This window comes from Pseudophryne corroboree, chromosome 4 (genome assembly GCF_028390025.1).
Source record: "Pseudophryne corroboree isolate aPseCor3 chromosome 4, aPseCor3.hap2, whole genome shotgun sequence".
NCBI lineage: Eukaryota > Metazoa > Chordata > Amphibia > Anura > Myobatrachidae > Pseudophryne > Pseudophryne corroboree.
In genome coordinates this window covers 754,908,927-755,053,105 of record NC_086447.1, presented here as the reverse complement: position 1 = coordinate 755,053,105, position 144,179 = coordinate 754,908,927, and the positions used below count along the sequence as shown (strand labels likewise).

At 43.2% G+C, this 144,179-nt stretch overlaps 1 protein-coding gene across 1 annotated transcript; it reads right to left on the bottom strand.

Moving 5' to 3' along the window:
- Positions 1-58,173: 58,173 nt before the first annotated feature.
- LOC134911749 (bifunctional protein GlmU-like) lies at positions 58,174-122,660 on the bottom strand. The gene is made up of 4 exons (XM_063919800.1): positions 122,557-122,660; positions 120,933-120,992; positions 61,908-62,090; positions 58,174-59,284 (listed from the first exon to the last, which is right to left on the bottom strand). The coding sequence occupies exons 1-4, from the start codon at positions 122,557-122,559 to the stop codon at positions 59,030-59,032; spliced, it is 501 nt and encodes a 166-aa protein (XP_063775870.1). The 5' UTR covers positions 122,560-122,660; the 3' UTR covers positions 58,174-59,029.
- Positions 122,661-144,179: the final 21,519 nt, after the last annotated feature.

Genomic DNA, 144,179 nt, shown 5'->3' with positions numbered 1-144,179 from the left:
TCATCAAATTTGTGCCGTGCTTGCGCAGCGTTAGAATTCGAACACATCTGAATATCAGACCAATAATTATGATGACTCCCAGGATACAAAGGAGAAACTTTCCCACACTCATAATAACATTCTGTGCCCACTATACTAACCCTGCCTGTGCTGGATCAATTCTTTCTTGTAGGCTTGTAACTCCCTTCCCGTATACCTGAAGGTGTCATCATACATCTCAGTGATATTGTCTATCAAGTTCGTTAGCACATGGATGTACCTATAATTTATAGTTCCTCTGGCAGTACGGGTGATATCTAATGCGAGAAGAACTTGGATCCCATGGATACGTGAATCAAATAAGAGGCTGCGTGCTCTGCCCTATCTATGAGGTGTCTCTTGATGATGTGTTCATAATGGGTATGAGTATAAGGAGTCTGAGCGTTGTGGTGAACGTCTTTCATTTTATCATGGGTTATGGTCATGACCTCTGGCAGTACTCTCCCAATATAGCACAATCCCTCAGAGCTCAGAGTAAGCCACTTGTACGCTTTCCTCCCACATATGAAATAGGCATCATCTGGGAGAACATAGGGAACAAAATGTAACAACACCATATTGCAAATATTCCATGTAAAGAAACCAATCCCTAGTTCTCTCATTTGTTCAGTACAAGTATCTGGCTGGATGACATGGGCACAATACCCCTGCGATACCTTTCCAACCCACATGGTTTTGCTTCCACGTTTATACCGGTACCGAAAATACCTCCCACTGTTGGCTATCTTGTGTACAAGTTCAGAGTCGATAGGTATCCTATCAGCTCTGTGCGAAAAGGTCATTGTCTGATTATTCCACATCACTTCCCAATTTCCTGGTTTTCGGAAATTGGAAATATTAAAACACACTAGTGACCTATCTACATGATACTGGTGGAGCTTCAAACTAGGGGGCCTAGATATATTGAATTTCTTGTCCACCGGTCTCCCACCCCATAATTCGAGTACCTCATCTATCGTTAAAGGGTACGGCACTAATCCTGACTTACTCTGACCTTGAGGTACCTGTGAGCACACCCAACATTCTGTCTGGTTTAAGACCTTACCCACTAATGAGTGGTAATCACTCAACGGATGTCGGTCCATGTCAATATTAATATTGGACTGACATCTCTGGATGCACCCATCTTCGACTATGTTCTCACGAATCCTACAAATACAATATTCATCAGACAATGGCCCTCATTCCGAGTTGTTCGCTCGCTAGCTGCCTTTAGCAGCATTGCACACGCTAGGCCGCCGCCCTCTGGGAGTGTATCTTAGCTTAGCAGAATTGCGAACAAAAGATTAGCAGAATTGCTAATAAATAATTCTTAGCAGTTTCTGAGTAGCTCGAGACTTACTCCTTCACTGCGACCAGCTCAGCCCGTTTCGTTCCTGGTTTGACGTCACAAACACACCCTGCGTTCGGCCAGCCACTCCCCCGTTTCCCCAGCCACTCCTGCGTTTTTTCCTGGCACGCCAGCGCTTTTCTGCACACTCCCATAAAACGGTCAGTTTCCGCCCAGAAACACCCACTTCCTGTCAATCACACTCCGATCACTTCAACGATGAAAATTCTTCATTCGGACGTGAGTAAATCTACTAAGTTTTGTGCTAAAATACTTAGTGCATGCGCGCTGCGTACCATGCGCATGCACATTTTTGTCTTAATCGCTCCGTTGCGAAAAACGGCAAGAACGAACAACTCGGAATGACCCCCAATAACCCCTCACATTGCCTCCTAGCTCCATGACTACCAGAGCGCTTACTGATACCAGCCTTTACTCGAGTGATGTGCTGCTCCTGAGATCCTTCAAATCTTTACTCGCCATCAGAACTCATTCCAGATCCTTGCTCGACTTCTCTGGGACCCTCACCAAAACAAATTGTCCTGATCAAAAACAGAGTTACCAGCAGAACCCGAAAGCAGTCTCTTGAGGTAGATCCATTTCGTTAAGGGAAAAGAAGGAAGATAAGGAGGGTGAGAAAGAGAAAGGGGCAGTGGGAGGTGAAAAAAAGAAAGTGGTGCGACAACCGTCCTTGATCTTGTTGCTCTCCGCGCTCAGGTGCTGTTTCAACAGTCCTGCCTCTCAGCTTTCCCGTAACAAACACTCTAGCGATACGAGGTTCTCTTCGCCTTGCTCTTTGTCACGAGTTTTCTCCGGGTCAGCGACCTCCTTGCAGTGGAACGAGTGGACCCAAGTCTCTCTTTCGGCGACCTTTAGTGCTGTCGTGCTGGTTAACAAGACTTGATACGGTCCTTCCCACCTGTCTATGAGGCAACCTGAGCATAGAAAATTTCGAATCATCACATAATCCCCAGGCTCAATGTCATGACAATTATTGTTCGGTAGGTCAGGAATCACCAGCTTTAGATTTCTTTGTTTATTTCTTAGCTGCTGGCTCATCCTAACCAAGTATTGCACAGTTATTTCGTTATTGCATTTCAAATCATCCTGGGGGTCTATCATTACATGGGGTTGTCGACCAAAAAGAATTTCAAAGGGTGATAGGTTAAGGGGGGACCTGGGAGTGGTTCTGATGCTGTACAACACTCGTGGCAAAGCTTCTGGCCACAGCAATCCAGTTTCAGCCATCACTTTGCTCAGCTTATTCTTAATAGTGCTGTTCATTCTCTCCACCTTCGCACTCGCCTGTGGTCGGTACGGATGTGCAGCTTGCTATTAATTCCCATCAGTTTGCACATGACCTGAAAGACTTCACCTGTAAAGTGGGTACCCCTATCACTTTCAATCATTCTTGGGATACCATATCTACACACAAATTCCTGCACGATTTCCTTTGCAGTGAACACAGCAGTATTTATGGCAGCAGGGAATGCTTCTACCCAGTTGGAAAACACATCAGTACATACTAACACATATTTCAAATTCCTACATGGTGGTAACTGTATGAAGTCGATTTGTATTACCTGAAAAGGTCCATCTGTAGGAGGGATATGGGATGGCTCCGTTGGTATTGCCTTACCAATATTCTTCCTCAAGTAAGTAAGACATGTCATTGCTTTCTTACCTGCATACCTGCACGAGAAGAGAATCCTGGTGCACTCCAGTAGGCTCTTACCAGCTTGCACATACCCTCCTTGCCCAGATGAGTCAGACCGTGTGCCGCCCCAGCTAGACTTGGGAGATATGTTCTGGGGGCCACTGGCTTACCGTGTCCATCTGTCCAAAGTCCTGGGGACTCCTGACCATATCCCTTTGCCTTCCAGACTGTCTTTTCCTGTAGGGAACGCAAATTTTTAATTTTTAATTTAATTATTTCATGTTATCAGTTGTGTGAAGTAAAAAAACATCTCTGGATGAGAGAAGAGAGGGAAAATGAAAAAGAAAATGTCAGGTTTGCCATTCACCAACAGGCCGTCACACCATCATGCATATCAGTGTATGTACACAATCTCCCTTCTCCAGTATTCCCATTCTCCACCCTTTGTGCATGACAAGGCACACTGCAGTAATACTGGTGTCATCCTGCTGGTGAGATATACTGGGTTTGGGCAGAACTCTGAAGGACCGAGTAGGCATGTGGTGTTTGAACTGTAATCAGGTCCATGTATTGGACCACCCTGTGTGAACGAAAAAGATGAAGAGGCAATTGTGGAGAAACAGAATAGAAGTTGGTAACATAAGTTTGTAGAGGTAAAGAAGATTTTATAAAATTTGACAACCGGATTGGGCACTACGGGGAAGTGATTCTCTACTTGGTCTATTCCCCTTAAAAAAAAAACTATGTGTGTTGTATCTCTACTGGGACTATCCCAGCCATCAATCCAGTGTCCTGTCCATCCTAAGTTCATAGAGAACCCGGTATCTGTGTGATAATTTCCTCTACCAGTGATGGACATGAATCTAGAACAGTGAAATGTAACATTAGTCTTCGTGGGTTTCTAACATACTTTGTACTTCCTGATCGGGAGCACATTATATGTATACCATATCTAACAAAGCTCCTGTTAAGTTAATCAGGTGCCATTTCTGCTAGAAAAAGAAGCAAAAGTTTAGAGGCCCCATCTTAACCCCAGCAAGTTTTGTCAAAGGGTAATGTTGCATTTATTTTGTTCTTCCCATTAGCCGAATCTGTGTTTTCTATATGGCTTATGATTCCTTACTATATGTCCCTTGGTCCCGTCTATGTGTTTAATAATGTGGCTTGTGTTTTCTGTCTAGGAGGTCTATATTGACTATGTGTCCTACTACTCCTACAATCTCTGGCAAAATGCCCTTCCTTCCTACAAGTGTAACATCTTATTGACCTTGACTTACCATTAGGGATCTGGGATTTGAGCTGATGGGTCTTTCCTGTATGTGCTTGTATACTTACCGTCCTCAACCTCTCCTCCTGTTGTTCTCTGCGCCTAACAATATTCTTGTGATGTTCAATAGCGCACTCTCTAAGATTAGCTACTGTGTCCCCTTTCCAATTTGGCAAAGAAGTCTGCACCCTGACCCTCAATGCTTTATTGAGCCCGGCCATTAGCACAGAGACAGCCACCTACCTGTAATTCTCATTGTTCCCTATATCCGATACCCCAGTGTATCTAGCCATTATTTGCAAAGCCCTATGGAAATATTCAAATGTCGTTTCACTGTCCTTCTGTCTTATGAAGAAAATTTTGCTCCACTTAACAGCAGTGGGGAAATACAATCCTAGTTGTATATTAATTTGTTCCACATTCTCCTGATTGTGTTCATCAGTCATAGGACTATCCGACTCTAATTTACAATCCGTAATAAATTTTTGGATGTCAATATTAGGGGGTAGGCACGCTTTCAAAAGTGTCCGCCAATCTTTGTTTGCCGGTTCATGGGTATTACCCAGATCCCTGATAAACTTCTGACATCTGGCTAAATGCTTCTGGGGATCAGGGAATTCTGAAATGATTGACCGCAGCTCTGATCTGGACCATGGGCAATACATTGCATTGTTACTGGTGGGGATTATTCCCTATCGGTCCTCCTATTGGGAGTTACTATTTCCAAGACAGGATGTAATCCTACCATTCCATTCCAAATCTGCTCACTGTGAGGTGTTATTGTCTCTGTGTAATGAACAGTCTCACACTTACCGGTAGCTGTGATCTCACCAGTCCTTTCAGTGGGGGACACTGTTACTGCTCTTACTGGTTGGGCCTGGCCCACCTGAGTTTCCTGTAAGGTGACTGCCTGAATGAGGGCTGAGATTAGGCTGGATCCTTCATCTTCCTGTGACCTATAACCTTGGAGAGATTACAAAACAGGATACAACTTGCACAGGTTAGGGTTAACACATTGCTTCTGCATTTTACTATCATTTACAGATGTACCATTGATTGTAGCCATTTCCTCCCCTTCGACTTGCGTCGGTAATGGTGTGCTCATACTCACATTCCTGCCAGGTTTGGAACTTGCTTTGCGAGTTTGTTCCCTTTGCACCTCCCTCTCTTGTTGCCACAGATTTAAACAATCGTTATGTCTGATCCTTTGTTTTCTAGATTTGATCAGACATATTCTAATACCTACATTCTGCAGTACCTCTGGTTCAAAGCCACCCAACCTTAGGATTGCGGCCCTATCTTCAGCAGTCATACGTACCCATTCATTGCAATAAGCCTCCGCATGTGAACCATATTTTTCACACATAATAAACCTTGCTGACCCTCTCGGCCGCAATTCTCCAGCCTGAACCCTGCATACTGAAAATCTCTCACTTGAGCAACTGGCTCCCATAATTGTGGGTCTTGCCCTCTCGGCCGTTCCCACAAACACCAAAATACTCAATGCAAGCAGACGGTGAAAGTTACTCGAGCGCCTTTTGCTGGCCAGTACAACGATACACTGTCGATAGTGGATCGCAATGTACCCAATTTAGGGCTCCTATAAGACCTTACAGCACCGTAATTTCTTTCGGTGGAGGTTCTGTTGGAATATTTTCCTGAGAGAGGCAGCGAAAAATTCCTTTTCGGTATCTTTCCACTGGAATTTTTGTAGGGTGAAAAACAGAGAAATTAGATAACTGTCACGATCCGGGTATCTGGACGCCATTTCTTACCCATCAGATGCCTCCTAAGGCTGGCTCAGCGCTCCAGGACCGGATCCCATCTGTTATCCTGATGTGTACATTCCTGTATCCTCTCCTGTCACTCTGGGACGCTGTCACAGTAAACGCCATATTACACCTGGCATGGCGTCTCCCGCGGCCTCCGCCGCCGTCCCTGAACTTCTGCATGCAGAGTGTCTGAGTGGCGATTACGTCAGCCGCGGCCTCCGCTGTGTCCGCGTGGTTGGATGTGCATCTGTCAGCCTGGCGCCTCCTGTCTACGGTGGCCGGCGCCGCCATTACTGTTTTCATTACCACATGGATTACAAACCAAACTTCCCTCCAAGTGTCTGCATGGGCGCAGCCATCTTGGATTCTGTCAGCTGATCATTTCCACCAATCTGTTCTCAGTATTGATAATCTGCATAATTGCCTAGCCAATCCCTTCCTTGCTGCAGGTGTAAATACACTGTGCCTGAGCAAGGAAGGCGTCAGTGCTTTGGTTGTCAAACCTAGTTCCTGTTTGTCTCTCTCCTGTGATTGTCTTCCAGGTTCCAGCTCCTGTCTCAAGACTTCCACCATAGAGACCCGCACCAGCATTCCACCTGCGGTGTAGCCTGACTCTCCAATCCATTGTGGATTCATCTGTTTCCAGCTACAACATTACCTGCTTCCAGCTCAGCTTTCAGCAGAGTACAGCTTCCCTTAAAGGGCCGGTGTCCTTTCTACACTTTACCACTCTCCACCGGTATTATTATTTCTCCGCTCTCAAGTTCTACATTTCAGTTCATATTTCATCGCTCCCAAGTTCATCTATTATTTAACTGGTTCCAGCCAGTATCCACTCCGTGCTAACAACAGTCTGGTTCCAGCCAGTACCCACAGCAGCTGTTTTACCTTCAGCAACCCAGCTTTTCCTGGAACACCAGCTGGCACAATCCTGGGTTATCTCCATTGCTACAGTCGGGCCTGGTAAGGACTTTCCATCTAGAAGATCATAAGAACTATCTCACACTACCAGTGCCCTGTGGCTCCTGCCATCCTGTAGTACCCAGGAACTGTATTTATTATTTGCTGACTTTTACGTTTTCTTTTACTGCTGCTGTGTTGCGGAGTTGTCATAATAAACATCATTGACTTTTATCCAAGTTGTCGTGGTCACGCCTTCGGGCAGTTATTATTCATGTTACTTACATGTCCAGGGGTCTGATACAACCTCCCAGGTTCCGGTACATCTCAGCCCCTACAACTGAGGCTGCCTCCCGTCAGCTCAGGCCCTCAGTTGTGACAGTAAGCACTGACCAAATGAATCCAGCCGGAGACCAGGATCAAGCGGCCAGGCCGATGCAAGAACTGGCAGCCCGACTAGAACATCAGGAGGCTGCACAGGGCCACATCATCCGCTGTCTCCAGGATCTCTCTACTCGGCTGGATGGGATTCAGACAACTCTCCGTGGATCAGGCGCGTCTGGTGCGTCAACCACAGTGACTCCAGCTATAACCCCACCCACCTTACCCATTTCTGCTCCACATCTTCATCTTCCAACGCCAGCAAAATTTGACGGATCTCCAAGATTCTGCAGGGGATTTCTCAACCAGTGTGAGATTCAGTTTGAGCTACAACCTGGCAATTTTCCCAGTGACCGTACAAAAATTGCCTACATTATTTCTCTTCTCAGTGGCTCAGCCCTTGATTGGGCATCACCGTTATGGGAGAGGTCCGACACCCTGCTATCTTCCTACACTGCCTTCGTGTCAACATTCAGGCGCATCTTCGACGAGCCAGGCCGGGTAACCTCAGCTTCATCCGAGATTCTCCGTTTACGCCAGGGGTCACGTACTGTAGGACAATATCTGATACAGTTCCAGATCCTGGCATCCGAACTGGCATGGAACGACGAGGCCCTGTATGCTGCATTCTGGCATGGCTTATCTGAGCGTATTAAAGATGAGTTAGCTACCAGAGACTTACCTTCTAAGTTAGATGAGCTAATCTCACTCTGCACGAAAGTTGATTTACGTTTCAGAGAGAGAGCAACTGAGCGTGGAAGATCATCTGCTCCAAAATCTTCTGCTCCTCCTCCTCGTCAACTGTCACCATCTAAAGATGAGCCCATGCAACTTGGCCGTTCCCGTTTAACTCCTGCTGAGCGCCGAAGACGTCTCTCCGAGTTTCTCTGTCTCTATTGTGCAGCTCCGTCTCACACCATTAATGCCTGTCCCAAACGTCCGGGAAACTCCAAATCCTAGCTCGCCAAGGAGAGGGCCGGCTAGGAGTAATGATCTCCTCTCCATCTCCTCAAGATTGTAATCTCCCAGTCTCGCTTCAAGTTGCTCAACGTTATCGGAACGTCATTGCCCTCCTTGATTCCGGAGCAGCTGGGAACTTTATTACCGAAGCCTATGTTAAACGGTGGTCCCTACCCACCGAGAGACTTCCTTTGTCCATTTCTTTAACTGCCGTGGATGGCAGCAAAATTTTTGATGCAGTTATTTCTTTAAGGACTCTACCAGTTCGTCTGAGAGTGGGAGTTCTTCATTCCGAACTTATTTCTTTTTTAGTGATTCCAAGAGCCACACATCCTGTGGTCCTGGGCCTTCCATGGCTCCGTCTTCACAATCCTACAATTGATTGGACGACTACGCAAATCCTGGCATGGGGTTCCTCCTGTGCTGAGACATGTTTGTTTAAAGTATTGCCTGTCTGTTCTTCCTCCCCCAGGTCGTCTGATGTTCCACCTCCTCCATATCAAGATTTCACGGATGTGTTCAGCAAAGCTTCTGCTGATATCCTTCCTCCTCATAGAGAATGGGACTGTCCGATTGATCTCGTTCCAGGGAAGGTTCCACCTCGAGGCCGAACTTATCCGTTGTCTCTGCCTGAGACGCATTCTATGGAGGAATATATTAAAGAGAACCTAGCAAAGGGGTTCATTCGACCTTCTTCTTCTCCAGCCGGCGCAGGCTTCTTTTTTGTAAAAAAGAAAGATGGTGGTCTGCGGCCGTGCATCGACTACAGAGGTTTGAACGACATTACCATCAAGAACCGTTATCCTTTACCCCTGATTACTGAGCTCTTTGACAGAGTTAGCGGAGCTACCATCTTTACAAAGCTGGACTTACGAGGTGCATACAATCTCATCCGGATCCGTGAGGGTGACGAGTGGAAGACCGCCTTTAACACCCGTGACGGACATTATGAGTACCTCGTCATGCCCTTCGGATTGAGCAATGCTCCAGCTGTCTTCCAGCATTTTGTCAATGAGATCTTCAGAGACATTCTATACCGTCATGTCGTGGTCTATCTAGACGATATCCTCATTTTTGCCAACGATTTAGAGGAACATCGTTTTTGGGTTAAAGAGGTTCTGTCCCGTCTCCGTGTCAATCATCTCTATTGCAAATTAGAAAAATGCATCTTTGAAGTCAAGTCCATTCCGTTTCTAGGGTACATTGTGTCCGGTTCCGGACTAGAGATGGATCCTGAGAAACTACAAGCAATCCAAAATTGGCCGGTACCCTTAACCCTCAAAGGGGTCCAGAGGTTCTTAGGGTTCGCCAACTATTACCGAAAGTTTATACGAGACTTTTCCACCATTGTGGCGCCTATTACTGCTTTCACTAAGAAGGGTGCTAACCCGTCCAAGTGGTCTGAAGAAGCCATGCAAGCATTTCATCTTTTAAAACAAAGGTTCATCTCTGCGCCTGTTCTGAAACAGCCTGACATCGACTCTCCTTTCATCTTAGAGGTGGATGCCTCCTCCGTTGGAGTAGGAGCGGTGTTATCTCAGAGGGCTAAAGATGGCCATTTACACCCTTGCAGTTTCTTCTCCCGGAAGTTCTCCCCAGCTGAGCGCAACTATGCCATCGGCGACCAGGAGTTGCTAGCCATCAAGCTCGCTCTAGAAGAGTGGAGGTATCTGTTGGAGGGAGCTTCTCATTCAATCACCATACTTACAGACCACAAGAACCTTTTATACCTGAAGGGCGCACAATGTCTCAACCCTCGTCAGGCCAGATGGGCACTTTTCTTTTCCAGGTTCGACTTTAAACTCCAGTTCTGTCCGGGCTCTCAGAATCGCAAGGCCGATGCCCTTTCCCGCTCATGGGAGCAAGAAAATGAGTCAGAGTCTTCAGACAAGCATCCTATTATAAATCCGTTGGCATTCTCCACGGTAGGGATGGACTCTACGCCCCCATCAGGGAAAAGTTTTGTGAAGCCGATGCTAAGGAAGAAGCTCATGCATTGGGCCCATGCTTCCCGTTTTGCCGGACATACAGGTATCCAAAAAACCCTGGAGTTTATCTCTAGGTCCTATTGGTGGCCAACTCTGAAAAAGGACGTCTTGGAGTTTATTGCATCTTGCCCAAAGTGTGCCCAACATAAAGTATCCCGCCAGTCGCCTGCGGGGCAACTGGTTCCACTATCCGTTCCCCGTCGACCATGGACCCACTTGTCGATGGATTTCATTACAGACTTACCCATGTGCAACAAGTTCAATACCATCTGGGTGGTAGTTGACCGGTTCACCAAGATGGCACACTTAATTCCTCTCACCGGTCTTCCGTCAGCTTCCAAGTTGGCTCAAGTATTCATACAAGAGATCTTCCGACTCCACGGTCTTCCTGAAGAAATTATCTCAGATCGAGGAGTTCAATTCACAGCCAAATTCTGGAGAAGTTTATGTCAAGTCCTCCAAGTCAAGCTAAAGTTTTCCACGGCTTACCATCCTCAGACCAATGGTCAAACCGAGAGGGTGAATCAGGACTTGGAGGCCTTCCTCCGCATCTATGTGTCCTCCTCTCAAGATGACTGGGTTCAATTACTTCCCTGGGCCGAGTTCTGTCATAACAACCAGTATCATTCTTCATCTGCTTCAACACCATTCTTCACTAACTTTGGATTCCACCCTAAAGTCCCTGAGTTCCAACCGCTTCCAGCAACTTCTGTTCCCGCAGTGGATATCACCTTGCATCAGTTTGCCAATATCTGGAAGAGCGTACGATCAGCTCTGCTCAAGGCATCGTTCAGGTACAAGAAGTTTGCGGATAAGAAGCGTCGAGCAGTTCCTGCTCTCAAGGTGGGTGATCGGGTATGGTTATCCACGAAGAATTTGAGGTTAAGAGTTCCCAGTATGAAGTTTGCACCTCGCTATATCGGTCCTTTCAAGATTGAACAAGTCATCAATCCTGTTGCTTACAGACTCCAGTTGCCTCCCTTCTTAAAAATACCCAGGACATTCCATGTTTCCCTGTTGAAACCGCTGATCTTGAATCGGTTTCATTCCTCACTTCCTCCAACTCCGAAAGTCCAAACTCAACGAGGCGTTGAGTATGAAGTGGCCAAGATCCTGGACTCACGTCACCGTTACGGTCAACTACAATATCTTATTGACTGGAAGGGTTATGGTCCTGAGGAACGTTCATGGACCAATGCTTCTGATGTCCATGCTCCTGCCTTGGTCCGGAGATTCCATTCCAAGTTTCCTCAAAAGCCAAAGAAGTGTCCTGGGGCCACTCCTAAAGGGGGGGGTGCTGTCACGATCCGGGTATCTGGACGCCATTTCTTACCCATCAGATGCCTCCTAAGGCTGGCTCAGCGCTCCAGGACCGGATCCCATCTGTTATCCTGATGTGTACATTCCTGTATCCTCTCCTGTCACTCTGGGACGCTGTCACAGTAAACGCCATATTACACCTGGCATGGCGTCTCCCGCGGCCTCCGCCGCCGTCCCTGAACTTCTGCATGCAGAGTGTCTGAGTGGCGATTACGTCAGCCGCGGCCTCCGCTGTGTCCGCGTGGTTGGATGTGCATCTGTCAGCCTGGCGCCTCCTGTCTCCGGTGGCCGGCGCCGCCATTACTGTTTTCATTACCACATGGATTACAAACCAAACTTCCCTCCAAGTGTCTGCATGGGCGCAGCCATCTTGGATTCTGTCAGCTGATCATTTCCACCAATCTGTTCTCAGTATTGATAATCTGCATAATTGCCTAGCCAATCCCTTCCTTGCTGCAGGTATAAATACACTGTGCCTGAGCAAGGAAGGCGTCAGTGCTTTGGTTGTCAAACCTAGTTCCTGTTTGTCTCTCTCCTGTGATTGTCTTCCAGGTTCCAGCTCCTGTCTCAAGACTTCCACCATAGAGACCCGCACCAGCATTCCACCTGCGGTGTAGCCTGACTCTCCAATCCATTGTGGATTCATCTGTTTCCAGCTACAACATTACCTGCTTCCAGCTCAGCTTTCAGCAGAGTACAGCTTCCCTTAAAGGGCCGGTGTCCTTTCTACACTTTACCACTCTCCACCGGTATTATTATTTCTCCGCTCTCAAGTTCTACATTTCAGTTCATATTTCATCGCTCCCAAGTTCATCTATTATTTAACTGGTTCCAGCCAGTATCCACTCCGTGCTAACAACAGTCTGGTTCCAGCCAGTATCCACAGCAGCTGTTTTACCTTCAGCAACCCAGCTTTTCCTGGAACACCAGCTGGCACAATCCTGGGTTATCTCCATTGCTACAGTCGGGCCTGGTAAGGACTTTCCATCTAGAAGATCATAAGAACTATCTCACACTACCAGTGCCCTGTGGCTCCTGCCATCCTGTAGTACCCAGGAACTGTATTTATTATTTGCTGACTTTTACGTTTTCTTTTACTGCTGCTGTGTTGCGGAGTTGTCATAATAAACATCATTGACTTTTATCCAAGTTGTCGTGGTCACGCCTTCGGGCAGTTATTATTCATGTTACTTACATGTCCAGGGGTCTGATACAACCTCCCAGGTTCCGGTACATCTCAGCCCCTACAACTGAGGCTGCCTCCCGTCAGCTCAGGCCCTCAGTTGTGACAATAACTATTGTTCACCCTTTCCAATGGACTTCCACCAGGGAGATTTCCTGACGTAATCAAAGAAAAACCCCTTTGTTTACACAATCACGTCTGCGTATGCTTTTCCACAGCGCATATGACACAATGGTATAACGTTGTACTGTGTAGAACACACGGACGTGCGGTTCAATCGCACAGCCTATAGATACTAGTTGTCTATATGCCCTATGATCACGGGAGTCGAATTCACAAGCTGCGATCCTCAGTCGGAGCGTAACAAAAACTATATGGGGGTCACAATTCTCAATTCACAATTCCCTACCACGCTCCTGCGCAAGTCTCCTCACGACCTGCGTATTTCCACAATATGTTCACGTAAGGTAGCGAACCGTATGCCACCAGGCCTCTACTAACCCAGTGTCACCTACGGGATCCCGAATTCCCGGGGTTCAGCTCCACTCACTCCGCTTTCACTCACTCAAATACACCTTGTTTTTCTTTTCTGTACAGAAAATTTCCACTCCCTTAGGTTGGTTACTTTACCCCAGAGGCACTTACAGTTTTAAACTAAATATTTAAGGTAACCTGCTTTTGAAATCGGATAGTTATGTGCTATTGTATTAAATGTATACTATCCCGCCTTTAATTGAACAACTATCGTGTGATTTGTACTTAGCGTTCATAATCCTACGCAACCTTGCATAAACACGTGACCGTGCGTGCCTTTTACACCACGTGTGCGACTCTGCACTTTGTCCGTACCACGTGTACAACGTACGTCCGCAATTCAACAAACCACACAGTCTCTATAAATATGAGCAATAAAAGCTACTATCGCTCATAAACACAACACCCAGTTTTTCTGTATAGACCTTTAACGACTAGGCCAGAACTGCATTTCGTGTTTTTATAATTTCTGCCTTAATACATTTATTTCAAATTTATCTATATAGCAAACAAATGTATCCGATTTCACACAGACCTATAATGACTGTAATAACGTATGGCAACAATATGTGGGAGAGTATGCAAAATATCGGTACCCTTTGTGTACGCTTTTGGCGCCAAAAAAAATTACACAGATTTTTAAATAGCTTTTTTCCTGTTTACCTCCGGGTCCTTTCAGCACCTCTGCAGACCAGATAGAGCAGATGCAATCTAACAGCACAAAATAGAGTTTTAAAACATCCAAGCAACCAGGAAAAGGTTTAACTTAAAGATGTATTTCCACCCTTTGCTGATAGATTAAAGTCTGCTATGATCCGCTAGCCTATGAGCGTGTGAAAAACCGGATCGAGTCCCCAATTGTAAATGCTGATTTACTTACAGGACTAAAAGCAATACCTTAATACACTTAAATTCGAGCCGCTGCGGCAGTTGTATGTAATCCTTAACCTACGTACTTTTTACACAGTTAGCATACAAAGGCCCGTACCGTGTATGCACTTTGCGTACACATGCCGCGATGGACATACAAAGTACACGCAGTGCATACACATACACACCTACACACTGAGAGCACTAGGCAGCTACACATGTGTCTGAAATACACTTTATACTTTAGCAGGAAGGAGACACGACACCAATTGTATTTAAAATGTTGGGATCCGACCCACCAACATATAATTGCTGAAAGGGGGTTACAACAGATATACAATCACAATAACAGAGAAGAGGCTACAATCAATGGTACATACGTTTGGTTTTGCCAGCGCCACACGGTCCGGTGCTCAGATCAATCAAGCAAGATGACCTTCAGAGAGAGATTACTGACCGGCTAGGCAGCTTGGCTTTTTATACAGTTGGTCAAAACACAATACAATAGACACTGTATGCTCTTCTGCCATTGGTTCGGGGGTGGGACATATCCTGTGCACTGGGAATCATTGGTCAGCTCGAGCGGTGGGCGATGGCTAAGACTTGAGATTTGATTTCTGTTGTTTGCATCTGAGTTCCCGCCCCATGACCAGTTAAATCCATCACATTAATCATACATAAATCTGGTATTATTAATAACTTATTGTTGCAATATGTGACAATATTCTTATACCCACCAGATTACTGTTTATGTGACCCTGAACAATATGATCCCACACATTATATGATTATCCATTTCTATCCTCAAGATATACATATATCTATATCTATATCTATATCTATATATATCTATATATCTATATATATATATATATATATACACACACACATATTCCTGTTATTACAATGTGTTAGGAAACATACATATATATATATATATATATATATATATACATATTTCCAAGAGTTCAGACCATGAATGTTATTACCTTAGATAGCTAAATGTCTGTTATGTAATTTGTCAGCTATTGCTAATCGAGTTCCTTCCAGTTAAACAAGTTTTCTGGATGTTGTCTTCTTGTTTGTCCTAGCTTCAAATAAGACAATGACAATCCAGTATTTACTGTCTTCGACAGATACTGGACAACTCTAGAACAATGGGGGTAACCCAAGGTATTTGCCTTCTTCATAGGATTACAAAGCTTTGCGTAAACAAGTCAGTCTGGTACATTGTGCTAGAGTTTCTAGGAGGATAATTTATGTGTGAACCGTAACTTGCTTTTAGAAGGATGTACAGACAGTGTGTGATTTATGCTTTATATGGGTAAAATATTGAATATGGCTTTTGATGGCTTTTCCGTGCGAATGCGTATCTTACCGTATTTACCCATACCACGTGCTAACACGCAAGACTGCGTGAACGGTTATATGTAGCTTGCTTGTATGTGTACGCACGGCCAACAAGCACGCGCACGGAGGCCATCTGTGTGGTGTTTGCACATGATGTGTGTACTGTAATATTTTCCGACTTCGACAAGCTCCAGACCTACTCCTAGACTGCAATCACCTTAGCCCGTTTAGTTCCTGGTTTGACATCACAAACACGCCCTGCGTTCAGCCAGCCACTCCCCCATTTCTCCAGCCACTCCTGCGTTTTTTCCTGTCACGCCTGCGTTTTTTAGCACACTCGCTGAAAACGGACAGTTTCCGCCCAGAAACACCCACTTCCTGTCAATCACACTCCGATCACTCGAGCGATGAAAAAAACGTCGCTCGAGCATGTGTAAATCTACAAAGTTTTGTGTGAAAGTACTTAGCGCATGCGTGCTGCGTACCATGTGCATGCGCATTTTTGCCATTTTTTAACTTAATCGCTGCACTGCAAAAATTGGCAGCGAGCAAACAACTCGGAATGACCACCTGTAGCTTTTAATGAAACTGTGGGCGTTTGAATGCAAAGAGAAAAAAAATATACTGAATTAATAAATTTATTGTTGCTATAAAGTTTAGCTTTTTGATTTGCGTCCTTGTTTCAGAACATTAGAGGTCATTTAAAGACATCAGTAAATAGTTACCTTCAAGCCACATTAGCTATTTACTTCTCATGTTCACAATCAACCAACTTTTCTTTTTAACACAGTAAGTGCTCATTAAAACCGGTTATTTGTAGGCACTTGGGTGTGAAATATATATCATTTAGTCAGTAAATTGAGCACAAAATTTTTTAAGAACAGAATAACCTTCTGATTGCATGTACATCTCAAAGCATTTACTTTATTTTTGAATTGTCATTGTGAAAATATTAAAAATGTTTCTTGATAACAAAAATAAATAAATAAATAAACAACTTAGTGATTACAATTTTTCAATGCTTCATTTATTTTTGTGTGTCATGACCATTAAAAGGCAATTTCATTTTAGGGATTTCAAAAATAGTGTCTTTGTTTTGTTCTCTTTTTGTAGAACGGGTCCTTCATTTATAGACATTGTGGAAGTCTTCATAAAGTGGATGCACAATGTTATATATTATTCTGTCACATTGTACTCCTGGGGTGCCAAGCTGATGAGGGCTGCTTGATCAGATCCCCAGAAGAACTGTCATATTGCCAGTGACAGTGATACACCCGTATGTGTTTTTCTACAAATGAGTATATCTACAGTAAGCAGCATTTCTGTGTCTTTCTGAATGGACTACAGTCAGATTTATATAAAGAGTTGGTTTTTCCCTCTCAATCCACATGCAGCCATGTGACTATGGGGGTCATTCCGAGTTGATCGAACGTAGCAACTTTGTGCTGCCCGTGCGATCAACTCTACGCCGTCTATGGGGGAGGGCTTTTTTGCATAGCAAGGCTGCAAACACTTGTGCAGCCCTGCCATGCAAAAAAGTTTTGTGTGGAACTAAACCAGGGTATAAGCTACTTACCCTGTGCCATCGATCCAGCGATGCAGGTCCCGGAATTGACATCAGACATCCGCCATCCAAACGCCTGGACACGGCTGCATTGGACTCACCACTCCCAGAAAACAGTGAGTTGTCGCCCTGGAACGCCTTCCTGCTGTCAATCTTCTTGCGATCGCGCCAGAGATCGCTTTCTTCGTTCTTCTGGTTGTTGCCCGGTGACGGCCGTCGCTGGGCAACGACGCGCGTGCGCATTGCGCCCACCATACAGGTGCAAAACCGACCCATTCACACCGCTGTGACAAACAGCAGCGTGCGAATGGGTCGGAATGACCCCCTATGCACTCTATGCTAATATGTAAGTCAGTGGCTCCCAATTTCTTTATAGGCTATTTGCTTCCATAAACCCATCCCAATCCCACCACAAGGAGTGGTACCTCCCACTTTAGGAACCACTGATTTAGATACTCAGATTAGCTATATGTTGATTTAACCCCTCCCACTACAAAATTGCTCCCTCCCAGTAGGTGGTTGAGCTGGAACACCTTGTGCCACTGTTAGCATTCTAGGACTACTCATGCTTAATGTACTTCATGTCCTGCTGTGTGATGGGCTGTGTAGGGTCCATGGAGACTGCTGTCGCTAAGCAGCAGCAGTCTCCTCTCTCTCTCTCTCTCTCTCTCTCCCTGCAAGTGATATGCGGTGCAATCACACTAATCACCCACTGAATCTGCTGCCTGGCTGGGGGGAACAAACCTACCCCCTGTACCCAGCGCACGGTGGAGCGACATAGTACTTTTTAAAAGATATTTTATTGTGGGTACATGACCATGCCCCCTTACAAGGATATGCCCACATAACCTGGGTTCAGTATAGCTCTCGACGGCCTTGACAGTGCTTAGAAATTGGGACTTATGCTACAGAATAAAGCTGGGGTCGATGGATTCAGGTATGACAAGGTGCGGAGGGGATGTGGAGGCAGGCCCAAAGTTCCTGGATTCATGTTTGCATTGGAGAGCAGTGGCGGAACTACCACCAGTGCAAGCAGTGCCTTGCTCTGGGGCCCACCGCTGTCAAGGTGCCCAAAGCCAGCGGCATGCAATGAGTCAAACTGACTTATTACATGCCGCCTGCCGCTGTGTGCTGCGGACCAACGAAGAGGAGAGGAGCAGTAGAGCGCAGGGACGCAGCCACGGGGAGGAGGAGGAGGAGGGAGGTGGAGGAAGGAGCCGCTGCAGCGCAGTGTAATTGGTGGCAGCGCCGCAGCCGCTGCACAGTGCCCCCATTGCATCCAAATAGTCACCCCCCTCTCCACATCCTAAATCTAGGACACATCCACATCCTAAACCTGAACGGATCCCATCTGTATGTGTATCTCTACCCTGTTATGTCATACTGTACTTTGCATCCCTGAGTGCTGCTGAATATTGTATGTATAAATATATATATATATATAAATATATATATATATACCTGAGTGGCCAGAAATCCCTTTTTTAAATAATATATCAATATCTATACATAACATATATATATATATATATATATATATATATATATATATGTGTATTATACGGGAGCATGCAAAGAATCCCTAATTTGGAGTTGGGGGTGAGAGGATGGACTTGGACGGGATGAGAGTGGGGGGCCCAGAGCATTTTGTTGCACCTGAGCCCACCGCTCGTTAGTTCCGCCACTGCCGACAGTGTCCCCCTTTTTACACATTATGGCAGCTGACCCCCCTTTTTACACATTACAGCAGCCAGTCCCCCTTTTTACACATTACGGCAGACAGAATAGATAGATAGATAGATAGATAGATAGATAGATAGATAGATAGATAGATAGATAGATAGACAGAAAGAATTGATGATAATTACTGTCTCTCCGCTGGCTCAGGCAGTCTGGCTCCTTGGTGCAGGCAGCCAGGCAGATCCTGGACAGGGGAGAAGGAGGAGGGAGCCACAGCAGCGCATTTTAATTGGTGGCGGCGCCGCTGCAGCTATCCGTCTCCTTCCACATAGGCTGGCCGCTGCCACTGTGATGAGGGAAGCGCATCCCGTCACTCACAGCGGCAGCGGCCAGCCTATGTGGAAGGAGAGAGACAGCTGCAGCGGCACCTCCACCAATTACATTGCGCTGCTGCGACTCCGAGTCCCCCTCCCTCCTCCTCCTTTTCCCCGTGGCTGCGTCTCTGTGCTCTGCTGCTCCTCTTCTCTTCGTTGGCCCACAGCACACAGCGCAGGCGGCATGTAATGAGTCAGTTTGACTCGTTACATGCTGCTGGCTTTGGGCCCCTTGACAGCGGTGGGCCCCAGTGCAAGGCACCGCATGCACTGGTGGTAGTTCCGCCACTGTCTGTCTGCCGTAATATGTAAAAAGGGGACACTGTCTGCTGCAATGTGTAAAAAGGGGACGCTGTCTGCCGTAATGTGTAAAAAGGGGACGCTGTCTGCTGTAATGTGTAAAAGGTGGACTCTGTCTGCCGTAATGTGTAAAAAGAGGACAATGTCTGCCATCAGGGCTGCCATCAGAAATTGTGGGGACCAGGACTAGCAAAATAGACAGGGCCTCCCCACCCCACCCCAAAAAAATAGGTTCTGCCGCTCCACCACTATGTGATGTCATACATTATGATGTTACATATGGGTGGAGCATTGCGGACCTACAGGAATGGTTCAAAGAGAGTTGATACGCAGGGAAGGCTTGTTGGAAGAAGTCCTCCCTGTGCATCAGCCCGTTGTTTTTTCACAGCCTGGTGCAGTTCTTCTGGTATTTGCAGTAGGAGCCAAGAATGGGCCCCCCTCTCTGTAAGGGCCCAGAACACCAGTCCCCACAGTCCCCCCTGATGGCTGCCTTGTCTGCCATAATGTGTAAAAAGGGGAATCTGTCCGCCGTAATGTGTAAAAGGGGCTCTACCTGGTGTAGTGGCGCTACTGTGCGGCGTAATTTGAATAATGGAGACTACTGTGCACCGTAATATAAATTGGTAATATTTTCTGGCCACACCCCTTCCCTACAAAGCCAAGCCCCTATATAATTGATGCACGCCTACAGCGCGCACTGCCCCTATTTTACATAAAGGTGGGTGCCGATGCCATTTCTTGCACACAGCGCTAAAATGTCTAGTTACGGCACTGTTGCTAGGTATCCATTTCCCTGGCCCTGAGCAGGTCCCCCTCACCAGATCCTCTCCAGCACAGTGCTCCCACTGCATCCAAATAGTCACACACCCCCCCTCTCCACATCCTAAATATAGGACACATCCACATCCTAAACCTGAACGGATCCCATCTGTATGTGTATCTCTACCCTGTTATGTCACACTGTATTTTGCATCCCTGAGTGCCGCTGAATATTGTATATGTACATATATATAATCAGAATCAGAATCAGAATCAGCTTTATTGGCCAGGTGTACTCACGTACACTAGGAATTCTTTGTGGTACAATGCATCGCCAAGCAGCAACATGAAGGGGGAATACATAGCATATGAAGGGGGAAGAACATAGCATACATTACACACATTACACGTATGAGTTGATACTGCACATTGCAACTGTACAATAGACTCAACATATTAGACATATTATACATGTAGGACTAAACACAAAGGCTGCTTGGCAGAGCAGCACCGAGGCAGCCATCCGCGGCGCCAACTAGAACTCAAACAATGCACATAATACAGAAGATTTAAGTATTACATCAAAAGATAAACCACACAGACAATAAAGACAGAAAGCATAATGCAGGGTTGGTGTAAGCATTTTGGGTAATAACCTCCAGGGGTTGTGTATTCCACCCTCACAAGGTACCAGGTGCGGCAGCCATCTTAGGCGCTCTGCGTAGGATTACCGAGGGTGGAATAGTCCACCCCTAGAAGAGAACACAAAACGGGGAGATTGCAGAGTCCTTAGGTTCAGAGTAGGGTTCCAGTAAAACCATCAGGTCCATGTATTTTTCATCCCATCCACAAGTTTACCAGATAAGGCAGCCATGTTGGGCGCCCTACGAAGGTTACACAGTGAGAGATGAGCCATACAAGGGCCAAATGCATTCACGAGAAAACTGACACGAGTGTAGGAGTATGCTATACCCTGCATGGAAAGATCCAAATGAAGCACACCCTGCCCATGGAGGAACCATTCGAGGCAGCCATGTGAGGCGCACTGTGTAGGTTACTGCTGGCAGGGTGTGCAACCAATGGAGGTACACATTACAGGAATAGCACACAGTGGGGGGAAAGTACCCTGTAAGAAGAAAGAAGAGAAAGACACATTTGCAGGAAAACATTAATTTGTGAAAATGATAAATGTCCTGGTCTCATGAGAGCAGTGCGGGTGTGTGTGAGAGTGTGGGGAGCAGTGCGGGTGGGTGTAAGAATGTGGGGTGCACACTAATGTCCAATGGAACTGACCCAGCAAAATCTGGTCCTGATGCGCACGCCCCTCAGTTCCCTGCTCAGCTTGAGGGGTAGTCTTGGGGGCAGTCATGATGTTCTTGGACAGAGAAGTAGTAGGCATTGGTCCTGGTGTTCTCAAGGCAGAGGTGAGGAGAGGCCACATAATGGTCCCGAGTTGCAGTGTTTGGGGAAATTGTATTATTCGAGATTTTAGCGTAGTCCAAATCCAGTTCAAACTCCGGTTCTAACTCCATTCTTAAATCATATTCTTAACAATTGCATTCTTCACAATTGCAAGCAGGCCAAGTCCTGACTGCTGGCCTTGATAATATTGCTCATAAATGCTCCAACTATATCAGCTGGCAAAGGGGGAGGTATGCAATCAGAAGTTCAGCTAATTAACAGAGGTTATTTTGCATTGAAGAAGGATCACAGACATTTGCAGACAAACTTCCTTGGGGTGTGAAAAGTGTAGCCAGAGAGAGATGAGAGACTCAGATATACAAGCATGAAGATGGTGTTTTTACCTGTGAAGAGAGGAGAAATGGTTTTCAGTTCCGGTTCATACACCAGCAATCCCTTTTTTAAATAATATATCAATATCTATACTATATATATATATGTTATGGGTGCATGCAAAGAATTCCTAATTTGGAGTTGGTGGTGATGGGGTGGACTTGGACGGGATGAGAGGGGGGGGGGGGGGGGCTAAGCATTTTGTTGCACCTGGGCCCGCCGCTCACTAGTTCCGCCACTGTTGGAGAGCCTTTGTGCATAGGGATGCCTTAACCACTGTCTGGTGCCAACTCACACCATGATATAAGATGGAAGTGTAACCATGCTCTGCAAATGGCAATAGCAGGGCTTTCCCATGCCTTCTACTTGTCATGTTTCCCACACCGGTACAGGTGTCTAATAGAACTTTCTGTGGTCTTTTATACACAGTGCAGCCAGAGATTGGTGCGTACTGTATGTTCAGCAGCACGAGGTCATTTATCAATGCAGACAATGCACCCAATGACAGTCCTTTGTTTAATGAAAGACAGCAGATAATAGGAGCTTACTAAACGTAAATAAGCTCCAATTGGCTGATTAAATTTATTGAACCATGGCAGCCAAGCAGCATTATAATTGTTTACATTGCTTGCTACTGCATACATGAATTTAGTTGTGCAGCCAAACCACAAGTCTAGGCTGTTACAGTATATGCATTTTCTGTGGTCAGTGCTGGTAGTTGACCAGGCAGTTGGTACATGGCTGGCTGCATGTGGGGACCCAAGAAGTCGCTGCATCCTTGCCCAAATTTCTTCATGTCAACTCTGGATGCATTAAATAATGTTAACCTGTATCAGACTATAGCAGTTTATGGCAGAACTAGCACCGCTTATTAGTTCCAACAGGCGGCAGCAGAAAAGTTTGTAACAAATGGTTACAACCAACCTTTTTATTATTTTCGGATGTCAGTTAAAAATTGCTTACATATTTTCCTTATAAATAATGTGAAGTACCACCTACATAGCCCATCCTTTTGTTAAATACACTCTAGGCGCATATTATTTTTTATATAAAACACAAGACATAATATAAAAAGGTGTTTCTCCTGAACGTATAAAAAATGCCTAGAAAGTCTAGTAGAGGGGGGCAGGGCTAAACAACAACAGTAAAAACGAAATATTAACAAAGTGAAAACAGTAAACAAATGCCCTTACTGCAGCGCGTTTCATATACAATAATTACATTACCTTTTGATTTAGAGTTTAAAGTAAATAATATTTAGACATCTAAAACATACTCCAGACAAATGAGAAGCCTCTAGATGCGTTTGTATGAGATGCTCAAGAGCTCTACAAACATGAAAGCGCCACCTCAATTAGGCCCATCTTCATCTGGGAAAAGAAGCAGCGAGTGAGGGCTGAATATATTAGATAATGCGCACTCACAGAGGAGCATTCTTTTACTGAAAGAAAAATGTCTAGATAAGGAACCTAAAGCTGGCCTCAGAGTTTCTCTCTGTTAATTTTATTTGAAAATGTTTAACTAAATGTGAATAGATATCCATATTTAACAAAGACATAATTAATGCTTGCAGTTCTCTATTCTTTTTTCTTTCTACACTCAGAGTACATCATACTGTAATAAGCCATACAAGTGCAGGAAAATGTAGGTTAGAGGAAATAACTTAAGGACAAAGTGTTGACCTCTATGATTTCATTTAAAAAAAACCATTGGAGCTAAAAATAATTTTTAAAAATAAAGAAAGAATTGACAGTAATAAACACAGGGCTGAAATAAGCCAATTTCAAAATGCAAATTATAATCTGCAGATGTTGAGGATGATATTTGAAATATATATGCTTATCGTTTGTTCAGTAGAACATCAGCCATTTGAAATGTAAATGTTAGAGAGAAAATCAAACATGTTTCTAGGATTCCTTGAAACAAATGGATACTTAATAAAATATATAAATGAAGGAATCCACAAAGCAGCAGTTTTTTTCTTTTTTCCTTTAAGTGTTTAAAAACCATAAATCTTTGTTCCATAATAAGCATTACACATTACAGATGGAGCCTTTCAAAGTAAGTTGTTTAATTAAGATAATAGGCTTGAAAAGTATATTTAATAAGCTGTGGTGTGGTATACTTTGGTTAAGAAGTTACATAAAAGTATGTGTGTTATTATTAAGAGCTGGAACATAATATAATGACAAAATTCCATGTGAATACGAAAAACTTCTGTAACGGTTACATATTGGTTATATAGTAATTTTCTATCTTGGATTCCCCAAAAGATGTCGGTATAGTTTGCCCCCTTCTGCTCTTCGGTGGCTGCGGCAACAGGGAGGCAGGGAGTAGGAGAGAACAGCTGACATGGGTACAGTGTCACATGCACTGACGCCACAATGGCAGCAACATTCATAACAATGGCGCATGCACAGCACGCACCAGTTGACATGGGGGGGCTGTTACTCTGGTCAGCTTCATTGTTTGTTTGTTTTTGTCCTAGTTGTGTGGTGGCAGCTGGACAGCTTGTGTGGCCAGCATGTAGATCAAATTTGTGCCCCTTTATTTTTAGGCTCCTCTGAACCATGGGACCCCGCAGTGGATGTACCCTTTGTACACCCCTGTTTCTGGGACTGCCTCCACAATAGTTTTTGAATATGGTTCTTGTTTTCTAGAGTGTCAGAATGTGCTCTGGTTTAACCAATTAAAAATAGTAATACCATGAACCAATGATGGTCAGAGATGGATGCAGAAGCATATTGGGAACTTAAAGTCATCCTGGAAAAAAAATTATGAAAGTGACCTCATGTAGGCGGGACCATATAAACTCTAGGTAGGGCCAACTGAAAAGTATGCAAGGTGAAAATACATTTTCCATAGCAGTGTAATAAATGGAAAATAAAACAATCAGATTGTCTTAGCCTTTCTATAACCAAAATTTAGACATTTGATTCACATACAATACAGAGAGCATCCCATTGACCACTATACAATACAGAGAGCTTCCCAATGACCTATATACAATTTAGAGAGTATTCTAGTGATAGCCATATAATAGTTTTTTTTTTCTGATGCTACACTTAATCATATCCTCAATATTAAATAAAGGCTCCCTAAAAATAATTAGCAACTTCAGCATCATCGTAACAAACCCATTCAACATAATTAACCCTTTATCTCATTTTAATAATCTATGACCAGTTCGCCTCTGGGTGGATGTCACTGCATTCATTTTTTATAGTTATGATGTACAGTATAATGAACTAAGGCAGTTTTTACAGATGTCACTATTTTATTCATATACTGTCATACTGTATATGGTACTTTGTGCTCCCACATTTTTCAACAGTATTGTTTCCACAGTTGTTTTATTTGCCTGTACTTGTGCACAATAAGTTCATTTTAGATGATAAGCTTTATAAATGCTACATTTAACACCACGGGCTGAACAATGCAATGCTGTGCCCCATTTCAGAACTTATGTAGGAGACCACTAATGAAGTTGAAGTTTTCGGGGACCCTACTCTGTTTTTTACAGACACCTTTTCTGAGCATGAGTGCCTGGTGCGTGTACACACTGATTATGTGTCAGGTGCACTGACATATTTATAATGGGTGCAGTGAGGGGGGTCTCACTGCGCACACTGCACCCATTTTTTTCAATATTTACCCACACAGCAGGCAAATAGTCCCACATCGGCAATAGCAGCACTGCAGAAATCACCAGGGAATTTTGTACATGTGCAGTAGCACTGTAAAGAAATCACTGCCATTTTCCCAGAGACCTGTGCATGTGCATTAGACTCTGAGACATCGCTAGGCAGGGACATAAATTCATTCCAGTCGCCCAGAGGCAAGATGGAGTTAGGTACCCGCCCGAATCAGCTTTCATTGGCGGGTCCCAATTCACAGTCTAGCAGCAGCTGCTGGTGCACTGTCATTTGCTGCCGCACAGGCTAAGCAGTACCAGGTGATAGCTAGCCTATCCCCTATTTCAGGTGTTAGCAGGGCTTCTGGAACAGAGCCCATTAAGAGCATCGGTCACACTTGGATCACACTCTGAACCACACATGTGCTGCTGTACATGCAGGTGCCCTTCAGAGCTTGGAGCCCGGAGGCAGGCATCTCTATTGCCTCTGGGAGGTATGCCCAGTGCCGTTTCTTGCGGCGTGCGAGCCGTGCAATCGCACGGGGTGCTCGTCGTGGCACTTCTCTGGCTCTCTGGCTCCCTGCTTTCCCCTCCTTCCGAGTACTCCGCTCGGGGGGCGGAGTTTCACGCAATGACGCGGGTGCGTCGTAACGTCATGACGCAACCGCGTCATTGCGCGAAACTCCGCCCCCGCGAGCGGAGTGCTCGGCATATGTGTCACGCATGCAGGGCGAGCAGTACCTTCCGTTGAGGCGAGCACTCACTGTATTCCACTGTGTGGTTTGTGGACTACATTTCCCATAATGCTCTGCCCTTGATTCCTCCTGTGTGTGCATCATGGGAAATGTAGTCCAGGGAGACAGTGCTGACAGTGCAGGGACACTACGAACTGACTGATGCCTCTCTCCCTCTCTCTCCACGCACCCCTCTCTCTCCCCATGACTCTCTCTCTCTCCCCATGCCCCCACACTCTCTCACTCCCCTTGCCCTACTCTCTCTCCCTCCCAATGCCTATCTCTCCCCTTGCCTCCTCTTTTCTCCCTCTCCCAATGCTCCCATCTCTCTCCTCATGGCTCTCTCTCTCCATCTGTCGCTCTTGGGTGTGTGTGTGTGTGTGTGTGTGTGTGTGTGTGTGTGTGTGTGTGTGGGTGTGTGTAAAAGAGCCATTTCTTGTGGCGGGCGAGACGTGCATTCGCACGGGGCGCCCGCCTCGGCTCTTGGTGGCTCAGTTTGTGTTCCCCCTCCTCCCCATCATTACTACTCCGCTTGGGGGGCGGCGTTTCATGTAATGACGCATTTGCATCGTGACGTCACAATGCAAACGCGTCACTACACAAAACTCCGCCCCCGAGCAGAGTACTGATGACGGGGAGGAAGGGGAGCCAGGACAAGGCGGGCAAGCCAAGAGGAGGGAGAGGCGTGCCGAAGAGCGGGAAGCGGGATGGAAAAGGACCTCTGGCCGGCGGATGCCGCTGCAAACATAAGTGTAACACCCTCTCTCTTTTTTCTCTCTCTCTCTCTTTGTAGAAGGGGACTCTGCCTGCTGTAATGTGTAAAATGGGGACTCTTGCCTGCTATAATGTGTAAATTGGGGACTCTGCCTGCTATAATGTGTAAAATGGGGACTCTTTCCTGCTATAATGTGTAAAATGGGGACTTTTGCCTGCTGTAATGTGTAAAATTGGGACTCTTGCCTTCCGTAATGTGTAAAATGGGGTCTCTTGCCTGCTGTAATTTGTAAAATGGGGTCTCTTGCCTGCCGTAATGTGTAAAATGGGGTTTCTTGCCTGCCGTAATGTGTAAAATGGGGACACCTGCCTGCTGTAATGTGTAAAATTGGGACTCTTGCCTTACGTAATGTGTAAAATGGGGTCTCTTGCCTGCTGTAATTTGTAAAATGGGGTCTCTTGCCTGCCGTAATGTGTAAAATGGGGTTTCTTGCCTGCCGTAATGTGTAAAATGGGGACACCTGCCTGCCGGAATGTGTAAAATGGGGACTCTTGCCTGCCGCAATGTGTAAAATGGGGACTCTTGCCTGCCGTAAGGTAGTCTTTTCAGTCGGGGCTACGCCCATTGCAGTGAGGCCACACCCATTTTAACGAGGCCACACACCCTTACCGGGAGAGCGCACCAGCGGCGTGCGCAAATTAGTTAGCTTTATATCTATGGGGGGGGGGGCATTATTTTTATGTCAATGGGGGGGGGCACATTTTTAAATCTCGCACTGGGAGCCAAATTGGCTAGAAACAGCCCTGGATATGCCCCTGGCGCTAGGGTCCCCTAGTGACCCTAGTACCCAGCAGTGACATGCGGTGGGGTGAGGCAGGTGAGGCAGAGCCTTTCCTGTCATACTAACATTTGGGCTAGAGTTTTGACTGTATAAAGTATATGAAAATACAAAGACATTGTTTTAAATATATTCTTTGCATTATTCTAATAATTTTTATAGACAAAACTCTGGAGTAAAAAGTCTATGGCAGGTGAGGCAGTGCCTCACCTGCTCACCTGTCTATCTTTTCCACACATCTCTGAACAAATCTCACCAAATTTCCAGGAGTTTATACTGCTTCCCTGTGTATAATGCCCATATGCTTTGGCTCATATATTGCATGTAAATATGGCTCTGGTGCTAGCCAGTGCCTCCTGAACCATTTAGCTCATGGCATGTCCCTGGTGCCCAGAGCTACAGTGCTGATGGCTAGAGAGGAGGCGGCCCAGCCAGAGCTTGCGCACGGGCCTTCTCCTCTCTAGCTGTGACCTGGTCAGGTGTCTTGGGAAGTGATCTGGGTGCCTCAGGAGCCTTGGAGGGAGAAAGGGCGCCAACCGACATTATATCACACTGGAGAGAGATCCCCATGGCTGATCACTGTCAGCAAAGGTTAAAAGTAAAATACAGTAAGTAATTTTAATATACCAAACGTGTAACCATTTGTATTTAACCTGTCCTGTCATGCTGATTGAACAATTTTTATATGAAGGCCTGGAGCTGAAGCCCCACGCTGCCCATTGTTAATATAGCACTGATTTACCCCTTATGAATTGAATGAGCGCTATTCACATGCAATTGTATAAAGTTAAGTTCAAGAACCGACATGTTATATCCCAATTCCCCAGTTGCGCTACACTAGATACAAAACAAGCCCTAATCCAGTACAGTAATCCAGTAATCAAACATCTTATTCACAAAAGTGAAAAAGCAGCTACATTAGCGCCAAATTCAGCCATCGCGTCCTATTCTTAGCATTGGCGTGCACTGCTTTTTGCCCACTTTAGGCAGCTGCCTTTCCTGCCACACCATTGACGTTGTCCTCTGACAAACCTCTTATGTAAGAATAAAGGCAATATTTCAATAATGACAATAGGTAAAGGTAGAGATTACAGCACTGTACAATATTATCTGATAAACTGTAAATATGCAATAGTTAACATACAAATACCAATTCTTTTCATCCATTTGTTTCTAAATACATTCGGGACTTGGCAAGATAAATTGACTTGTTACTGAATTTTTAAGGTAATAATTTGCAGTTACATATTTCAAAAATAACAATATTTTATCCAGATTGTAATAATGTTAATTTGTTCAGTTTTCTACCCTTATTTTTGAACACAGATAAAGCAAAGTATACAAGTGGCTATTTATAATGTCTATTAACACGCTCTAAATTATGTTGCAAAATTAAAAACTGCATGTTACATGGACATGCATACTAATCAATTCTCTTGGCTGGTGTGGGATAATAAATCCGAAATTAATTCATCATGTTAAGTGGACACTTAAGCAAACACTAAAAAGAATTGTATTATTTTAGAGATGGAGTGGAGTGGTAATGTAAAAAGATGGAGGGGTATTCTTGCAGGCTTGTGTATCTGTGATTTGTATTTTTTTTATTATTTACAGTTTCTTATATAGCGCAGCATATTCTGTTGCGCTTTACAATTGGAAACAACAATAGACAAACTGGGTAATAACAGACAGACATAGAGGTAGGAAGGCCCTGCTCGCAAGGTTACAATCTATAGGGAATGAGGAAGGATACATAAGGATAGGCGCTATCTATAGCAGAGCAGTCCCACCAGAAAGCAGAGACAGTTCTGATGGGATCTAATTACAGATTGAAGCAAATAGTGTGTATGACTGATACCATGCTGTTTAAAGGAGCTATAGGTAAACTGTACAAAGTAGTCTGAAGGTAAATAATGGTATTGGCATTTAAACCCATTGGATGAAATGAGTCTTGATGTGCAGTGCATTGCGGACCCCTCTGTTTGCAATAGACTGATGGCACTGTCCTAAAAAAAAAAAACAATGCCTACTGTAACTTTAATAATAACAATTAAGTTTTACAAGTTTTTTTCTTTATTCTAGCCGAGTGCCCTGAAAGCATTATAAACAAACAAGCCGCGCAGATGTCAGCAGGACATAATAGATTACTTCCGGGCATGTGGAAATAACAGAAAGCATTCATGCAGAAGTGAAGGGGGCATTGTTTTTGCCCTGTACGGCACAATTTCTTAAAAGCTTTCTGGGTACAAGTAAGCCATTCTGCCAGAGTCGAAAGAAGCAGATAAGAAAGCCTGAGACATACAACTCATATTCTCATGTCAAGGGGAACAATTTATTTAGTTTATTTAGTTATAAAATGATTTATTTCTGAGCCGCTGTGTATGTACAGCATACACGCGGTAGAGCACCTGTCACTAAAGTGCTCATTCACAGTTTAATATAAAAGTTACCAATTGTCATATGCCAAAATAAACGTTGACACATGTACGATTTAATGTCAGCACTGTGAGCTACACGTATCTCAATGCAGACATGAATTTGGAGTATAGAGGTAATTGTAATAAAGCAAAAAAACAATCATCATCATCACTTTCATAACTGCACACATTTTGAGTAGGCCTAGATTTTGTACTTGGTAAGGATGTATTGAAAGATATGTGCAACCCAAGACCAGAGGTGACATAACCATACTGCACTGAACTTGTATGTGAACACTACTGACCCGTCTCTCACACGGGGCTGCAAGTACAATATACTCTATGTGCAACAAGTATCATGTGACACAAAATTACGATGATCAATTGGGCTGGGGTCCAACTCCAACTCACCCCATAAGTGTGCCAGTTATACATCCAACTTTTTTTTCTTATTATTCTAAAATATTTTACAGCATATACTGTAATAACAGTATAGAAATGAAAGAAAAGGCAAAACAATACTGTACAACCAATAACAAAAAGAAAAGGAATGCCTCTGAGCATATGCACACTGAATACATACATAACCAAAAGACAAAATCATAAGGGGAGGGGAGGGGGAGTGAGAGAGTGAAGAGGGTGGGATTTCCTGCAGGCACGTAACTAAGGAAGGAAGGTCAGAGAGACACCCAGCAATAGAGAAACGAGCGTGGCAGTACAGAGGGGATCTATAGAGGGTTCAGTCCACCATATATAATATAATGTCAGGATCCTTGTGGCATCTCCAGTAGAGTGGGGACATGGCAGGATAACATTTGTTTAGCAAGACTGGGCAGTAATTAACACCTGTACTGGGTTTCTAGTAGAGATGAGCGGGTTCGGTTTCTCTGAAACCGAACCCGCACGAACTTCATGTTTTTTTTACGGGTCCGAGCAGACTCGGATCCTCCCGCCTTGCTCGGTTAACCCGAGCGCGCCCGAACGTCATCATGACGCTGTCGGATTCTCGCGAGACTCGGATTCTATATAAGGAGCCGCGCGTCGCCGCCATTTTCACACGTGCATTGAGATTGATAGGGAGAGGACGTGGCTGGCGTCCTCTCCATTAGAAATTAGATTAGAAGAGAGAGAGAGATTGTGCAGAGTCAGACAGAGTTTACCACAGTGACCAGTGCAGTTGTTGTTAGTTAACTTTTATTTATTTTAATATAATATATCCGTTCTCTGCTATATCCGTTCTCTGCCTGAAAAAAAACGATACACAGCAGCAGCCAGTCACACAGTGTGACTCAGTCTGTGTGCACTCAGCTCAGCCCAGTGTGCTGCACATCAATGTATAAAAGGCAAAGCTTATAATAATTGTGGGGGAGACTGGGGAGCACTGCAGGTTGTTATAGCAGGAGCCCCCAGGAGTACATAATATTATATTAATTTAAAATTAAACAGTGCACACTTTTGCTGCAGGAGTGCCACTGCCAGTGTGACTAGTGGTGACCAGTGCCTGACCACCAGTATAGTAGTATATTGTTGTATGTATTGTATACTATCTCTTTATCAACCAGTCTATATTAGCAGCAGACACAGTACAGTGCGGTAGTTCACGGCTGTGGCTACCTCTGTGTCGGCAGTCGGAACTCGGCAGGCAGTCCGTCCATCCATAATTGTATTACAATATATACCACCTAACCGTGGTATTTTTTTTTCTTTCTTTATACCGTCGTCATAGTGTCATACTAGTTGTTACGAGTATACTACTATCTCTTTATCAACCAGTGTACAGTGCGGTAGTTCACGGCTGTGGCTACCTCTGTGTCGGCAGTCGGCAGGCAGTCCGTCCATCCATAATTGTATTATTATTATAATATATACCACCTAACCGTGGTTTTTTTTTCATTCTTTATACCGTCATAGTGTCATACTAGTTGTTACAAGTATACTACTATCTCTTTATCAACCAGTGTACAGTGCGGTAGTTCACGGCTGTGGCTACCTCTGTGTCGGCAGTCGGCAGGCAGTCCGTCCATCCATAATTGTATTATTATTATAATATATACCACCTAACCGTGGTTTTTTTTTCATTCTTTATACCGTCGTCATAGTGTCATACTAGTTGTTACGAGTATACTACTATCTCTTTATCAACCAGTGTACAGTGCGGTAGTTCACGGCTGTGGCTACCTCTGTGTCGGCAGTCGGCAGGCAGTCCGTCCATCCATAATTGTATTATTATTATAATATATACCACCTAACCGTGGTTTTTTTTTCATTCTTTATACCGTCGTCATAGTGTCATACTAGTTGTTACGAGTATACTACTATCTCTTTATCAACCAGTGTACAGTGCGGTAGTTCACGGCTGTGGCTACCTCTGTGTCGGCAGTCGGCAGGCAGTCCGTCCATCCATAATTGTATTATTATTATAATATATACCACCTAACCGTGGTTTTTTTTTCATTCTTTATACCGTCATAGTGTCATACTAGTTGTTACGAGTATACTACTATCTCTTTATCAACCAGTGTACAGTGCGGTAGTTCACGGCTGTGGCTACCTCTGTGTCGGCAGTCGGCAGGCAGTCCGTCCATCCATAATTGTATTATTATTATAATATATACCACCTAACCGTGGTTTTTTTTTCATTCTTTATACCGTCGTCATAGTGTCATACTAGTTGTTACGAGTATACTACTATCTCTTTATCAACCAGTGTACAGTGCGGTAGTTCACGGCTGTGGCTACCTCTGTGTCGGCAGTCGGCAGGCAGTCCGTCCATCCATAATTGTATTATTATTATAATATATACCACCTAACCGTGGTTTTTTTTTCATTCTTTATACCGTCGTCATAGTGTCATACTAGTTGTTACGAGTATACTACTATCTCTTTATCAACCAGTGTACAGTGCGGTAGTTCACGGCTGTGGCTACCTCTGTGTCGGCAGTCGGCAGGCAGTCCGTCCATCCATAATTGTATTATTATTATAATATATACCACCTAACCGTGGTATTTTTTTTTCTTTCTTTATACCGTCGTCATAGTGTCATACTAGTTGTTACGAGTATTCTACTATCTCTTTATCAACCAGTGTACAGTGCGGTAGTTCACGGCTGTGGCTACCTCTGTGTCGGCACTCGGCAGGCAGTCCGTCCATCCATAATTGTATTATTATTATAATATATACCACCTAACCGTGGTTTTTTTTTCATTCTTTATACCGTCGTCATAGTGTCATACTAGTTGTTACGAGTATACTACTATCTCTTTATCAACCAGTGTACAGTGCGGTAGTTCACGGCTGTGGCTACCTCTGTGTCGGCAGTCGGCAGGCAGTCCGTCCATCCATAATTGTATTATTATTATAATATATACCACCTAACTGTGGTATTTTTTTTTCTTTCTTTATACCGTCGTCATAGTGTCATACTAGTTGTTACGAGTATACTACTATCTCTTTATCAACCAGTGTACAGTGCGGTAGTTCACGGCTGTGGCTACCTCTGTGTCGGCAGTCGGCAGGCAGTCCGTCCATCCATAATTGTATTATTATTATAATATATACCACCTAACCGTGGTATTTTTTTTTCTTTCTTTATACCGTCGTCATAGTGTCATACTAGTTGTTACGAGTATACTACTATCTCTTTATCAACCAGTGTACAGTGCGGTAGTTCACGGCTGTGGCTACCTCTGTGTCGGCAGTCGGCAGGCAGTCCGTCCATCCATAATTGTATTATTATTATAATATATACCACCTAACTGTGGTATTTTTTTTTCTTTCTTTATACCGTCGTCATAGTGTCATACTAGTTGTTACGAGTATACTACTATCTCTTTATCAACCAGTGTACAGTGCGGTAGTTCACGGCTGTGGCTACCTCTGTGTCGGCAGTCGGCAGGCAGTCCGTCCATCCATAATTGTATTATTATTATAATATATACCACCTAACCGTGGTTTTTTTATACCACCTAACCGTGGCAGTCCGTCCATAATTGTATACTAGTATCCAATCCATCCATCTCCATTGTTTACCTGAGGTGCCTTTTAGTTCTGCCTATAAAATATGGAGAACAAAAAAGTTGAGGTTCCAAAATTAGGGAAAGATCAAGATCCACTTCCACCTCGTGCTGAAGCTGCTGCCACTAGTCATGGCCGAGACGATGAAATGCCAGCAACGTCGTCTGCCAAGGCCGATGCCCAATGTCATAGTACAGAGCATGTCAAATCCAAAACACCAAATATCAGAAAAAAAAGGACTCCAAAACCTAAAATAAAATTGTCGGAGGAGAAGCGTAAACTTGCCAATATGCCATTTACCACACGGAGTGGCAAGGAACGGCTGAGGCCCTGGCCTATGTTCATGGCTAGTGGTTCAGCTTCACATGAGGATGGAAGCACTCAGCCTCTCGCTAGAAAACTGAAAAGACTCAAGCTGGCAAAAGCACCGCAAAGAACTGTGCGTTCTTTGAAATCCCAAATCCACAAGGAGAGTCCAATTGTGTCGTTTGCGATGCCTGACCTTCCCAACACTGGACGTGAAGAGCATGCGCCTTCCACTATTTGCATGCCCCCTGCAAGTGCTGGAAGGAGCACCCGCAGTCCAGTTCCTGATAGTCAGATTGAAGATGTCAGTGTTGAAGTACACCAGGATGAGGAGGATATGGGTGTTGCTGGCGCTGGGGAGGAAATTGACCAGGAGGATTCTGATGGTGAGGTGGTTTGTTTAAGTCAGGCACCCGGGGAGACACCTGTTGTCCGTGGGAGGAATATGGCCGTTGACATGCCAGGTGAAAATACCAAAAAAATCAGCTCTTCGGTGTGGAGGTATTTCACCAGAAATGCGGACAACAGGTGTCAAGCCGTGTGTTCCCTTTGTCAAGCTGTAATAAGTAGGGGTAAGGACGTTAACCACCTCGGAACATCCTCCCTTATACGTCACCTGCAGCGCATTCATAATAAGTCAGTGACAAGTTCAAAAACTTTGGGTGACAGCGGAAGCAGTCCACTGACCAGTAAATCCCTTCCTCTTGTAACCAAGCTCACGCAAACCACCCCACCAACTCCCTCAGTGTCAATTTCCTCCTTCCCCAGGAATGCCAATAGTCCTGCAGGCCATGTCACTGGCAAGTCTGATGAGTCCTCTCCTGCCTGGGATTCCTCCGATGCATCCTTGCGTGTAACGCCTACTGCTGCTGGCGCTGCTGTTGTTGCCGCTGGGAGTCGATGGTCATCCCAGAGGGGAAGTCGTAAGCCCACTTGTACTACTTCCAGTAAGCAATTGACTGTTCAACAGTCCTTTGCGAGGAAGATGAAATATCACAGCAGTCATCCTACTGCAAAGCGGATAACTGAGTCCTTGACAACTATGTTGGTGTTAGACGTGCGTCCGGTATCCGCCGTTAGTTCACAGGGAACTAGACAATTTATTGAGGCAGTGTGCCCCCGTTACCAAATACCATCTAGGTTCCACTTCTCTAGGCAGGCGATACCGAGAATGTACACGGACGTCAGAAAAAGACTCACCAGTGTCCTAAAAAATGCAGTTGTACCCAATGTCCACTTAACCACGGACATGTGGACAAGTGGAGCAGGGCAGGGTCAGGACTATATGACTGTGACAGCCCACTGGGTAGATGTATGGACTCCCGCCGCAAGAACAGCAGCGGCGGCACCAGTAGCAGCATCTCGCAAACGCCAACTCTTTCCTAGGCAGGCTACGCTTTGTATCACCGCTTTCCAGAATACGCACACAGCTGAAAACCTCTTACGGCAACTGAGGAAGATCATCGCGGAATGGCTTACCCCAATTGGACTCTCCTGTGGATTTGTGGCATCGGACAACGCCAGCAATATTGTGTGTGCATTAAATATGGGCAAATTCCAGCACGTCCCATGTTTTGCACATACCTTGAATTTGGTGGTGCAGAATTTTTTAAAAAACGACAGGGGCGTGCAAGAGATGCTGTCGGTGGCCAGAAAAATTGCGGGACACTTTCGGCGTACAGGCACCACGTACAGAAGACTGGAGCACCACCAAAAACTACTGAACCTGCCCTGCCATCATCTGAAGCAAGAAGTGGTAACGAGGTGGAATTCAACCCTCTATATGCTTCAGAGGTTGGAGGAGCAGCAAAAGGCCATTCAAGCCTATACAATTGAGCACGATATAGGAGATGGAATGCACCTGTCTCAAGTGCAGTGGAGAATGATTTCAACGTTGTGCAAGGTTCTGATGCCCTTTGAACTTGCCACACGTGAAGTCAGTTCAGACACTGCCAGCCTGAGTCAGGTCATTCCCCTCATCAGGCTTTTGCAGAAGAAGCTGGAGGCATTGAAGAAGGAGCTAACACGGAGCGATTCCGCTAGGCATGTGGGACTTGTGGATGCAGCCCTTAATTCGCTTAACAAGGATTCACGGGTGGTCAATCTGTTGAAATCAGAGCACTAAATTTTGGCCACCGTGCTCGATCCTAGATTTAAAGCCTACCTTGGATCTCTCTTTCCGGCAGACACAGGTCTGCTGGGGTTGAAAGACCTGCTGGTGACAAAATTGTCAAGTCAAGCGGAACGCGACCTGTCAACATCTCCTCCTTCACATTCTCCCGCAACTGGGGGTGCGAGGAAAAGGCTCAGAATTCCGAGCCCACCCGCTGGCGGTGATGCAGGGCAGTCTGGAGCGACTGCTGATGCTGACATCTGGTCCGGACTGAAGGACCTGACAACGATTACGGACATGTCGTCTACTGTCACTGCATATGATTCTCTCAACATTGATAGAATGGTGGAGGATTATATGAGTGACCGCATCCAAGTAGGCACGTCACACAGTCCGTACTTATACTGGCAGGAAAAAGAGGCAATTTGGAGGCCCTTGCACAAACTGGCTTTATTCTACCTAAGTTGCCCTCCCACAAGTGTGTACTCCGAAAGAGTGTTTAGTGCCGCCGCTCACCTTGTCAGCAATCGGCGTACGAGGTTACATCCAGAAAATGTGGAGAAGATGATGTTCATTAAAATGAATTATAATCAATTCCTCCGCGGAGACATTGACCAGCAGCAATTGCCTCCACAAAGTACACAGGGAGCTGAGATGGTGGATTCCAGTGGGGACGAATTGATAATCTGTGAGGAGGGGGATGTACACGGTGATATATCGGAGGGTGAAGATGAGGTGGACATCTTGCCTCTGTAGAGCCAGTTTGTGCAAGGAGAGATTAATTGCTTCTTTTTTGGGGGGGGTCCAAACCAACCCGTCATATCAGTCACAGTCGTGTGGCAGACCCTGTCACTGAAATGATGGGTTGGTTAAAGTGTGCATGTCCTGTTTTGTTTATACAACATAAGGGTGGGTGGGAGGGCCCAAGGATAATTCCATCTTGCACCTCTTTTTTCTTTTCTTTTTCTTTGCATCATGTGCTGATTGGGGAGGGTTTTTTGGAAGGGACATCCTGCGTGACACTGCAGTGCCACTCCTAGATGGGCCCGGTGTTTGTGTCGGCCACTAGGGTCGCTTATCTTTCTCACACAGTCAGCTACCTCATTGCGCCTCTTTTTTTCTTTGCGTCATGTGCTGTTTGGGGAGGGTTTTTTGGAAGGGACATCCTGCGTGACACTGCAGTGCCACTCCTAGATGGGCCCGGTGTTTGTGTCGGCCACTAGGGTCGCTTATCTTACTCACACAGCGACCTCGGTGCAAATTTTAGGACTAAAAATAATATTGTGAGGTGTGATGTGTTCAGAATAGGCTGAAAATGAGTGTAAATTATGTTTTTTGAGGTTAATAATACTTTGGGATCAAAATTACCCCCAAATTCTATGATTTAAGCTGTTTTTTAGGGTTTTTTGAAAAAAACACCCGAATCCAAAACACACCCGAATCCGACAAAAAAAATTCGGTGAGGTTTTGCCAAAACGCGGTCGAACCCAAAACACGGCCGCGGAACCGAACCCAAAACCAAAACACAAAACCCGAAAAATTTCAGGCGCTCATCTCTAGTTTCTAGGGCTTCCAGACTGGAGGAGAAGACATTGGTAATCTGAAAAATGTTGTCCCAATTAATCTGTATACCATGCTTCCATAAAGGAAGGATTACTGGGCAAAAGACCATGTAACAGTATTTTGTAAATGCCTGCTGATGTTGTATGAGTAGGAGCAACAGGATGGGAGCACATTGATCCAAAGGGTGTCACATCGCTAGCAAACATGGAGACCTCCCCAATGGAATATATAGAGTGTCGGACCTGTAGAAAGAACCAATAGTCTCTATCAGTAATACATGTCTCATCATAAAGCACCCCAAAGGACTTGAACCCACCCCAGAAACTAAGTGACTCAGTCTATCAATTCCCACTGCCAACCATAAGGACATAGTCCACCTAGAGGCCTCAGAGAAAAGGGTATTATTCATAATGGGAGTAAGTGGAGCTACCACCAAGGAAATGCCCTGTTTAGTGATAAGCCATCTCCAGGTCTCAAGCGTGGGACCTGCAGTGTACAGTCAGTTGGGCAAAGCACTCTATCTTGGAGCACCATGAGAGTACATTTAAATGGAGAGCCATACATGAGGTTTCCAGGTTCACCCATTGCTACTCCTTTGGGCCACTACTCCAATCTAAGACGCTACTCAGAACAATGGCCTGGTAATAGGTTGAGATCAGGGGAAACTTTTTTAACCCCTGGCACCTCTGTCAGAAAAGCACCCCATTCTTAAATCTAGGTTTCCAGCCTCCACAGAAAAAGTTAAGAATAAGATTGGGCACTTCAGTTAGGAAGTGAGAGGGAAGTCCCACTGGTCTAAAAAGTGTAAGCTTATCATGTCCTCCTCATCTCCATCACCAGAGCTTTCAGCAAGATCAGCAGCTGTCGCAGGAGTGAATAAATCTGCTGGATCTGGTGGGAAAGAAGAGGAAAAGTATAAGCTCATACTGAATTTGGGAGAGGTCTGTGAAGTGGAAACTAGATTTGGAGACCATATTTAAATGTTCACATGGCTAGAAGAAATACAGGAGAATTGCAGGCTTTATTGACACAATGAATATATATTCTTTATTTCCACACCTTGAAGTAAGTAGAACTCCACAAGGGGATGAGAAGAAAGGGCGTATTAATCTATCCTTGACATACAGAACTGTATTGGCTTTTTACAAGTTGGAAAATTAAAGCTAATTTCCTTGAAGATCGATTAAGACACAGACAATTGGAAAATACTTTACTATATGTTTTTTATTAGGCAGATAACTTCTTATGAGCTCTACAGCCTGCAAATCAAACTGAGGTAGGTATTAGGGCAAGAACATAACAAAAGTACTTTTGTAAGAACGCCACAAAAGTAATTAGCAAAATAAAGAACTGTAAAATGTATAAAACAGTCAGTCAAACTTGGAGATATACAAAGCCGCAGCAAGCATGCCATAATATAAGGAGAAGATCCATTTTAGATGACCTCAGCATTAGCAGCTGTGGAGTCGCTCCAGAGCCCGCACCTAGAGTGATAAATTTATTGCCAGTTTTCTCTTCATGGCAATGGCACAGCAAGGAACTCCAGGGGATACAACCAATAATATGAAAGAGAGGGTAGGCCGAGGGAGGCATAAAACTGTAGCACATCTTCAAAGTCACAAAGTATGTGGTGTGTCCCCTTATGCATGACCTGGATTCTTAGAGAGAAGCCCACCGGAATTTAATGTACCGTTCCTGAGTTCCTCGGTATGTGGGGAAGCATGTGCCACTGATGCAGAGTGTTCAAGAAGAGATCCTGATAGATTTGAATCGAGTGTCCATTAAAGTCAATATTTGGGCCTTTTTCAAAGTCTCCTCTTTGACTGTGTAATAATTAAAGCAATAGATATTATCCCAGGGACATTCTGAATGCATGCCTTTTGGACATGTATAGTTTGGACATGCACTGAGACTGGAGGGGGGAGGTTCAGGGGAAGTTTGAGGAAAAATTACTTCACATAAAGGATAGTGGACAAGTGAAATAGCTTCCCATCAGAGGTGGTAGAGGCTAAGACAGTAGAGCAATTTAAATATGCATGGGATAGACATAAGGATATCCATACAAAGAAATAAGGATCAAATAAGGTTTGAGATAAAAAAATATGGTAAAAAAAAAAAAGGGGGCAGACTAAATGGGCCAAGTGGTTCTTATCTGCCATCAAATTCTATGTTTCTATGTAAATAGAATCCAAGAGTCTGGATCTGCATCTAAGAGTTAATTGAATATTTTGGTGAACGCATCTTTGCTACCACTCTGCGGGACATCCTCTAATATACCCTAGACCCACAGGTTATTCCTAAGGCCCCTATTATCAAGGCATTGTTGCTTCTCAATCAGGACAGACCATTGTGAAGGTTGCCAAGTTTTGTATCCACCTAATCCCTATGTTCGTCCTATGACAACACCCTATTAGCAGCCTGGGTTAGATCAGACTAAAGAGAAGTGATATAGGTCCAAACAGTTTCCTGTATGCTCTTTTTCAGTTGTTTTGAATTGTGTTGGTAATCTTGTATAGTCGGAACAGATCTCAGGTGGTTTAATATTTCACTGACATCACAGAAGCCAACTTGAGAAGTGAGTGCAGTTTATGAGTGGAATGTCCATCTGAACTTCCTGAGGCCATGAGAGGAGACCCAGGGCCAGGCAAATTGATTATTGAACAAGAGACCACCCCAAACTGCTTTTCAGTGTTCGGAGAGAATTAGCTGGGGTAGCAGCAGCAATTTTAGTATAATACAGGCAGGCACAGCATAGATAAGTTGTCACATCTAAGGTTCTCATCAGCATAGTGTGGTTAAAGCATAGCATCCATCAACAGGGCATGAGGCTCAGTATCAGGGCCAGGTACTGTACAGTCCAGCTTTAAGGTATAGAATCATCAAAGTACAGCATAAAAAGCACAGACCAGGGATATACTTGAAAACTGGGGAGTATGGAAGATCCAGAGTCTGTGGAGACGGAATAAGGGTGATCTGTATCAGGGGACATCCCATTAACAGAAGAAGTCTGCCACTGTTGTCAACACTGACAGCTGGAACACTCTTATATAACAGTACTGACTTGGCACTTCTGCTAAAGGTCCAGACAATTAGGACTAAGTGACCTGACATGCAGCAGCAGTACCTAACCGTTATCCCACAAACCCACCTTCGCTAAACCATGGACTTCAACATGTTTCGCTGTTAGACCTGGTAACTGTTCCAGGAAGCGATTCTCTCCTCAAAGCACCCATTACTATGACATGCCACCTCTAAGGACATCTAATAATAAAGTCCTTTTTCATGGAAAAAGACTCTGTGGCTCCCTGCTCAAGTAGGAAGGCCAATCTAAATGCTCCTTCTTCACCCCTTGTATCTAAGTTCAATAATTTTGCTATGCAATACAATATGTGTATATAACTAGTTCCATACTTTTATACTTCTAGGCCATAATCAGCAAAGTACTCCCTGATCCACCTAGCTCGACCCATCAAATGATGTTGAATTCTTCACTTTATTCCAAGGTAGTCACCAATTTTACATGTACAATGAACAGAGCCAGCCCTAGGCATAGGCAAACTAGGCAAATACCTAGGGCATTTGCTATGCCTAGGGGCACCAGCAGCTTCTGCTGATTAAAATTATATGCGGCATGCCTATTTTCTGTGTGTAGCATTTTGTATGCAGATACAGCCACAGTCGCACACAGAATATAGGCATGCTGCATATAATTTTAAACAGCAGAAGCTGCTTGTGCATCCTAGCCACATAGCAATGCAAATAAGATGCATTTTCATCAAAAAAGGCGCTCGATGTTAGCAGAGCTGCCAGCTGACCCACGCCAGGCATCTCCTGCTGCATGGTGTATTGAGGCAAGATTTATCAGGACACAAGCTGTACTATGTTTTGAGAACTGTGGTGCTCTTTGTTACCTGTACTCCATTTTTGTTATTTAATTACTGTTATGCTAAGTTTTGTCTCCCTGTACTGTCCTTTGTACGGCGCTGCGTAACACTTGTGGCGCCCTATAAATAAAATGTAATAATAATAATAATAATAATAATAATAATAATAATCTGTATCCAAGCAGAGGCAGAAGTCATAGTGTAAACGGCCGTGTGAGCGATGTGTGTGAGTGGGTTGGTTGTGCAATAGTATCCGGAATATGTGTAAGGGGCATTATGCGTGTCATGTGTATAAATGCATTAATAATGTGCGGCATATGTGTAAGGGGTACTATGTGTGTCATGTGTATAAGGGCATTAATAATGTGCGGCATATGTGTAAGGGGCACTATGTGTGTGATTATGTGTATAAGGGCATTAATGATGTGCAGTATATGTGTAAGGGCATTATGTGTGTCATTATATGTATAAGGGCACTAATAATTGCGGCATATGTGTAAGGTACATTATGTGTATAAGGGCATTAATAAAGGTTGGCATAATGTGTAAGGTGCATTATGTTTATAAGGACATTAATAATGTGTGTCATATGTGTAAGGAGCATTACTGTGTGGTATTATGTGTATAAAGGCATTACTAATGTGTGGCATTCAGAGGCGTAGCTAGGGTTTTCGGAGCCCAGGGCAAGATGGAAAATGCCCCCCCCCCCCCAAATAAAATAAAAATAAAAACACAAAAAGGATGTGCGCGCCGAAAAATGGGCATGGCCACACACCAGAAGGGGTGTGTCCACACACCAGAAGGGGTGTGGCCACGCTCCAGAATGGGTGTGGCCACTGAAAATGGCCCACAGTGCCAGTTACATTGCCCCACAGTGCCCCATACAATGCCCCACAGTGCCGGATACATGCCCCACAGTGCCAGTTACATTGCCCCACAGTGCCGGATACATGCCCCACAGTGCCGTATACATGTCCCACAGTGCCAGATACATTGCCCCACAGTGCCAGATACATTGCCCCACAGTGCCAGATACATGCCCCACAGTGCCAGTTACATTGCCCCACAGTGCCAGATACATGCCCCACAGTGCCGGATGCATGCCCCACAGTGCCAGATACATTGCCTCACAGTGCCAGATACATTGCCCCACAGTGCCAGATACATGCCCCACAGTACCAGTAACATTGCCCCACAGTGCCAGTTACATTGCCCCACAGTGCCAGTTACATTGCCCCACAGTGCCAGATACATTGCCCCACAGTGCCAGATACATGCCCCACTCAGTGCCAGATACATGCCCCACAGTGCCAGTTACATTGCCCCACAGTGCCAGTTACATTGGCCCAATGTGCCAGTTACATTGCCCCACAGTGCCAGATACATGCCCCACAGTGCCAGATACATTACCCCACAGTGCCGGATACATGCCCCACAGTGCCGTATACATGCCCCACAGTGCCAGATACATTGCCCCACAGTGCCAGATACATTGCCCCATAGTGCCAGATACATGCCCCACAGTGCCAGTTACATTGCCCCACAGTGCCAGATACATGCCCCACTCAGTGCCAGATACATGCCCCACAGTGCCAGTTACATTGCCCCACAGTGCCGGATACATGCCCCACAGTGCCGGATGCATGCCCCACAGTGCCAGTTACATTGCCCCACAGTGCCGGATACATGCCCCACAGTGCCGGATGCATGCCCCACAGTGCCAGTTACATTGCCCCACAGTGCCGGATACATGCCCCACAGTGCCGGATGCATGCCCCACAGTGCCAGATACATGCCCCACTCAGTGCCAGATACATGCCCCACAGTGCCAGTTACATTGCCTCACAGTGCCAGTTACATTACCCCACTGTGCCAGTTACATTGCCCCACAGTGCCAGATACATGCCCCACAGTGCCAGATACATGCCCCACAGTGCCAGTTACATGCCCACAGTGCCAGGCCCCACTCAGTGCCAGTTACATGCCCCATTTGGTGCCAGATACATGCCCCACTGTGCTGCCGCTGCCGCCGCCCCCCTCTCCCCCCCCCCCGGTTACTCACCGGCCGCCTTGTTGTTGATATGTGAGCGGAGGAGAGCGCAGCGCCTCTCTGTCCCCTCACCGCTCCAGGTCTCCGGCGGCTGTCTGGCGCCGGTTCGCTAGCCAATCAGAGCTCACGGACCGGCAGCCAATCAGGAGCCGATCCGCAAACTCTGATTGGCTAACGCCGGAGACCGGACACAGCAGCGCTGCTGGCAGCGCTGCTAGTGCTGGCAGCGGCGGTGAGGGGAGGGAGAGACGGTGCGCTCTCCTCCCCTCACATTTAGGGTTGACGGGGGTGAGTGGGGCATGATGCCCTGGCCGCCGGCGGCGCTCCCTCTCCTGGGCCTGCCAAGGCGCCCAGGGCACGTGCCCCACTCGCCCTACCCTAGATACGCCTCTGGTGGCATTATGTGTATACAGTGCTCTACTGTGTGGTGTTACGTATAGAAAGGGCAATACTGTGTGGTCTAATGTGAATAAAGAGCAATATGGTGTAGTGTAATGTAAATAAGGAGCAATTCAGTGTGATAATAAAGTTGCAGTACTGTGTAGCGTAATTTCAATTGGGGGTACTATTGCGTGGCCATGCCCCTTGCAAGCAAAAACACACCCCTTTTTGAGAGCAGTGTTCCTATTTAAAATATAGGTAGTAGGAACACCAAAATAAGGACTTCTATGGGTGAGGGGTGATAGTGCTGGGAAAGGGGTGCAGGGTCATAGGCTGAACTAGTGGTGGTGCTAGGGGTCACCAGCCAAAATCTTGCCTCGAGCATCATATTGGTTAGGGCCGGCTCTGACAATGAATGCTTGTTGCATAAATTAAAGTGTATGTGCACCAAAACAATGTGTACATTAATAAATGAACCCTTCTGATTCCTGTTCCTGTGATCTCTGGTCTGTTTCGCAACACTTATACCTGTCTTTCCTATCTGGACATCTGGCTTCATCAAAGTGTATATGAACTTGTTCTGCTTGTCCTGGCAACGTGTTCTGTATAATCAGGACCGTAACTAGGTGTGTGCAGAGGTGGCAACGCACATAGCACTGCAGGGTAGGGCCCGCTGTTGGCGGCACTTGCCAATTATCTGATTTAATTACTTTCACATGCAACTTCCCCTTTTTGAAACCCAGCTTCTCCCGACCACCCCAGTCTCCTACCCTGACCCCTTCTGATGCTAATACCTATACAACGTTCATGAACTCAACTTGAGATTTCTTTGTTATTCAGTCACAATGTCCTTTATTACATTTTAAGATGCTGACATACCTGGGATTCAAACTCATTGCCTGCACATGCGCCTTATGTCTCTATTGGAAAAATGAGGGGTGGGAGGGGGGTGCCAATGCTCTCTCTGGCACAGGACATTAAAAAGTCTAGTTACGGATCTGTGTATAATTTTCAATCCTTTCCTGTCTGCTCTGATCATGTAATGTCCTGGTCATATTGATGCTTCTACCTGGCAATCCAGCCATTCCCTGTATGCAGAGCCGGATTAAGGGGGGACTCCGGGGGTAAGTACCCCTGGGCCCCTCAGTCTGAGAGGGCCCCCCTGCCACCAGCCACAGATCGGATCTCTGTTATAGATCCGATCCGCAGCTATGAGTTTCCTTGCAGGCACTGATTGCCGTCACTGCCGCCGGCGCCGCAGACCTTTGCTGGGTTGCTAGGTGACGGCTCAGCTAACCAATGGGCTGTACAGCTGCAGCCTGCGTCTCCTTTACTGGCTGGAGCGCAGGCTGAAGTGGAAACGGAGCAGCCTGTGGACTCGTGGAGCAGGGTAGATGTGCTCCGAGGAGAGCAGAGGATCTCTCCCTCTGCTCCTGTACTGTGTCTCTCGCAGCCTGTCTTTATCAGCAGCAAGACAAGTAAGACAGGCTGCATTGAATTTTTTCTTTGCTGTTAAGAATTAAATTTGAGTTAAGGCTCTGGGTCATATATATGCATGTATTATAATTATTTTTTTTTTTATGGTTTTCATTTTAGACCTGAGAGGGCCCCCCTGTCTTAAGTACCCCGGGCCCTCCGAAGTCTTAATCCGCCTCTGCCTGTATGTCATGTTTCGATATTCAGGTGTCACTGAACTAGAACGGTACAAGTGAAACTGTTTGCCCAGTATAAGATGCAAGTATGGTAAGACCTTAAACATTTCTCATAGATCTATATAGTGAGCATTACATTACCGAGAAATCCGTAAAAGATATCATGTATAGGTATAAATGTAGGAACCTATTATCTCCGGACATTGCCTTAGAATAAAAATAGAGAAGTTTGCACAGCGGAATAAACAGAGCCATGGGGTGGAGGCAGGGGCATCACTGGGAACAGTGACACCCGGTGCGCCTACATGCCCCCCTGCATGCGCCGAAGGTGAGCTTGACAAAAAAAGGTGTGGCCTCATGGGAAGAGGCATGGCCTCTTAGACAACCCTGTTTTCATCACTCCAGGGGTGTGGCCAGCATTCCCGTAGACTCGTTTGGCTGCACTGCCGGGTAGGTTGGCGTTTAGAAATCTTTGATGAGAATATACCAGTTAAAAAACCAAGATGATGGTTTGGTCAAGAGCAATGCTGCCATGAAAAGTTCCAACTTTGGTACTTTCAGGGGGTACAGCCAATTGGGGGCATATCTATGTCATGTTGTGCATATCAGGCCCCTGTTAAAATGCTGTGCCACACAATATTGGGGTGTTTCTATACCTCTTTGGCTAGCCCAAGCTCTCAGATAGGCCAAGCCTATATATCTGCCCAATCCCCCTTTGGGTGCTAGGCATTTTATGATTATGTGTATAATAAAAATGCTTTATAGCTTGTACACAGTGACAGTTGTCTTCTCAATACTTTAGAGTTTACAACTAATTTCAGTGTGTAAGTATGCCTAGATAATTGGACAACCACTTAAGACCTATCAAACAAATTAATGTACAGTATCCTCTAGCTAAATCAATTTAAAAAATGATAAATACAAATATGTACATCCTGAATATACAGTTCCATCAGACCTTACATTTTTAGTTTTAAAATAAACTGCACATATATGGTATCACTATATTTAGGTAAGCTGAGTAACATTTTAGGTACATCAATGGAAACTTGCTAACAATCTAGAAGTTACAAAAACAAAAAATACGGACATTACGGCCCTCATTCCGAGTTGATCGGTCGCAAGGCGAATTTAGCAGAGTTACACACGCTAAGCTGCCGCCTACTGGGAGTGAATCTTAGCTTCTTAAAATTGCGAACGATGTATTCGCAATATTGCGATTACTAACTACTTAGCAGTTTCAGAGTAGCTCCAGACTTACTCTGCCTGTGCGATCAGTTCAGTGCTTGTCGTTCCTGGTTGACGTCACAAACACACCCAGCGTTCGCCCAGGCACTCCCACCGTTTCTCCGGCCACTCCTGCGTTTTTTCCGGAAACGGTAGCGTTTTCAGCCACACGCCCCTGAAACGCCGTGTTTCCGCCCACTAACACCCATTTCCTGTCAATCACATTACGATCGCCGGAGCGAAGAAAAAGCCGTGAGTAAAAATACTTTCTTCATAGTAAAGTTACTTGGCGCAGTCGCAGTGCGAACATTGCGCATGCGTACTAAGCGGATTTTCACTGCGATGCGATGAAAAATACCGAGCGAACAACTCGGAATGAGGGCCTACATTTTTTCCACTTTTTTTTTTAATGCAAATATGCTAAATATGCTACAGTATGAGAAAGTACAATCTGTCTCTGTAAAAATATATATACTTAAGTATTATTGTAATTTTGTAAACTTAAAAAAGTTTCCAACACAATGAAAACTTTCCGGTCACAAAGGTGTACTTATTGCCACATTAAGCAATAAGTTCCAAGTCGCATATGTTTTGTGGCATTTTGTTACAGAATATTGTTTTAATACAAAAGATGCCACTTTCTGCAAAAAGCAGTATATTTCAAGGCTCATTTATAAAGAAACATGGGCCCTCATTCCGAGTTGTTCGCTCGGTGTTTTTCATCGCATCGCAGTGATAATCCGCTTAGTACGCATGCGCAATGTTCGCACTGCGACTGCGCCAAGTAACTTTACTATGAAGAAAGTAATTTTACTCACGGCTTTTTCTTCGCTCCGGCGAACGTAATGTGATTGACAGGAAATGGGTGTTACTGGGCGGAAACACAGCGTTTTAGGGGCGTGTGGCTGAAAACGTTACCGTTTCCGGAAAAAACGCAGGAGTGGCCGGAGAAACGGTGGGAGTGCCTGGGCAAACGCTGGGTGTGTTTGTGACGTCAACCAGGATCGACAAGCACTGAACTGATCGCACAGGCAGAGTAAGTCTGAAGCTACTCAGAAACTGCTAAGTCGTTTGTGATCGCAAAATTGCGCATACTTCGGTCGCAATATTAAGATGCTAAGATACACTCCCAGTAGGCGTAGGCTTAGCGTGTGTAACTCTGCTACATTCGCCTTGCGAGCGATCAACTCGGAATGAGGGCCATTGAAATGATATGTTTTACATTTTTGCTGTGTATTTTGGAATTCATGGTTCTTGAAATAATATTGATGTATTGTCTTTAGTGGAAGCTCAGTACAGGTTGAGTATCCCTTATCCAAAATGCTTGGGACCAGAGGTATTGTGGATATGGGATTTTTCCGTATTTTGGAATAATTGCATACCATAATGAGATATCATGGTGATGGCAGTGGCGTAACTAGAAATATTTCTTCCCCAAGCCAAAAAATTCTTCGGCGCCCCCCCCCCCCCCCCCCTTCATGCTCCATAATTGGGAGCAAGAAAGGGATAAATATGCGCGCGCCAAAGGCGCGCGCGTCAAAAAAGGGGCGTGGTTTTGTTGGAATGGGCGTGGTTTTGCATAAAGGGGCGTGGCATTGCAGGAAAAGACTACCTTATACCCCAGTTTTGCAACCTGCACGCCCATACGTTGGCCACCACAGGAAAGAAAAATAATCCTGATTCATGCCCCTTACATTATTTGTCATTTCTCTAACGTCCTAAGTGGATGCTGGGGACTCCGTAAGGACCATGGGGGAATAGCGGCTCCGCAGGAGACTGGGCACAAAAGTAAAGCTTTAGAACTACCTGGTGTGCACTGGCTCCTCCCCCTATGACCCTCCTCCAAGCCTCAGTTAGATCTTTGTGCCCGAACGAGAAGGGTGCACACTAGGTGGCTCTCCTGAGCTGCTTAGTGAAAAGTTTAGTTTTAGTTTTTTTATTTTCAGTGAGACCTGCTGGCAACAGGCTCACTGCATCGAGGGACTAAGGGGAGAAGAAGCGAACTCACCTGCGTGCAGAGTGGATTGGGCTTCTTAGGCTACTGGACATTAGCTCCAGAGGGACGATCACAGGCCCAGCCATGGATGGGTCCCAGAGCCGCGCCGCCGGCCCCCTTACAGAGCCAGAAGACAGAAGAGGTCCGGAAAATCGGCGGCAGAAGACGTCCTGTCTTCAACAAGGTAGCGCACAGCACTGCAGCTGTGCGCCATTGCTCTCAGCACACTTCACACTCCGGTCACTGAGGGTGCAGGGCGCTGGGGGGGGGGCGCCCTGAGACGCAATAAAAACACCTTGGATGGCAAAAAATGCATCACATATAGCTCCTGGGCTATATGGATGCATTTAACCCCTGCCAGAATACATAGAAAAACGGGAGATAAGCCCGCCGATAAGGGGGCGGAGCCTATCTCCTCAGCACACTGGCGCCATTTTCCCTCACAGCTCCGTTGGAGGGAAGCTCCCTGGCTCTCCCCTGCAGTCACTACACTACAGAAAGGGTTAAAAAAGAGAGGGGGGGCACTAATTACGCGCAGTATTAAATAAAACAGCAGCTATAAGGGGAAAAACACTTATATAAGGTTATCCCTGTATATATATAGCGCTCTGGTGTGTGCTGGCAAACTCTCCCTCTGTCTCCCCAAAGGTCTAGTGGGGTCCTGTCCTCTATCAGAGCATTCCCTGTGTGTGTGCTGTATGTCGGTACGTTTGTGTCGACATGTATGAGGAGAAAAATGATGTGGAGACGGAGCAGATTGCCTGTAATAGTGATGTCACCCCCTAGGGGGTCGACACCTGAGTGGATGAACTGTTGGAAGGAATTACGTGACAGTGTCAGCTCTGTATAAAAGACAGTGGTTGACATGAGACAGCCGGCTACTCAGCTTGTGCCTGTCCAGACGTCTCATAGGCCGTCAAGGGCTCTAAAGCGCCCGTTACCTCAGATGGCAGATATAGACGCCGACACGGATACTGACTCCAGTGTCGACGGTGAAGAGACGAATGTGACTTCCAGTAGGGCCACACGTTACATGATTGAGGCAATGAAAAATGTTTTACACATTTCTGATAATACGAGTACCACCAAAAAGGGGTATTATGTTCGGTGAGGAAAAACTACCTGTAGTTTTCCTGAATCTGAGAAATTAAATGAGGTGTGTGATGATGCGTGGGTTTCCCCCGATAACAACTGATAATTTCTAAAATGTTATTGGCATTATATCCTTTCCCGCCAGAGGTTAGGGTGCGTTGGGAAACACCCCCTAGGGTGGATAAAGCGCTCACACGCTTGTAAGGGCTCTACCCTCTCCTGAGATGGCCGCCCTTAAGGATCCTGCTGATAGAAAGCAGGAGGGTATCCTAAAATGTATTTACACACATACTGGTGTTATACTGCGACCAGCAATCGCCTCAGCCTGTATGTGCAGTGCTGGGTTGGCGTGGTCGGATTCCCTGACTGAAAATATTGATACCCTAGATAGGGACAGTATATTTTTGCCTATAGAGCATTTAAAAGATGCATTTCTATATATGCGTGATGCACAGCAGAATATTTGCCGTCTGGCATCAAGTCTAAGTGCGTTGTCCATTTCTACCAGTAGAGGGTTATGGACACGACAGTGGTCAGGTGATGCGGATTTCAAACGGCATTTGGAAGTATTGCCTTATTAAGGGGAGGAGTTATTTGGGGTCGGTCTTTCAGACCTGGTGGCCACGGCAACAGCTGGGAAATCCACGTTTGTACCCCAGGTCGCCTCTCAACATGAGAAGACGCCGTATTATCAGGCACAGTCTTTTCGTGGACAAGCGGGCAAAAGGTTCCTCATTTCTGCCCCGTGACAGAGGGAGAGGAAAAAAGGCTGCAGAAATCAGCCAGTTCCCAGGAACAGAAACCCTCTCCCGCCTCTGCCAAGCCCTCAGTATGACGCTGGGGCTTTACAAGCAGAATCAGGCACGGTGGGGGGCCCGTCTCAATGAATTTCAGCGCGCAGTGGGCTCACTCGCAAGTAGACCCCTGGATCCTTCAGGTGATATCTCAGGGGTACAAATTGGAATTCGAGACGTCTCCCCCTCGCCGTTTCCTAAAGTCGGCTTTACCGATGTCTCCTTCTGACAGGGAGACAGTTTTGGAAGCCATTCACAAGCTGTATTCCCAGCAGGTGATAATCAAGGTACCCCTCCTGCAACAGGGAACGGGGTATTATTCCACACTGTTGTGGTACCGAAGCCGGACGGCTCGGTGAGACCGATTCTAAATCTAAAATCTTTGAACACTTACATACAGAGGTTCAAATTCAAGATTGAGTCACTCAGAGCAGTGATTGCGAACCTGGAAGAAGGGGACTACATGATGTCTCGGGACATCAAGGATGCTTACCTTCATGTCCAAATTTACCCTTCTCACCAAGGGTACCTCAGGTTTATGGTACAGAACTGTCACTATCAGTTCAGACGCTGCCGTATGGATGGTCCACAGCACCCCGGGTCTTTACCAAGGTAATGGCCGAAATGATGATATTCCTTCGAAGGAAGGGAATTTTAGTTATCCCTTACTTGGACGATTCCCTGATAAGGGTAAGATCCAGGGAACAGTTGGAGGTCGGTGTAGCACTATCTCAGGTAGTGTTACGGCAGCACGATTGGATTCTCAATATTCCAAAATCGCAGCTGGTTCCGACGACTCGTCTTCTGTTCCTAGGGATGATCCTGGACACAGTCCAGAAAAAGGTGTTTCTCCCGGAGGAGAAAGCCAGGGAGTTATCCGAGCTAGTCAGGAACCTCCTAAAACCGAGCCAAGTCTCAGTGCATCAATGCACAAGGGTTCTGGGTAAAATGGTGGCTTCCTACGAAGCAATCCCATTCGGCAAATTCCACGCAAGAACTTTCCAGTGGGACCTGCTGGACAAATGGTCCGGGTCGCATCTTCAGATGCATCAGCGGATAACCCTGTCACCAAGAACAAGGGTGTCCCTCCTGTGGTGGTTGCAGAGTGCTCATCTTCTAGAGGGCCGCAGATTCGGCATTCAGGACTGGGTCCTGGTGACCACGGATGCCAGCCTGCGAGGCTGGGGAGCAGTCACACAGGGAAGGAATTTCCAGGGCTTATGGTCAAGCCTGGAGACATCACTTCACATAAATATCCTGAAGCTAAGGGCCATTTACAATGCTCTAAGCTTAGCAAGACCTCTGCTTCAAGGTCAGCCGGTGTTGATCCAGTCGGACAACATCACGGCAGTCACCCACGTAAACAGACAGGGTGGCACAAGAAGCAGGAGGGCAATGGCAGAAGCTGCAAGGATTCTTCGCTGGGCGGAAAATCATGTGATAGCACTGTCAGCAATTCCGGGAGTGGACAACTGGGAAGCAGACTTCCTCAGCAGACACGACTTCCACCCGGGAGAGTGGGGACTTCACCCAGAAGTCTTCCACATGATTATAAACCGTTGGGAAAAACTCGACAGGTATTGCGCCAGGTCAAGGGACCCTCAGGCAATAGCTGTAGACGCTCTGGTAACACCGTGGGTGTACCAGTCAGTGTATGTGTTCCCTCATCTGCCTCTCATACCCAAGGTACTGAGATTGATAAGATGGATGAGGAGTAAGCACTATATTCGTGGCTCCGGATTGGCCAAGAAGGACTTGGTAACCGGAACTTCAAGAGATGCTCACGGAGGATCCGTGGCCTCTACCTCTAAGAAGGGACCTGCTCCAGCAAGGACCCTGTCTGTTCCAAGACTTACCGCGACTGCGTTTGATGGCATGGCGGTTGAACGCCGGATCCTGAAGGAAAAAAGGCATTCCGGATGAAGTCATCCCTATCCTGATCAAAGCCAGGAAGGATGTAACCGCAAAACATTATCACCGCATTTGGCGAAAATATGTTGCGTGGTGCGAGGCCAGTAAGGCCCGACGGAGGAAATTCAATTGGGTCGATTCCTACATTTCCTGCAAACAGGAGTGTCTATGGGCCTGAAATTGGGGTCCATTAAGGTTCAAATTTCGGCCCTGTCAATTTTCTTCCAAAAAGAACTAGCTTCAGTCCCTGAAGTTCAGACGTTGTAAAAGGGGTACTGCATATACAGCCTCCTTTTGTGCCTCCAGTGGCACCTTGGGATCTCAATGTAGTTTTTGGGTTCCAAAAAGTCACATTGGTTTGAACCACTTAAATCTGTGGAGTTAAAATATCTCACATGGAAAGTGGTCATGCTGTTGGCCCTGGCCTGGGCCAGGCGCGTGTCAGAATTGGCGGCTTTATCCTGTAAAAGCCCTTATCTGATTTTCCATTCGGACAGGGCGGAAGTGAGGACTCGTCCTCAGTTTCTCCCTAAGGTGGTTTCAGCGTTTCACCTGAACCAACCTATTGTGGTGCCTGCGGCTACTAGGGACTTGGAGGACTCCAAGTTGCTAGACGTTGTCAGGGCCCTGAAAATATATGTTTCCAGGACGGCTGGAGTCAGAAAATCTGACTCGCTGTTTATCCTGTATGCACCCAACAAGCTGGGTGCTCCTGCTTCTAAGCAGACTATTGCTCGTTGGATTTGTAGTACAATTCAGCTTACACATTCTGTGGCAGGCCTGCCACAGCCAAAAATCTGTAAATGCCCACTCCACAAGGAAGATGGGCTCATCTTGGGCGGCTGCCCGAGGGGTCTCGGCTTTACAACTTTGCCGAGCAGCTACTTGGTCAGGAGCAAATACGTTTGTAAAATTCTACAAAATTGATACCCTGGCTGAGGAGGACCTGGAGTTCTCTCATTTGGTGCTGCAGAGTCATCCGCACTCTCCCGCCCGTTTGGGAGCTTTGGTATAATCCCCATGGTCCTTACGGAGTCCCCAGCATCCACTTAGGAAGTTAGAGAAAATAAGAATTTACTTACCGATAATTCTATTTCTCGTAGTCCGTAGTGAATGCTGGGCGCCCATCCCAAGTGCGGATTGTCTGCAATACTGGTACATAGTTATTGTTACCAAAAAAAAAAAAAATCGGGTTATTGCTGTAGTGAGCCATCTTTTCTAGAGGCTCCTCTGTTATCATGCTGTTAACTGGGTTTAGATCACGAGTTGTACGGTGTGATTGGTGTGGCTGGTATGAGTCTTACCCGGGATTCAAAATCCTTCCTTATTGTGTACGCTCGTCCGGGCACAGTATCCTAACTGAGGCTTGGAGGAGGGTCATAGGGGGAGGAGCCAGTGCACACCAGGTAGTTCTAAAGCTTTACTTTTGTGCCCAGTCTCCTGCGGAGCCGCTATTCACCCATGGTCCTTACGGAGTCCCCAGCATCCACTACGGACTACGAGAAATAGAATTATCGGTAAGTAAATTCTTATTTTTTCCTCCTTATAGTAATGCCCAGTATACATTATGCCACATACTGCAATGGCCCTTAGACATTATGCCGCACACAATAATGCACATGACACAATATGCACACACTGTAATGCCCCCGACACATTATGCCACACAACGTAATGCCTGTGACACATTATGCCACACACCGTAATGCCTGTGACACATTATGACAGGAATCGCAATGCCCGTTATACATTATGCTACACACTGCAATGCCCCTGATACATTATAGCACATACAAAGTCTGTGACACATTATGACACACACCGCAATGTCCGTGATACATTATGCCACACACTGCAATGACCCTGAGACATTATACCACATATCACAATGCCCGCGATATAGTATACCATACACCGCAATGCCTGTGACACATTATGACACACACTGCAATGTCCGTGATACGTTATGCCACACACCGTAATGCCCATTACACATTAAGTCCTACAGTAAGGCTTCTAATAACTTTTCAATTACCTGCTCGTTGTCAGGGGTTTCATGCACTGGGTGTCATGCTCGTTGCCAGGGGTTTCATGCTCTTGGTTCCATGCACGGTGCCAGGGGTTTTCATGCTCAGGGTGTCATGCTCGTTGCCAGGGGTTTCATGCACTGGGTGTCATGCTCGTTGCCAGGTGTTTCATGCACTGGGTGTCATGCTCGTTGCCAGGTGTTTCATGCACTGGGTGTCATGCTCGTTGCTAGGAGGTAGTCCTTGTTGCTAGGGCTGTGCTCCCAGTGCCACATATGTCCCCAGTGCCAGATATTCCCCCACGGTGCCAGGTACTCACATGCCCCAGTGCCAAATATAGCCCCCCCCCCATGTGCCAGGTACACATATACCCCCCCAGTGCCACATATGCCCCCAGTGCCAGATATTCCCCCCCAGTGCCACATATGCCCCCAGTGCCAGATATGCCCCCAGTGTCATATATTCCCCCCCAGTGCCATATATGCCCCCAGTGCCATATATGCCCCCAGTGCCAGATATTCCCCCCCAGTGCCACATATGCCCCCAGTGCCAGATATGCCCCCAGTGCCATATATTCCCCCCCAGTGCCATATATGCCCCCAGTGCCATATATGCCCCCAGTGCCAAATATTCCCCCCCAGTGCCATATATGCCCCCAGTGCCAGATATTCCCCCCGTGCCATATATGCCCCCAGTGCCAGATATCCCCCCCCAGTGCCATATATGCCCCCAGTGCCAGATATTCCCCCCCAGTGCACATATGCCCCCCAGTGCCACATATGCCCACAGTGCCATATATTCCCCCCCAGTGCCAAATATGCCCCCAGTGCCAGATATTCCCCCCAGTGCCATATATGCCCCCAGTGCCAGATATTCCACCCCAGTGCCATATATGCCCCAGTGCCAGATATTCCCCCCCCAGTACCAGATATTCCCCACCCCCCCAGTGCCATATATGCCCCCAGTGCCAGATATTCCCCCCCAGAGCCATATATGCCCCAGTGCCAGATATTCCCCCCAGTGCCATATATGCCCCAGTGCCAGATATCCCCCCCCCCTCCCGCTTTTTGGAGGGACACGGAGGGCACAGCTCACCTCTCCTGTGTCCCTCCTGCTGCATCATCTTCGGCGGCCGCGGGTCTAATAGGGGGAAGTGCCGGTTCGTGAGCCAATTAGAGCTCACGGATGGCACTTTCCCCTATTAGACCCGCGGCCGCCGGAGATGATGCAGCAGGAGGGACACAGGGAGGCGCGCTGTGCCCTCTGTGTCCCTCCAAAAAGCGGCGGAGGGAAGGAGACTGCAGACTGACATGCGGACGCTCGTCCGCATGTCAGTCTGCTGTAAATCAGTGGCGCCCCCGCAGCCCCTCGCCCCCAAGCCACCGCGAGGGCTGCGGGGGCAGTAGTTACGCCACTGGGTGATGGGACCTAAATCTAGACATATAATGCATTTATGTTTCATATACACCTTATACACACAGCCTGAAGGTCATTTTAGCCAATATTTTTTGTAACTTTGTGCATTGAACAAAGTGTGTGTGCATTTACTCAATTCATTTATGTTTCATATACACCTCATACACACAGCCTGAAGGTCATTTAATACAATATTTTTAATAACTGTGTGTATTAAACAAAGTTTGTGTACATTGAGCCATCAAAAAACAAAGGTTTCACTATCTCAGTCTCTCTCAAAAAAGTCCGTATTTCGGAATATTCCGTATTTCGGAATATTTGGATATGGGATACTCAACCTGTAATAGAACTCAGAATTAGGCTGCCAGTGCTGGCACTGTCATTCATTTGCTATCACTATGTCATGGTGCTGTAAAAGACATACAAGATCCCTCAATAGGAGACGCAAGGAGGAAACAAGAACAGCATTTAATTCATTCAAGCACAGGGAGTTACTGTTCCCGAGACTTTACCAGCCTCATTTTATAGCCTCCCAACCAATTGGCTTTTGTGCGACATTTCTTACCTTCTAGGGATTAACATAAGACTGCATTGCTGTGTAAAGAGGAATGAACTCTGTGAACTTGCTCCTCTTTTTTTCAGATATATTAACTATGATCATTTGTCACTAAAATGAGTTTCTTGACATTCTGTTCCATAGCAGCCAGAGAGGAATGTATCTCTCCACAATTCTGCGCTACAGTAAAAAGAAGCCACTTTATGATGTGGTGTCACTTTTATTCCGATGGATAAAGCACAGTCAGTTGCTGAAAAGCCAGACTGTTCAACCACGCTTATAATTATAAAAAAATATTTAAAAATTCTATTTTTTTATATGCCAATATCAGATGTTTGTTGAACAGGATGGGATAGATCAATAATCAAGTCACTCATATGATGTTCTAAATGTGAAATATTCATTTACGGTAAAAGAAAAAAAAAATACCCTTAAGAGGAATGCAAGTAAATACTGTCTGTAGGACACTTCATACAGCTATGGGAGAGTCATAGAGAAGAGGCTGATTTAATAAAGTGTTTTTAGAGCAACTCTAGACATGAAGACTTATTAAATGGAGCTAAGTGACAGTTCTTCATTATGAGTATTGAAATAATTTGGAAGATTTTTTGTTTTACGCTAAAACGTTGCGTCTTTCATAAAAATGATATGTTGTTAATTGTTACATCATATTTGCTCTAATGACACTTTATATAATTAAGCAGTATTTACTTTTATATTACTGAAAGGCTTACTGTCACCATTGTCAGTTGGATTGATCATTTATTGGCAGCTAGTTACAGATAAAATATACTACTGAAAAACTAACATCAAGGCGCCACAACAATAAATAGAACAAAAGGTCTTTTTAATTATACAGTTAAAAATCAGCATAATCTCCTGTTGTAGATAAAATAAGAATGTATACCAAAAGAACAGCTGAATAAACATCACATACAACTTTTTTTTTATTATGTTGCTGATGTATTTAAAGAAGTGTATGTAATATTTTCCTTCTGTTACCTAACATGATATGTTATTATTAATCTAATATAATGACAACACCATACTTTAGATTTCAGGACATTTGTTTGTCAGTTTGTTGTAGGGATTGCAGAATTCTATATGTGCAAATAATCAGGCATTGAACTTGTCTGTACATAGCTAGTCTAGCAATTAAATCCAAATAAGTGTGAGTAGTTTGTGTGTGTAAACAGTATACAGCAGGGGCAGGCAGTACAGCCATCCTAACGCCTGCTTTATACCCATGTCACGCATTCCTGATAACTCTCCTCCGTGCTTGTTTCAGATGTCCCTCCCAATTAGTGTTATAGTAACCGTGTAAAGATGAGCAAACAGTACATTCATTACCCCTCTGAGCAATTGTCACTGTCCTACACCCGCTCTGGGCCAATCAGTCTCGTAAAATCCCTGTAGAACAGTTCAGCCAAAGCTGGCAAGAGAAGAAAGATCCCTGAATGCTAAATGCACCACATGCTGATAAACAGCAGAAATTAATGTCTAGACATTTAAAGAATTTACTGAGCTGATTTTACTGTGTGTATTTTATACATGACTGATTATGTTGCACGGAATCAAATGCTTACAATCAATACAACAATGCAATGAGCAGCCTAAAGACATGCTCTGCAGCAAATTTATCTCATTCGCTTGCTTATAACGGAAAAATGGCACATCATTTACAAGCTAGGCAGTTTTTTCCGAGCGAGATCTAATGACGAGCTCTGGGAAGCCTGTGCGTTCGTCCATCTCCCGAGAGAACTGAAGGTCGCTGAGTTCTCCAATCATTATTTCTGCAGTAGTGAAGACCTCCAGGTCTCCCATAGCATGACCACCGATGGTCTTCCCATCCTTGTCAGACAGTGCGATATGCAGGTGGGCATGTTCATTCAATGTTCCAACCAAGGAAACTATTTCAAGTCTCTCTTTTAAATATATTATCTGAAAAAGAGAAGTAACATTTAAAATTGTATTTGTGATAAGTGCAGAGCCCAGTTTTCATTTTTTTTTTAAATATCTTTATTTGTTAACGCATGGAACAAACAATAGACATATCCAGTACTTTTACTTGTGCAGAGAAAAAAGAATATCGTGAATACAAGAAAGTTAAAAAAAAATCAGGTGCGTGGACATCAATGCCACATAGCCATGAAACAATTTTATAGGTGAATTTATATATCCCCCGGTGGCTGCCTGCCAACATGAGTATACCAGAGGCTCCAGATCACATGAAACTTGTCAACCTTATGGTGGAGAAGGGATGTAATGTTCTCCATTGAGGCCAATTACCAAGCTTTATTGATTAAGGCCAAAATAGACTGGGTGCGTTAGGTTATTTCCAGTTTGTGGGAATGAGATATGTAGCTGCATTATGGGGCTAATTCAGGTTGTATCGCAAATCCGATCCAACCGGAATTTTTGCGGTCAGCCCGCGGGCACATGTCCAGCGTCCGTACTGCACATGCGCCTGCACTTTCTGCGGGGGGGCTTCAAAAATGTGATCGCCTCTGCCTGTCAATCAGGCAGAGGCGGTTGCGGGGTGGGGGGGTTGGGCAGCGCTCCATTTCCAGGCAGGTGAGATTTATGCCCCTGGTCACTCGGTCACTCTCTCCAACTAGTTTCAACGCACCTGGCGTCTTTCTCAAGGATCTTGATCTTGAGAAAGACGCCAGGTGCATTGAAACTGGTTGGAGAGACTGACCAGGGGCATAAATCTTTTTTACACAGCATCTGACTTAAGGTCTCACCTGGAGCACAAGACAACCTGGGGTTTCAGTTTCCTAATGAATTGGTGAATATGTCAACTGACCACATTTGCTGATGTACTAAGTTTATGTTCCCTATTTTAATGCTGTTTTTTTAAAAATGAATCCAGTGTTTTTATCATATGGAAGTATACTTCATTAATTACCATATGATTATGAGTCTGGTGACGAGGAAAAAGAAACCTTGATGTGCATATACACAGCAGGCTTACATGTAAGCATCGTGTAAACAGCCATTCATTATTCCACACGGTGGTGATTTTCCAGTGAAGCTACGGGAAGCACCTGTTGGGGAAGAATCTGTGGTGAGACAGAATCTGTGTGCCACGATCATTTCCTCCTATGAATGTGCCACGATCATGTCCTCCTATGAATGTGCCACGATCATGTCCTCCTATGAATGTGCCACGATCATGTCCTCCTATGAATGTGCCACGATCATTTCCTCCTATGAAGCACTTTATACCATATGTTTATGCAATATTACACTATTGTATTCATTTTGTATTTTTTTTCATGGTAAAACCTGCAACCAAACCTTAACCTGAAAAGAATCTTGGTTGGAGAAAAAAAACCTTTGGGACATTGGTAGCTATACAAACATATTATTGAAGCACTATTTGATGTTTGTTGTATATTATATCAGGTACATTGTCTAGTCTGTACCCATTATATGCATGCTTCTGCGGGTCACTAGCGACATCCACCATCGGCCGTGCAGCAGGGCTGACGTGGGACATCGCTAGCGATTACATGCTGCAGAAAATGTTTTCAGACAGATCCCATGCATCAGGGATAGGGCATACGGATAGCGGTGTGTAGTCACATAGATTTTTGCAACTCGGCAAACGGCATATAGTCTATCTGCATTAAAGGGGATATCTATCAGACCTTCTAAAGAGAAGTGGAGAAGTTGCCCATAGCAACCAATCATATTGTAGCTATCGTTTATCAAGTACATTCTCTAAAATGATAACTAGAAGCTAATTGGTTGTAATGGGCAATCTCCCTCTTAGTTCTGTGCACGCAATTGCTGCCAACTTGTGCTCTGCTCTACATCGGCCCCACTATATATAGAATGTTTGAGGCCTATTTACTAAGCCTTGGAGAGAGATAAAGTGGACAGAGATAAAGTTGCAACCAGTCAGCTCCTGTCATTTTTCAAACACAGCCTGTAACATGGCAGTTAGGAGCGGATCGGCTGGTGCTTTATCTCTCTCCACTTTATCTCTCTCTCCAAAGCTTAGTACATAGGCTCCTATGTTTGTTAAATGAAAATATAAATATCATATTATCCATAATTTAAAACTATGGTTTGTCCATCAATACTTTTTCTTTGTATCACATTTACTTCATAAAATGACTTTCTTCTAGAGAAACATGAGTATAAACAGTGGGACATGAATGCGGTCCTAATATATTCCATGCAGGGCCATTATAATTCTATTCAGCAGGCAAATGTATGCCGGGTAATTGCGACTATGCTATGAGAGGTATTTCCTTTGTGACATAAGAAACATCCCACATATTTTACCATTTTAGCATTGCCAATGTGTTTAATTAAAGATTATATCAAATTAAAGATGACAGGATATGTTCAGGGGACAGGCATTTCATTCTCTGCTTTTCTTGAGAAAGACAGGACGAACAGATTTTAGTAACAGCTTGTAGTTTGGCACCTAAGCCTTATAATTACATAATTAGGAACAGTACACTTCTCTTGAAACACTCCACGGCCATCTTGCTCTATCTGTGCATGACTTAAACGGAGCCAGTACATCAGCAGACCTGTCAGGTACCTCATTGGTATTCACCGCGTCTGAATTAGCCAGTCTAAGTGTTGCTTTGGTGACGCTGCCCACACAAGTCATAACAAATGGCGCTCTGAGATTCTTCTCCTGCACAAATTTGAACAATGATGTGACTATTTCTTCTCCCGGTCCCAACCGCAGGGCATAAACTGAGAGAGAGCTCGGTCCTTCCTGAGTGAGACAATAAAAGAGGGATAATTGTTTCTATGTTTGACAGAGATGGGTATAACGAGTGCATATCACAGCAGCTAATTAGATGTGGCTGAATAGCATCATCTGATTCTGACACAAGCCGGCAACGTTCTAGAACACATTTTTATTCTATTTAACAAATTCACTTTTAATATTGCATACTGTATATTTATACAGGAGCACTTTAGGAACTTTTATGCAAAATTATATATATATATATAACGATACAACCCGGCACTCAAAGGGACAGCGTCACCTATAGATAACTTGCTGGGGTGCCCTCCATGAGAAAATGAATCCCAATATATCCAGAAAAAAGAGGCGGCACTCCCAGCGTTTTTTAAAGTGCAAGTGTTCTTGACTAAAGATTTTTTTGCACTTTAAAAAACGCTGTGAGTGCCGCCTCTTTTTTCTGGATATATATATATATATATATAGGAATCGCAGGTCCGGCACTCCATGCTTCAGGCTATAGCTGCGGCGGTGCCCTCACAGTGATGGGGTATAAATTGCAAATGTGCGGCACTCATACCAAATAATGAATACTTGAAACCGTGGTCAGGTTTGTATCATCAACGTTTCAATATTTTCTTATTGTCATCAGGATCATATATATATATATATATATATATATTATTTTTATTATTTATTTCTAATTATAGCATTATAGTTGCAATGCTAAAAGTGGACAGCTTAGAAACACCACTTCTGTGCTTATTAAATTACCCCTGCATAATAGAGCTACTGTACTAACAGCATTCACAAACTTACGGTACATGTAAAAGTGCTAGAGAAGATTTCTGAGATACATATGTTATCATAAGGAACCGGATGATCATTTTTATGCACCCAGCGAATGTCTCTTGTAGCCAGTAGTCTCATTCATGGACAAAGCAACCAGCACCTTTCTGCCTCTCTTTAGGAAAATGTGAGATAACAGAGGAAAATAGCTTATTCAACGGCATGCACTCAAATGGAAACATCAAAGTTGAACTATTAGAAGAATATTTTATATCTGTCGTTAGTCCTGATTCATAAATCCACAAATAAACAAGTGTTAAGCTGAAAGTGAGCATTGCCTCAAAGAAAGTTGGGTGTTGGTTGGCGGATGGGGCTTATTTTTTTCCATATATACCCTATATCATATGTATATGTATATATATATATATATATATATATATTTATATATATATATATACACAAACAAATATAAAGCCTATAAAACCACAGCACTCGCCACCGCAGAAGCGGGGTGCAATGTCTGCACTCGCCACTCATAGGGTGGGTTGCATGAAGCCTATGGCCACCTACTTAAATATATACAAACAGAAAATTCAGCACTCACCATAGCAAGCTCACTTATCCTCACAACATCAGTAAATAAATGATTGGGGTTTAATCTTTGGTTAACCCTTATTAACTGTGGTCACAAGCTTTTTCATGCACCCCTATGTAAACTCAATTGCTCTAAACCTGTGTCAGCTGTTCCTTAGTAATTTATCAGCCAGTGTCAGTGACTAGTGTACCTTTAAAAGCAATAAGTTATGTGGCAGGTAGGCATATTTGCAGTTATATTATGTGTGATACAGTTGCCAGGTTTTAATTTTTGAGACTCTGTGATAGTGTAGGACCTGCATGAAGGTGGGGTACCTTGGTGATCGGTTTGCAGGCTTCCGTGCATTGGCCCAATTCACTAACTAAACCTCCCATCATTCATTTATTTATGTTGTGAGGATAAATGAGCTTGCTATGGTGAGTGCTGAATTTTCTGTTAGTATATAAATATATATATATATATATATACACATATATATTTATACACAGGTATCCAAGCAAGATGACAAGTCATACCGCGAATGGCACTGCACACTAGAGCTGTTTCGATTTTTCAGTGATCCCGTGGTTCAGTGCTTGAACTGAGCAGCCAGATTACTTCAGGCAGCAGTCATAGTTGTCAGATAATAACCACACACGCGTGCCAATAAAGACCATCTTTCAACTTCTTCGGCTTACATTTACCAATATGTTTAAAAATGATCCTATTGATTTTCATAGGGTCATTATCAGGGACCACAGTCATTTTAGGGCTACAGAAGGGGGAATAATGATCCAATTGTCTGATTTTGCCTGTGATATCACATCATGTGTGGCTACCAGTAGCATGATAATCTATCAGCAATTCACACACAGAAGATGTGCTAATTTAACGTTATTGCATATCTTAAAATACTGTACATCCACCCTGTTACACAGACATAACTATGATCCTAATCCCTAGTGTGTGACTAGATTAAGTGAAACTGACAATAACTTCCTGAATCGTACTACAAAAACCAGCTGTAGATGTACTGTTTTTTAATTCCTTTATTAACTCCCAACTCTTAAGCGATATCACTGACCTTTCAAGAAACATACAATTACAAAATGCTCCTATGCTCCCTGAGTTGCTGGTGGTTGTGCAAAGTTGGGAATGAAGAAGATGGCATTTATTCAACAAAGCACATACAGTCCATTAGTAAGAGAATGGTGAATAGCTATCATTTGAAACTGATTTTTACAAAATTAACTGTTAAAAATAATTTTAAAAACCCCCATAAAAACAGACGTTTCCTGTACATTTCCTATTTTAAGAAATTTTTAATATCCTTGTTTTACATCTAGAAAAAAATCTGACCTTAGAAACAGCAGTATACTAACCTTAGAAACAGCAGTATACTAATCCAACTGTAGAACACTAAAACCTATTCCACTAGATTAAAAAAACAAAAACATTATTTTTAAAAAAGGCATCCAAGGCTGAGCAGGCTGCATCTGGTAGATAACTTTAATATCTAATATGAAATGGCAACCAGGGAAACGAGCTGTTTAGTACGTAATTAGATATGCGATAAGAATAAAAATAAATCTAGACGAACAGTTTGAAAAATGCTATGCAGATAAGATAAGCTTTTTTAGCATTAAGTTTTACCACCGCAGTGTTAATACTGGTGTATTCTCATAGCTCTGTAGCTCTGCTTGTGAGTTACCCCGCTGGGACATGGCGAATAAGTGTTGACTCATATTTTCCCTACCAAGACTACATCTCTGTGAATTTAGTTTCTCCAGATGATGCTGCATTTGTAGTCTGAACAATCCTATCTTGCTCTTCAGTTGCTAACCGTGGTCCTGAAAATTAAAACTTGACATGCAGTAAGCAGTATACTGTATTTCTTTAGCGAAGTGTTAATGGCCATACTGGTTCCCTTCCCTTAACTATCAAAATGTCTAGGGTCCAATGCAGTAACAATTTTTGTGCAGTTATTCTATGGTCAGAAAAATTATATTTATACAGATCCAACATATTCTGCAGTACTATAATACGCCATCATTTCCAAACATATAGGCAAATAATTACTAAATGATTACTGGAAAAACAAAAAAGGATGGTTATATGAAAATACACAGGAAATCTATGATCAGTAAACATATTTTAGTGTCTTTTGTTTTAGTGGTACATAAACCATGTAAAGTACTCTTTCTGGAGCACAGGAACTCTGTATAGAGTAGTTGTACTGTTGATTTCTTTTTCTTTTTTTTAACAATACACTATGTACAGTAGACTTTCCCATGTGCAGGAACTCTGCATACACTAGTTGTACTGTAAGCATATTTTTCTACAGTACACTTTCCTGTGTGCATCCCAGTGCATTAGCATGAAGCTTGCACTAAATAAAGTGCACTGACTACTTATCTTGATGAGGCGTATGGATTCTGTACATAGAGTCACATTGATTTCTTTCATCATCTTCCTAACACGGGCCTAATTCAGAGTTGATCTCAGCAGCAAATTTGTTAGCAGTTGGGCAAAACCATGTGCACTGCAGGGGGGGGGGCAGATATAACATGCGCAGAGAGAGTGGTCTTTACTATGGACATTACTTTTGGAAACTTACAGCCCATGTGCTGTAGACAAAAACATGTTTTGGGTAATACACATGAAGAATTACAAAGAATAATTATTATACACTGAACATCTATGCATCATGTATGGTGACTTCACATTGAATTCTAGGCATTACAAATTTAGCAAATATTGCCTATGCATAGTGATTACACTTACATGCACCTGCTGCACAGGAAGTGTCAAGTTCCTTGTGTAAATCCTCAGAGGTTAGGATGGAAATAGAATAGGTTCTATGTAACACTGTCCTTTACACTGGACTTGTTAATGTATTTCTCTGTATTTCAACAATACTTAATATGGAAAAGAACATTTACCGAAGGATAAAGATGAATATTTGAGAGACAGCTATACACATCGCTCATTTTGGCATTAGCTCATACTCAATAATAAATGGCACTATAACATTACTGCTAGGATACTGCACAGGGGAATAGACATACTTTTTTATATACTGTATATAAATAATGTAGATGCAATAATATAATTGTGATTTAGATTGTTTAAATTAACAATAGAGGATTTATACATTCTCACAAATAGTATGCAGTCCTGTCCTTCCTGCTACTTGTTTCATAGGAAGCTCTCCCATTGTTTTTTAAAAACGACAAATGTTTGTTTTAGAACTCTTGAGATGTATCAAAACTTCAATAGAAATAAACTGAAGAAGTTGCTTGTGAATCAGCTTGTAGCTGTCATTTACTTAACACAGTCTATGAAATGATAGAAATTGATTGGTTGCTATGGGCAACCCTTCCATTTTATCTCTCTCAAAGGTTTGATACATCTCCCCAAACAAACCATAAAGCTTCTACATACAGAGCCGTCTTAACAGCAGTGTAGGCCCCTGGGCACAGCAATGCACTGGGGCCCCTACCCACCCATCAGCGATAGGGGTGGGAGGTGCTATCAGCAGTAGCTTTGATGTCCCGCGGGGGGTAGGGGGGCTCTATCTTTCGCTCAGCATGTAGGACCTGGAGCAGTAATTTCTGCTAATTACTACTTTACTGCACAGATGGGGAGGGAAGAAGAACACTAAACTGTAGAATGAAGGGGCACTGGTACATGACTTCCAGGGCGGTAGGGGGTGTTTAATACACAGGGGTGGGGAGGATAGTGAAGTGGGCTTAATATTCATAATTTTCCGGGGGTCAGGGCAGCTTGCTTTACTGCAGATATCTCCAGTTCCTGGAAATAGATTTCAGATAGTCCCACCTTTCAGGAGGTACTGGGGACTTGGGGATCAGAGTTCAGGAGCCAGAGCAATCCACCAACGAAAATATAAAACTGCATATTATGCGTGTGGAGCTGTAGCAGGGACCAGCTGCTTGAAGGCTGATATCTCTGGTTCTGGGCATAGTAGAGACAAGCTGTCAGTGTCCACTGAAAGGGGAGAGTCTCAGCTTTTGGAGTATACCCTCAGAAAATCTCTAAGTTAGACAAAACTCGAGATATCTGGCTGGGAAGAGCAATTAACAGGCTTGGATGGGGACCACTGCTTTGAAGTCAGATATCTCCGGTTCCCCAGGGCCGATTTTCAAAAATCTGGTACCCCTGGAAAGAGTGGACCCTCAGCTATCAGTCTAGGGCCCTTTTACTCCTGGGGCCCTTGGGCAAGAGCCCATTGAGCCCATACGAAAAGACGGCCCTGTCTACATATAGACGTATAGGAACAGATGCAGAAGAGACACAAGTCAGCCACAATAGCTCCTGTATTGTTTGGAAATAAATGTGCATATTTACCCATATGTAGATTTTGCGTCTGCTTTCCTGATATCCGCCTCTCTCCACTCTAATCTGTCCTCCATGCCACTGCCCAGCTCATCTTTCTCTCCAAACATACTACGTCTTCCTCCCCTCTCCTACAAGCCGTACACTGGTTCCCCTTCCCCTTCAGACCCCAATTCAAGATTCTTGCCCTCACCCATTCCTCTCCCATTTACATCTCTGACCTTATCTCCTTTTGTACACCCTCTTCACTCCTCTAAAGACTGCCGTCTCTCCTGCCAACTGATTGCTTTCTCCCAGTGACTCCTCCAAGATTTCAGCCATGCTGCTCCCTACCTCTGGAATTCTCTCCCACTCTCTACCAGACTCTCCACCTCTCTAAAAAATTTCAAAAGGGCTTTCAAGACCCATTTCTTCACCAAACCCAGCAGTCTCTCATCCTAACCCTATGGGGTACATTTACTAAGCAATGATAAGAGTGGAGAAGTGAGCCAGTGGAGAAGTGCCCATGGCAACCAATCAGCACTGAAGTAACATCTATAATTTGCATACTATAAAATTATACAGAGATGCTGATTGGTTGATGGGGAAATTTCTCCACTGGCCCACTTCTCCGTTCTTATCACTGCTTAGTAAATGTACTCCTATGTCCCTTGCTCACTGTCATCTGTGTCACCCATGTCTGTCTGCCCCTCCCCTTTAGATTGTAAGATCTCATGAGCAGTGCACTCTTCCCTCACGCACTTTGGCTTCTCTACTAAGACCATCATATACTCCATGTTCCCTTCACTGGCACCTAACCATTGGTTTCTGCCACCACGCTGCTTATGTAAGTGCTATGACCACTGATGCAGAAATGCTTATATACCATGTACTTGTTTTGACTTGTCTTGTACTGTAATCCACTGTTTTCTTGTGTGCTCATGTATATAGTATATTTACTTTGTTAGGTGCTGCGGAACCCTTGTGGCACTATATAAATAAAGGATAATAACAATAATCTCCCAGGTCGGGCCTCCCTATCCATAATGCTTGGTTTTATAGTCATCATCATTATCAGAACATGCTTGCACCAACTCAGTCCCTGGTACAAATGATTTATATGAAAACAGGTGTAATTGTGCATGCACACAACTCCACATATAGGGGGTAATTCAGACCTGATCGTAGATGTGCGAAAAAATGCACATCTACGATCAAATTCTTAGACATGTGGGGGTATGCTCAGAACAGGGCATGTCAACCCCGCATTCCGGATCCAGCCCCCCCTCCCCCCACAGACATGCGAGAGAATCGCACAGAAGGTATGCTTTTGCATGTTTCGAGTAGCCCTCTGCCTATGCAGCCTAGTTGCGAAGACAGGCGGCTACCCGCTATGTTTTGTGTTGCAGCGGCTGCATGTGACGTCACAGAGTCGCCGAGACCCGCCCCGCAAACACATCTGTGTTGTCTGTACCACGCCTCCCCGATGCAGAGTCGATGCCCCTTTAATGCCACAGCCATGCCCCTTCCCGCCCCTCGAACGCCTCTACCTGTCAATCAGACAGAGGCAATTGCTAAAGTGAGATGCCATCGCATCTCACTGTGTGTGCACACACAGTGCACACTGCACCGGGATTCAGCCTGCGAGCGCTTCCGCAGCATCGTCCAGTTCTGAATCAGACCCATAATTCTGTCAATGTGCTCTCTCTGAACTTTGCCTATATATGAACGCCGTACAACCACTCAGTTATGCCCCTCCAATCACAAGCAGTTGTAAATGAGTTGCTTACAACACTATATCACTTGTACTTGCGTCTCATCCACTCCTCTCTGTAGCATGCACAGTGCAAAAACATGCAAAATATGTTCACCAAATCATCTTGGCTTCAGCCATGTATTGAGCAAAAAAATAATCAGGCATGGCACATTTCATTTTCCTTCATTATTCACTGTTTTGTATGTCAGATAACAGAAATGCGACAATCATTCATATAACCATGTGTTACAACAGTGGTATGTAGAAAATCATATCTAAAGGAAGAGCACGTTGATCCTTTAGCTAGATGGGCTTCAGCAGTAGAACATCACACTCCTGATAACTAAGGGCCTGATTCAGACCTGCGATCAGATAACTGCCGCCCATAGAGAGTGAAAAACCGCCCCGCGCAAGTGTGCGAATGCATGTGTACACCGAGCGAAAACTTCACCAGACAGCGGACAGCTGCAAATAATTTCACAACTCACTCGCCATCGAATGACTTTTCTAGTCTGTGCGTAACCCAGGACTTACTCCTACAGTGCGATACAGACAGGCTGATCGGGGCTGGAGCTGACGTCACACACCCTTACAGAAAACGCTTTGGAATGCCTGCGATTCCTTGACACTCCCAGAAAACGGTCAGTTACCACCCACAAACGTTCTCATCCTGTCAATCACCTTACGAACACCTAACGATCAGAATTTTCGCACCATCCTGTCGCTGTCTGGCATCGCGCCTGTGCATTGCAGTGCATACGCATGCGCAGTCATTAAAAAATCAGCCACTGTGCGATTTCGCACAACAGCAATCAGGTCTGAATCGGGCCCTAAGAACTGAACATTGAGACTAAAATGGGCACATGTTCTCCAAAACAAACAGTTGAGATTGGAAAAATGTCTGGTCTGAAAAATATTGATTTCTGTTGCTACCTGCAGGTGACTGGGTCAGAATTTGGCATAAACATGAATCCATCCTGCTTTGGTGTCAATGGTTCATGCTAGAAATTCATGGTGATATAATGGTGTGGGCAATGTTTTTGTGGCACACATCATTCAACTTAGTACCAACTAGTCATCATTTAAATACCATAGCCTACCTCAATATTGTTGCTGACCATGTGCATCTCTTAATAGCCACAATCTACCCATCTTCTAATGGGTACTTTCATCAGGATATTACACCTTGGGATACATTTACTTAGGAGTGGGTGTCAAAAAGAGTTTTAAAATGGCAACAAAAATAAAATGGTAAACTAAACTAATCTTATTGACTGTTAACATTGGTAAAAGCCTCTGCTTTGACAACACAGGGGGTAATTCCAAGTTGATCGCAGCAGGATTTTTGATAGCAATTGGGCAAAACCATGTGCACTGCAGGGGAGGCAGATATAACATGTGCAGAAAGAGTTAGATTTGGGTGGGTTATTTTATTTCTGTGCAGGGTAAATACTGGCTGCTTTATTTTTATACTGCAAATTAGATTGCAGATTGAACACACCCCACCCAAATCTAACTCTCTCTGCACATGTTATATCTGCCTCCCCTGCAGTGCACATGGTTTTGCCCAATTGCTAACAAAAATCCTGCTGCGATCAACTTGGAATTACCCCCACAGTTCTTAGTAAATGTACTCGCATGTCTCAAAGCACACGTCATTTCAAGTTGGTCCCACAAACATGACAATGAGTTCAGTGTACTCCAATGGACTCCACAGTCATCAGTTCTCAACCTAAAGAACGCCTTTGGATATGGCAGTAGAGAGCCTGGCTGGGCCCGGCCCAGGCACTTTTCAAGGGACATGGCCTGATCGGGGTAGGCGTGGCCATGCACCCTTAGAAAAAAATACAGAATTTTTTTTATTTAAAGCGCCTCCCTGGCTACACTGCAGCCCAGAACACAGCAGCATGAACTCAGCTGATGGCTGCTGTGTACTGGGATGAGGAGAAGAGCTGAAGCTTCTGCTGCCAAGTAAGGGTACGGATCTGGGCCCTCACTGCGCCCCTCCATCAGACCTGGGTCCAGGTAATTAGTACCCACTCACCTCCTAACCCCACCCAGCCCCCTCTGGGCACCACTGCCTTTGGAATATGGGGAACGGAAGATTTGCAGCATGGATGGGACTAATCTGCAGTAACTGCATGATGCTATTATGTCAACATGGACCAGAATCTCTACAAAATGTTCCCAGTACCTATTTGAATCTGACAGGAGATTACAATCATCCACAATAAGATTTCTATAATGTACACTTGTATTCATATTAGAAAATCATTTCTATATCATTGTAACCAGGGTGCAGAGACATTTATTTCCCAGTGTAGTGAGGGCATTTGTCATGTTCTAAAGCCAGTTAAACGATGCATAATAGGCAATAAAATGCATGTAAAGCATCTCCTCATTTACAATCTATTTAACCATTCCACGTACAAGTGCCATTTGTTTCAAAATGTTAAAATAAATAGATACTTGCTGTCTCTTCCATCTCTTTGCTCTGTCTTTTACTGCTGCCTGTCTCACCCATGCAGTTAGCAATCCATAACTAAATTAGATACACTGAATATGTTTTAATGGGATTTGTTCTAATTGGCAGCTGAAAGTCTATAGCTTTAGTGACATTTAGTGGCATACATGCAGTCTCATGAGGGAGCCTTAATTGTTCCTTGCTGACAGTGTACGTAAGCAGCAGTAACAGCCTTTTTTACAAGACTTTTAAGGGACAAGCCAAATAAATCATTATTACAGATGTAACAAAAGTAGAATTTGGGCACAGAACATTTTAGATGGAGAAAATACTCACAGGCTCAATTAAAGCAATTGGTTCAAGGTGGATCAGGCTCTTAAAAATATAACGTTGTTTTAAATATACGTGTTAGAGCCTGGTACGAGACTACAGTAATTGGTCCGTGAAGAATCAAAGTGATTATTTAAAATACATCAGCTGCTGGATATAATAAATAGATAAACATATCAAGGTCACTAATGTGTAAATCACATCAAGATTCATTAGGGGGTTATTCATAGTTGTGAGCAAACCAAAAAAGTTAGCAATTGGGCAAAACCATGGGGGTCATTCCGAGTTGATCGCTCGCTGCCGTTTTTCGCAGCATAGAGATCAGGCTAAAAACCAGCTGTTCTGCGCATGCATACAGGCCGCAGTACGCACGCTCCAAGTAATTTCACACAAAACTAAGCAATTTTACACCACAGGGGCGAGCAACGCTTTTCAGTCGCTCTGCTGATCGGTGTGTGATTGACAGGAAGTGGGTGTTTCTGGGTGGAAACTGAGCGTTTTCCGGGAGTGTGCTAAAAAACGCAGGCGTGTCAGGCTAAAACGCAGGAGTGGCTGGGGAAACAAGGAAGTGGCTGGCTGAACGCAGGGCGTGTTTGTGACGTCAAAGCAGGAACTAAATGGACTGAGGTGATCGCAATCTAGGAGTAGGTCTGGAGCTACTCAGAAACTGCAGGAAAAGATTTTCGAGCAGTTCTGCTAATCTTTCGTTCGCTATTCTGCTAAGCTAAGATACACTCCCAGAGGGCGGCGGCCTAGTGTGTGCACTGTTGCTAAAAGCAGCTAACGAGCGATCAACTCGGAATGAGGGCCCATGTGCACTGCAGGTGGGGCAGATATAACATGTGCAGAGTGAGTTAGATTTGGGTGAGTTATATTGTTTCTGTGCAGGGTAAATACTGGTTGCTTTATTTTTACACTGCAATTTAGATTTCAGTTTGAACACATCCCACGCAAATCTAACTCTCTCCGCACATGTTATATCTGCCCCACCTGCAGTGTTAACTTCTTTGGTTTGCTAACTACTCTGAATAACTTCCATAGTTTCATCTACACTGAGGCTAATTCAGACCTGATCGCTGCTGTGCGTTTTCGCACAGCGGGCAATCAGGTCTAAACTGCGCATGCGCCGCAGTGCGCATGTGCATGCAAGAGATGCTATCGGCATCTCTGCCCAGCTATCGCCTCTACCTGATTGACAGGCAGAGGTGTTTGCTGGACGGGAGGGGTGGGCCGGCAGTGTTTGGCCGTGGTCCGGACAACGCAAGCATGCCAGGACTGTGCGCGGGATGCGACAAGTAGCTCTCTGCCAGCGCACAGGAACTACGCAGGTAGAGAGCTACTTGTCAAGTACAAAAGCACTGCCACTGTGTGATGCTTTTGCATCTGTGCAGGGGGGGTTGGGTAGTGCCTGACATGCAGGGCGGACTAGTCCCCCCGCATGTCAGAGTAAATGATTCTAGATGTGCCAAATTTAACACATCTACGATCAACTCTGAATTATCCCCATAGAACCATACTGTATAGTTGTTTGTCTCTTGTCAAAGTAATCAACCCATCATGAGCCCCCATAGAGCATTACTTCATGATACCTCCGCAAACACTCAAAATACAATCTTGCACTATAACAATTTGTACTAACAATTCAAGCTGTAATGGTCTGTTGGCAGCAGTGGCAGGCAACAGGGATTGTGATCTCCTATATAAGAAAGCAAGAAACAAGACAAGTGAGGATCACTTTGCTGGGGCTGCAGGCAAAAGGACAGATGTACAAAGCCTTGAACAGTGATAAAGTGGACGGAGATAAAGTACCAACCAATCAGCTCCTAACTGTCACTTTTCAAACACAGCCTATAACAGGGCAGTTAGGAGCGGATTGGCTGGTACTTTATCTGTCTCCACAAAGTCTGCATGGCCGATGGCAGCCCGTGGACCGCCTGTTGCCCATTACTGTATCAGCTGTTCTGGTTCTTGTACTGTACTGAACTCTGCTTTGATTCTGCGGTGCCATACATAATTATAGCACTAGTAGGAGGAAGCTGAGGAAAGAAACCACCAGGGACTGGTAGATACATTTATTTGGCTACAGATATGGGTTTGCATATTAAAAGTGGATAAAAGGAGGTGCCAGTTTGAGAGGCACTGATTATCATAATTGTTAATAATTCACTTTAATTAAAATCCTTGTTACTAGAATTCAGCAGCAGCAGAGATATATCCGAAAATAAAATAATGTGACAATACCAATAAATACATTAATCCACAATGGACACAACATGTAGATAACAATTATTTGCTTATGTGCCCCCGCCTATCCTCGTGGCTTCTTATAACTGAAAAATGCACAAGCAAGCAGCTCTTAGGTGGGTACACACTATTAGATATATCTGCAGATCAATTGATCTGCAGATATATCTATGTACGGATCGGGCAGTGTGCTGTGCATACACACAGCCCGATCCGTCGGGGGACTGACGTCATGAACTGGGCGGGCGGGCGCGGGCAGTTCACCTGTCAATCACCGCCGGCCGCCGCAGCATGTGTACGGGCGGTCGGACGACCGCCCCGTACACACACAGCGACGCGCCAATATATCGTTAGATATATTGGCTGTCGGCTGTGCTGCGCGGCCGACGCGATACGTCTGTGAACGACGGAGTTCACAGACGTATCGCCCGTACACACTGGCCGACGGTCCCGCGATGTATCGGCCGTTCAAGAGAACGGCCGATACATCGACCAGTGTGTACGGGCCTTTATAAACCATGGGCATGATTCAGAGATGGACATCCGCTGCATCGGCTGTCTGAAGCATAAGCAGCAGGAGGCAATTTGTGTAAATAGATGCCTCCTGCATGCTTGTGGGATCCGCTGCGGCATCTGAAGAGACAGCATTGGATCACTTGCATGAACATCGCCCATCTGTGTAACCCTCAGGTTCTGCAGGATGGCCGGGCTGTTCCCGATGCCGGTGCCAGGAAACCTGCATCCGAAGACGCAGACCGCGGGATCGGCACTCCCAGAAAACGGGAGAGACAAGTCCCCCTTTTTGGGCACCCTGGCTAGCTCCTAACAGAGACAGCCTGTCAATCATGCTGTGGAAGGATGGGTCCTGCACATGCATAGACACTCCACAATCGGAGATGTATATAAACCACCAGGTTTACGTATACAACGAATCAGGACCTATGTTGTTAATAGTGTTCATGGATCACATCATTTAAAATGTAAACACACAGGGAAGACTGCTGATAAAGCTTGTAGACTGCAATGTATGTCAGTGTGGCTATGGGTACAAATGGAGCAGCCACGCTGTCGGTAAGCCGGTGGTCGGTCTACCGGCGCCGGGATGCTGGTCGCCGGGAGCCCGACCGCCGGCCAGCCGTAGTGAACCCGTCTATACAGGTGCAAAGAGGCCATTGTACATTACAATGGAAAATACTCCATTGTAGTGCACCAGCATGAATGTATAAAGAATCCAGAAATAAGGGCCTTATACATTTGTTCTATTGACTTCTAGTTGCAGTAAAATGTATATACTTAGTATGCTCTTGGGCTATCTTTTCTACTTTAGCCAGTCTATGTCCCATCTTCTGCATTCAAAGGTGGCCATGTGTACTGGACACCCATCTCTCCATACAAATGAACGTTACCTGTAAGCTTTTAGCTCTCTCCTGTTTAGCTGACACACACTGACTGAGAATAATGGAAATAATACCAGTGTGTACATATATACAATGTTTGTACAGTACACGGCCTATTAATGTGGATCATCTTTACAACAATTAAGTACTATATTTTTGATAGAACTTTTCTCCCAATATGAATCAAAGTGCTTTGCATTAAAAAAAAAAACACAAGATACAAAATAAGCTTAACAGAAAGCATAAGTAATCATTTGGATAACTTTTTCAGGAACTGAAAGGAACATTAAGGTAATGCTAAGTAAACAGGAAAGCCGTGAGTCTGTTTTTGAAGGTGTCTAGAATAGAGACCTCTCAAATTATGCAAGGAAGCGTATTCCATAGAGTCGGAGCTGCAAAGCTTAAAACTCAACCCCCAAATGAATTAATGGAGATTCTAGTACTGTCTAGTCCTTCATTTACATACCACAGTAAGCAAATGGGGCATTAGACCCAGGTTATGTAGGAATTAAAAGTCAGTAAGCCAATCATGAAATAGATTTGCTACCTTACAGGCAGCCAGTCCGGGAGTAGAGAATGGCTGTTATGCAGCTGGAATGGGGCTGGTTTTGTACCATCTGTAAGCGGTGCAATTCTTTTGCTGGGAGACCCGGGTAGAGGGCACTAAAGCTGGGTACACACCTTGTCGACTCTGTTGGTGGATTCACTATTGTGCCGACAGAGTTGCAGATGCAAGTAAGCATATACATTTACAGATCAGATGGTTGATATGTTGTTCTGATGTCACAGCTGAGTGGGGCGTCAGCCCCGGTAGCAAGTGTATGGGCAATCAGCGGACCGCCCATACACACAGACAGATGGGCCAATATATCTTCAGATATATTGGCCATTGGCTATGCTGCACAGCCAATGCGATAAGTCTGTGAAGGATATCATTCACAGATATATCGGTGGTACACACCCACCGACCGCCTTGCCTTATCAGCCATTTGCTCAAATGGTCAATATATTGCCTAATGTGTACCCAGCATAAGACTGATGATACAAATGCATGTATATGTCATTCTAGCTATGTACCTGGCTATACAGGAAGGCGGATTTGATTGTGGCTGATATCTGATGTTTAAATGTCAACCCAGGACAACACCCAGTTTATGCAAATGTCCAGTGTTTTCTAATTCTGAACCCCCGAACATAAGTGCAGTTAGTTGGCTAAGCTGTATTCTTGTCCTTTGATAGCGAGCTTCTATCACGAGGGCCTCTGTTTGAGATTCAGTCACAGCCAACTGGCACTCATTCACTCATGGAGCCTAGCAAGACAGCCATTTAGGGCTGGTATTGGGTTCTGGTAAGACATCTGATTATTTCCCCCAGTGGTAGCATGTATATTGCCAAAAGCATGGAAGTTAGTATAGAACCCTGTGGAACACTCCATGGCGGTGGTACTGATTATGATGAGTATACTCCAGAAGAATCTCTCTGTGATCTGCCACAAGAAATTATGTGAACCAGCTAAGGACTGTGCCATCTAGTCCACAGACATTTTTTGTTCAAGGGAGATTAAATAGTTTTTTTAATCAATTCTGTGTGTGATATAAAAAATATAATTTTAAAGATAGCCCACTCAGATTTTCTATGACTCTTCCCAGATTCACTGTCAGTTGGATCTAAAGGGAACTGATTTGTTTTACACTGGAATGAGAGAAAGAGAGAGAGAGAGAGAGAGAGAAGGGTGAGGGAGAGGGGAAGATAGAGAGGATGAGGGGATATGGGAGGGACAGGGGGTGGAGGGGAAGGAAGGTGTGGGACAGGGAGTGGGAGGGGGGATGTTGGATCAATGTAATTAGTGGAGAAATTATGCTATGGTATAGTTTTCTGTTTTCCTGTTATGCTTTTAGAATATGTGCTACAATATCCCACAAAAAAACAAGCCCCAACGAGCTGTTAATAAAATTATTCTTGGTTGAACCATCAAATCGGACATGTGGTCTTTTACAAATAATTCATTACCAACAATATTTGTACAAATATGAAGCCTGAGTGATAGAGTTCCTTCAACTCTAGAGAGACACCAACTGTGACTCTGTATAGATAGTGATAGAAAGTGAACACTGAGGCTCAATCACAAAGAAATGGGAAAAGTTTACTGATGAAAGGACCACTGAAAATGATTTTATATTGCTCGGAATTATGTAATTGTCCTGAAAAAGTATTTGCTAACTTAGTATTGTCACTTAAACCGTCCTTTCGATCTGTACATTGTATGGAAAATCAGATATCACTTTTTCTTGTACTTACCAGAATATTTCACTCAAATTCCTTCCACCTATTATCCTCAAATACATACTTTTAAAGAAAGATAGAGATATGACAGAGGGAAGTCTTATATCATCAAGTGCTCAATGGACACAGACTTAACACATTATCTGTTCAATGTTCAGGCTTCAAACTTGTGACAAGCAATTAATCTCAGAGCAGTCTCGGCTGCAGACAATGCTAAGCAAGGCTGTATCACATCCCAGACTGTAGACCAGTGGACATTGTATGGTCCTTGCATTCAGGACCACAGAAATTTCATATTGCATTTTTTTCCCATATTTATTTTTTTGTTTTCGCCATCTCAGGCCAATGAACATTCATTACACCATAATATTAAATTCATTATATTTGACCAGTTACATTAAATAAGATTATTTGATGCACCTATATTGATACAAATCGAGGAAGCAATCTCAGGTAACAAGTATGACAGAGGCAGTATAAAATGCATTTTTTTCCTGATGCATAAATTAAAATGTGTGCTTTGAACATTGCTGAGAGGTACTACAATTTTCTGGTTGCAGTGTAGCTGCTTGCAGAATGACTAGACACAGCTGCACACTGAACATCCAGTTTCACAGTTCTTGAAAATGATTTCTTATACAGTAGGAAGCATTCTCTTATACAATGCGACTTAAAGCTGGGAACACATCAGACGATGTGTACCCAGCACGACATTGGCGGGACTCGGCGAGGTGCGGCACACTTGCCGATGATGGCATACACACTTGCCGATGCCGGCAGTGACTCCAGATTGAGCTTAATGCAGGTTCAATGGGCAAAGTCAAAATCGTCAGCAATATATTGGGTACACATTGGACGATTTTAACAATTTGTCAGTCTGATCTGTCAGAATCGGGCAAATCATTAAAAAAATCTTCAAATGTGCACCCAGCTTTAGGGACTATGTTATCACGATTACACTCATTTTTCCCTGCTGTAAACAGAACAGAACTGGGAACTATTTTTTGAATCTAGCAATTATAGTAGACGACAAGGTATCAATTATTGCTATTGATGGCACAAGCAGAGATCAGGATTTTCTTTCACACGAACACAACATTATGAAAATGTATGTGAAAGCTTGTAAACTAAATCAGCAACAGACTATAATATCACACTTAGTCATTCACATCTCTGATTTCAAGGCTAGCCAAATATAGCACTATACGCTGGTAGAGATGTTTCTAAGTTTGAAATGATTCAAAATTCAATCACACATCACTGATCAACCTGGATGTTCATCTTGCGCGAACCCAATTTAGACTTGCAGTTCTGCATTTGTTACTCTGCGTTTACAGATAGCCATTTTCAGTACATTTGTCATTTTTCAACAAGGTTTGAGTTTGACATATCTTGTTAAAATTAGTGGGGAATTTTGTGTTCATTATAAAGAAAAACGAAATCAAATATTTAATGAATGTAAAGTAGTTCTTTAAAAAAAAAGACTTAAACGCCAACTGCTAGCAGTGTTATGGCTGTTTGCCATTTAAGGTTCACTGTTTGCAGTCAAGGTTCGCCGAACCTTGAAAATGGTTTATTCAATCTGCAGGTAAGAGGGTTCATGTGAAAGTCTGTCATGGATGTTCTGCCATGTCTACTACAGGAGAAGTAAGTACAGTAAGACCATTCTTATTAGAGATGTGTGCTCAGTTCTCCTGAAATCTGAAACTTCCAGAATTTTGTGGATCCAAGCTGAACCAAAACCTGGTCCGGATCTCCCAAGGAGATCCAATCTGAACCGAGTCACAGTTTGTATCTTTCCACAGTTTTGAATTCGAATTTTAAATCCACATTTTCAGGTTCTGGATTGCATGAATTCCATGATTTTAGCTGTTTTTAATTTATAGGGTTTTTCTTTTATCGATAGTTATCGATTTTTTGTTGATTTTAAACCAAACCAAAATACCAATTTCGAACTAAAACACTAAACACTAAACACTAAAACACTGTGGATGAAATTAGAACCAAAACACAGGAGGTCGTCCATCTGTAATTTTTATCAGTACAATGATGGAGGACTGCAAAGACAATTAGGTACTGGAAAGGATCCCCACTTTCTGTCACCATGTGCTTCCTCCTCTCCCATCCATTCCCAGAACTCAGGGTCGTACTGGCACACAGGGGTACAGAAGAAGCACCCAATGGGCCCCACTCCCTGGGGAACCCACCTCCTCCTCATTATCAGGTTCCAGACTGTGCATTTGAATTATACATGATACATAGATATGTTACCTTATTCTATACAGAACTATGCTGTATTTTTACAGTGCATTGCTGTTATTAAACTGGTAACATTACCATGCATGCATTAGCATTATTTATATATATATATATATATATATATATATATATATATATATATTAGAGATGAGCGGGTTTGGTTCGCTGAGAACCGAACCCCCCGAACTTCAGTACCTGAGCCCGGATCTGAGTCAGGCTCGGGTTTTCCCGCCTGACTCGGAAACCAGAACGAGGCAAAGCGTCATCATCCCGCTGTCGGACTCTTGCGGGGTTTGGATTCCATATAAGAAGCCGCGCGTCGCTGCCATTTTCACTGCGGCATTGGAGGGTGTAGAGAGAGGACGTGTCTCTGTCCTCAGTGTCCTGCATCAGTTCAGTGGTAGTGTCTTGTGCTGCATCAGTCCAGTCACAGTGGTTGTGTCCTCTGCTGCCATATGTCTAGTGCTGCTGTATAAGTCCAGTCCAGTGATCCTGTGTTGTGCTGCATCAGTCCAGTGGTGGTTTCTAGTGCTGCATCAGTCCAGTCACAGTGGTTGTGTCCTCTGCTGCCATATGTCTAGTGCTGCTGTATAAGTCCAGTCCAGTGATCCTGTGTTGTGCTGCATCAGTCCAGTGGTGGTTTCTAGTGCTGCATCAGTCCAGTCACAGTGGTGGTGTCCTCTGCTGCCATATGTCCAGTGCTGCTGTATAAGTCCAGTCGAGTGATGCTGTGTTATGCTGCATCAGTTCAGTGGTGGTGTATTGTGCTGCATCAGTCCAGTCACAGTGGTGGTGTCCTCTGCTGCCATATGTCCAGTGCTGCTGTATAAGTCCAGTCCGTTGCAGTGGTGCTGTGTTGTCCTACATCAGTCCAGTGGTGGTGTCTTGTGCTGCATCAGTCCAGTCACAGTGGTGGTGTCTTCTGCTGCCATATGTCCAGTGCTGCTGTATAAATCCAGTCCATTGCAGTGGTGCTGTGTTATCCGGCTTCAGTCCAGTGGTGGTGTCCCTGTGCTGCCGTATATGTCCAGTGATACTGCCGTATATGTCCAGTGATATTGCCATATATGTCCAGCGGTACTGTCATATAAATCCAGTGATACTGCCGTATATGTCCAGTGGTACTGCCATATAATTCCAGTGGTACTGGCGTATAAATCCAGTCCAGTGATACTGCCGTATATGTCCAGTGATACTGCCGTATATGTCCAGTGATACTGCCATATAATTCCAGTGGTACTGGCATATCAATCCAGTCCAGTAATACTGCTGTATAATTCCAGTGATACTTCCGTATTATTCCAGTGGTACTGGTGTATAATTCCAGCGGTACTGGCATATAAATCCAGTCCAGTGATACTGCCGTATATGTCCAGTGGTACTGCCGTATAATACCAGTGGTACTGCCGTATAATTCCAGTGATACTGCCGTATATGTCCAGTGGTCATGCCATATAAATCCAGTGGTACTGGTGTATAAATCCAGTCCAGTGATACTGCCGTATATGTCCAGTGGTACTGCCGTATAAATCCAGTGATACTGCCGTATATGTCCAGTGGTACTGCCGTATAAATCCAGTGGTACTGACGTATAAATACAGTCCAGTGATACTGTCGTATAAGTCCAGTGGTACTGCTGTATAATTCCAGTGATACTGCCGTATAATTCCAGTGGTACAGTCGTATAAATCCAGTCCAGTGATACTGCCGTATAAATCCAGTGGTACTGCTGTATAATTCCAGTGATACTGCCGTATAATTCCAGTGGTACTGGCATATAAATCCAGTGATACTGCCGTATAAATCCAGTCCAGTGGTATTGCCGTATAAGTCCAGTGGTACTGGCATATCTTTCCAGGGATACTGACGTATAATTCCAGTAATACTGCCGTATAATTCCAGTGGTATTGGCATATAAATCCAGTGATACTGCCATATAAATCCAGTCCAGTGGTACTGCCGTATAATTCCAGTGGTACTACAGTATAATTCCAGTGATACTGCCGTATAAGTCCAGTGGTCCTGGCGTATAAGTCCAGTGATACTGCCATGTAAATCCAGTCCAGTGGTACTGCCATGTAAGTCCAGTGGTACTGCCATATAATTCCAGTGATACTGCCGTATAATACCAGTGATACTGCTGTATAATTCCAGTGGTATTGGCATATAAATCCAGTGATACTGCCATATAAATCCAGTCCAGTGGTACTGCCATATATGTCCAGCGGTACTGTCATATAAATCCAGTGATACTGCCGTATATGTCCAGTGGTACTGCCATATAATTCCAGTGGTAATGGCGTATAAATCCAGTCCAGTGATACTGCCGTATATGTCCAGTGATACTGCCGTATATGTCCAGTGGTACTGACATATAATTCCAGTGGTACTGGCGTATCAATCCAGTCCATTTATACTGCTGTATAATTCCAGTGATACTTCCGTATTATTCCAGTGGTACTGGCATATAATTCCAGCGGTACTGGCATATAAATTCAGTCCAGTGATACTGCCGTATATGTCCAGTGATACTGCCGTATAATATCAGTGGTACTGCCATATAATTCCAGTGATACTGTCGTAAAATTCCAGTGGTACTGGCGTATAATTCCAGCGGTACTGGCATATAAATCCAGTCCAGTGATACTGCCGTATATGTCCAGTGGTACTGCCAAATAATGGCAGTGATACTGCCGTATATGTCCATTGGTCATGCCGTATAAAACCAGTGGTACTGGCGTATAAATCCAGTGGTACTGTCGTATAAATCCAGTCCAGTGATACTGCCATATAAGTCCAGTGGTACTGCTGTATAATTCCAGTGATACTGCCATATAATTCCAGTGGTACTGGTGTATAAGTCCAGTGATACTGCCGTATAAATCCAGTCCAGTGGTATTGGCGTATAAATCCAGTGGTACTGGTGTATCTTTCCAGTGATACTGATGTATAATTCCAGTGATACTGCCGTATAATTCCAGTGGTGCTGCCTTATAAGTTCAGTGGTGCTGTCCTGTGCTGTATATTATAGAGATGAGCGCCTGAAATTTTTCGGGTTTTGTGTTTTGGTTTTGGGTTCGGTTCCGCGGCCGTGTTTTGGGTTCGAACGCGTTTTGGCAAAACCTCACCGAATTTTTTTTGTCGGATTCGGGTGTGTTTTGGATTCGGGTGTTTTTTTCAAAAAACACTAAAAAACAGCTTAAATCATAGAATTTGGGGGTCATTTTGATCCCAAAGTATTATTAACCTCAAAAACCATAATTTACACTCATTTTCAGTCTATTCTGAATACCTCACACCTCACAATATTATTTTTAGTCCTAAAATTTGCACCGAGGTCGCTGTGTGAGTAAGATAAGCGACCCTAGTGGCCGACACAAACACCGGGCCCATCTAGGAGTGGCACTGCAGTGTCACGCAGGATGTCCCTTCCAAAAAACCCTCCCCAAACAGCACATGACGCAAAGAAAAAAAGAGGCGCAATGAGGTAGCTGTGTGAGTAAGATTAGCGACCCTAGTGGCCGACACAAACACCGGGCCCATCTAGGAGTGGCACTGCAGTGTCACGCAGGATGGCCCTTCCAAAAAACCCTCCCCAAACAGCACATGACGCAAAGAAAAAAAGAGGCGCAATGAGGTAGCTGACTGTGTGAGTAAGATTAGCGACCCTAGTGGCCGACACAAACACCGGGCCCATTTAGGAGTGGCACTGCAGTGTCACGCAGGATGTCCCTTCCAAAAAACCCTCCCCAATCAGCACATGATGCAAAGAAAAAGGTTAGGTGGTATACAATTATGGACGGACTGCCTGCCGAGTGCAGACACAGAGGTAGCCACAGCCGTGAACTACCGTACTGTACTGTGTCTGCTGCTAATATAGACTGGTTGATAAAGAGATGTCGTAGTAGTATGTATGTATAAAGAAGAAAAAAAAACCACGGTTAGGTGGTATACAATTATGGACGGACTGCCTGCCGAGTGCAGACACAGAGGTAGCCACAGCCGTGAACTACCGTACTGTGTCTGCTGCGACTGGATGATAAATGATATAAAAAATATATATATATATCACTACTGCAGCCGGACAGGTATATATTATATATTATATAATGACGGACCTGCTGGACACTGTCTGTCAGCAGAATGAGTTTTATTTTTATAGAATAAAAAAAAAAACAACACACAAGTGAAGTCACACGACGAGTGTTTAACTTTTTCAGGCAATCACAATATAAGTATACTACTAACTATACTGGTGGTCAGTGTGGTCAGGTCACTGGTCAGTCACACTGGCAGTGGCACTCCTGCAGCAAAAGTGTGCACTGTTTAATTTTAATATAATATTATGTACTCCTGGCTCCTGCTATAACCTATAACTGGCACTGCAGTGCTCCCCAGTCTCCCCCACAATTATAAGCTGTGTGAGCTGAGCAGTCAGACAGATATATAATATATATAGATGATGCAGCACACTGGGCTGAGCCTGAGCAGTGCACACAGATATGGTATGTGACTGAGTCACTGTGTGTATCGCTTTTTTCAGGCAGAGAACGGATATATTAAATAAACTGCACTGTCTGGTGGTCACTCACTATATAATATTATGTACTCCTGGCTCCTGCTATAACCTATAACTGGCACTGCAGTGCTCCCCAGTCTCCCCCACAATTATAAGCTGTGTGAGCTGAGCAGTCAGACAGATATATAATATATATAGATGATGCAGCACACTGGGCTGAGCCTGAGCAGTGCACACAGATATGGTATGTGACTGAGTCACTGTGTGTATCGCTTTTTTCAGGCAGAGAACGGATATATTAAATAAACTGCACTGTCTGGTGGTCACTCACTAGTAAACTCTCTGCACTCTCTACACTTCTACAGTACTCCTCCTAGTCCTAAGCTCCAGTAAATCTCTCTCTCTTATAATCTAAATGGAGAGGACGCCAGCCACGTCCTCTCACTATCAATCTCAATGCACGTGTGAAAATGGCGGCGACGCGCGGCTCCTTATATAGAATCCGAGTCTCGCGAGAATCCGACAGCGTCATGATGACGTTCGGGCGCGCTCGGGTTAACCGAGCAAGGCGGGAGGATCCGAGTCTGCTCGGACCCGTGAAAAAAACCATGAAGTTCGGGCGGGTTCGGATTCAGAGAAACCGAACCCGCTCATCTCTAGTATATTATTTACTTCAAATAAAGGGGTTATTAATATTTAATCCAAATAATTTTCACAGGGTTTGCCCTGTGTGGTGTAGAGGTACGCTTTCCTGTACCGCATATGGTTATATAACGCCAGAAAAATAATGGAGAACAAAAATTATGATAAAATATAGGGGGAGGATAAAATAGGGAAAGATCAAGAACCACTTCCTCCTAGTGCTGAAGCTGCTGCCACTAGTCATGACATAGACGATTAAATGCCATCAACGTCATCTGCCAAGGCCGATGCCCAATGTGATAGTAGAGGGCATGTAAAATCCAAAAAGCCAAAGTTCAGTAAAAAATAAACTGAAATGTTCTGAGGAGAAACGCACACTTGCCAATATGCCATTTACGATACGGAGTGGCAAGGACGGTGAAGGCCCTGGGCTTTTTCATGACTAGTGGTTCAGCTTCACATGGCGATGGAAGCCCTCATCCTCCCGCTAGAAAAATTATAAGAGTTAAGCTGGCAAAAGCACAGTAAAGAACTGTGCGTTCTAAGATGGTATCACAAATCCCCAAGGAGAGTCCAAGTGTGTCGGCGGTTGCGATACCTGACATTCCCAACACTGGACAGGAAGAGGTGGCTCCTTCCACTATTTGTATATATATATATGAATTATCCGGCACTCAGGATGAATAAAGATGATTATGCCAGGATGCCCTCCTCTATTAGCATATAGAAAAGAATCCTTCCCAAGTCCTATACAGAGCCTTGCATAAGAAAACAAATAAGTCTGTATTAGAAATTACAGCAGCTGCTTTTGCACCATGCTGTAATTTCTAATACAGACTTATTTGACAAGACCATGGAGTGCCGCCTGTGTTTTCTTCTGCAAGGCTCTGTATAGGACTTGGGAAGGATTCTTTTCTCTCTCTCTCTCTCTCTCTATATATATATATATATATATGTATGTACATATATATATATATTAGAGATGTGCGGCTGGCACTTTTCATGTTCTGTGTTTTGATTCTGGTTCCATGCTCGTGTTTTGAATCTGGATTGGTTTTGCCAAAACCACCCTTTCATGTTTTGGTTTTGGATGTGGATGATTTTTGGAAAAAAAACATAAAAACAGCTAAAATCACAGAATTTGGGGGTAATTTTGATCCTACGGTATTATTAACCTCAATAACATTCATTTCCACTCATTTCCAGTCTGTTCTGAACACCTTACACCTAACATTATTGTTTTTAGGCCAAAAGGTTGCACCGAGGTCGCTGGATGACTAAGCTAAGTGACACAAGTGGGCGGCACAAACACCTGGCCCATCTAGGAGTGGCACTGCAATGGCAGACAGGATGGCACATAAAAAAACTAGGACCCAAACAGCACATCATGCAAAGAAAAAAAAGAGGTGCAATGAGGTAGCTGTATCACTAAGCTAAGCGACACAAGTGTGCAGCACAAACACCTGGCTTATCTAGGAGTGGCATTGCAGTGGCAGACAGGATGGCACTTAAAAAAACTAGGCCCCAAACAGCACATCATGCAAAGAAGAAAAAGAGGTCCAATGAGGTAGCTGTATGACTAAGCTAAGCGACACAAGTGTGCAGCACAAACACCCGGCCTATCTAAGAGTGGCACTGCAGTGGCAGACAGGATGGCACTTAAAAAAACTAGGCCCCAAACAGCACATGATGCAAAGACGAAAAAGAGGTGCAATAAGGTAGCTGTATGACTAAGCTAAGCGACATTAGTGTGTGGAACAAACACCTGGCCCATCTAGGAGTGGCACTGCAGTGGCAGACAGGATAGCACTTAAAAAAAAATAGTCCCCAAACAGCACATCATGCAAAGAAGTAAAAGAGGTGCAATGAGGTAGCTGTATGACTAAGCTAAGCGAAACAAATGTGTGGCGCAAACACCTCACCCATCTAGGAGTGGCACTACAGTGGCAGACAGAATGGCACTTAAAAAAGTAGTCCCCAAACAGCACATCATGCAAAGAAGTAAAAGAGGTGCAATGAGGTAGCTGTATGACTAAGCTAAGCGACACAAGTGTGTGGCACAAACACCTGGCCCATCTAGGAGTGGCACTGCAGTGGCAGATACAATGGCACTTAAAAAAATAGTCCTTAAACAGTACATCATGCAAAGAAGTAAAAGAGGTGCAATGAGGTAGCAGTATGACTAAGCTAAGTGACACAAGTGTGCGACACAAACACCTGGCCCATCTAGGAGTGGCACTGCAGTGGCAGACAGGATGGCACTTAAAAATAACTTGTCCCCAAACAGCACATCATGCAAAGAAGTAAAAGAGGTGCAATGAGGTAGCTGTATGACTAAGCTAAGTGACACAAGTGTGTGGCACAAACACCTGGCCCATCAAGGAGTGGCACTGCAGTGGCAGACAGGATGGCACTTAAAAAAAATAGTCCCCAAACAGCACATCATGCAAAGAAGTAAAAGAGGTGGAATGAGGTAGCTGTATGACTAAGCTAAGCGACACAAATGTGTGGCACAAACACCTGGCCCATCTAGAAGCGGCACTGCAGTGGCAGACAGGATGGCACTTAGAAATAACTAGTCCCAAACAGCACATCATGCAAAGGCAAAAAAGTGGTGCAATGAGGTAGTTGTATGATTAAGCTAAGCAACACAAGTGTGCGGCACAAACACGTGGCCCATCTAGGAGTGGCACTGCAGTGGCAGATAGGATGGCACTTAGAAATAACTTGTCCCAAACAGCACATCATGCAAAGAAGTAAAAGAGGTGCAATGAGGTAGCTGTATGACTAAGCTAAGCGACACAAGTATGTGTCTCAAACACCTGGCCCATCTAGGAGTGGCACTGCAGTGGCAGGTAGGATGGTACTTAAAAATAAATAGTTCCCAAACAGCACATCATGCAAAGAATTAAAATAGGTGCAATGAGGTAGCTGTATGACTAAGCTAAGTGACACAAATGTGTGGCACAAACACCTGGCCCATCTAGGAGTGGCAGACAGGATGGCACTTAAAAAAATATAGTCCCCAAACAGCACATCATGCAAAGAAGTAAAAGAGGTGCAATGAGGTAGATGTATGACTAAGCTAAGCGACACAAGTGTGTGGCACAAACACCTGGCCCATCTAGGAGTGGCACTGCAGTGGCAGAAAGGATGGTACTTAAAAAAAATAGTCCCCAAACAGCACATCATGCAAAGAAGTAAAAGAGGTGCATGACTAAGCTAAGCGAATTATACAGCAGTATCACTGGAATTATACAGCAGTATCACTGGAATTATATGCCAGTACCACTGGATTTATACGCCAGTACCACTGGACTGGATTTATGCGGCAGTAACACTGGACTTATACGCCAGTACCACTGGAATTATACGGCAGTATCACTGGACATATACAGCAATATCACTGGATTTATATGGCAGTACCACTGGACATATACGGCAGTATCACTGGAATTATATGGCAGTACCACTGGACATATAAGGCAGTATCACTGGAATTATAAGGCAGAATCACTGGAATTATATGGCAGTACCACTGGATTTATACAGCAATACCACTGGACTGGATTTATACGGCAGTATCACTGGACTTATACGCCGGTACCACTGGAATTATACGACAATATCACTGGAATTATACGGCAGTATCACTGGAATTATACGGCAGTACCACTGGAATTATACGGCAGTATCACTGTACATATACGGCAGTATCACTAGACATATATGGCTGTACAACTGGACATATACAGCAGCACAGGGACACCACCACTAGACTGATGCAGGATAACACAGCATCACTGCAATGGACTGGACTTATACAGCAGCACTGGACATATGGCAGCAGAGGACACCACCACTGTGACTAGACTGATGCAGCACAATACACCACCACTGAACTGATGCAGCACAACACAGCACCGCTGGACTGGACTTATACAGCAGCACTGGACATATGGCAGCAGAGGACACCACCACTGTGACTGGACTGATGCAGCACAAGATACCACCACTGGACTGATGCAGGACACTGAGGACGGAGACACGTCCGCCCACTACACTCTCCAATGCCGGAGTGAAAATGCGTGGCTCCTTATATGGAATCCTAACCCTGCGAGAATCCGACAGCAGGATGATGACATTTTGCCTTATTCTGGTTTCTGAGTCCGGCGGGAAAACCCGAGCCGGACTCGGATCCGGGCTCGGGTAGTGAAGTCTGGTAGGGAGAACCAAACCTGCTCATCTCTAATATATATATATATATATATCAAGGGTCCCAGCCCATGCACTCTCTAATGGTTAGGCAAACCAATGTGGTGGCTGGCCACAACCCCTCTGCAGACTGGCCACACCCCTAAACATGGGCCCCTACCACTGCATTCCCCCAGTGGGCCCTTCATGCCCCAGTCTAACACTGCCAGTACTTACTTAATTCATATCAAATCACTACTGTAGTTGCATCTGTTTACATATATTACTATACAACTGGTGGTGTGTATAAATATTCTGGAGAGTGCTGGATGACATCAAAATCGTCCTGTTAAGCAATAAGTGCTGTTGATTGAGACATAAAGATTAATTAATTCTAAAATCTGCAACTTCTATTGGTGGCCTGCTTGCATTTGTGAAGTATGTAATTGTTAAGGATGTATTTTAAGGATGAACTTAGAACCGGAGTTTGCACTGGATTTGGACTTTGGACTACGCTAGAATCTCTAATTAAATCTAGTTCCACAAACACTGCAAATCAGGACCATTATATGGCCTCTCCTCACCTCTGCCATGAGATCATTAGGACCAATGCCTACTACTCCTCTGTCCAAGAACATCATGACTGCCCCCGGGACTACCCCTCAAGCTGAACAGGGAACTGAGGGGCGTGTGCACCAGGACCAGACTTTGCTGGGTCATTTCCCTTGGACATTAGTGTGCTCCCCACATTCTCACACCCACCCGCACGGCTCTCATGAGACCAGGACATTTATCATTTTCGCAAAATAATGTTAGTACAGTTTTCCTGCAAATGTCTCTTCTTTTTCTTCTTACAGCGTACTTCCACCCCACTGTGTGCTATTCTTGTAATGTTTACCTTCATTGATTGCACACCCTGCCAGCAGCAACCTATGCAGTGCGCCACACATGGCTGCCTCGGATGGTTCCTCTTTGGATAGGGTGTGCTTCATTTGTATCTTTTCATGCATGGTATAGCATACTCCTACACACGTCAGTTTCCCCATACATGTATTTGGCCATTGTATGGCTCATCTCCCACTGTGTAACCTTCGTAGTGCGCCCAACATGGCTGCCTTATCTGGCGCGCTTGTGGATGGGATGAAAAATACATGGACCTGATGGTTTTGTTGGAACCCTACTCTGAACTGTAGTACTCTGCAACCTCCCCATTTTGTGTTATCCCTTCTACGGGTGGACTATTCCACCATGGGTAATCCTACACAGTGCACCCGAGATGGCTGCCGCACCTGGTACCTTGTGAGGGTGGAATACACAACCCTTAGAGGTTATTACCCAAAATGCCTACACTTTTTTTTATGTCTGTGTGGTTTATCTTTTAATTTATTACGTAAATCTTCTGTATTATGTGCATTGTTTGAGTTCAAGATGGTGCCGCGGATTGCTGCCTTGGTGCTGCTCTGCCAAGCAGCCTTCGTTTTTAGTTTTACATGTATAATATGTATAATATGTCGAGTCTATCATACAGTTGCAATGTGCAGTATGAACTCATACGTGTAATGTTTGTAATGTGTGCTACGTTTTTCCCCCTTCTTATGCTATGTATTCCCCCTTCATGTTGCTGCTTGGCAATGCATTGTACCACAAAAAATTCCTAGTGTACATGAGTACACCTGGCCAATTAAGCCGATTCTGATTCTTTAAATATATTGCTCGTTTTTCCACGGCCCCTGCTGGATTGGGCCCTAAATATGACTATGACAAAGAGTGTATAAGGCACAGCCTTTGCTAACATTACATTTAGGACTTACAGTTTCTCTTAACCACAGTAACCAATCAAACAGTCGCTTTCATTATCTAACTTGCACAGGCCATATAAAAGGTAATTGCTAATTGGTGCAGTGGCTCATTGCAAGTACTACACTTAACTGCAATTTTAGTAAATGATCCCTTTTGTCTGCAAACTGGCATTTCTCTTCATAGATAAAACCACGTGTGCCTTCTACTTAAAGAATCTCTAACAAAACAGAGCTCAGTTGTCTCCATAAATCATGTTGGCAGTGAGACAGCAAAGGATACATCTAACAATAAAAGCACACACAAGCCTGAGCCACTTCTCCCTGCCTCTGTTTACTTGTTTATTTGTGTTGCCTCAGTCTGTGGAAGAGCCGTGGCCAGGTCAATTCCATGAACTTGAAACTTTTTCTTTTTTTCTAAGTCATCGTTTGTTCAGTGAGAAGCAACTTAAACATCTACTCTTATTTCACTATTGAAGTGAAAGTTCATCTAAATTCAAGAACAAAGTATTCATATTTCTGCCTGTATGTCAAGGATTACTACTATTGAACGTGTTTTCTATTATCAGCTTGTCACTTTCTTTGCTTGATAATCTCTTTCTTTCTTGTGACCAATGGCTTCCCATTGTGTTTTTTTCCCACTGCAAGTGTAGTCTTTTTCCCCCTTGCCATTTTTTGTTTTAAGACGTGCAAAGTTAAAAGGCCCAGCTCAGTCTGACCACCTGGACACAGCAATGGGGCTTTATCCCAGGACTGGCTCCCTGCCAGCTGCCAGCTGTGCCATTGTATGCATCCATCTTATTTAATTCCATGCACTGAGATTGTACTGGTTCTGTTTACAACAACCTCCTGCCCCTCCTGTGTCCAATTCCAATTGTCCTCAACTTTCCTTGTTTAATACTGTTTTGCAAATTATTAAGCACTGGAAGTCCATTAATCACAGTTCATGTCCTGTGTAAGCCCACACAAGGTAGGGAACGAAGGGGGAAGGGTAGGCACGTTCATATCCCTGAAAGGGCTTGGACGGTGGTCCATTCAGATCCCTAACGAGATCATTACAGCTAACTAAATACAAACCTGACCTTGTGACCCTCTGGGAAATTACGTGGCCCCACTGCATGACATTAATATGTATCCCATCTCTCCTAGTCCCTTGATAGGATGAACGCTAACCCTGCGATCAAAAGAAATCTAATCACTACTCTGATTGTAATAAACCAAGCCTGACACAAAATTCCCTGGGATCTCAATAGCTACATCAGTGCCACCCCCACCGTGTACAACATTCGCCAGGCTCTACAGCAGCCAGCGAACTGCAAAGAGCCCCGTCCTTTTCAGGTTTCTGACACAGTGTGTCTACTTTCAGGGACCACCTGGTAGGCTAATTTTAACACAGCATTGGCTCATTTCTCCCACAGCCAAAATAAAAAATAAAAAAAGCATGCAAATTAAAAATATTGCATGTTGGTAAAATATGTATAACACTTTAAAAAAGTGTTTGGTTAAAGGGATTTTTTTTTTACTCATTTAGAAATCAGTAAAAAAAACTTCAAAAAATTGAAGGCATTTTTACACAATCAATTGTCTTATCATACCAAATTGATCAGCCATTCCAGACAATAAGCAAGAACACAAACTTAATCCCCTGCCTTCCTGGACCCAGAATAAGCTTCATCACAAACTGGTAACTTCCAGCAGAAAAGCTAAAGCACGTTCACATTTTATATAAACTATTGTATCTTCCCTGCACTTGGACGTTTAAAGTGCAAACCAAAATAAGCTTCATTTTCATTTTAAAAATATGTAGGTATTTCTGATTGGGTGTTATGGTTCATTTTCTTGACACATTTCTTGTGGTGTTTTGATGTAAAGTACCAAGAACAAGGGAGCAATGGATCAAGTTCAGGATATGTGTTGACACTTAATTTGCCTTTTACTCTCAAACATCCAAAATTGATTTTGTGCTCTTTGGTACAGGTGTCAAAAGTGCTGTACACATCGTAAGTGAACAAAATAAATTAAAGTGGACTGGGTATTAGTTTGCTAGGATGGATAATCCGAAACAGTTGTTGTGCTGCATTAACATGGGATTATAAGGGGAAATTTGCGTTTCATCACAAAATGAATGTTGTGCATGCAAATTTGCATCCAAATAAGAAAAAAAAGAGATAGCAACTGAGCAATTTTTATGTGTAAACGAGTAATACTGAGATTGGCAGCTATATTTTAGACAGATGTAGACAATTCAGCAATCTCCACAGAAGTATAATGTAGTTAAAGAACATTTTGTGAAGCAAATTAGAGGGATACATTTTAATGCTGTACATGAATAGAGATTTAGAAGAGACAGATTTGCATAAGCAATTGCCTAGATTTTAGCCTAATAGGATTGTTCATGTGCAGATCATGAGTGAACATTTACTTACAACAAACTGGCCGCTTGGTAGAATGGCTCAGTAGCCCATCTGATTCAGAGATCTCTCCCCTATACTTAATTTTAAAAAATCAACGGAGCAACAGCACAGAAAAGCAATAAAAAATAATAATAATACTTGTGAAGTTGAGGTAAAATAGTTTGCTCCCTGGGTAGATGAAATTATAATGTGGAACCATATCTTTAATCCTATTCAATTCTTTTATACTAACTTTGCACAAAGATATATTTGGCTGATCATCCAAAAACACGAAATATTTTGCTGTTAAATAAGATAAAAAAGTTCCTTTTTAAAAAGTTCTGTTACATTTTTTTATGAGTGATTTATGTACAAGAGAAAATATTTTTTCTTTTATTGAACTGTTATTTATGGCCCACCAAAACTGTAGAGATACTGTATTACTTATTTACTCCACTAACATTTGTCGTCAGAAGATATTCGCATTAGTAGAAACAACATTTCTATTGGCATGATGACCTCTAAACAGAAGCACAACCAAACACATCAGAAAAACCATCTTGTTAATAAAAAAAAGCTTTCATTCTGACAAAAAACTAAAATAAAATCATAAAAAATGCTGCATATGAATAGGCATTAAATCAAAGATGTTTAGGAAATAATTAATATCACCTATGACATTGTGTTCATTAAATAATAATTGCCGAATATCAGTCCATATTCATTAAAATTGAGATAAGGTCTATTAGCTATAAATCAAAGTAACTACAATTTAATATCACAAATTCCCACAAACTCCAAATAAGGTTTGGAAAAATAAGTAGAAATTTTGCAAGCATTTGCCTTATCAAAGCAGCAAGTGGAACTCTCTGTCATATCCAATGGTGTTATAGTGGATGAACGAAAGGCACATAAGGAATGATAAAGAAATGTCTTCAGTGGAGGAGACGGTCGAGGACAGCCCAATGTGGTAAAGTGAAGGTGGACAACCAAAAGGAAAGGAAACAGTCACTGATACATTTTCTGTATGACTGGGGCTTTCACTTATTACTACATGGCACAAACAACTTGTGGAAAGGATTTGTTTAATAAATGTTTTCCCTTCTTAAGGAGAGGTAATGGTCTAGAAACACTGTAAGCCATAATAAGCTTATGTTATTATTATCAGGAGGAAGCACAGGATTGTGACAGTGGGTGATCCAACATTCAATTCCATCAAAATATTTGTATTTTATGTATCTGTATATTATACAAATAGTTCCTACATCACCATAGCAAGCTTGATATAAACATTACATTATATATATTTATATATATGTATATATATATTTATCTAAATATATTATTCAATTTTGAAACTGCTTGTGAGAAAGGAGATAAATAGAAACAAAGAGAATTATGTAGTGACACAGGGAAAGAGAGCTATATGTAGGAGTAGGGATGGCCATCGGTGTGCAGAGCATTAATGGTTACCATCAATGGTGAGATGGCCGGCGTCCATTGATGGTTGCATGCTATGCAATGGATAACCATCAATGGTTTCACCAACAGATGGTCATCCCATATCTTTCACGGACTGTCCCATGGGCCAATCAAAAACTGGGAGTGGGGCTTTGCAGGTATCAGGGTGCGGGGCTGTGCTGTGTGTTGGTGCTCAGAACAGGAAAATAACCCTAACCATCAGGTGATTCTATACCACGATGGCGGGAAACCATCTGGTTCTCCAACATGGATGGGGGAAAAAAATTACATCGTCAATAAACCATCGATGATTTGGAAATATCAATGGCCATCCCTACATAGGAGAGATACACAGAGAAAGAGAGCTATGCATAGGAGAGAGATGCAGAGAAAAAGAGATATACCTGAGAGATAAACAGAAAAAGTGAGCTATACTTAGAGATACTCAGAGAAAGAGAGCTGTACATAGAAAAATGCACAGATAAAGAGGACTATGCATAGAAAGAAAGATACACAGAGAAAGAGAGCTATAAACACAAAGATACACAGAGAAAGCTAGCTATACATAGAAAGGCAGATACACAGAGAAAGAGCTATACATAGAGAGATACACAGAGAAAGAGCTATACATAGAAAGATACACAGAGAAAGAGCTATACATCGAGAGATACACAGAGAAAGCTATACATAGAGAGATACAGAGAAAGAGAGCTATACATAGAAAGAAAGATACACAGAGAAAGAGTTATACATAGAAAGATACACAGAGAAAGAGAGCTATACATCGAAAGATGCACTGATAAAGAGAGCTATACATAGAAAGATACACACACAGAGAAAGAGAGCTATAAATAGAAAGATACACAGAGAAAGCGATTTATACATAGAAAGATACACAGAGAACGAGCTATACATTGAAAGATACACAGAGAAAATGAGCTATACATAGAAAGATACACAGAGAAAGAGAGCTATACATAGAAAGATACACAGAGAAAGCTATACATAGAGAGATACACAGAGAGAGATATACATAGAAAGATACACAGAGAACGTTATACATAGAGAGATACACAGAGAAAAAGAGCTATACATAGAAAGAGAGATACTAAGCGAAAGAGAGCTACAGTATACGCAAAAATAAGTGAAAGATACATAGAGATAGAGAGCTATACATGTATATAACCCATTATTTTCAATGTGAGTTGCAGGCACTTAATGCAAACCAAAAGCAAGCAATTGTCTATAAAAAGTTTAACACACTAAATGTCACATAGTGAACTAGTCAATATCAGTAATTGCTCGTTGACTCTCATGTACACATTCTTCTGTTGGGATGGAAAATAGACGTATTTAATGAAAAGCAGAGACAGCTGTCATTATGTTTCTTACAAGAAGCAAAACTTCCCTTCTCTTTCTTTTTTTCTCATGTTTTACACAAATCAGACACCCTTATTAAGATTACAACACATTTCCTTCTACCAGTGATTAAAATTAACAATCTTTAAGACCTTCCCGTTTCCTTGGCAACCGATTAGAGTGTGACTCCTTGCCTTGGTAACTGCAATGAGGCCTTTTAAATATTCCACAGAGTACTTATTATCTATTTGCTTGCTCTCACCTCAATCTCACCTTTCCGTTAAACGCAGAATGCAACTCAATCCACTACAAGTAAAGACCAGTCTGAGAGTCTGATTAAAATTATCCCTGTCTGCCCTGACCTCCTTTCTCTGCAGGTGAGAGTGTCCCCATTCACAAGCTAAATGAAGCAGAAATGATAGAGTGTTTGTTTTCCTTTACTTTCCTTCAGCCTCCAGTAAATTTACAGCCACGAATATGAAGTGTTAATTTAATGTTCCCACTGAGCATCTCATTGTCAACAAAGGCTTCAAACCTTAAGAGAGGAAAAGGTTAGTTCATGCAGAAAATGACCCTTATGTTTTGATTGTCTTCTGGCATAGACAAGCAGCCAGCAGAAAGCAGAGGGCTTTGACTTCCAGCTTTAATGCATTTGATAGTGCCTAATGGAAGCCCTATACCTCATTGCCAAAAAAGGAATCACCTGTAATGCTCACTTATTTATCTTTGCAGTAATCTGCACAAAAACAAACAACGGACAGGGGTCTCTGTTATTCACTCCTGTGACTTATTTGACAGGAATAAAAACTTAAACCTTCCATTATCCCAAACTTAAACAGAAGCGTCTAGTGCCTCCAAGATTACTAGAGAGAATTAATGACAGAGTGAACCATGAAATTGCTTTTTTTTCACCTGGCGCTAACATCAGAGGTTGTGTAGATTGGCTCAGACTCCGACGCCCAATAATTAGTTATATGGGGGTCGCTGTATACACACAGGACATTTTGCATTTTATCCCATCATTTTATCCCATCATGTATGTATGTATGTATGTATGGCTGAGAGATAATTATGTTTTTTTATTTTGTTTCATAATTAAATTAAAAGTACTAGTTTTACTCACATTTTATATATTGATAATTTGTTTTATTTACATGTGTCATATGTTGTAACATCATGTACAAAATGTTATTTCTTTTGAATAGGCTTGTTGAATAAATATTAAAATAAGTTACTTCCCTACTTTGCAGCTGATGTATTCTGGTGTGGTTTTTTTTTTTTATTGTCGTTACAATAAATACCTTACCCTTATCATTGTGCTCAGTTCAGGCTGATGTGATATTTTGTCCCTCAACGTAATTGGTATACTTAAAACAAAAACAAATATATATTGGTCTAATGGTGGGTACACACTTGCCGATAAAGTTAACAACGTCACTCATTTTACCCTTCCTGAGCAACGTCGTTTACCATATTGACTAGTGTGTACGCTGCCCAACGACGAGCGATGCACGGCCCCGCAGGTCGTTAACGACCCTCGCTGTTGGCCATGCATGCAGCTCAATTTGGACTGCCATCCAAAAACTACATGCACGGGCCGGCCGCGGTGTGACATCACAGAGCGATATTGATTGCATATCTTTTCTGTACCTCTGTGATCAAAACTCACCAAATATCCTGCAGTATATACTGCTGCACCTGTGTATAATGCCTATATGAACCTTTTGGCTCATATATTGTGTGCGAATATGGCTTTAATACTAGCCAGTGCCTCCTGAGCCATTTACCTCACCGCACGTCCCTGCTATGTACATATACACCTGATTGGCTTTCTTTGGTCACGGATATCTGGTAAAAATTCAACTTTGATGTTTGTCATAAGATTGTCTATATGGAAAGAATACATTTGTGTGTGTGACAGATTACACTACAGTATGTTCCCTATTTTTTCTCCATATGTTCTGAAAAAATCATTCAAGTGGAATTCTATGTGGAGAATCTGGTGGAGCATATTAGAAAGCTATACAGAACCTGAAGGGAAGTATTGTTTGGATTTTCCTGCTCATTTGAGAAATCTGTCTGGTCTATCTATCAGAACTGGGTTTTACACTGTACATGGTTATTTGGGTGTAACCTTAACCAGCTGGCTGCTGCGATATATGGTCCTAATTGTGCCAGGTCTTCTCTTTCGTAATATTATCACATATTGGCCTAATGGGCAGGCGAAGGGATAGCTACTGTAGGAGAGGAAGCTGCTAAGGAGGAAGGAGCACACATAATTGTCTCTCGGTTACTGAAATTCTGTGCCAGATTTGTAATTCACCATGGCCAGAAGAGCTTCTTACCTATTTTGCATACTATGATATCTGGGATGTGTAAAGTCACCACCAGGCTGAATTGTGGACAACAGGGACAACTGTCCTGAGCCTCATTACAGAAGGTGGGGTGTCCAGGCCCAGAGAGGGCACACTGCTGCTGAACGTGGTTCCTGGTACCCATGTGCTCACATGTTAGCTCCATCTGTCTCACCTCAGTCTATTGCTGGCTGTATTCCCGGGGGGGGGAATTCAAATGTTATCGCACCCCAATCTCCCATCTAAAGTGATGGGAGATCGAGGGACTATATTCAAATGTCCCCTCCTATCGCGACTATCGCGCCCATTACACTCGGGTTTAGGCGTGCAAAGCATGTAAACCTGACTAAAGTAACGACACGAGCATGAAAAGACCCATTTGGGCACCCAAACAGGTCTCTTTACGTGCATTTCAGCTCGCTACCCCCGGAAGTAGCGAGCTGAAATTAACTTGTCGCGCCCGTTCGCAGTAACATTAGAATACTGCCGGTGGGTGCGAGAGGGGGTGAGAGAGGGGGGCTGAGATTTGGATCTCACCCCCAGTGTCAGTATTAGTAAATCTCATAAGTAAGGAAAGTTAAAATATGCGTTAATGAGATGAAAAAAAAACTTTTTTTATTGCAAGATATTAATACTATTAAATATAGAACGATACTGATAATTGAAATAATAAGGGATGTGTATATTTGGCTGGACAATATCTAGTAAATGCTAATTTTTTATAAGTATTTGTTTAGAAATGATTGTTTGAGGCTCAAGAATTTGTTACTTTAAATAACGACATGAACTATTTCAGACTATACCAGTGAACACTGAAATTAGTTACAGTTAATTTGAACAATACGTTTTTATCGTTACTTTTACTTTTTATGATCACACTCAAGGGATATCTGACTTCCTAGTTTCGATTTTATGGTCATGAAAAATTGCTGCCCAATAAAAACTAATGACATAAATGCCTTATCTTGTGCACACGTACTGAAACAATTTAAAGTTTACACCATGTGTCTTAAAATGTATGTGTTTTGTTATATAAAGCAAGAGAAATCACGTAAATGACTGAGATAAAATCATACAAGTTTAAGTACTATATAACAGGAATCTTTACGAGATATAGCCAGTGACTTTTTCACCTGACTTCTGAACTACTACTATTATTATTATTATTATTATATTATATTATTATCATTCTTTATTTATATGGAGCCACGGGTCTGCGGCACCTTACAGAGTACATAAACAAAGACAGTATGAACAGAACAAGAATAGAGTGACTTACAGTACAAAACATTGCAGAACATGGACAAGGGTTATAAGTGTTTCTGCAGCAGCAGTCATAGTTCCCGAATGAGCAGCGGGGGCAGCCAAACTCAAAGGTTTGGTGCTGCTGTTGGAAGTGGGAAGGAAATGATTGTATAAGTGATGAAAAGCTCACGAGGAAGGAGGGCCCTGCCCATGAGAGCTTACAATCTGAAGTTATTGCTGTCTTGATTATTCTCATCGCCATACTCTGATTTGAGGGCAACTGGTCAGGACTGTGAAGCTATCCTCATATTTATTTAGTTATTATTTATTATTTAACAGTTCCTTATAAAGCGCATCATATTCCGTTCGCTTTATAATTGGAACAACAGTAATAGAACAAAACTGGGTAAAAACAGACAAAGGTGGAGATTCAAATGTTTGAAAAGTCAGTTGGGAGTCTGTTTTTTTCCTATCTAATAGACAGGAAAAAACAGACACCCAACCGACTTTTCAAACATTTGAATTCCACCCATAGAGGTAGGAAGGTCCTGTTCGCAAGCTTACAATACAGTACATGAAAGCTGTAGCATGATGATTATTCCAGACAAGCATAAAGGGCAACACTGTGGCACAGTGGCCAGCTTTGATACATTGCAGTACTATGGCATTGAGTTTGATTCTTTACTATCTGCATGAAATTTGTATGTTCTTACGGTGTTTGCATGGGTTTAATCTATCGATAATGGACAGAAGCTGCACACTCTTCAAATGTATATTTCATTATTCTCAGAAGGTATATACACAACTACCTACATACTATAGATCAGTCTTTATTACCTGACATTATACTCCTTTGCTCATAGAGAAAATACCACTGTACTGTATATTATTATACCACAAGATGACCTATGCTGGCCACACTGTAAGTGCTAGATTACAATAATTCAGTATGGTAAAAACATTAATTTTGCATTTTATCACAATTTATACATTAGAAATAATTATTAAGAAGAGTATTCTTGATTATGCACATTATAGATGACATCCATGTTAAAAGTCTACATAATAGTATGTTACAGCTTGAAGGTCACTAATAGGATAAATATGCAGTACTAAGTTAAGTCCTAATGCTGAATTTACCATTCATTAAACCATTGAAATTGCCATTTTAATCTGAAAGCATTTTTATACTTTCTAAGTATCTTTCCTTTAGCAGATGATTTACCCTACAATTTACATGATAAATGTATAACCTTTATACACTAAATAAAAATATAGTTTAAACCATTCGCTGCGGCAGAGGAATGGGACTGGTCCTTCAGATATTCTGCAGAGGACGAGCTTCAATCGTCCTCCGTATCGAGGGGCTACAGAAAAAAATGTTTTTACCTTTCTCCTAATGACCGGCGGGTACCTCTGGCAGCGGTCGTTGGCACAAGCATGTGCGCTAATGTCACTTTGTACAGATAAAGGAAAATGAATAAAAATGCTAATTGCTGTTGGGAGAGACTTTAATTCCCTCCATCTCCCCAAACCCAGCACCTAGAAGCCCTGCTTTTCACACAATGTGCTCCTCATAGAGATTATTGCCTGGTGATCAGTGTGGTCACTAAGTGCCCTTCCACATCTATTATTGCACCCACACATCAAAGAGGGATGTCCCCCATTAAAATGATGTGGCCCCAGAGTAGAAACTGACCAGTGACGACCAGACAAAATATCTCAGCGCTACAAAAAAAATAGTTTTCCAAAGATGGGGGAAGGGCACAAGGTGCCATATCTGCCCCATACTGGCCTGCACACACATGTGTGGAGTGCACTCCAGTCCTAACACCCTATCTCCTATCCCCTTACTTGAAGGTGTTAAGCACCAGTGGGAATGCTTCTGCACATCCACGGTGCTCCATCTGCCATATAGTCGCAGAACTACATGGCTGTGTTACCTGCATACTGCTCTAGACTTTGGCCCAGATTTAGCAAGCCTTGGAGAGTGATAAATAGCACGGTGATAAGGTACCAGCCAACCGGCCCCTAACTGTCATTTTTCAAACACAGTCTGTGACATGGAAATAAGGAGCTGATTGGTCGGTACTCTATCACCGTGCTACTTATCACTCTCCAAGGCTTGATAAATGGGGGCTTTTATGTCTTACCGGATGGTTCTCTGCATATACCTTCTTACTCTGCTGTTACCATATGATACTGGGGTTATCGCTCTAACTCTGCATGCCACAATAAGCCCATAGCTTGTTTAATCAGGTGGCAGTTGATTTACCAACGGGCACAATACCGATGGTCATAATCCCGACAGCATTTGACCTACAGTCAAAATACTGTCACGGTCAAAATACCGGCATACTTTATGCCGACATGTTCAAAATGCAGACATAGTCAGAATACCGACATGTGAAATGCAGACATGTCAAAATGCCGAATCAGCTCTATTCTGATTCATGTGGTCACAGAGCTTTAGTTTATTGCCAGGGCTGTGTGACTAACAGAAGTTACCCAGGAAAAGCTGCTGCATGGAACACGCCCTGGGCTCCAGTGAAGTGGAGAGTGGGTCACACAAAGCTGGGAATGCTCCTTTAAATAGAAAAATAAAAAAAAAGTAATAATAATAATTCATACTGTTCATTTCCCAAAATAACACCAAACAATGTAACAATTGCTATTGTAATAATGAAGATTCAAAATGTAAAGCCACTTTTGGTCTTAAGCTGGGTACACACAAGGCGATTTTTATTAACGATATGGACGATAACACATTTCTGAATGATATTCTCTAGTGTGTATGCACTATTTTGTCAATGATGCGCGCTCCCGTGGGTCGTTGGCGAGGTCTTCTGTCATCTGTACATACAGATCAATTTTGACTATATCGTCGGACACAGCATGTTGATGAATGCTTACCCTTAAAACCTGACCGTTAGGGTGCCTTGAGGACTGAGTTTGGGAACCTCTGCACTAAGGTAACTGTTTAAGGCCACCTGACTGGAGAACAGATAGAATAAGTGGCTGAAGATGGAGTAGAAATGCTAAGGTTGATACCATGAGGTCTCTTCTTGATGTAAAAGTCCTGAACTTCCTGTAAGTCAGGTCTGATTTAGAATAGGGAAGAATGAGATATGTTACAGTGATAGGGGAGGCCAGGTGTTATTTAAGGTAGGAAGGGAATGATTACCACCATTATCGGGGTGGGGCCATGATGAAGCAATTTAGCACAAACTGCATCATCAAGCCCCTGACCTGCCCACTTCTTAAATGTACACTTTTCCTGGCATCTGAAAGAGTCGCCCGAGATTTGGGTGTCACTCCCATACATTCCGGGAGAGTAGACTAGTATGCCCCATCCGTGGTGACTGGCGCTCCTCTATGGTAGGGTATAACTACTCCGGCATAAGACTAATGTGCAGACCCTCCAACTCAATGAAGAGGGAGAACCCTGGGGTACGTGTAGGGTGCAGACAAGACTTGTTGCTACTGAGTGTATCTGACTCTGCTAAAGAGGTGGCACTCAAGGAATACTGTCTACACTTAATTTGATTAATTAGAGGGGAAATAACATTTAACAAACTCTCCTCCCAAGAAGAAATGGGCCTGTGATAAGGAAATTGGCATGTTTGGCCCTTCTGTAACACTTGTTTTAAGTTGTGGTGCTAAAAACAAAATGTATAGTAAGCTTATATATATAAAGAGAATTCAATTCAGAGCCCTATAATCTACTTGAGTGTTATGATGAAATGCACAGCTTTAGGCAATTTGAGTCCTACTGGCTCTTTATAAATAACATTATTATTATTATTATTATTATTATTATTAATCTCATGACTATCCATACTTTCTACTACATGATTAATAAAAGCAACTTGCCCCTCATCAACATCCACTGGACTTTAAATCACAATTTACAGTCCTTTAGGGGGGTACACACGGAGCGATGTTCACTTAATTTCTTAGCAATCTGACTAGATTGCTTATAATTTAAGAACACAACGCTCCGTGTGTATAGGTGCCGGCGACAGCGACGCACGTCCCCGTGCATCACTATTGTCGGCTCTAGATTGGGCATACATGCATGCCCAATCTAGTGAGATCGCTCATTTCACCGCTGGGTGAAATGATCAGTCCCCACGTCCCCATCCCCCCTCGCTCAGCTGATCATGGGGGAGAGATGTTTGCTGATCATGGGGGAGAGATGTGTGCTGAGCGGTCTGTAATAGATCGCTCAGCACACATCTCTGGGAGAAATCTCCCGTGTGTACCCCTCTTTTGTCCTTTTTATTTGGAAGATCTGCCCCAGTAAAGCTGATACAGTTATTGATCTGATTTACTCTTCTTTTTTCCTCCCTTTATTCCCTTTATGCCTATGACAGAGTTCCCCTTATGGGCATTTGCTATATCCAAGATCAAAGAGGGGCGCAGGTTTAAAATTTGTGAATGGAGCCATAATTCTTATGAGTGGCTGTATGTCTGACTAGCTGTTCTACCTGTTGTTCGCACAGGAGTTTCTGATATTCAAGGTTGTAAATATCAATGAGTGTTAAAAATTTGCTAAATCTATAGAGCTGTAAATTTGAGATGTCTTAATGTAAGTAAATATTAATCCATGGTTCTTGGCGTTACCCGAGGAGCACCCGTAGCAGGTACGGTAAAAAGTGACAGGACCATTTTTGTCGTTTATTAAATTCTACCCACTGGAGGTGCAATCCAAATTTTGATCCAGTTGTCTGTTTGGGCATTATAGTTCACGCAACGCAAGCCACACATCCGTAATGACATCATTATGTCAACCCCCTTTTCATCGCCTTAGGTGAGGGCTATTAAAAATCTAATTACGTAGTTTTACTATTTCCTACCTGAAGAATACCTATGTGAAATATCAGCTTCCTAACATATCGGGAAGAGAATTAACGATGAGTCAGGGAGTGAGTGAGTGAGTGAGTGAGTGAGTGAGTGAGTGAGTGAGTGCTTTCGCAATTATATATATATATATATGTTGCAGCTCAGAGGCATATATATATATATATATATATATATATATTTTATATATATATATATATATATATATATATATATATATATATATACATATATAAATATATAAAACTGGTTTCCATTAACTCAGAGGACATGGAAAAAAGAAGTCCTTTTACATGGATAAAAATGCCCCGCGACCCCTACCAATAGGGAATAACCCCATAAATGTGCTTTCTTCACACACTGAATATGAATCCGTCCCGCTCTTTCCACCATAAGATCAACTGCGTGTTGCTAAATTGGACATTAATCCTGTCTCTCAGTACTACATTTAGAACACCATGCTGTCTTCTGACTGAATGAGCCTTGGTGATTGCATGTACTGTATGTGTTTGTGCATGTCTGTCTGGTAGGGAAATTAAATTCAACCCTGGTATCCGCATGTCTGTGTGGGTCTCTGCAGTTGTAATCTCTGCAGGGCTAGAGACTGATGTGCTTAGAAAATATCACTGCACAGCACTGTGGTATATGTTGCCACTATAGAAATGAAGGATAATCATGATAATAATGTCAATATTTCCTCCTCTTGTTAATTGTGGGCAGTGTTGCTTTAGTAGATCAGGTATTCTGTAACTGAACCATTATTGTTTATAACATTAGTTTCCCTCTGAAAATAATTGGATGATCCATCGATACACATATTGTCCCAAAGGGAAGTCTTAGACAAATGCTTTCCCCAGGAGTGTTTGATTGACAGGACTCATTCACAATACACAGGATGCTTTGTCAGGCAATGTGGAAATCATATATCTACCTTTCCCTCTAATTGCTGCAATTCCACCCAACTCTCTGCTTGTCAATAATGAATGACCCACAGCAATATTCTACATAATTATGTCATTAATTGACTGATAGGGGATCCCAGAAATCTGTGACAGGGATACAGAGTTCTTCATTTCCAGGTCAGAGGTCATTAGAGCACAAAAGTGATTATCACTTAAAAGCCAGGATGTGACCTGTGACCAATGGGTTTTATGTAGCTGGGCACAGACATCTGTAATCACACCAAGTAGCTATCACAGGGGATTATTATTGAATTATCTAGAAATGCAGAGCTAGAACAAGGGATAGGCAGGAGAGGCAGCTGCATAGGGCTTCAGTGGCAAACTCAGGATTTCTAGATGGGGGTTTCCAAATGTAATCCACAGTCTCCCACTATGCGGAACATGGAATACAGTATTAATATTTTACTCTGTGGACTGTATATAATATAGACTGTATCAAACATATTTAAATAATATAAATAAAATAAGTGGTCAGGAAAATGTTAAACATAATATAATAAATATACAAACATAATAGAACCAGTAACGCAGTTTCTAAGCACCCATTCTCCCACCTCATGGTAAGTCTCCTGTCTCTTCATCCTGGTAGATACTCTCTAGTCCACTGCACTGATTGAGGACCACACACACAGCAAACTTGGTCGAAGAAGCTGCTACCACTGTGCAGCAGCTCTGCTCTGTCCCTTAAACTGCACAATGTGGCAGCAGCTCTTGTAATCATATTATATACCATTGCTATTGTCGTACTCTGAGCCACTTGCCAAGGGGAGGAGGGTTTCTGGGCAACCGGAAGCCCCCCCTGCGTTTGCCTATGGGCTTCGCACCAGGCTGAGCATGGAGCACTATTGTGTCCTGCATCAAATATGTTGTATGTCAGCTCCACACTTGACAATGACTAGCAATGCCGCCACCTTGTTTCACACGGTATCCGGACTCTGGGTCGACACCACTTAAGTCGACACCCATTAGGTCGACACCAGAACTCATGTCGACATTATTGCATGTCGACCTTGTTCATGTCGACCTAATGGCCGTGTTGACCTATTTCTAGTGTCGACCTAGCCACTTTCGACCAATAGGTGTCGACCTAATGGGCGTCGACCTAGACACTGTCGACCCTGAGTCCCATACCCGTTTCACACATGGAATTAGATTAATTTACCTTAAACTTTACCACACAGTATAGGTCATTGATGTCATACATATGTGTGGAGGTGCAAAGGAATAAGTATAGCTTAGCTGTTGTGCCTTTAAATGTACCCCTGATAATTTCAGAATTTATTAAAATAAGCATCTGAAGACTTGTCTAGAGCATGGAAGCTACTGTACATCTGCAATCAATCAATCAATATATATATATATATCTATATACATATTATATATACAGTAAGTTACGTACATTTTACTTGACAGCTTCTGTGTGTTAAACAAAATACAGAGGACACTGGGGGTCATTCCGAGTTGATCGTAGCAGCACAGCTACGATCATGCACTCAGACATGCGGGGGGATGCCCAGCATGTCAGTGCCGGCCCTCTCCCCCCACCCCCGCAGAAATGCAAAAGCATCGCACAGCGGCAATGCTTTTGCATTTGAATAGTAACTCCCGGCCAGCGCAGCTCCTGCGGCTGGCCGGGAGAGCCTCTTCGCTGCCCGGGTCGCAGTGGCTGCGTGTGACGTCACGCAGGCACTGCAGCTCGCCCCCCAGAGGTCCAGCCACGCCTGCGTTGGCCGGATCACGCCCCTTAAATCTAAACTCTGTCTGCACATGTTATATCTGACCCCCCCCCCCCCCCCTCCCCTCTGCAGTGCACATGGTTTTGCCCGACTGCTAACAAATTTGCTGCTGCAATCAACTCTGAATTAGGCCCATAAAGCATGGGATTTTCATCAACGATCAGAGTACGTCTGTCATAATTTCTCTCATAATTTCCAGCTCCAGTTCATCAATTATCAGCGTACTTCTGTTATAATTTCCAGCTCCGATTTATGTCTAAACTTTAAATATGGAGAATACCTAAAAAACCATACGAAATAATAGTACACCACAAACTTAGTGAAAACTTTATAACTTTCACTGAGATTTGTTTTATATTTCACATTGTTTTGTTGTTTGGGTGTGTACACACGGTGAGATTCGGGCTATGCCTGATTCTCACTATGCGACAGGGGCTAGCTCGGCACATAGTCAGTATCGCAAGCACATAATGAGTGTGCTTGCGATGCTGACTATGGCCCTCATTCCGAGTTGTTCGCTAGCAAGCTGCTTTTAGCAGCTTTGCACACGCTAAGCCGCCGCCTACTGGGAGTGAATCTTAGCATAGTAAAATTGCGAACGAAAGATTAGCAGAATAGCGAATAGACACTTCTTAGCAGTTTCTGAGTAGCTCCAGACTTACTCGGCAACTGCGATCAGTTCAGTCAGTTTTGTTCATGGTTTGACGTCACAAACACTCCCAGCGTTCGCCCAGACACTCCCCCGTTTCTTCAGACACTCCCGCGTTTTTCCCAGAAACTGTAGCGTTTTTTCGCACACACCCATAAAACGGACAGTTTCCGCCCAGAAACACCCACTTCCTGTCAATCACATTACGATCACCAGAACGAAGAAAAAACCGTGAGTAAAATTCCTAACTACATAGCAAATTTACTTGGCGCAGTCGCAGTGCGAACATTGCGCATGCGCAATTAGCGGAAAATCGCTGCGATGCGAAGAAAATTACAGAGCGAACAACTCGGAATGACCACCTATGTGTGATTTTGGCTAAGTGTCAATTTTGACTATCTCTTCTATAGAGATAGTCAAAATTGACTTGCCTGCACAGTCTATCTATTCTTGCGATGTCGACCGCGCGGGACCGTGCATCGGAATCGAATTGGGATCGCAAGGTGACTGTCACCTTGCGATCTGCACTAACTTTTCTTTAGATTTTGACTATATAGTCAGAATCGTAAGAAAGAATCTCACCGTGTGTACACACCCTACTGTTGTTTTATTTATTTATTTATGTATTTATTTATTTATTTCATTTGTTGTTGTTGTTTTGGCAGGATCATTTCTACACTTCTCTATGTTTAAAAAATAGTATTTCTTTGTTCTACTATCTACTAAAGCATACAAGTCTAGCTGTCGGAAAATACTTATTTGACTTGCATAAAGTAGGAATTCCATCAAGCATCTGCAGGTTATGTAACCTGGGCATCTCCATGTGTTATAGAACCAAACCCACCTCCCCCAGCACCAGCTGAGAGGGCATTAAAGGGGTGGCATTTCAGCTGCTGGGTTCATTAGGCTGCTACAAGGAATGCAATTGAAGAAAATACCTGATTTCAGACATAAAAAGAATATTTTTCACAGTGCTGCATAATTAAAGTTGAAAATGTCAGTTCAATGGTATATTGCGGTGACAGCAGTAACATCAGTGGGATCCTCTATGAACATAATCACGTCACTGAAAGCATTTTATTCCAAGACATCCTTGGGGGTTTATGCATATTTTACAAGATCTATTGTGCTTTACATTTCATGTTTGTTTTTTTAATATGTAAATGTGTATTTGAAGAATCAATTTATGTTGGTAAAGCACGCTGGACCTATAGCTTGTAATAATTGCTCTGCTCTACGCTGTAACTAAAATTCATAGATGTAGAGAAATCAGGATACCGCAAAAATCTGTTAATGATCAAAAGTGTTGCAACTAGAGGCTCAGTGACTCAGTGCACAAGTATACCAACACCATACAAAAAACTGATTATTCAGCTATTCACGGGAACAGAACTATTGATTCAAACTAACAAAGAAAGCTGTATACATCTCAGTGGCTGGGAAAATTGATTTTCCTTCTTCCATTTTTTGCCTTGAAGTTCCTTTAGGCATTTAATCTTTCCTCAATTCAACTTTTCCAATTTTTCCCATGAATGCAAAAATAATTATAAGTTTGTACAAAAATAAAAAAAAAATGGACATAGAAAAAAAAAAATTTTTTTTTTGCTCATGTTGTCTATAATTGAACTCCAGGTAGCAAGGCTTGGAATTTAAATATAAAACAGGAGAGAAGATTGTGCTTCTGAAGGAGAGAATGATAAAGGGTGTATATGACATTTCTACACATTGAAGGTAAAGATATCAGAGACACCGGGAGCGGGCAGAGCCTGCTGGGAATTTAATAATATTGCTTCACTTGAAGACATACATACTACTCTATTAAAATGTGCGGTTAATATACTGTATGTTGTTATAGAATGCATAGGGGGAGATACACAGTTGTATGCAAGTCCGTTCTGTGGAGAGATTGGCACTGCTCATGTGACCATGTCAAGCATACACAATTATGAAGTACTGTGGGCAATTCAGAGTCATACACATCTCAGATGCAGCTCACTTGTGGCTCAATAGGTGCAACTGGGTGGCAATGGGGCATTCATATGTAGGATCAGTGTCATGGGCAAATAGACAAAACTGCACACTGGGTGGCTCAAAGTATGGGCTAACATAGCCATCACTCAGTGTAGCGAAGCCTGGAAGGGCCCCAGCCATGGGATGCGACCACAGGCAGATGGGCTCTCCCTGACGCGTTCCCATCCCATGAGACCATAGGTACGGCTCCTAATGCAGCATGTTTATGAGTCCGACCACAAGAGGAAATACTTTCTTTTTCTGTTGCCGGCTGGACTGTAATGTCAGTGATCTGTGACCACCAACATCACGTGTGGCTTGTGCGCCCCAGAATGCCTTGCAATCGGCTTTCTGGAGGCGGAGTTCTGAGTGCAGCAAATGTGCTTGGAGGGAAACTTCAGGAACGGATTTCTGCAGGGCACAGTCAGAGCAGGCTGATGTATGATCCTCAGCTCCTCGTAGCACTCTTTGCTGCCCAGAGGGGACAGATCGGTCCCCTCTGAGCTGCTGCCACATGCTCCAATTCACTCTGCCATGTATATATGGGACGGAAGCATGGGGAAGGGGGCAAATAGAGGAAACCATAACCAGTGACTGTCATCACCTAGAGCCACTGGTTTGGGCGTGGAAGGAGGTATACTATTGGGAGAGATCAAAGCAAACAGGAATATGCACAGGTGGCGGGATAATATTGGGGGCTATCAACATTACCGGGGAGGAGGAATGTTATGTGGTGTCAATTGTTACAGAGCATTCTATAAAAATAAATAAAAAATGCTTAAGGATTGGGGAGGGATGATGCTAAATCGATCTTCTAGACATGTCCACAGGGTGGCGCTAAACACCTCCTGGGGGTAATTTCAGCAAAGATATTATTCAATATTTGCCTATTACAGCCTGGATGTGCGTCGGGAGCTGCTGGGGGTTGTAGTCTAGCTCGGTAATTTGCGCTCTGTAAATAGCGTGAAACCTGTATCCGTTTTAAACTGCAATTCCCGAAAGACTGTAGAACTTCTCTTTGTGACATAAACTCTCCATGGCCTATACACCCACACTCCATTCACGCCATCTTATCTAAAATAATGACACAGACAACTGAATTGGCAGTAAAAGGGGTCGGCTTTTTATTGAAAGGGGTTCGATTTAGTTTAACTAATTGTAATTTAAGATGAATCTAAAGTATGATGGCAGGGGAAGAATGGCCAAGTTTAAGTAGAAACTTCAACAATAAACTCAAACAACAGGGCCAACTGCCCAACAAAACAAGGATGAGTCAACTGCCACCATCCTTGCCTATGCGACTCACAAGGGAAGGCTCAATCATCCAACCCTTACCGGGACATATCCATAACCGATGAGGCCATCTGCCCACATCGGCATCGACTTGAAGCGACAGCCCAGCCACAGAGAAGGGAAAGGGCCCACCTGGACCAGTGGTGCCCCTTGACTGACACTGCTATCCATGCCTAACTTCCTCCATGACTGAACTGCTCCCCAGGGAAACGCAAAACCCAGCCTAAACCATCAGCCAGAAGCCGTTCTGAAACTGGACACCCAAAACCAAAGATGACACATAAAGCCATTCCCAAGCAGGAAGTGGGGGAGGGTAACGTCCAGAAGAAAGAAACAGCCTTATTTTCAGAACCCAGCTTAAAACATCACAAACACCTTCTGCAATTCACAGACCCAACCACAAGGCACAGCAGCCCAATCTACAACCCCTCCCAACAAAAACCTTAACCCCAGTGTGTCCATATAGAGTGTGAGTATACATAGCCGGGAGGTTTATGACACTACTGTCATATGGTAATGCCCTCTGTGTTCTTTCCTTGGAATGGCGGAGCCTGAGAGGGCCCAGCCTAGGATGGAGGCTGGAAGCAATGAAAAGTGAGAAGGAGGCTGGGACAAGGAGGCATCTAATAAGGTAATTTTGCTGGTGCTGATATGATTATTGAAGGGGGGGAGAAATGCTTGGAGGGGTAGATATTAGAGGGGTAGGGGGTGCTGTAACCAGACCTGCCCCACAGACTCTCACCCTGTCACCGTCCACATCTGCCCCACAAACTCTCTCAGCCCGTCACCCACCACATCTGCTCCAGCAGACTCTCTCACCATGTCAATTACCTGACCTGTCTCCACATTACACAGGCAAGTGGGAAGGGGCACACTGTATAACCCATTTTTAAGGACTCCACCCCACCACCTTGTTTTCTGCCATTTGGGCCACGAGGTCCTTGCAAGGGCAGCACGGCCCTTTAGACCCTGTTGGATGTTGCCCTATTGTTGCTGTTTGCGAAGGGGCCCCCATAACATTCAAGCTTCAGGGCCCCAAAAATGTAGGTCCGCCATTGCTTGGGGTCAGTGCAGCTGGAGAGAAGTGTCCATCTCTGAAATTGGTGAAAATCCACATTTATTTTCCCTGCAATGTTTGGCTATTGTCGGCAGTGATTGAGAATACAAATTCTTAGTAAATTACCGTGTTGTATAAAATAACAGCCGCGTTTGACCGATGGTCTATTGATTCGTATTTGTGTGGTCGGCAGTGTATCTCAATACAAATAGCCCCAAACACTGCTGAGATTTGTGTTTAGTAAATACCCAAGATGACACTTAGAAAAAAAAAGCACACTCGAATGGATTCGGGACCTTAGTAAATTTCCCTAATGGTGTATTTATTACTGCACCAAATAGCAGCATTCCCAACCTCTGCAGGTTTTAGTGATATCCAGGCTTAAGCACGGATGGTTAAATCAAAATAACCGAGGTACTAATTAACTCACCTGTGCTGAAGCATGGATATCATTAAACTTGGACTGTTAGTGTGTCTTGAGGACCGAGGATGGTACACTGCTTGCCATATGGTGTTGTGAATATGTCAGCTATCTGGTAGCTATTGAACATGCAGATTTTCAGGGTAAATCATTCAAGAATACAGAAACCAGCTCTACTGAGATTCAAATACACTGGCTCTTGGGGCCGCAAAACAATGACACATTTCGGATTATAGTGCCTAAAAGGGACAACATCACTACAGTAAACCATTTTTCCCTGTGTATATAAATAGACCATACTTACCTACTTTTGAATCTCCTCTACAGTAGAAGCCTGAAGAGGAGACGCCGTACCATAAATTTGGAAGGCGGGGCCGGCTCTGGCATCATTAAGCCCCACTTCGGGAAAAACACTGCAATTCGCGGGAAGTTGGCGGGGCTAAAATGTTACATTTCGAATCATTCTAGCACCTCCCCACAGACACCATAATGCCGGAGATTCTCTCTTTATCCTGCCCGCTTCACTAAGGTGCGGACAGGATGCAGGAGATCTGCCTGCTCTTCCAGAAGTGCGGGGGGCTAGCCCAAAAATCAAGAGCCCCCCGCAACTTCTGGGAGAATAGTTCAACATTGCACACAGACACAGTCAATGTAACATTTACCTTAAATCAGAGAAAAAATGATCTGTGTATTTTTCAGTATTTAATGTGTGGGGTTGGGAGAGAAGCAAAAACTCTGTGTAAGTCGTAGACTGCTCCATTCTCCTCTACCCTTTACTCCCAACCTCCCCCCCCCCCCCCTCCTTTCTTTTTCACTGCGGGACTAATCTTATAAGCCTAGTGACATTGGCGTTTCTATAATGGGTGCAGTGTGTGGCCCCCAGGTCCAGGGGGGCCCACTCCGCACACACTGCACCCATTTGCTTAATACTTACCTCTCTGAAGTCCCCCGTCAAAGCCATCCCTTTTTTTCGGCAGCACAACAGAGTGTGAACACTAGGGGGAACAAACTCTATTGCGCCTGCTGAAAACTCCAGAAAGATAGCATGGCGGCCATTTTCCCAGAGTTTCGAGCATGCGCATTAGCAAAATCTTTGGGAAAATGCCCGCCGCGCCGTGTTCTCGGAGGTTTGCGCATGCGCAATAGAGTCTGTTCTCAGACTCTATTGCCGCTGCCGCGGAGAAGGATGGCACCGCCGGGGGTATCCAGAGAGGTAAGTATTAAATCCTGTGCATCAGTCAGAGAGGAGGGGGCCCCTGAAGCAGAAGGCTGCACACGGGCCTCCTCCTCTCTTAAAACGCCCCTGCCTAGTGATGGTTATCAATTTGGGAGAGTTGATGGTGTCATCCTATTTTTTTATTTGTTTTAAAAAAAATAATTCACTTTTTAACTTTTTTTTATGCATAATACAAGCCTGCACTTATCCAGTTGATCTGTTCGTGTGCTGTAAACCACAGCAGGTTTGAGGTTGGTTGGCAGGCAATTTTGCCAATGGTTTTACAGTAGGTTAGGGGTTTTGAAATTGACGGGATCGATGGAAAGTTCTTTTCAGAAGCATACACCGGCCTGTAGTAAATAAATACAGTATTGTAAGCTTAGAACCCACCATCAATTGGCAAAGGATCCCATCATTTCCAGAACCCCAGCAAACCAACTACTATTTAAATCTTACGCTTTTTCTGCGGTCTAAATATTTTTTTGGGTGATACTGATAGGCATATATTTGAAATGAACTTTGGCCTCAACAAATTGGCTGCCATTAATGTTCGTACTTATTTTGTAACTTTAGTGCAGAGTTCTTATTTATGTTTTGGCTCTAGTTTTTATTTGACCTCTACTTCATACATTAGATGGTATTTCTTAAGTAGCATCAAAAGGCCCCACTCCGGTAATTACCGTTTGTACAGTCTGATAACCGCACAAGCACATTTAGCAAACTGGATCCAAATACAGAAGTCAAGTAATAGTGGTTGCTATCAATATACGTTTTCTTTTTGCAGGCATAAACTCTTATTGTAGCTGTGTTTCTTGATACATTGCCTTGAAAAATTATTTCTTATTGCTGCGATATGCTTTTATAAGAAATTATAATTATTGAGGCTAAAATGCAAGGATAATAAATATGCTTCTAGGAGAAAGACAGAACACAGAGAGAGGGGCAGATTTATTAACCTGGAGATGGCATAAGGAAGTGATAAACCAGTGGTAATGCAAGGTGATACACGCACCAGCCAATTAGCTTCTAACTGTTAATTTACATATTGAAGCTGATTGGCTGGTGCGTGTATCACCTTGCACTTATCATTGGTTTATCACTTCCTTATGCCTTCTCCAGGTTAATACATCTGCCCCTCATGAGTTCTTACCTGTCTGTTCCAGACGCCGTGGTGGTCTCCAAGGCTTCCTGTCTCCCCACCATCATTATACTGCGGAGGAGGCTGCTGACACCAGACACCGGGGGTCACACACACACACACACACACACTCACACACACACACACACACACACACACACACACACACACACCAGGGGTCATACACAAACCTGATAGGGGGTCCCAGGGGTCACACTCACACATACTTGCACACACTGCTGCTACAGAAGACCAGCCTGTCGGGATGCGGTGGAAGAAGACGGCACTTCAGAAGTTTAGTAATTAAAGACTAGTTAAGCTAATTTGAACAACGATTTTAGGAAAAATCAGACTTGCTCTAGGGCTGTGAGAGAAAAAAAAGATGTAGTGATGACTACAGAAATCGCCACAGCTCATTTTCTCTCCTTCAATTGAACATGAAAAATCCCACGCTGTGGTTTTTTTTCAAAAATCCATGCACAATTGAATATGCCCCATAGTGGGAAGAATGGCTTATCATGAGATTTAGGGGTATATGTACTAAAGGTAAATTTCCAATGATTTTTATCAATTTCAAATCGATCTAAATTGATGCAGCACTTCAGGGGCTTAAGGGGAGATGTACTAAGCAGTGAAAAGATAGGAGACGTGAGCCAGTGGAGAAGTTGTCCACGGCAACCAATCAGCATTGAAGTAAAATTTATAATTTGCACACTATACAATACGTAGCAGCTGATTGGTTGCCATGGGCAACTTCTCCACTGGCTCATTTCTCAACTCTTATCACTGCTTAGTATATCTCCCCCTTAATCAAACATTTACTCAAATTTAAAATCAATATTAAAAAATCATCCGTTAGTGAATGTGCGTTTTAGCCCCTGACACATAACACTGATTTAGATTGATTAAAATCGACGTTAAGTAAATTTACCCCTAAGGAGCAGATTTACTAAAGGGTAGATTGTTAAATCACTGTACTTCTTGTGGGTTTTCTGGCTGTTTTGAAACATTATGATTTACTAACTGCAAAACTAATGAAAAACCACCTGAAACATGACAGTTTAGAAACCGCCATCAGACACATACTTAACCCAAATGTCCTTTATTATGGAATAAAAACACAGAAAAACCACCAGATAAACCTGCGCACAACAGACGTAGTTGTGATTGGCAAGATGCTGTTTGAACTATTGAACTATGCGGCCAATCAGAATGTGAGGACTCCCAATACATTTATAATGACAGCATTCATTATGCATTGATGAAAAAGGAAAATAACGTTAATAATACTTTTATGGGGGCAATATTATTTTATTACTATAATTAGATGTAAAAATAGTGGTTCATTTGATTAAGAGCAATATTATGTTTTATTATATTAAATTAATATGATGTAAATGCAAAAGATGGCAAAAAAAAAAAAAAAAAAAAAGATGCCCACTCACAGCTTTACCACAAGGCTTGTCCTGAAATGACAAAATATCTAAAAATGGCAACATGTTTACCAGGGGCGTAAGTTTAAACTAGACGCCCGGAGGCGAATTAGACAATGGTGTGCCCCCCACTCACACAGCCTCATATGTGCACACACATACAGAGCCACACAAAGAGACACATATACACACACAAAGCCATATACAAAGACAATCACATATGCAGAGAGCCACATACTGTATACACACACACACACACACACACACACACACACAACCCTATATACTGTACATACATATGCACACACATAGCCCCATATACATACATACGCACACATATAGCCCCAGATACATACATACACACAGCCCCATATACGCATACTGCCCCATACGTGCATGCACATACAGTAGCACCATATTATAAACACACAGCCATATATACAGGATAGATAGATATATATAGATAGATAGAGTATATCCACACAGCCCCATATATATACACACACAAACAGTCCCATACACATATATAGATAGATAGATAGATAGATAGATAGATAGATAGATATAGATATAATTATATATGTGTGTGTGTGTGTGTGTGTGTGTGTGTGTGTGTGTGTGTGTGTGTGTGTGTGTGTGTGTGTATATAGATATATATACACACACACACACACACACACACCCATATATATATGCTATGTGCTGTTTAGTGATCTTTATTACACTTCTTTGAAACTGAAAGTCTCTGGGTGCCGCTGGATGTTTTGATCATCAATACCTTGTCTATCCTTAACCAGAGGGCACCGGAGCTGATATCTTAATGTGTGGGAGTGCCGGTACATGAAACGATAGATAGATAGATAGATAGATAGATAGATAGATAGATAGATAGATAGATAGATAGATAGATACACACACACAAAGCCCCATATACACACACACAGCCCCATGTATAATATATATACACACAGCCCCATATAGACACACACACAATCCCATATACTGTATATACACACACACAAAGCCCCATATATTATACACACACAGCCCCATGTTTATACACACACAGCCCCATATAGACACACACACAACCTCATGTATATATATACACACACAGCCCCATATAGACACACACAGCCCCATGCATATACACACACAGCCCAATATAGACACACACACAGCCCTTTGTATATACACACACACACAACCCCATATAGACACACACACAGACCCATGTATATACACACAGCCCAATATAGACACACATCACAGCCCCATGTATATACACACACAGCCCCATATAGACACACACACAACCCCATGTATATACACACATACAGCCCCCTGTATATACACACACAAAACTCCATATAGGACACACATAACCCCATGTATATACACACACAGCCCCATATAGACACACATACAGCCCCTGTATATACTGTACATACACACAGCTCCATATAGGATACACACAACACTATGTATATACACACACACACACACACAGCCCCATATAGACACACATACAGCTCCATATAGGATACACACACACAACACTATGTACATACACACATACAGCCCATGTCCCTAAAATTACAGCCACCGCTGCTGCTCCTCACCAATAGAAGAAGCATTTCCTGACAGCAGCTCATGAGTCCCGACTTCAAGCTGACTCTCTGAGCCAGGGGTGGGGAGATAGCTGTTGGGTGACGAGCGGGCAGGGCTGTGAGGAGGCGGCGTATTGCCTGACACACTGCCGGCCAACCCCTACCTGCCCCTACTGAAATTATGGCGTGCGCTGCTCTACACTGCGCCGCTGATCAAAGTGCTCTCATGCTGCGCACAGAGGCTGGAGCTCAGCAGAGGCAATGGAGACGGTCAGGCCGGGTGCCCACTTCAGAGCTGGAGCCCGGCGGCGACCGACTCCATTGCCTCCGGAACTTCCGCTACTGATGTTTACAGTGAAATGCTGCGAAAAGGGTGAAATTTTACATGCCAATTTCTCTATTCTTTTCAAATAGAGCCCTTAGCCTGAACATTAAACTGGTGCTTCATATAGACTATAAATAACAAGCAACAGAGAAGCAGAAAAGCTGTTCAGCCTACTTTCAGGTACCACTGACTGGCAGACAACGGTTGTTTACAAAATGGACACTGTAGCTTAGTGTGGTAAGGGAAGAGTTACAAAGAGACAGGCTCCCAGCAATCAGACCCTTCCCCATGTGTCCCTCCCCAGATATTCACCTCACCGCACATCACTGCCAGAAGGTAATGAAATGTAAATTAAGCTCTGTTGAAGCATGAATGACTCTACAAGTGGTGCTATTGGTTGAAGAAGGGTACACTCTGTTTGCACTGAAAACTGCCTTAAGGATAAGTCATAGGAATGGGGATCTAGCACCACCAGTTGTAAGGACTAGGCTGACCCCCTCAAACATAATAATTATTCTTAGCGGAAAATAAGTCAAAAGTTGTGTGATCCATAAAACAATATGTGCACTTTTAGTTAAATACTGAGCAAGGATAATGATTCTAAGGTAGCTATTAGCTTTCCCTTCTATGCAATGAACACAGAAAGAGGACACCTAACTCTAGCAATGTCTAAATGCAATGGGGTTCTTATCCTTGGCTGCATAATATCCTCTCCTAATCAGACCTGCCTGTGTCCACTAACTCCAACTTCCCCTGTACTGCAATGACTGACCTTTTCACAAGGGAGTGACTTTGACAATCTTAAACAAAAAACCCTGAGGATCTAGTGCTAAAGACCAATAAACGCATCGGAAGACTCACCATTTTCCCAAAGGGCCGAGAAATGGCCATTATACTCTACAGATTTTATTTACAGGAGTTCACAGTATAATATGTTCATGTCATGCATATATCAAATAGTTATATGGTTTAGCACAACAATAAGGACTTAGGGGCCTATTAATTCAGTGCTGTTTTCTTCGGCTAGCCGAAAAACTGCACTAATTTGACATTAGTGTATTCGATTGCACCCTCAAATTCGCCAAAACACGTGTTTTTCATCTGTGATGGTTTTTTCCTCGAGTCGAAAAAACGCATGGGCATTGAATATGTCGATTGTAAATTCGACCTATAAACAGCCGAAAAGTGACGTTTTCCGCCTGGACGAAAGAACCGGCACTAAATGAATACGCCCCATAGAAGGCTAGAAAGTATATTAGGGATAATACATATAAATATTGACTGATAATATTAGCGCATAGACCAAAACTAAAGCTAAAGCTATACTACATAACTACATGCCTTTTGTCAGATGAATGCTATTTAAAAAGCTTCAAACAATGAACAGAGTATATCCAGGGGCGCCAGAAGCTCCAGTGGGTCCAAGTATGGAGAAGGGGCGTGGTCAACTCAGGGAGGTGTGGCCAGGCTCACTCATTGGTGGTGTGGCCAACTCAGGGAAGTGTGGTCAGGCCCTTCCCTGGTAAATAGTATCTGCCCCCTCCCCTCCCCCTCCCCCCACACCGGCTCTACTGAGTATATGAAGACTATCTATGGGGGTGTTCAGGAGGCTGAGGACCATTGAAAAAAGAACGTGAACAGCTCTGATAAATGAATTTCAAAACCAGTAACACATTATACAGGTGTAACAGATGCTAAGAAAAACCTGCAATCCTGGCTATTTGCATTAATTAAAGATAATTGAACATAATGAATGACCAACCTGAATATAGGCAGATGCGCCTGATGCCAGCAGCAACATTCCGAGGTACTGCACTGCGCCCTGCCACAAGAATTCACTGTTATTCACTCTTATTGCTCTCAGCAAATTGAAATCAAAATAATGTGAAATATTTCAAAAGTCTCTATAAATCTTAGTTTAGCAAAATTTCTCTATTCAAATTGTAATTTTTTTAATATTATTTTTGTTTATATACTGTAGTTAATGTTAAGAATTTGATATCAATCACTTACAAAAGATGATCCTTTTATCACGATACATAACAAGTAGGAAATGTTACTGGCATTTTGGCATAAACAGCCCATACAATTTTGAAATGAAAAAGAATTCACAATGTGGAATATAGGGCTATACATTTTGGGCCTGGTTCAGAGTTCTACTTAAACCGGAAGCTGAGGCCATTTGGGGGATTGTTTTACAAAATGGGGGTGCGTTCCCCCCTCATTAAGCAGGCATGAATCAGCCAGGGTTTGCATGTCCCGACGCAGAATTCCTGGCCCCGGCAGAGCAGTTCCAGCGGCCATTCTGAGATAGCTTAGGCTTACTCAGACCATCACAACCGATGGTGATCCAAAGCACTTGGATCTGCAATGACTGCAGGAGGTGTCTGGTTTTTTCCTGCGGCACTAGCAGACATTTGCATCCCTGCTACGTTCAAAGACGCAAAAGTAATGAAAAACAGCATTCACCTCTGAAACAGGCCTATTGTGTTATTTTTAGCTGTAAGGTACTGTACAGTATATATTATAAAATGTATGTTACAGTAAAAGTGCTTAGGATAGATACAACTTTAGCATGGACAGGAGTGATTGATGAGTTCATTTATTACATACTTACCCTGCAGTCAACCATGCTTTCTATTCCCTTTGGCCAGCAGCAGTTGGTCACTTCAGAGCTGACTATATAGCTTACTCTCATATACTGTATACTGTACATTTATAAATGCAGCCCAGCCACAGAGCGTTCAAAATCAGTGACTCAATTACTAAACAGGATGTTTTAAAGTTACCTAATTGACTTTTAATTGTTACAATAATAAACCCTGTTCATTCCAATAAAAATCCTAATGCACATCTGCTTATTCCAGTACATAATAGAATAGCTCAATGATCAAGTTACTTGTGCAATATTACCAGTTTTTTTTTATTATACTGACAACTTTGTTTGTAAAATAGGGACTCGCACTAAAAAAAAAAAAAAAATAGGGATTGCAGGAACCATTCATGCTCAGCCCCATCTAGAAGCCAGTCCGAGTTTTACAAAACCAGAAACAGCACCATTAATTGATTACCAATAATCCAAGAGTTAGTTACCAATCATACATTTGTATGCCTGATCTAAGAGTTTGCAGTATAGTGTCAGTAATGGGGGAAATACATAGCGTGCTTAATACGGAAAGGAATGTTACTGTAAAATGCACTTTTACATATGGCAACAAAATCAGCGATAAATACATGCACAATGTTGCTCTAATTTAACACGTGTTTATTCTACCTATAAAACATTTCCAAAGCGTTGAGCATTTTTAGATCTCATGAAATAAGCTTATCCGATTCAAGGTTTAGAATGAATTCATCTTAGAGGAGACAGACAACAGTAAACTCACCATGACTAAATAGCAGAACCAGTGTTTGCTTTTGGGTGACACACACTTGTGGCTGAGCTGTTGTTGTGTTAAAAGACTATTAGTCGTGGTCTAAAGGTCATATGTGACGCAACATCTTCTGGTCAGACATCAATTTAAACTGAAAGATTCCAAGTGCCATCTGCTGGATTAACAGGGATTGGTATAGTGGATAAACCAGCAGGGTTAAAAACAATCATTCCTTTTTGTCTGCACTCAGTGATGTGCAAGAATGACATATATTGTATAAAGGTTCATTTCCCCTACTTTCTAATAGGACACAGTACTGATCATGTGTCTCTAAGCCTAATTTCACTTGATATAATAAATACTAATAAGTAAATAATTTAGAAATAAACGTCTTTACGGGTTTGTTCATACATTTCATTTTATTTTTTCAGTTTATTTGTAGCATTGTTCATGGTACAATACCTAGCACTGCTTTCCAATGTATTCAGTGAGGTAGACAAAATATTCATGTTTTTCATAATAGGCATCAACAGATCACTATGATTTATCAGTGCTCAACCTACTATGGGATTCATTTTTGTCCACTGGTCGCCTAAAGTCAGTAGTGGGCCTGGTTCATGTTTGTAAGTAAAGCAATGCAGTAAGCTACTAGGTAATACCATGTTGCACAGCAGGTGGGGCAGATGTAACGTGCAGAGAGCTTTACATTTGGAGGGGCGATATATTTTTTAAGTGTTTTTATATTTTTATGTGTTTTTTATGTGCATGAAGGCCATAAATAGCGGACAGCTTTATTTTTACACTGCAGTTTAGATTTCAGGTTGAACACACCCCACCCAAATCTAAATCTCTCTGTACAGGTTATATCTGCCTTTTGCCCAGTTGCTTGCTTCTTTTGATTTACTTACAAACATGAATCAGGCCCTGTGAACAGGACGGTCAGTAGATTTATATTTTGAAGACTGTCCAAACTTCATCATATTGTTGTACTGGTCAATAAGGGACAGCGAGATACAGAATATCAGTTATAATTGAAGACTTGTGACGTAATTATTTCCATATTTAATAATAATACCACTACTACACCTGTATTGTAGAAATAATCCATGAAGCTATTGTTGAGATATCACCTTTTAAATTTGTATTTGTAACCTCCTATAGATTATAACATCCTACAAGCAGGTTCCTTACTAGCAAATATCTCATTTCTGCCCCGTCTCTGTCTATCCTGCTTGTAAATATTATGTTTTACAGTATGCTGCTATTTTGTGAGAGTTATTCTGCTAGCTACTGTATACTGTGCATATATGATTTGTACTTGTTTTGTGCTTCTCCCTTTCTACCTTTACAATTTATACTTATTTTTTATCACGTCTTGCTATTATGCTTAATTTATACTAATATATTTGTATGTTGGCTGTACTTTGGTGTTGTATTCTAGATCATAGTAGCCTCTATATCAGCTTCTATGATGACAAACATTTTCCTTTGAAGATAATGTGATGACAAATAAAATCAAAATATATGTATTTTCTTAATCAACTTTCAGGCCATAAGCAAACTGTTGCATAGAAATGTATAGATTTTGATTTACTAAAGATATACATTTACTCAGCTTAGCAAATTTGTGTTCACTTTCAAAGACTAGTTAAGAAAGGATCAAATTGAATGGACAATTTTTCAAATGTCTTCTTAGCTCGTTAGTTGTTGGAAGCAAATACAGATAATTCGTCAGGCTGGGCTAAAATGTACTTTATTAAATCAATCTCATAATGTAAATAAAGTAGAGATGAGAGGGTTTGGATTTACTTGTTTCTTTACGCCAGAATTATTGCCATTTCTTATTTTCTGGATTTTTCTTATTGGCTAACCAAAATACCGATAGCCAATAAGGAGATTCGGGTAAATCTGAGTAAATTTGAGTAAAACCGAACCCGCTCATCTCTAAAATAAAGAGAAGTTAAATTGTATTTCAAAGTTATTCATGTAAACCTTACCTGAGCAGCGATTACAGTGAGTGGCTGTGTCATGTCATCGGAATTTCTGGTGAAAAAGTGAAAGGTCACAAATGATTTGCCTCAGTCTGTTCTAGAGATATAGTGTAGGCAACAGAATTATTATTAAATACATTAACTGTGCTGTACATATGTGGTTTTAGGTCCCTTCTCCTGCACAATTCCATAACTAGCCTGTTTCTAATTGCAGTATATAATGTATAATGTTCTCGGTAGCTATTAATACACAGATATACCTATATCCTATATATAGAGACTGCAGCTATTACCAACCAGAAACAGCCCCAAATCTGGTTTTATTTTCACCCCTAACTGATTATTTTCATTCAACTGTTCCAGAGCAAATGTTATTTTTTGCCTGAATCTAAATCTTTTTGTAAAGCAAAATCCAATGTATACTTTCAATATTACAGTGAAGGTGACTAAATTCAGTAGTTTTTGCGTGATGCCGGAACGAACAAACAAACAAAAATTACAACTTTAGTATATATATATATATATATATATATATATATATATATATATTTATTATCAATACAAACAGCCCGGCACTCCCACAAGTAGCAGCATGCCCCGGTGCCCTCAGAGATGCATTAACATAAACCAGAAGAAACTGCGGCACTCAGGGACTTGTGAAAAGTTAATGTATTAAACAATACATGTCATCCATCGACGTTTCGGGGATTTTAACCCCTTTCTCAAGATGTACAAGTGTCCTCAGACACTTGTACATCTTGAGAAAGGGGTTAAAATCCCTGAAACGTCGATGGATGACATGTATTGTTTAATACATTAACTTTTCACAAGTCCCTGAGTGCCGCAGTTTCTTCTGGTTTATATATATATATATATATATATATATACATACATATCTATCTGTCTATCTATCTATCTATCTATCTATCTATCTATCTATCTATCTATCTATCTACACTTATCACTGCCCTCTACAAGAGTAAGAGGCAAAAACTCAAGTAAAATGACAATTTCCCTCATAAACCCTGCATTACAGTACATATTGCATGGGGGGGGGGGATTTGGTTTCTTACCAGATAATTCTAAGGTCTAATAACACAAGAAAACAGTTATATTAACATGTATATTAAGATAAAATATATTAATTGAATGAAATAAACTAAAATGGGCTTTGCATCTTTATATCTTTGTATTACTAAACAACACTGCCAACTAAGGAGTGACGTTACTACCTCCGATTTACATAATATCAATGAAACACCCAAAAATATATTTTGTTCGTTTGTATATGTTACTGCATCTGTGCTGTTCCCCATTATGTGGTCATCATTAGCAAAATCCACAAAATCAATAAATCTATGTGTTTTGCAATCAGTGATTTTGAAGATGTCTTTATGTAAAGCTGTTGAGTTCTTGACACAGATATCATTATGGCATAAATAAGGTCCTAAAACTCCCACATAAAACACACTAATGAGAGCTGCAGGAAGACTAAGACAATATGTAGAAGATAATAGGAAACCATTATGTTTATACACAGTGACTAATGCATTTAACTGTACTGCACAATTTAACTTTCCATTCAGTTTAAGTGCATGTTAAACACTCTTCCCTTCATGATTTTCCAACAGCTGTAAAGAACATTTTGTAGAAAATTGCAGACAGCTATTAAAGACTATTCCTGTCTCCTACCATTCAGTGTATTAGAAACCCTCTATCAGGAGGATTACACAAAGCAGCATAAATGTGTAATAGTATACTGTACACTACAAAACTGAAACATTTTTACTCCAATCGTTTGCAATTTCCTTACATTTTGCTGACACATACCTAGGCATAGTTACTAACTGTACCTAAGAAATCCTGGATAGAATTCTGGCCCAGGAAAATGATCAGGGCCTGATTAAGAGAGGGCAACAGGGGAGGTCGCCCCAGGGCCCCCACACACATGGTCACTCGGCCCTGCAATTTCTGAGAACAGGTGCCCAGACAGAGGGTGCTGCGGCTCTGCATTTTGCAAGCACAGACTGCATACAGTACTGTAGAGCTCAGAGAGGCTCCCAAGTCTCCTCATCAGTGTCTTGTGACACATCACTTCCGTCCCACTGACGAGAGGTCACCCTGAGGCCCCCACACACACAGAGGGGCCCCCACATACAGGGTCACTCTGACCCTGCAATTCCTGAGAACAGGTGCCCAGACAGAGGCTGCTGTGGCTCTGCATTTTGCAAGCACAGACTGCATACAGTACTGTAGAGCTCAGAGAGGCTCCCAAGTCTCCTCATCAGTGTCTTGTGATACATCACTTCCGTCCCACTGACGAGAGGTCACCCTGAGGCCCCCACACACACAGAGGGGCCCCCACATACAGGGTCACTCTGACCCTGCAATTCCTGAGAACAGGTGCCCAGACAGAGGCTGCTGCGGCTCTGCATTTTGCATGCACAGACGGACTGCATACAGTACTGTAGAGCTCAGAGAGGCTACCAAGTCTCCTCATCAGTGTCATGTGACATATTACATCCGTGCCACTGATGAGAGGACTCAGAGACGCTCTGTTTGTAAGCTGTCTGTAGGCTGGCTGTGCATGTAGAACAGAGCCGGAAGCATACCATCACATTCACCATGGGAGGTGAGTAATCTGGGGGTATGGGCAGTGTCAGATTAACAGTGGGGCAGATGGAGCTCCAGCTGCAGGCCTCCACATAAAAATAGGCCTATCATGATGATGATGGCCATACAGTCAGACATAATTCATATACTATAAAAATAGTTTTTCTAGTTTTTTCAGAAAAGTATGCAATCTTTGTATTTTTATGTACTTAGAGAAACAGTGGAGCTGATAGTGTGACGTGGCTCTGGTTCCACCCACACTGATCACAGCTCCTCTGCAACTCACAGTAGGCCCGTGAAAATGTTCAGCAATGGGCCCATGTGGCCCTTAATCCGGTCCTGGGCATGGGAGAGGGGCCACTGGGGTTGCACCTTCGTAGTGTACATGGTGGGGAGCACTACAGTGAGGCACTGTGGCCATCTTGGGGGGTAGCAAGTTAAGAGGCCATTTTATTGGAGGGGGCCCCAGAACCTAGTTGCCCCGGGGGCCCCCACAAGCCTTAATTCAGCATTGAAAATAATGTCCCTGGGCATATCCCTTTTTTTAAATACTGCCCAACCGGATTCCTCTTTTTCTGCAGCAGATGCAATTCTTAAAGTTTATTCTTATTTTCTGTGCTTTATACACTGATGTTTATTGGAGAGAAGCACTAACCAATCAGACCCTGTCATTTATCAAACACAGTGTGTAAACTGACAGTTAAAAGCTGATTGGTTAGTACGTTCTCTCTCCAGGCTTTGATAAATCTCCCCCTTAGGATTTTTCAAAGCTTATAGAGCTATTATAGATAAAAGTATGTTAGATTGCACTCAACTACACCGATACTTCCTGTAATTGTCGAAGGAGATAGAAGCTGCTTGCCAGAAGGGCCGATGATCTGAGAGACAGGGGTTGGCCAAACAGCGCAGCCTTCCAATGCTCTGCTCAGCCGCCCAACATACAGAGATACAGGGGCATGCCGCGAGGCCATGTCCCTGTGAGCTGTGTCCATGCCCCTTTTCACAATTGCGCAGCGTAGGTGGTCACATAAATGCCAGGGCTGTAATAAAGCTCCAGTCCATCTCTGCTGTATAAAGTAATGATTGTAAATAAACCCTATATAAACAGGATGCAGTTACAATGTCGCCAGCCGGAATCCCGACACACCAGGGTGTCCTGGACCCCCACGAGTGGGAGTAGATACTGTGGCGAGGGCAGCGAGCCCACCCCACTGCCGGCATTCTGGCAGGCATGATGCCGCTGTCGGGATATTGACAGCCGGCATCCTGCCCGCCGGGATTACATATGTAACCCTTATAAGCATACTCACAGCACAGTGAGACAGCGGTCTTATTTTGTCTCACAATAGTCAGGCACCTAACCTCTTGTTGAGCAGATCACTAAAATGTCACATTTAAATATATGTATAAGGTGAGGTAAATAGGTGATGTATATTTATTACAGTATACAGTCAGACTGTCTACTATGAAAATCACACTATATCACTCTCATAATGAAGGCTGTGATCTGATAGCCGCCGCCCATAGAGAGTGAAAACCAGCCCCGAGCAAGTGTGCGAATGCATGCGTACGCCGTGAAAACCTAGCCAGACAGCGAACATCTGCAAATCCATCGTAACTCACTCACCATCTAATGATTTTTCCAGTCTGTGCGTAGCCCAGGAATTACCCCAACAGTGCGATACATACAGGCTGATCGGGGCCGGAGCTGACGTCACACACCCTCCCTGAAAACGCTTGATAATGCCTGCGTTTTTCCAGATATGGTCAGTTACCACCCCCAAACACCCACTTCCTGTCAATCAGCCTGTGTTTGCCTAGCAATAAAAAAAAAAAAATGCAGAATTTTTTTGTAGTTTGGCCTCGCTCGTTCGATATTTGGCCGCTGTGCGATCAGGTCTGAATTAGGCCCATGGTTACATTTGTACAAATATTGGTGTACATGGAATTTGCACAATGGGAAATATGCTTTCCACCTCACAGAAGACCATGGGCCAATGTAATAGCTATCGGGTTACACAAAGAGCTGAGATTCCAGCAAGTTATGAGTCAAATTTCAAACGGCAATGCTTAATATGGTAAAAGCAGGTTGGTTTTGCCTTAATAAATATTGCCGTTTTATATTCAACTAAATCTCTGCACTTTCAGTAACCTAATAGCTATTACAACCCCCTCCCCCCCAATCAGGGCAGCCACCAGGGGGAGACTGCGGGGACTGGAGTCCCGGGCCCTTACAGAGAGGGGGGCCCACTCTTGGCTCCTTCTTCCAATACCTGGAGAGTTTCACCAGGCTGCGCAACAACAGCGGGCTGATGAGACTTCTTAAAACAAGCCTTCCCTACGCATTTCCTCTCCATGAATAATTCCTGCAGGTCCGCAATGATTCCACCCGTATGCAACGTCACAATGTGTGACACCACATAGGGGTGGAGTGGTGCAGCAGAATCTTTTTTTATGTGTAGTGGGCCCTGTCTATTTTGTCAGTCCCGGGCCCCGCAATTTGTGATGGCAGCCCTGTCCCCAATACATAACCCTAACCCTCCCAAGTGCTTAACCCAGGCACTGCCTTTTTAATCCAGAGTTTTGATTATAAAAATGTTTAGAATAATACAAAGAAGATATTTCTAATAGATTCTTTTTATCTTTCATATACTTTGTATAGTCAAAACTCTGGCGTCTACGTTAGTATTACAGGAAAGGTTCTTCCTCACCTTGCCGCACGTCACTGGGTCATGGTATATGCCATCCAAGACTGAATCTGGCCTCACACTATTTACTGTATACCTGTATTTGCCCCCTGACTGACACCTGCTGGCACTAGCTCCCCTCCCCTCCTCTGTACCCTTTCATTTTGCAGTGTCTGTACATGCTTCATTTACAATTATTTTCTTTTACTCTTATGTGCATAGACAGTAACTCATTAGTGATAAATATATATTACGCTTGGATGAAATGAGTTATATGAAGAATACAAATGCAGTGTCAGATTTCCAAAATTTAAAAACAAAAATAAATTTCTAAAGTCCAGAACTTGTAAGTGGCTCACATAGGTGTCTACAAGTGCCATGTTTAGCTAGCACCGCCAACCTCCTTATAACTTATCACATTTACATTGTAGATGTTTCAAAAATAAATGTTAGTAATAATGAATTCATTTCTGGAGGCTCATTATGTAACACACACACGTAATAGCTGATTTAATTAGGGTCTACACTACAGTATGGATCTGTCTCTCTCCATAATGTGGTCTATACTGCCATCATCTGGCCATTTTTGGTAAAACACAAGCGCAAAAGAATGAATGAATATAGATTTGTGTGGTGTCAATATTGATTTAGAGACAATTAGACACAGATATACAAGGTTCCACAATTGCAGCAGAGAGTAGTCGTTTACCTGGTGTAAACAGAAAATTAATCAATATAATTACAGCTCGTTAAGGAATGTTTTCCATGCCATAGTCAGAAAGAGGAGGCAAAACCTATCTACAATCACTGTACACAGGCTTTTCCAATGGAAGACACATTAAAAAAATTAACAAATTTAGCAAGCAATTAACATAATTAGTGGATGAAATGATGAGACAATGATTACAGTGTAATTATAGCTATAGTAGGCAACACTGGTCCCCCCCTCTGTACTGTATATGCATTTTGTCACTTTTTTTTCACAGCTGGTCTACAATTAACATTCCCACAACACAAAAGGCCTCATTTGTGAAGCGTACTGGATGTACACCGCAGAACATATTTGCTTTTCACTGGTGGATTTGAATGGTCTGCAGTGCATACATGGGGAGTGCACACCTGCTCTACTCTCTCCCACCTGGGATAGGAGAGGCACTGGCACATTGGGCCTAATTCAGATCCTGAAGGATCTAAGTAGGATATTGCAAAGTACTGACGTTTGGTACTTTGCTCATGCGCCGGACCCAAATTGTGCATTTGCAGTACGGGTAAGGGATGGCAATTGACCATCGATGCCATGGCTGATCTAGAATAGTTTTTCCATTGATTGGGGAGAAGCATAAACAAATTTTTTCCAAGGTGTGGGGACACAGAGCATAGCTCCGCCCCCGATACTCCCATGAAGCTCCACCCCATGCTTTGATTGCTTAATGAATAGTAAAGGAGGGGTGACCATCATTGGGTGAAACCATTGATAGTTCCCTTGCAGATGGTTTCACCCCATTGAGGTTACCCATCAATGGTATCATCAATGGTGACCATCGATGGGTAACACACTGATGGCCATCTGTAGTATGGGTCCGCTGATGATAGACGCACTATGTGAATTACAATTACTAGTAAGTTACAGTCTGCAGCTATTTGGGGGCAGGGACCGCCGTTTTGGGGGGAATTCAGAGGTCATGATCTCCATCAGAAGATGGAGATTTCCTAGCATCTTTGTAGGAACTGCAGGGAACGGCTTGTGTGACTCTGATGGTGTCACAGGTGATCCACTGCTGCGTCCTAGGATATAGCACGGATCACTAATGCATACGGGAGTCTACTGATATCAGACTCCTGCTGTTAGGTTACATACCATACAAGATACATCCACATCTGAATCAGGCCCCTTGTGCAAACGTCTCAAACTCCAGCTGCCTAGCACTGTACAGCCACCCAGTGACCCAATCATTATCTTTTCATCTATGCTGCTAAAGTATTGCTTGATTTAGACTCATTTAAGGTGCAATAAACCATAACAGTGAGGACATTGGGCCTAATTCTGAGTTGATCGCAGCAGCAAATTTGTTAGCAGTTGGGCTAAACCATGTGCACTGCAGGTGAGGACAGATATAACATGTGCAGAGAGAGTTAGATTTGGGTGGGGTGTATTCAAACTGAAATCTAAATTGCAGTGTAAAAATAAAGCAGCCACTATTTACCCTGCACAGGAACAATATAACCCACCCAAATCTAACTCTCTCTGCAAATGTTATATCTGCCCCCCCCCCCCCATCCCCCCACCCACCCCCACCCTCATCAGTGCACATGGTGTTGCCCAATTGCTAACAAACTTGCTGCTGCGATCAACTCAGAATTACCCCCATTGTTCAGGGCACTACAGGGAGGTACAAAATGCCCATTCAAATTATAAGACAGGACCTGAAAACCACCAGCTCTAAGTTGCTGCAGGAGTTCTTACACAGAGTGAAAATGTCCATGAAATCTTTTGGACAGCAGGTAACACTACATAAGAATACATACACACAGTCCTTTTAACTTAAACTCATTTAAGTAATCTAAATTTTGCACCGCTCCTTAGAACTACTTTGTACTTTTCCAGGAACATCCTCTCTCTGCCCACCTAGGTCCCTCATACTGTGCACAGATTTAAACACTTACACACTCTGGTGGAAGTCGAGGCAAAGCTAATTATAAACTGCCCATTGGCCAGCAAACCTGGTTATAATGTATAGATATCATGTATAGAAATTCTTCTATGACTTCTAATACATTTATTATTTACATTTATTATTTATTATAAGATGTATCATTCTCTATTCCGTGCATAGGCAATCCAAAACATTATACATGAATTCATCATAAACCCCATTCCCAAAATTGGGAAAAATTGCGTAAATGAAAGTCAAAATGTGTCATCACACTTGCCAGGAACTCACTTCTGAACGCCAAGCTAAATATTACACAATATAAAATTATTAATATAATTATTGATATTAAATATTAAATTAAATTAAATATTACACAAGGGGCTACATTTTCTAAGTGTAGGATTTGGGATACACATTTTCTACAGACAAAACACCATAAATCTTCAGGAGAACCCCACCCTATAAATCGATATTGCGGTTTTCCCCAATATAAAGAATCGAAACCACAACATTTATCAAGAAGCTATTGTCAAATTTTATTAAGCACAAAACTAGATACAGGTAAAGTCCAGGTGGTGTAGACAGGTAAACCCTTTGCTTCCCAGGGTGAAAAGTTGGAGTTTATCTGTATACACCACCTTGATAAATGTTTTAGAGGTAATGCTCCAGATGTGCATTTTCCTGCCTTCTGTCCATCATGTCTCATGCTACTTCATGGATTTATTGACTGCTGGACTAAAATTCAAAGAGGATTGAAGGAATCTATACAGATACTCCTGAGATGCAACTTATTGACTGTTGGACTAAACATGAAAAAAAGAGGATTGGAGGAGTTAAAGATACTTATGAGATGTTTTAAAATATCACAATAAACGTGAGTAAATTTCTTGAATTACATTTTAATCAAACATCTCCCAGAACTTCACTATTACTTGTTCTTTTATACCCATGAGATTGGAAAGAGTGAGCATTTGATATGTGACTACATTTGTCTAGGACAGGCTTTGTCAACCAGTGTGCCGTGACACACTAGTGTGCCGCGACCAGTTGCAAGGTGTGCCGCGGAACCAGAGCAGCTTCCTGCACCTTCAGAGTGAACTGTTGGCCCGGGCTCTTCTTAGAGGATCAGTCATGCTCCGGCCGTGACCTATGCCTTGAAGACATGGCGGTGTGATATCATAGGTCACGGCCGCCGCATATCACCACTCAGCCAGCCCACCCGCCTGCATACACATCTTCCAGTTCCCGCCTGCATACACAGCTTTCCTTGCGCCCACCCACATCCACACCTGCCCGACCGCCCACTGCTCAGTATTTGCAGCACTCCACTATGAACAATCCCCGCCACTGAGGGACAGGGAGGAGGACAGCTGACCGGTAGGGGCTAATATTTGTTATGTTATTTCTCCTGTGGGGAGCAGTAGGATTTATGGATTTGCGGGGGGGGGGGGGGGGGGGGAACAAAGTGAATAATTCATGTGGGGAGCGATAGGATTTATGTGGGGAGAAATGTGATTGATTTATGTAAGGAGCAACATGATTTATGTGGGGAGCAATGTCATTGTTTTTTCTGTGTAGGCCAATGTATGTGTGGATTTTTTATTACTGTGAGGGCCAATGTGTGTTTTTTTTGGGGGGGGGGTTCTGTGGGGAACTGATGGTGTGCCTTGGCAATTTTAAAACATTGTTCAGTGTGCTGTGAGTAAAAAAAGGTTGAAAATCACTGGCCTAGGAGCTTACTTGCATGTACACCAGTATCTATCTGCCTGTGTGCTGTTTCTGTTCCCACTATTCTCAGAATTAGGTTTTTATTTTATTTTCAGTCAGGGGTGTTTTAAGAGAGAAGGGAGGCCGTGTGCAGTCTCCGGGTGGGCCCCCTCCTCTCCACGATGCCGTAGGGTTCAACATTGATGTGGTCAGGTCCACCAACCTGAGGAACCTCTCCATGTGCCCTGCTGCAAACCAGGGTGCCACAGCATGCAGTTTGGGAACCACTGACATAGAGGAGGATGAAGATGTCACGTTTCACATTTCAACAACGTTTCTTTCCTTGTTTTCGTGCAATCGGTATATAGTCTTTTAGCACTATGAGCTGCAGGAGGTAACCAACTAACCAGTCACATGTATGGGGTGATACTCCTGCCTGTCAGTAGTTTTGCAGTGACTGTCATTTCAACAATCCTCCACAGTCAGTTCCCATATCCCCAATCTGCCCTGTGACACAAAGGGGGAGGGGGGGGGGGAGTGTTTAAGTAGTTGTTATGGCTGTAAACACGTAGAATTACAGTGGCTTTCTGTAAATCCATATACTGCATGTCTGTAGGAAATATTTTACATTCTTGTAATTTAGGTAAAATGTATATAAAAATTATAGTTGTCTGTTTTAGCTGTAATGTAATACCTACTCCCATGTAATGTAATACCTACTCCCGTATAATATAATACCTACTCCCGTGTAATGTAATACCTACTCCCGTGTAGGCACATGCTGCCACTAGATCATATTACAGAGAGATTTATACCACTGAATGCCAGCAATACACCTTATTGTGATGAAAGTCAGGCAATTTGTGCTGGATTGCTATTGCCCAGATGATAGCATGTTTTTATGATACAGGCAAGAAAGAGACAGTGACAGTCATTTCCCGGGAGAACAAAATTGTATAATTTTCTGTGATTTGAAACCTGATATATTCAGGATGAACTCAAGATCACAATTTAGTTCTTTCACATTGACTTTAATGTATACTGTTTGGCAAATTACTGCCGGCGAAGACAGCATTAAATTGTTACCTTTAACGGATGCAATGCAGAGGAGGCCATTACAGCAGAGTTTGGTCAAGTACACTTGGTCCCACATCTGGTATTTCGGCCCGATTACCATGGCTGTGCGCAACTGACTAACTGGCAGATAACACTTTTTCTTACTCCCCAGACCCACAATGGTAGAGATCAACTCTTTGTAAAAAGAGTTATCAACAGTGGTTCTCTAACTTTTCCCTGATGGGGCACATCTTATTACTTAGTTTTTTTCACAACAAAGTGAAGCTGGAATATTGTAATACATCAAAATACAATAATTAGGTCATTCTTAAATCTTACATTTTTGTGGTATAACAGTCCATGTAATATACAATGCAATTGGCCATTTCGTTTTCTAGTACAGGTTGAGTATCCCTTATCCAAAATGCTTGGGACCAGAGGTATTTTGGATATGGGATTTTTCCGTATTTTGGAATAATTGCATACCATAATAAGATATCATGGTGATGGGACACAAGTCTAAGCACTGAATGCATTTATGTGTCATATACACCTTACACACACAGCCTGAAGGTAATTTTAGCCAATATTTTTTATAACTTTGTGCATTAAACAAAGTGTGTCTACAGTCACACAATTCATTTATGTTTCATATACACCTTATAGACACAGCCTGAAGGTCATTTAATACAATATTTTTAATAACTTTGTGTATTAAACAAAGTTTGTGTACACTGAGCCATCAAAAAACAAAGGTTTCACTATCTCACTCTCACTCAAAAAAGTCCGTATTTCGGAATATTCCGTATTTCGGAATATTTGGATATGGGATACTCAACCTGTACCATCCTGTGGGATCGGTATGAAATACCTCCACTCAAAATCCCGACGGTCGAAATCCCGACAGCAATTGACCGACGGTCAAAATCCCGATAAGGTCAAAATTCCGACATGGACAAAATACAGACATTTAAAATACAGACAAGGTCAAAACACCGGCATGCATTTTTCATTGGTTTTTTGTGTGTGTGTATGTCGACATAGGTCGACATGGACACCATATAAGTGTGCCGCGTCCCCTCGCATGGCTCGCTGCGCTCACCATGCTTCGGGCATGGTGCCTCGCTGCGCTTATATTCCTCCTCCAGGTCCACTGGAATGGTAAAGTATGAACAAGTCATTTCAATGAAAAAATCATGAAAAACTCATGTTGGCATTTTGACCTGTTGGTATTTTGACCTTGTCGGGATTTTGACCTTGTCGGGATTTTAACCTTGTCGGGATTTTGACCGTCGGTCAATTTCTGACGGGATTTCGACTGTCGGGATTTTGATTGGAGGTAAATTGACTGCCTCCCCATCCTGTATATGCAAAGTAATGAAGCTGTATTTACTCTTTGTGTATTCTCTCATGTGAACACACATTACAATGGTATCCAGTCTTTAGGAAGACAGTAAAAAGGTCACCAGTCAACATGTCAACCACTACTGGCCAACATGCATAAGGTCAACATGGTCAAAGGGTCGACATGACAATGATCGGCACATCATATGGTCGACATGAGTTTTTCACCATTTTTTTTTCATTTTCATAGGATTTTCATACTTTACCAATCCACGTGGACTACGATTAAGAACGGTAACCTGTGCCGAGTACAGCGATAGCACTGTGCGGCACCATGCCCGAAGCAAGGGGATGTGGTACACTAGTTGGGGGTCCATATGCTAAAAGTTAAACATTGACACCCCGAACCCCCCAAAAAAAACTCATGTCAACCTTTTCATGTGTCAACCATTTTCAAGTCCACCTTTTTCTCATGTCAACCTTGTGCAAGTTAATCTTTTGGGGCCGACCTAATGAACCATCCCCCAGCAAAATAATGGTTCACAGCTACATGCTGACATCTGCTGGTGACATGTGATAAACGTAAAAATTTACAGCCTGCAGCCAGTGATTGGTGGATGGCTCAAGCTATCCACCAATCAGAGTGCTGTCAGTCATTCACTGTATGTAAGAATGTGGAGAGATGGCACGGGACCGCAGGAGGAGTAATTTATGATTTTTTAATCATTATTTATTCTCATGAATGGGTGGGTAGGGTATGCTTTGCCCAGGGACTACAATGCTGTGACGACGGCACTGATTTTGCAGCCAGTGGGCATTGTAGGGACAGGCACCAGGGTGGATTTGGCCATAGCCTTATTTGGCCAGATGTTGCATTTGGGATGCAGGGTGGCATACAATCCAAGTCAAGAGGAAATATTTCAAAATTTTTACTAAAAAAATTGTAGTACACGTCTTACAGTTATAAAAATAATACGCTAGCCTAGTGATCTTAATTTTTTCAATTCTTTTTTGAAATACGCTATTTGCTAAGTACAGCTATATATACAGGTTGAGTATCCCATATCCAAATATTCCGAAATACGGAATATTCCGCATTACGGACTTTTTTGAGTGAGAGTGAGATAGTGAAACATTTGTTTTTTGATGGCTCAATGTACACAAACTTTGTTTAATACACAATGTTATAAAAAATATTGTATTAAATGACCTTCAGGCTGTGTGTATAAGGTGTATATGAAACATAAATGAATTGTGTGTATGTACACACACATTGTTTAATGCACAAACTTATGAAAAATATTGGCTAAAATTAACTTCAGGCTGTGTGTATAAGGTGTATATGTAACATAAATGCATCCTGTGCTTAGATTTAGGTCCCATCGCCATGATATCTCATTATGGTATGCAATTATTCCAAAATACGGAAAAATCCGATATCCAAAATACCTCTGGTCCCAAGCATTTTGGATAAGGGATACTCAACCTGTATATATATATATATATATATATATATATATATATATTGATACTGTACCAATAGTACTATCTAAAAAAATAAAAAAAATAACAAACATTATCACAGAAATGCATTGAAGTTATAAATTTTGTCACCGTAATCCCCATACAATGTAATGCTTTACTATGAAATACATTTTGTCCAAGGTTATTAGGGACACAAAATCCCACAAATAATCCAAAACATTTGGACAATTAATTATTTCACTGAAACTTATTGAAACTATAATTTAGAAAACATATGTACAGTATGCAGATATAAAACGTGCAGGTATGACACTGTCAATGATGTTATTACTTTCTAGTGTTGCAGCAGCTTTTTGTTTGCATTCTGGTGTTCTAGCTTCTGTTTACTGCAGGTAATCACATTGCAAAGCCTGCAATGTAAGTGTAACTGCTAGTAAGTTAGTAACTAGTGTAAATGCTAGTGTAAATGCTAGTAACTAGTGTAAATGCTAGTGTAAATGCTACTAACTAGTGTAAATGCAAGTAAAAGATATCATACACATAGTGGATTATGTAATAGGGTCCGAGTTTGCCGGAAGTGTGGCATTTGCCGTGTATATAATTGATGCATTCAAAAAATCTGACATCCACCACAACACTGACAGCTCTGGCCTCATACATTATTATTTTTTTATATTTTTTATGCCTCATTGACTTTTTTTTTTAATCCTTGGCCACTACATGATAGATAGATAGATAGATAGATAGATAGATAGATAGATAGATAGATAGATAGATAGATAGATAGATAGATAGATAGATAGATAGATCAGAGGCGGCACTCGGAGACTTAATCAATATGTGAAAAAAGCCCACGTGTTTATTCGATGTTTCGAGGGTCGAGCCCCCGTCTTCAAGAAACACAACACACAAGTGACAATGTAAAACAACACACTTAAATAGCTTACCCTTCCTTCAGACCCCAGCCCCCGTTGTGGAAACCCCGCCCGCGGCTCCGGGTCCCGCACTTCCGGCCAGAACTGACCACGTCACAGGAAGGCGCGTCACCATGCCGCCCGGCGGCGTCCACAGCGGCTGTTGGCATGGGGACAGATAGTAACTATAGTAGCAGTGTAAACAATGTGCATAATATAAACAAAAATACGTGACATCTGTTACAAATGCATCAATGAAATCTTGTGAGAATTATCGTGTTACACATATTCATAAAACGGTCTCTATTTATAAACCTAGTGAAATTCCAAACAGTTAAGACACACTGAGATCACTTACTCAGTGTGAAGCATTATGTGCAAAAACATCTAACTATTAAAATTTGGACAAAAGGTGCTGCGATCATACCTACCAATCTCATACTACATAAACTTCTATGCATAGCAATCTTCTTTATAAACAATGCAACAGAGATGTGCGTTATACGGCTACCATCCTTAACCTGTGCTATCTCAATTAACTCTTTGCGTGCTTTAAAAAATGCTGTGTGACCAACTACTAAAATTCTCATTGCTTAAAACCTATCTGCTGCATGCTGCAATATACCTAATACGTACAGACGAAATTATGCTATAAAAAGCAGTGGAGGCCCAAGCTGTCATTTAGGCCTCTGGGATGGATGGTATCTAGCTTAAATATCCAGCGTGATTCTAATTGTAAAAGCTTCTTAGCGCGGTTACCCCCACGTAACGAAAAGGGGACCTGGTCCACAATTTTGTATCGTAGGGATGCGAAATGCCACGCCACAGGTTGTTCACTATTCCCTGACTGCAGTGCCGCCCGGATGGCAGACCGATGTTGGGCCATCCTTTCCTTAAATTGACATTGCGTCTTCCCTATGTAGTATAAACTACACGGGCAGATTTACACATATTTGACGTATGTCGAACTGCAAGTTAATGGCCATCTGATGGACACTCTCTTCCCGGTGTGGGGGTGTACAATGCAATACTGTGTGTGTATATATACATGCATATATATATATATATATATATATATAATCAGTAAGATATCACGGCTGTCGGGATCCTGGCATTCAGCAGACAGATGGCGGAGTCCCAGCAGCCAGAATACCAGCGGCGAGCATACCCTGTCCCCTCGCTACACTAATCTATTACTCCTCGGGTGGCGGTGTCAACCACCACCCAAGTGAGGCATCCGGGACTCTGACCACCAGCATTTCACCAGGTGTTGGGATTCCGGCATCGGTATCCTGACAGCCGGCAATGTGATTGCCTCATATATATATATATATATATATATATATTTAAATATGGGTGTTTGTATATATATATATATACAGTGCATCCGGAAAGTATTCACAGCGCTTCACTTTTTCAACATTTTGCTATGTTACGGCCCTATTCCAAAATGGAATAAATTCATTTTTCCCTCCAAATTCTACACACAATACCCCATAATGACAATGTGTAAAAAGTTTTTGTGAGATTTTTGAAAATGTATTAAAAAATAAAAAAACTAAGAAATCACATGTACATAAGTGTTCACAGTCTTTGTCATGAAGCTCAAAATTGAGCCCAGGTGCATCCTGTTCCAACTGATCATCCTTGAGATGTTCCTACAGCTTAATTGGAGTCCATCTGTGGTAAATTCAGTTGATTGGACATGATTTGGAAAGTCACACACCTGTCTATATAAGATCCCACACTTGACAGTGCATGCCTGAACACAAACCAAGCATGAAGTCAAAGGAATTGTCTGTAGACCTCCGAGACAGTATTGTCTTGAGGTACATATCTGGGGAAGGCTACAGAAAAATATTTGCTGCTTTGAAGGTCCAAATTAGCACAGTGGCCTCCATCATCCGTAAATGGAAGAAGTTCGGAACCACCAGGACTCTTCCTACAGCTGGCCGACCGTCTGAACTCAGCGAACGGGGGAGAAAGGCCCTAGTCAGGGAGGTGACCAGGAATCCGATGATGTCAGAGCTACACCGTTCCTCTGTGGAGAGAGGAGAACCTTCCAGAAGGACAACCATCTCTGCAGCAATCCACCAATCAGGCCTGTATGGTAGAGTGACCAGACGGAAGCCACTCCTTAGTAAAAAGCACATGGCATCCCACCTGGAATTTGTCAAAATGCACCTGAAGGACTCTCAGACCATGAGAAACAAAATTCTCTGGTCTGATGAGACAAAGATTGAACTCTCTGACAATGCCAAGCGTCATGTTTGGAGGAAACCAGGCACTGCTCATCACCAGGCCAATACCATCCCTACAGTGAAGCATCGTGATGGCAGCATCATGCTGGGGGGATGTTTTTCAGCAGCAGGAACTGGGAGACTAGTCAGGATAGAGGGAAAGATGAATGCAGATGAGTACAGAGACATCCTGAATGAAAACCTGCTCCAGAGCGCTCCTGACCTCAGACTGGGGCAACAGTTCATCTTTCAGCAGGACAATGACCCTAAGCACACAGCCAAGATATCAAAGGAGTAGCTTCAGGACAACTCTGTGAATGTCTTTGAGTGGCCCAATTAGAGCCCAGACTTGAATCCGATTGAACATCTCTGGAGATATCTGAAAATGGCTGTGCACCGATGCTTCCCATCCAACCTGATGGAGCTTGAGAGGTGCTGCAAAGAGGAACGGGCAAAACTGCCCAAAGATAGGTGTGCAAAGCTTGTGGCATCATATTCAAAAAACTTGAGGCCTTAATTGCTGCCAAAGGTGCATCAGCAAAGTATTGAGCTAAGGCTGTGAATACTTATGTACATGTGATTCTTAGTTTTCTATTTTTAATACATTTGCAAAAATCTGAAAAACACTTTTTTCACTTTGTCATTATGGGGTATTGTGTGTAGAATTTTGAGGGGGAAAAAGGAATTTATTCCAGTTGGGAATAAGGCTGTGACATAACAAAATGTGGAAAAAGTGAAGTGCTGTGAATACTTTCCGGATGCACTATATTTTTTATATATATATATATCATCATTGAACCACCCCAACAGTCCAGGTTTTAAGGATTTCCATACTTAGGCACAGGGAGGTTAATCAATACCTCAGTTAGTTTGACTACTAAATCTGTACACAAGCAGGGATATCCCTAAAACTGCTGGGGTGCCTTGAGTACTGTGTTTGTGAACAGAGCTGGATTAAGCTAGGGGCGACAGAGGCGGCCGTCCCGGGGCCCCCACGCATCAGAGGCCCCCACACACTGCTTCAGAGGTGTCTCCCTCCAGCAGCTCAGCTGTTAATTAACAGCGGTCGCCGAGGAGCTCCTCCATACACAGTCTTGCGGGATCGCTTCACGATCCCACAAGACAGTATGTGCTCTGGCGGCGCTGTCCTCTGCTGGTTCGGGGACAGCGCCGACAGAACAGGGGGGTTAGCGCCGGTGTCCTGGGGTAGTGGCGATGTCCGGCGTCACAGCACTACACGGTTGATCATCTCTAAATAAAACTACAGCTCCCAGCAGCCCTTGCTGTCGGAAGCAAGGGATGCTGGGAGCTGTAGTTTTATTTAAAGCTCGTCCACTGTAGTGCGGTGCCACCGGACACTAGGTGCTGTACTTGTCTCTGCAGCCAGGCAAGTAAGTGTGTGTGTGTGTGGGGGGGGGGGGGGGGGGGCCTTTGCCAGCAACTTTACTGGTGGGGGCCCCCACAACCTCCGTTGTCCTGGGCCCCCACCAACCTTAATCCGGCCCTGTTTGGGAACCACTGTCTGACCCCCTAGACCAAGGCTTCCCAACCACGGTCCTCTAGGCACACTACTAGCAGTCCAGGTTTTAAGGCTATCCATACTTGAGCACAGGTGACTTAAGAAGTACCTCTGTTATTTGATTTAACCATCTGTGCTCAAGCTTGGATACAACCAAAACCTGAACTGTTAGTGTGCATTGAGGACAGAGGTTGGAATTACTGCCCTAGATCCTACAATAACTGAAAACTATGCAGTATTTTCTCTAAGCTTCAGCGATTGGCATTATATGTGAGTGCATGTTACATAAACCAAAGCTTACAAAAATGATAAATTATATAAGTAGAGCAAACATAAATGGAACTATTCAATTGAGAACACATACTGTATATAATATCCGTGTAACAGTAAAAGTCAAATTTAAAGGTATATTTTATGGGTTGAGTTAACTTTTTGAAAACAGGTAAGGGGGTAATCACAGAAATGTTAATCACAAAATTACTTATTCTCATTTCCCAATAAATTGCCCATAACTTAAACAAAATAAAACTCAAGATTTATTTACTAAGATACAGTACCAAATGACACTTCTATTCATCTCCCTGCCAAAATAAAAAAAATAAAAAGTTTGGCTACAGTAAAAACAATTATAATAATTATAATGATGCAGCTTTAACAGCAATCCAATGTCAGGTACTATTACACTATTTACTAGTTTACTGTTAGACATGGCTCCTTTTTGCCACCTTGTGGTTAAAAAGAAAAGTGCTTTAAGCTCCTGATAACGTCTTATATTATGATTAACAAAACAATATAAATTTAGAACTTATACATTTGTACATCAAGCTAAGAGAAATGTTGCTACTTTAAATAAAAGCTATGTCATAATAAGAAAGAAAGAAAGAAAGAAAGAAAGAAAGAAAGAAAGAAAGAAAGAAAGAAAGAAAGAAAGAAAGAAAGAAAGAAAGACTGATTGACTCCAGGAAATATTGCACAAAAAAGGTATATTAATTCCGCACTGTATATATAAAACAAAAGAGAGGTAGTTTGTGCTTCAAGGGTGTAAAATATTTTAAATATTTATTTGTATAATTTAAAATGCAGATGTACCAAATATAATAGTTAATTGAGCATATCACAGACACAAGCTGTACACTTTGGGGGTATCCAATAAGAAGTGAAGAAACATTGGCCCACCCACAGGGCTGCGAGCACTTTGAGCAAATTCTGGGGCGACTTTGAGCAGAGCCGTAACTACGTGTGTGCCAGGTGGGCCTGGCACACAGCGCAGTCGCCCTGAGGGCGCAACGGCCAGCATTCCATGTCAGCGGCTTGTAATGAGTCAAATTGACTCATTACAAGCTGCCTGTGCTGTGTGCGCCGGAGGAGAAGAGGAGAGGAGCAGCTCCAGCGTCAGGGGAGGACCCAGTGGAGGAGGAGGGAGGG

Bases quoted from the DNA above. Each gene is read 5' to 3' on its own strand.
- LOC134911749 (XM_063919800.1), bottom strand. The intron at 62,091-120,932 runs GTTGGTCATTCA...TGTCTCACTCAG, and splicing joins GCGCATCTGCCTATATTCAG to GAAGGACCGAGCTCTCTCTC. The intron at 59,285-61,907 runs GTACCTGACAGG...TCTCTTTTTCAG, and splicing joins ACGCGGTGAATACCAATGAG to ATAATATATTTAAAAGAGAG.